General features: G+C 38.8%; 1 long non-coding RNA gene across 1 annotated transcript; it reads left to right on the top strand.

Moving 5' to 3' along the window:
- The first annotated feature begins 54,926 nt into the window (after positions 1–54,926).
- LOC114666096 (uncharacterized) lies at positions 54,927–96,839 on the top strand. The gene is made up of 4 exons (XR_007933553.1): positions 54,927–55,012; positions 87,736–94,120; positions 95,095–95,268; positions 96,379–96,839. It is a non-coding gene; the product is annotated as an uncharacterized LOC114666096 (long non-coding RNA).
- The last annotated feature ends 47,340 nt before the right edge of the window (positions 96,840–144,179 follow it).

The raw sequence follows: 144,179 nt of genomic DNA, 5'->3' as shown, positions 1-144,179 counted from the left end.
CCTACCATTCCAAGGTGTTTTACCCACCTTCCATGTGACATTAAGTAGATGCCATAACCATGTTATAATGAAAACATCCAGTGCTTTCAACATCTCTGGTCGGATTTCATCCACCCCAGCAGTCTTACTACCATGGAGTCCTCAGGCTACCATAGTGACTTTGATAAAAGTGATTGGATCTCCGCTCCCACTATATGTGTCCAATGCTCCATCATGGTAGGAGGGCATGTCCAATGAGACGAGGAGTTTCGCAAAGTGATCCTTCCATCACTCAACAATTTCTTCTAATGAGGTCTGCACGTCTTGGCATGTGTTGTTGGAGATACTGCAGGAAAATGGGGTAACAAGGCTGCTTTTTCATACTAGTCTTTCCCTATATGAATGCAGTGACAGCCGTCTCTAAATACCAGTAGCCAGTCTACCAGGGTATCCATTTGAGGAGGCTAGGGATAGTGTTGTTGCTTTTTGCATATGATATTGTCTTCCTTGCCATATCTGACTGTAACCATCAGCATGCACTTGAGCAATTTGCTGCTGAGTGCAAAGTGGCTGGGATGAGGATCAGCACCTTCAAGTCTAATGTCATGGTTCTCTCTCTCTTCGCAAAGTGTCAAATTGCTCTCTTCAGGTGAGGCGGGGAACAGCTACCCTTAGGGGAAAAATTCAAGTGTCTCTCGATGTTGTTCACAAGTGATGGTAAAAAGGACCATCAAATTAATAAGTGGATTGGATTGGCTGTAACTGTTCTGTGGCTGCTGTACCAATCCGTGATGGTGAAGAAGAAGCATAGTCTAAAGACAAGCCTTTAATGACTTCTTGGTTACAGCCGTCAGCAGTGTGTCTGTCTGCAGAGAGAATGTCAACCTCGTTGAGAGGTTTGCTTACTTCTGCAGTGACATTCATGTCACTGGTGACTCTTCCTATAAAGTCAGTAGATAGAAAGGGAGCGCACAGGGAGTCATGATGTCACTGGAAAGGGTTGTGTGATGCTTCTGATATCTTTGCAAAGGGACGAAGGTCCTGGTCTTTAGAGTCCTGGTGCTTTCCTGTTTTGCTATGTGGTTGAGAGACATGGATGTTAACCAGTGACCTAAGACTGGACTCCTTCCGTACTGTCTCTCTTTGGAGAATCCTTGGATACTGCTGGTTTAACCGAAATGAAATGAGTCCTGTGTGAGGCATATTACCTGCATTGTGAGGGAGTGTCAGTTACGGCACTATGGCCACGTGGTGTGATTCCGCAAGGGTGATCTGGATCTGGTAGCTTTACCAGGCAAAGGGGATACCCACGTAATACCTGGCTGCGGCAGAGAGCTGGTCATTTCCCAGGGGCGGGGACTGGACTGCGTGTCTGCCTGTGGTGTTGCCAACAGGTCCCCCGAGCTGTTTCATTGTGTGGTGTGTGCAGCAACATGCTGTACCAGTGCAAGCTTCCCAACCTGACCTATACATGACCTTACCTCAGCTATGGTCATGAGCTGTAAGTAATGACTGAAAGACTGAGATTGAGAGTACAAGCTGCAGAAATGAGGTTTCTTCACACTTCCCATAAAAAGTTTTCTTTTTTTTTATACATCAAACATAATGTGTTTATCCAATACAAAAATCATCATTTTGTCAGATTTATCTTTTTATTTGAAAAATCTAAAGTTGCAAAGGTAGAGTTGGTGGTCACAAAATCAGTGATGTCTGACTCTGCTCTCTAGCTGCACTCTTTTTCAATATCTGTTTGAGGCTAAATTCATTCAACATTTTATTAAACAAGAAGCCTTTCTAAATGAATCCATCCTTGAACTCCCTGAATCCGGTTCATAAAGGGTAACTAGAAACATTCAAAAAGCACAGACTATGTAAACGTACTTCAATTTCTTATATTCTGTTAAATTATTTAAGCAGTTGTGAGGTTACAGTTGTAACAAGTGGCCCACTTACTGAGAATTTAATTGTATGTGCACGGAGAATTAATTGAATTGTCTTGAGGGTGCGGACAGGGCTCGTTCTTTTAGGGCATTTATCTTCTTGTTGAAGCACACATTCAGATTGAATTCCTGCAGGTAAGAGAACTGCCATGAAGACAAAGCTAAAGACTAGCCTGTCTCTTCTCATTTTATATAATTTCCTATGATTTTGACCTAGTGCAGGGAGTAGAGGTAAGAGCAAGAAATTAGAGCTTCTCAAAGAAAGTTACCTGGTACTTCCAAGATAATATGTAAGATATAATACAGCATATGTAGATTCTCTTTTCAACATTCTAATTTCAACTATATTCAGGGGCTACTGCAAATACTTGTGATTACATTCAAGCTCATGACTGGTGATGAGAGAACCTTGTTGAATTCACTTTGAGCTGTGAGGTAGCAGTTCTATCTACTCCTCTCTGAGATAAAAATTATACTCTGGATCCACAATACTCTTATCTCTCAGTGCACCTACCGAGCTCCTATCAATACATCTAACACCCAACAATGTCTGTCATGCAGGAGATCAGCGTTATATACTTAAGAGGTCCGTCCCAGTCACTACCCAATCTGTGCTACATAGCAAGAAGCATAACATGCTTAATCCAGCAAGTACTTGCCAAATTGCCAAAGCACTATTTTGCATCAAAACATTCCACATCTCACTCTTATCAGTGTTGGCTCCTCTCCCATGTGCACAGGTTTCCTCATTCACACACTGCAGTTATAATTGTACACAAGCCAACAGCCATGGTTTTTCGTTTTTATTTTTCCCTTCCTTGCCATCATACATCAGATATCCTGCACTAAAACAATGTTAAATAGTTTACATTCCAGGCAGCCTGTTGGTGTTCATGGTGGTCTATTACGTTGCATCTGTTGGATGAATTTATTTTATTTATATATATTCAATTCCACCCAGGGGGGTAAACATTAACATTATTCAAAGTTTTTGTCTGTTTTTACCTGCATTTTTATTACTCTTTAATTTAATATTGTTTTTTGTATCAGTATGCTGCTGCTGGAGTATGTGAATTTCCCCTTGGGATTAATAAAGTATCTATCTATCTATCTATCTATCTATCTATCTATCTATCTATCTATCTATCTATCTATCTATCTATCTATCTATCTATCTATCTATCTATCTATCTATCTATCTATCTATCTATCTATTTAATTTTGTGCAATTAAGCCACATTCAGAATAGACATTTGTAGACACCCGTTTCAGATTTGGATCACTTACAAAGTTAATGTGAACAGTTAAACCAAGAAATTGCTTATGAGCTAAAATCTGAATTTGGTGTGATTGTAGCCTTAGACTGAAATTGAGAATTTAATACTATTTATTTTAATACAATCCTTGTATAACCAACAGCTATACACTCTGTGCTTATAAAGCACCCCTGGAAAGTGTTCATTCTAGAAAAGTGTGTCATGAAAATTCTGTTGAATATGAGCTTTGTGGTGGAATGGTAATTTCAGCTACTTCTCATACTTAATGCAATGGAGGGATGGCACACATCAGCAAACCACTAAATACACCACATTCAGGAAATACTGACAGAATTTTGAAACCTTCCATTGAAAAGCATTTACGAAACTTAAAACAAAGAAATGCTCTGTGTAAATTCAATTATGGATTAATGTACTGTTTCAAATTTATGTTGACAGAGGTAACTTCAACTTGCATATTTGTTTATATTTTCCATTTTACTTGCTTGACAGTGAAACACCTGCAGAGTTGTAAGGTCTGCTTGGTATGCTGCCTGTGAAAGTGGAAACATGTATGAACTTCAGTTACAGAGGCTTGCTTCTGCTTCTCCTTGATATCGTAGTGTGCAAATAACATGTTGCTCATACACATAAAAGTAAAAAATGCAAGAAACTTTCATTTGTGCAGAAACAAATGAGAGAGGAAACAAGCTCCTTAACCATGGTTTAGTGACACTTTATGTATACAGTGAATAAATGTGTACTCATAATTTCTGTTGTTTTTACACTTCATCATAGAAGATAAAATGCAGTGGGTCTGTTGACCGTTGAAGTGTCCACATATAATCCCAACATCACAGGCGGCTGCAGGGTATTTAGATAAGATGGTGGTGGTGTCTAGAAAAGAAAACTGAGAATAGTAGAGGTTAATAATGATTGCCAGTCCATGACGTATAAGATATTACAATATATGCACTATATGGACAAAAGTATTGGGACGCCTGACTAGTGGCGTAGCTCAAGTTCGCGCCACTTGGGGCGGGGCAGGGCTTCAATTTAACGCCCTCCAACGTATCTGAATATGTTAACTTATTTAAATAGAAAATTAAAATGACGTATTGAGAAAAATTAAGATACATTTTGCATAGATTTATTTATATATAGAGAAACAGCAATATTTTTTTTCACATATAATTATTTATAAGCATCAACTAGACAAGAATATAGTACAGATGCACTGATAAGACGTGTTCTGATTATTAGTTTAATACAATTACGCTGCGAAAACCAGAACCGGTGTGGTGTACAAGTGATAGGTAGGGATGAGCAAGAACGCATTTGGATTGATAACGAAATGAACTTATACATTGTGAATTAGTTGTTTATCTTCCTAGAAATTATTATCGGTGTAATGTTTCTGTTTATTTTTGTTATTGCCTCATAAATTTCAGATGCTGTGTCTGATGGCGTCACAGAAGGACCATCTGAAAATGATTTTTGAAGCATTTGTGGATGAAAATCAGAAAATTTGACTTTTTTAAATTCATGAGTGATATTTTTCCGAAACCTGCTATTTACACGTGAAGTGTTCTGAGCCTTTTGGCCAATAATGCCACCCCCAAAAATGTGCCGCCCGGGGTGGACCGCCCCCTCCGCCCACCCCTAGCTACGCCACTGCGCCCGACCTTTACATCAATAAGGGCTTTAATGACATTGCATTCAAATACACAGATTTTAATATGGAGTTAGACCCCCCTTTTCAGCTATAACAGCTTCCACTCTTCTTGGAAGGCTTTCCACAAAATTTTGGAGTGTTTCTGTGGGAATTTAGGTGGTCAGGCACTGATGTCAGACGAGATGGCCTTGGTCGCAATCTCCGTCCAGTTCATCCCAAGGTGTTCGATGAGGTTGAGGTCAGGGCTCTGTGTGGCCCAGTCAGGTTCTTCCACACAGAACTATTCCAGTCATGTCTTTATGATCCTTGCTTTGTGCACTGGGGCATAGTGATGCTGGAATAGAAAAGGGCCTTCCCCAAATTGTTTCCACAAAGTTGGAAGTATAGCATTGTCCAAAATGTCTTGGCATGTGGAAGCATTAACATTGCCCTTCACTGGACTTAAGGGGCCTAGCCCAAACCCTGAAAAGCAGCCCCACACCATTATCTCTCCTCCACCAAACTTTACAGTTGGCACAATGCAGTCAGGCAGGTAAAGTTCTCCTGGCATTCATTAGACCAAGACTCGCCCATGTGATTGCCAAACAGAGAAATGTGAATCGTCACTCCAAAGAATATGTTTCCACTGCTCCACAGTCCAGTAGCGGTGTGCTTTATACCACTCCATGTGACACTTGCCATTGGACTTGGTGATGTGAGGCCTGCGTGCAGCTCCTCGGCCATGGAAACCCATTCCAGGAAGCTCCTGCCATACAGATTTTATCAGTAGAAGTTTGTAACTCTTCAGCTATTAAATCAGCAGAGAGTGGCGGCTTTTACACACCATGCACCTTAGCACTCGTTGAGCCTGCTCTCTGAGTTTACGTGGCCTTCCGCTTCGTGGCTGAGTTGCTGTTGTTCCTAAATGTTTCCAGTTCCCAATAATACCACTAACAGTTGACCATGGAATATCCAGCAGGGATGAAATTTCATGAACTGTAACGTTGCAAAGGTGGTATCCTATCACAGTACCATGCTTGAAGTCACTGAGCTCTTCAGAACGACCCATTTTGTGTCACAAATGTTTATAAATGGAGACTGCAAGGCCAGGTGCTTGATTTATACAACTGTGGCAATGGGTCTGATTGAAACACCCGCATTCAGTAATAAGGAGTTGTGTCTAAATGCTTTTGCCCATATAGTGTATGTAATCTATTAGAAGTGGAAATAATGTGCAGCTAGGAAAAAGTGGGCCTTTAGACGCTTTTAAAACATTAGCATAGCGTATCTCTGCAGGTAAGGCATTGCAGATTTTTTGTACAACAGTAAATGGCAGTCTCACCACATCATTAAAAGATCTAGGATAATGATTGGCATTCCAAAATGTATGAAGAGGCAAGATTATTCAATTTTACGTACCCATCTGATATTATTTTAAAAACACGTAACTAATATCATGATGCTAAGACTCGTGAGATGTGCTCAGATTTTCTTTTATTGGTTAAGATTCTCAAATATTAAGAAATAAACATCTCTTAGTTTATGTTTAGTTTGTGCATTTTTTTACCCTTAAATTATTTTATTAACTGACACAAACATTACAAAGATGAATCCAGATCAGATACAGAAAAGGTTCTATAAAGCAAATTTATAATACAAAGTCATCATTTTCTGATTAAAGGGCCCTGTTTAGTAATTTGGAAGTCCAATCTAAATATCAGATGGCACAGTAACTGGCACATCTGTCACAAAGCTTCAGAGTTCAGAGAAAACAGTGGAAGCATCCAGAAGACAAATTTCATGATTGAAATGCTACAGTAATCACATTATTCCTCCTCCAAGCAGAAAAAAATCTGTGTCGGTATTTTAGAAATAGTTGAATTTATGTTGTGGAGCTGAATATAAAGTGATAAGCTCAGCAGCACCATCTTGGAAGCAGTTTTCGGAGTAACATATTAAAAGTAATGTCCATTATCCATTATCCAACCCGCTATATCCTAACTACAGGGTCACAGGAGCCAAATCCAGCCAACACACGGCGCAAGGCAGGAAACAAACCCCGGGCAGAGTGCCAGCCCACCGCACACACACTAAGGACAATTTAGAATTGCCAATGCACCTAACCTGCATGTCTTTGGACTGTGGGAGGAAACCCACTCAGACACAGGGAGAACACGCAAACTCCATGCAGGGAGGACCCGGGAAGCGAACCTGGGTCTCCTAACTGCGATGCAGCAGCGCTACCCACTGTGCCACCGTGCCGCCCTGTAATGTCCATTATTTAAGTCCAAATACATTTTAAGGTGAAGAGTAACCTAACACAATACTTTTATTATTGAAATAGAAATGCCTGCATTATTGTTATGTCAGCAGCATCAGTGTATGGCAAGAAACAAATGTACCAGTATGCCACTGCTTTGCATAGTCATACAGCCAATCAGAAAATAGAGTGCTGCATGCAATCCAGTCCCAGAGACCTGTAATTAAAGTATCAGTTTAGTTTTAATCCAGCTGTTTGCTGTAAATATGTTGAAACAGTGTGATCATACCGTGAATCTTGGGTGCTCAGGTCGTAAATAGCCAACTTCAACCTTATCAAGTTGGGCATGTGAAAAGGGAATGGTTGGCATTCACCTCACTGCATATGTAGGTTTGAATGCCTTATGAAATACAAGAAAATGATTATGTTTGGCTGATCAGTTTCATGAAGGTTCATATATGGGCTTATTATTTAATAACAAGTGTTGGCCTGCGCTTTTTCATAAAAAAGAAGAAAAAGTAATGCACTATTTGTAACTCATTGCGTTTTATAATAAGTAACTATATACAGTAACTAATTTAATCACTTTTTTGTGTGTAGTGAGTGATGTAACTGAGTTACTTTTAAAAGTAACATTACTCAGCACTGCTCTGGAGACACAAGGTCTATGGTTGCTTTTGGATTCACAGATACAGATGGTGACATTTAACTTCTTTTTGTGCATTTTAATAATGTCTGGCATTTTTCTAAAGGAGAACTCATGTAAACTGGGTTTTTTAAGAAACCAGGTTTCTGCCTTAAATGGGTAATTCACCTTATCTCAGCTGTAATGTAAATGTACTCATTATGTGCTTTACAGAAGCATTTCAAATGATATTTCTTACAGATTTTGATTAAAATAGTTTATCTTCTACAGTGATGCCAAACAAATTCAGTAAGAGCAGATCCACTCTATTAAAGAACACTCTTTGGCACAGTATGTATAAAGTTTACATGGGCTGAGAAATTTGTTTCCACTGCTATTTGTATTTTATGGTCTGTCTAGAAACACCTTTTTGTAGCTTCAAGCCAGTGCAGGTCTTTTATGTTATCATATCCAGTACACTTCTGCCACACGGTAAACTCGCTCACTTAAAGATGATAAAACTATTCATGTCTGCCCGTAGGAAATCCTGTCCTATCTGCCCATCCCAAACAGTCAGGAACTTGCAACATTATGATTTATGTGTGTTTTTTTCTGTGCCTGTTTATGGTGCTTGGCAGAAAGGGCAGGATGTGCAACAGCTTTTCCAGATCCAGCATGTGAAAAAATGAACCTAGAATTTAAAATTTTCGACTGTTTTCCACTGGATGCTGGCTTCATTTAGTTCACTGGGTTGTACACCGACAACATGTCAGAAATGCCAGTGAAATGTTCATCTGGCCAATTCCTACATACTTCAGCATGTTCATTCAATTCCTAGGTGCCAAGTTATTAATAATAATTTCAAAGAAAACAAGTGCTAATTATTATAAAGGCTGCATTTGTACTTTACTATTATTTAATTCTCCTAAACTTATTCAGTTACGTTTAGTAAACATTGTAACTGACGAAGTGAACTTCAAAGACTTGGCAAAGAATCCAGGAGAAAAAAAAATCAGTTAACATTCTTAATCAGGGCAAGTAATAACACTTTAACGTCAGTGCAAAATTGCCTGCAATGTCATTTATATTATGCCAGCTTCAAACAGCCTAAAGCCCAGTCTGTCTAAAATTCTTCAACTCTCAACAGTTTTGGGAAACGAATACATCTACAAAGCAACTTCGTCAATGCAAACGCAATGTATTGTAAAACTGACTGCACAAGTCTCAGTATATCATGTGTGACCTGTCTGCATACAGTTTAACTCACAACATTTTCATGTGCCGACTCGATTCTGTGCCTTACACGTCCTTTTTTTATCCAATTCTGACACCTCTTTTAGGTACCCTGGACATCAAATTTTTCACCACAAACCAATTTTACATTTATTGACCATCCTAATGTCCTGTGGTGGACTGCCGCCCTGCTCGGGGATTTGTTCCTGCCTTGTGCCCTGTGCTGGCTGGGATTGGCTCCAGCAGACCCCCATGACCCTGTGTTAGGATATAGCGGGTTGGAAAATGACTGACTGATGACTTGACCATCCTAACCAGTAGTATCACTAATCTTAACTTTCAGAATGGAGATTTAGGATGTTTTTATGTATTGTGAACAAACAAATCACCTTTAATCAATTAAAGTCAATAGTGAGTCAAAACTGACCCAAAGGACAAGGCAGTGTTCAAACTGTGTAGCAGCAATACGAAAATACAACATCTAGAAAATGTTTTGCATTTTTACTAAAACCTTTCACATTTCAGAGCTGAAAAGATTACTTTCAGGATGTTTTTTATAGGTGATGTACAAATAAATTACCATACACGGAGAATAAAATTCAGTAAAGTCAATGATGGGTCAAAACTGACCCCAAGGACATGCAGCATGGTAGTGTTCAAAATGTGTAGCAAGCATACAAAAATGTGACATTAGGAAACTTTTTTGATTTTTTTTTTTTAAACTTAGGTCCCTTTACTAAACGTTTTCACATTTCCGAACTGAAAAGCTGAGTTTTAGGATGTTTTTATTATGGGTTATCAACAAACAAACCAACCTAATTACAGCAGAAAATCCATTAAAGTCAATTGTGGGTCAAAGCAGACCAGAAAGACAGGGCAAGATAAGCATTTTTACAAGCTTTAGAAGTTATAGGATGTGAAACTTCAAAGTCACAAGGTTTGACCATGAACAGATTAAATTTACAATGCTTTTACTGATTTCAGAACACTAAAATTGTTCATATTTGACCCAAAATCATTGTGAAAGTTAATTTAGCATTAATTTTATGTTCTCAGATCTGCTTAATCCATAATTATGTGAGTCACGAGGTCATCCTGGTAGTACTGGGAACAAGTCAGGAACCTATTGTAAACGGCCCATCCGTTAGAAGACATCTAGCGCCCATGCACACTCGCACTTGTCCTGAGCCAAATAAACTAATATGCATAACATAAAGACAAAGGGAGAGCATGTGAGCTCCACAAATAAAACCAATGGGTATGACATTTGAACCCAGGATGCTGGATGCCTGAGGAAAACACAGTAAATACTTTAAAATCAGTAGAGTGAATATTTTTAATTATTATGTGTAACCTTTTCCCACGTGATTTTTTTTACTGTTGCAGTCACTGTGTTAAATAATTGTGGATTGCTGATGTCACTTGACGTCACTTACAATAGTCATGAGATGACAAGAAGGTACATAAAATGGTGGTGGCCATAAACAAAAGCCGAAACTAAAAGATTGTAGAATTAACCAAAAATGGAGGTCACATGATTTATTTTTCCTTACAAGTTTTTTTTTTTTTGTAGGAGGTTTTTTTTCTTGTCTTCTTAGGTTGTCAAAGCTGCGGAACTGTCAAAAAACTGAGCCTGTTAAAGCCCATTGAGACCTTCCTTGTGTGATTTTGGGCCATATAAGAAATAAGTTGTTTGTATTGAGTAAAAAAAAGTAACAAAGAGTACTATCGAGGAGCCTTAAAAGAAACACAAAATCATAACATTAATGCCACAGTAGGAGACACTTGCAGGCTTCAATGTTACTTTCAGTTGTACTTTTTCAAGATTTTTTTTCAACCATATATTTTCAACATCAATGAAGTACACATTATTTTATATAGGATGCTGGATGCCTGAGGCAAACACTGTAAATACTGCAAAATCGGTATAGTGTATACTTTTAATTATTATGTGTAACCTTTTCTCACTTGTTAACCTTATTTAGTTCATTACTAAATTTTCATTCTTTCAATATGTGATAAAGCAGCACCCTCTCCATGGCTGGTTACTGTTTTGCAGTGCTTGTTGGAGTGTTGTCTTCCTTAGAAGACTGGCATCCTTCAACATCTGCAGTAAGATGCTGCAGATGTTCTATCAGATGGTTGTGGCGAGTGCCCTCTTCTACGCGGTGGTGTGCTGGGGAGGCAGCATAAAGAAGAAGGATGCTTCACGCCTGGACAAGCTGGTGAGGAAGGCAGGCTCTATTGTTGGCATAGAGCTGGACGGTTTGACATCCGTAGCAGAGCAATGGGCACTCAACAGGCTCCTATCAATTATGGAGAATCCACTACATCCATTAAACAGTGTCATCTCCAGACAGAGGAGCAGTTTCAGCGACAGACTGAGAAGATCATTCCTCCCCCAAACTATGCGACTCTTCAATTCCACCAGAGGGGGTAAACGTTGAACATTATTCAAGTTATTGTCTGTTTTTTACCTGCATTTTTTATTACTCTTTAATTTAATATTTTTTGCTGCTGGAGTATGTGAATTTCCCCCTGGGATTAATAAAGTATTTATCTATCTATCTATCTATCTATCTATCTATCTATCTATCTATCTATCTATCTATCTATCTATCTTAACACCAAGTAAATTGAAAAAACTAGTTCAGAAAATGGCTGGCTGGACAGATCAACAGATTTTTGATTTTTGTCCTATTTAGAGGAATATACATTTAGCTTAAAAGAAATTTTATCCTACGATGGACTTGGCACCCTGTCCACCGCTGTTTGTTTTCCTTGGTCCCAGTGCTTCATGGAAAAACTCTGGCCCTCTGTGACCCTAAATTGGATTAAGCAGGTCTGAGAATGATGTGTTATGTCATATAACTGTGGAGCTCGGACCAGAACACAAACAGACATGGACGCCAAATGTCCCAAACACACACGCTTTAATTTCTGTTCTTCTCACACAAACAATGCAGTGTACAATTGACCTTTAATTCACAGTCCTTCTCCACTATTTTCTTCTCTGTCTCTTCTGCCGCCGCCACTCCTTCTGTCACAAGCTCCGTCCTCTGCCACCCGACTCCGGCTCTCCGAAAGGAGTGAGGCAGCCTCTTTTATATTTCACCCGGATGTGTTCCAGGTGCTTCCTGATGATGTTCCGGCAGCACTTCCTGGTGTGGCAGAAGTGCTGCCATCCAGGGCTCATAATCATCCGGGTGCCCCCAGGCTGCCCTCTTGTGGTCCAGAGGAGGTATTGTCCCACTCCCGGTCCTTCCATGCGTCTCGGCTGGGCAGGATCCCAAGCCATCCGCCACATAACATATTTTAAAACTGAGAAACTGATTGGTGGCCTTCTCTGATATGGATACTTGAGGCAAATACTCTCTCAACAAAAAATCTGTACTTTTTTTGACCTTATCTCATCAGATTAATTTAAACACGACTTTATCAGCTGGTTATGGATACATCTCACATTAGTTAATAGAATTTATATTTTCAAAACAGAATTCAGGGCCTTCCAAAATTATTTTTTCAGCACTTTCCAATATACCATATATCAATAGATACTTATTTACAAATGTTAAACAAATGTAGCTCTGTTTGAAAAGCAAAGAGGCTAAGAATAAACAAAATAATTCTTCAATAATCAAAAAACAGAGGTTATTGTTTTTTTAATTTTCAATTTTACTACTGTGTCGGAATAAACATACTATTAGATTAGAGAAAGAAACATACAGAATTGAACTCATATCTGCAAGGTCATCCAAGAAGAGGAAATCCAGCATTATTTGCATCTTGAATGCTTTGATTTGTGCTCCAGCTGCCAAACATTTATCACAAAGTAAGATGAAATCTGTTGGTTCAAAAAAGACAAATGGATGGACCAGGAGAAAAAAATGCAAACCAAGGTCAAAAGCCAAAAGACTGAAAGAACACCAACTGCAAAAGCTCAAAATGATTACCAAAAATCTTTGTTGCATAAAAATGTGAAATGCTGATGCTAGTTACTGCAAGAGTTTGTTTTTATTTACAAACTTAAAAATTGGATGCACAAAACAGCATAACACCATCTTAACATGTTGATGGTTAAATACAAGTTAACTTGTAGTAGGAAGTCAATAGCTGGATGCCACCTACAAGATATCTTGTTAACTGTGTGTGGGGCTGTAGCACCAAATACAAGCATATTCATAGGTAACGTGTGTAAATAGAGCATGGTACTCAACACTGGTCCTAGGGGAAGGCAGCTGGCTGCAGGTTTTCATTTTAACCAGTTTTGTAATTAGAAGCCAGGCCTAGCAGATAATTAAACCTTGTATTTAATTCTATGGCTTGTTAATACTTTCTTTATCCCAAGACAAATCTTTATCTCATCATAGATATTTCATTTTCTGAGAACATTACCCATATGCTTTGTGGTCCTGAACAGATTTGTACCTCTTTGTTCTTCTCTTTACTCTCATTTATTTAAAAACATTGTACGAACACTGATATTTCATAATATATGTACTGTGACGGATGGCCGGGGCCCATACCTGGCCGGGACGCCCTTTCACCACATCTGCCAGGGGGACAAGGGTGGGAAGCCCAGTATCTCCCCCTGGACACTAGATGGCAGCTTTACTGGGTTGCAGCGGTGCCTCTGACTCCCCCAGGGTTTCATGGGGGTTGGAGTTCTGTGCAGCTCTGTAAGGTTCTGCAGGCGCTGCCAGGGGATGCTGCAACAGGAGCGGCTAGTCCCTTTTGGGCACTGGTTTTGCCTTACCCAGAAGTGCAGCTGGATGTCAGCAATCAACCACCTGGAGCACTTCCGGGTGCCTGATAAAAGGGAGCCAGCGACCACCACTCAGAGGCCAGAGTTGGGTGGAGGAGGACAAGGTTGCTGGAAAGGAGTGGTGGTGCCAAGGAGGAAGAGAAAGTGCGGTGTATTAATGGTGTGCTTGTGCTTGGGACTGTGTTTTGTCTGTGGGTACGAAGAAGGCGTAGCCCACAGACGAAGAAAATGAAAGTATTTGTTTTATTTTACACGTCCAATTATACAGTGTCAATCTTACAGTACCAATTTAAATTGAAGCACATTAGCTGGTGGTTTCTTGTCATTTGCACCTCATTATTAACTTATGGCTGGTTAAGAAAACAGGCAACATTTAAAATATAAATGCAGCTGTTTAAAACTAAAATAGGCAATTAAGGTTTCTAAATCAAAACAAATGAGTTAACTAAAACTAAGCCCAAAAACATTCCACTTTAGTAGTAAGTAAATAGGTTGTAGTTAAAAATTTGGTTAAAGCAAACCCTGCAGCCAATGAAGACCTCCAGGATCGGAGTTGAATACACTGAGATAGAGGATGGTTGGCATCTGAAATAAGAATGAAGAATTAGTGTGACATCACAGAACAGAATATTTCACCTTCAGTTAGTTTTTTTCCTATTAGCCATGGGAGATTATTTATTTTTCACAAGAATATTTTACATATGTAGAACCAAAACTATGAGATTAGCATCTGACTGCTATGAAGTTCAAATTGAAACTGCGAGATTTAAATTCCAATGGATTGTGCAACATCTAACTTGTTAGACCCAGCCACAGTAGGAGACAAAGAGCTTGGTAATAAGAAGAAGGAAAAAGAAGAGCAGAATCATCTATTGAATATCAGGTCCATAAAAGATACGGAATGCAAGAATAGGAACAAGGCAAAAATGCATGCCGATAAACAAACACTGATTTGGAAAGTTACATCATCAAGGTGATCACAGTAAAGGTGTATTTTTAATGGTGAAAACAAAACACTGTCTTGCCATAATGGAAACGCTCAGCTTCCTCTGTATTAACTGCCATTATCTTATAATTGGAGGTTTGCGTGTTTCCTAGTTTATGGAACTTTGCTAAGTACCCTTATAGAGATTTAGATTTTGTACTTGAATTCTTTTAACAAATGTTCCTCACATATGACCTTTCAAAATTTTTGTTTTTGTTAAGGCTTATCACCGTTTGTTTATTTTTTATTTTTTTCTTTATATTTTTTTTCAGATTTTTGATTACTGTATTTAGGGTTTTTTATATATCACTGGGTTATAACACTTACTTTATATCTTTTGTTATACTTTATATCTTTTGTTTCAAACAATTTTACCATTATGTTTTGGATCTTCCAACACCATTTTTCATTTTTCATGGCCATGTTGAGTATCATTACTACAACACGGCACTCAGGGAACATGTCTGTCAATATCCAAGATTAATGATAAACTTTCAAAGACTGCTAGTTCTGAAAAGCTTTTCTCGTTTCAAATTTAGGGTTCTGATCACCGCTTTCACTTTAGTCTTTGAGTACTGTTAATAATATACTCCTGGTTTTGACACTTTTCTGGTTTCAACTTTGTTTCGTTATCAACAAATGTTTATTCTCCTGATCCTAAACATTCTTACCCTTGTGGTCAGCTCTTCTTTCCCAATTAGTTTATTACATATGAGTGGTTAAAAGAAACCTGGCTGGCTTTCCTAACCTTTACTCAATACTATGGACATTAACCATTCCAGATGTATTTAGAAATATAAGTTGAACTCCAAACTAGATCAACACATTCAAAAGAGGGTACCTCTGAAAGAGCAATGGGAGTGAATCTGCTGTTGTGGATCCCTCTTTGGGGCAGGGATCCATAAACTCAGTCCTGGGGTTTTTGTTTCCACCGATTTCACTATCAGTGAGTAACTTTAGCTTTAACTGATCTCATTTAATTAATCTTATCCTGTATTCAGAAAAGCACAACACTGAGAATTGTATCATTTATAGAACCTTTAGAAACATTTTTAGTGTTACTATATCTTTAAATATCTTTTGTTGTTTTCGTAATAATTTGCCTTTTTGTACGTAGTTTTCTCTCTCAATTGCATCCTAATAATAAGAAGTAATGAGCAGAGCAGACACCTGAGCATACAACACCGAATGCTGAAAGGCCATAAGTACTTCAGCATCAGTCCCACAAATTAGTTAATAACGGTTTAAATATCCAAAACACCTGAAAAAGCAGAATGAAAATCATGATTGTGATGAAACTCACAAAAAGTAACTTTAACACCAACAAAATTATCTCCATGTAACACATATAAATACTTGTTAAACTCTAATCTATATATATATATATATAATTCACTAAGTCCATGGCAAGCAAGACGCACGCAAGACCGAGCCCCGCCCACCAACAATTCACTAAGCAGCCGATCATGGCACACGCACTACAGAGCCAACAATTCGCGCGAGAGTGAAAGCATTTCCCTAGAATGTTTTCATTAATCAAGAACGAAAGTCGGAGGTTCATAGAAGATCACATACCGTCGTAGTTCCGACCATAAATGATGCCGACTGGCGATCTGGCGGCGTTATTCCCATGACCCGCCGGGCAGCCATTACTCCCACTGGCATGCTTCCATATAAAGTCAAACTTAAAATTGGTTTAGTCGTCATGCTCCTCAGAAACCTCATGCCAGCAAGAAGTCTCTGTAAAGGCACTAGACTCACTGTGCTCAGCATTCACTGCAATGTACTGGGGTGTAAAACAATCGCAGCTCCTACCTCACAAACTGTCCATATTCCCCTGATTTCCCTGACCCCATCAGATTCATATTTGCCTTTTACTTTTACACGCAGACAATTTTCTGTTAGATTGGCCTTTGCAATGACAATTAAAAAGGCGCAGGCGCGTGCGAGAGATAGACACACACACACAGGCACGCGAGAGAGAGAGACACACACACACAGGAGTGTGTAAGAGAGAGAGACACACACACAGGCGCGCGAGAGAGAGACACACACACACACACACGCACACACACACACACACACACACACACACACACACACACACACACACACACACAGGCACGCGCGCGAGAGAGAATCCCTGACCCCATCAGATTCATATTTGCTTTTTACTTTTACACGCAGACAATTTCCTGTTAGATTGGCTTTTGCAATGACAATTAATAAGGCACAGGGACACACTTTCAAAACGATATGCCTGTTATCTGCCAAAACCAGTTTTCAGTCATGGAAAATTGTATGTTGCTCTCTCCAGAGTTCCATCTTTTCATTCAATTACAGTCGTATCCTCAAACTCACGCCATTTGGACAACTGTGTCTTTCAGGAAGTGTTCACCCATCAATAAATAATTGTGATGTATGCTACGCCGCGGGTTGGCTAGTAAAAATGTAACAAATTTAAGTTTTGTAATTCCTACATTGACTCCAAAACACAAAACCTGGGAAATAACAGCTCACTTAATTAGGCTAGGAGTCCAAATAAAAATAAAAAAAATAAATAGAACATTAGTTGGAACAAAAGTGCAACCACATGGGGAACCCAGGACTGAGTCTGAGAACCTCTGCCAGAAGTGTTCAAGTATCAGGGAGCAATACAGCCTGCGTAGTTTATGCCATAAAATTTCAGTATAAGAGGGACGGCTCCTGTTCAGGTAATTTAAAAAAACTGACATTTAAAAGTTATGGTAACATTATCAAATTATATATAATTTGCATATTTATTTTTGAGTCGGCCAATCCTCCCTTAAATGTTCATACTGTAACAGGTTACCTTACTGGCAGCAGTTCCCAAGGCCAGAATGAGCATAAGGCTGATATAAAACAGAAATAAAAATACTGCAAGGGTCCATTCTTTAAAAGAAAAACTCACAGTCATAAGTGAAGAGACCCTGTGTCCCTATAATGGAGAAATGTAACTACATAAAATTGTCAGATGTACACTAAATATAAATGCACAGTGTTAAGAGCTACTGGTGTGCATGATAACAATAAACCAAAACAGGGGAATACAACAGGCAGCTGTTGGATTTATACGTTGGCCCGCAAAAAACACCTTTCATTCAAGTACAGTTATTTCCAATTAAATACTTCAAATGAGTGGTACTGCATTGAGTATGTTTTTAAAACACGTAGAGGAAAACCCTCATATATTTTTAATGAAAAACATGAAAATGAAATCTGTAATAAAAGTTTTTCAAAAGCAAGTTAAATAAAGGGAACCATTTTTGGACTTCCTGTTTCACAAAAAAGAGAGTACATGTGAGCAAACCTTTTGTCATTCGTTACCAGGGGCAAAGGAAAACATCTGACGGATCCAAAGAGACAAACAATGATGGCTCCTCATGAATCAGGTAACACACATACTGTAGAGGAGGAGCTGTTTGTACCACCTTTATTCCAACTAAGGTTAACTCATGTCATGTCCTGCGTGTTCCCAGGTGTTTTTTTTACCACTGGAAACTCAATAATTGATACATCTCATTTAATAGCATCACAGAAAATTTGTTTAACATCTGACCCCTCCACTTGTTTCAGATTTGCTTTTTCAAATCAGACTCTTCTTCCTGCTTTTCCAAGCATGCTCAAGTAACACTTTTGTTACTATTACTACAAGCAACAGTTAACAGATTTTTGTGCATCTATTCTTCAGTATTTTCTTCTATAAAAAAATGTTGGATCTGTCTGGTTTATTGGTATTACATAATGACAGTTTGGAGAGGCTTTGCTTCTTATGGAATGTTCCATAAAACCACAAAATGTATCCTTTGCTCAATTCTGGTTGCTAATGAAAGATATTAAGTTGTTTACCAAATATTTACCTAATCCAAGGCAGCATGAATTTCGCAGTTTAAAGCTTTACCGTTGAAAGAATGTGGAAAAAGTTTTCTCATTCGTCCTTTGAGAAGCACTCGTAGCTGTTCCATGCATATGGTTAAAGACAGCATCTGTTTTACATACAGTATAAATATAATTAATGCAATTGTGTTCCATTTCAGATATATTATTTCTTATTAAAACTACCTTTTTATTCAACCAACATCTTTGAAGAACTGACTATTGACCTTTTAGATGCTGCTACTTTTACAGGTAGTAACTACTTGTGAAGGAAAAGCAAGTGGACAAAAATTAATGGATGGATGGAATGTTAAGAAACAATTAATTGCTTTGCATGGTTGGCATTCAGAAAATTTGATAATAAAATGCAAGAACAGCAGCATTATGGTTAACTCTTTTGGTTAAAATGATCGTCAAGAATGAATGATATGAATTTCTGTTATGTCACCACAGAATGGGTACATGTTGTGTTTTGGTGCACACAGACATGTATATTTTGTATATAATCTTGTTGTATTCATTGTTCTTAATTATAATCAATAAAACCTTTTAAACATCACAGTGAATACGGAGAATTCCACTTTTAACCTGTTATCTACTGCCAACACCTGGCATGATTCAAATGGGAACTGCTAGACAAAGACAACTAAGAAACATGCAGATGAAAACAAAACTCCACGCCTACTCATTTTCTCTGGCCAGAATTTTTCTGGAAAGTTTGTGGTCTCTGCGTAAGTAAATGATATCAGTGAAAGATTTACTTAAACAATAGACTTCAGGAACTGCTGTGTTTTCTGTTATTCAGCAACATGGCTGACTGGGCTCTGCAGTTTTTTCCACCTAACATATAGAAAGGGCTAAATTGTCACATAAAAATGAAGGAGATGGCTTGCATTTTATGTAAAATAACTGATGATGCGTGGGCATTGACATAATCTTGACAACTGTGCACCTGATATGGAATATTTAATGAACTAGTCTCCCCTTGTTTTACCTTCGGACAGTTTTTCGGCATTTTTCTGATTGTTTTCTACACACATCCACAAGCTAAAACCAACTGTTTTACTGTGGGAAAGCTTTTATGGGCACCTTTCTTTATAATGTGAATCCCCTTTTATTAAATGCACAGATTCTTTCTCTGTAGACTACAGTTTTATGTTGCTTGTCTGTCACTACTCTTGCTTCTCTATTTGTACACTTAACACACTTTAGGGATTTACAGTTCACAGTTGCATTGCACTTGCACCAAAGACTGCAGTTTACTAGCTTCAGACTTTGCCTAAGTATGACTCTCACTATACTTTATTTCTTACACCCCTGATTGAGCTAACCGATTTAGGACTAATTTTGCTAACTCTCAGAGAACAAAAATAACAAAAGGTACAAACATGAAAATAGGGTTAATAAGTTTTAAACTACAAATATAATAACTAGTGACATCAAATAAAAGCAAATAGAGATGTGGCTTTTCGTAACAGTACAACCTGTTTTGTCCTGAAGTTCTCAAAGCAGATGAAGATCTGTAACACATTTAATACGTATGTGTCAATTCCAGGCGGCCCAAAATCTTAGTAGATTACACAAAATTTCTGGTCAGGCCATCATCTCTGGTCAGCTCTTTTGGGTCAGTTCTCTCTGTAACCAGATTATCATCTGATCTGATCCGATTTCTAGTCAGATCTCTCTGTCTTTCTAGCCAGCTCATTGTCTGACTTTTTATTGTCCTCTTGTCACTGAGGCTTATAAACGTAAAACCTGTCTCTCATTCCCCAAGCTTTCTTCTTCCAAGCACGGGAAGGCAAACTCATTCTTTTAAAACCTATTCCTCTTCCAGAGGCTCTTAAAGTCATCCAGTCCCTTTCAGGGTATTTTCCTGGGGGAAGTGTTCTAGTGTTTCCCTGTCTCTGATATTCAGAGCTAAATCCACACTTCTGATGTCACAGACAGACTATCAAAACACACTCCATTTTCTAGAAGGGTGCTTCTAACCCATTGCAGGAGCAGCAGCTTGCATTCAGTGATGTTGTTTCAATACCATGTCAGAAGCAGCACCTTCACACCCCACCACAACCACAAATCTTACATTGTGAATGACACTTAACGGAGTCTACTAAAGACTCAGTGGGGGTGGGGAGTTGGGATTGAGGTTAAGAAGACATCAAACAAACACAGCTGTTCTTACCAGCAAAACTCTGGAACCAATGATTCTTTTTATTGTTTTCACTTAAAATATATACCTACTTGTCAGAAACCTGTTTAACTTAACTTCTTAACTTATCTTTAAAAGACTTAATACGTCATGGTTGGATGTAAGTGCAAGGCAATAGGTGCACACTATTCAGGGGCATCAACCCTAGAGTTTGGGGTTTCCAACCATTTTCAGGACCTTGTGGTGCTAGACGGTGGTTCTCAAAACTCTGAGGTGATAGGTAGGGATGAGGAGCCACCCAACTGGTCACCTCGAAACCAGTCTCTAGAAAGAGGGAAGTACTGAAAGTGGGGAACTGAATCATTAGGAGGATTGAGGCACAGGTTTTGTTCCAGAGCCAAAGAGTGTTGTATGGTGTTTTGCCTTCCATTTGCACAAAGGATGGAATACAGCAGTCATTTTCCATGTGGGAACAGATGACATGTGTGAGGGCAAGTTGTCAGTTCTGTAATCCAAATTTAAAGAGTTAAATACCAAACTGAGGTGCAGAACTGACAAGGTGATCTTTTCTGAAGTTCTACCTGTGCCATGCACCAGTCTAGGTAAGAATGAGATTAGAAAGCTTAATACATGGCTCAAATCTTGGTGTGGGATGGAACAGATAGGTTTTTAATGGGCATTAGAACACCTTCTAAGTTATGAGGAAAGATTAAAAGAGTTGAATGTTTTTCATTTTAAGCAGAAGGACATTAAGAGGTGACATGACTGAAGTTTTTAAAATTATGAAAGGAATTAATACAGCAGATTCAGGTTGTTACTTTAAAATGAGCTCGATCACAACATGGAACACAACTGAAAATGTTTTAAGGGTAAGTTTTCCAAAAACATTACAAATTTGTTTTTCACAGAGAGCACCATAGACACGTGGAATAAATAATCAAGCAGTGTGATGGAGGGTATAAGACTTTAGGGACCTTCAGATCTCGACTTGATGTTATTTTGGAGAAATTAAGTGCATAGTATTGGCAAGCCGAATTGGGCAGAATGGTCTGTTCTCATTAAACTTTTTCTACTGTTCTAATACAGCAGAGACACAATCCAGCTCCATGTGACTCTAAACTCAGCAGGTCACTAAATGTGATCTTCCCTTCTGCATTCTTGTCATGTTCTCAAAGAAAACTTTGCATCTTCAAACACACTTAACTTAATTCAAGGTTATGTTAGGGTCTAATCCAAGATGGAAGACTGTTGATGCACTTTCCATCTTCAGTGATGCTGAAAAATTATTTAAAGGACAAAACCGGGGAATTCCTCCATAAATTTAATTATCATTTCACAACTTTTTGAGGCTTGTAACATTACATTTACTTTATTCAAATTGTGTTTTTAGATATTAAATTAATGTCTGTTTTGTGCTTAAACTATTTCTGTTGTATTGAATTGTGCTTCTTGTAGTCTTGCTCTGTGCTGTAATGAGATTAAATTATCCATGTGCTCCCATGCTCTCCTGCTCAGAGCAGCTTAAATCATTTTTGTTAAAAACATTTTAACTCAGAAACATTACCAGCATTTCAATTTTCATATGCTTCCTTTCTGTTTATTTTGCAAAACCCTTAAGTTAGTGTTGCCTGCTCAGCATGCATTTAATTCCATTACAATTAAGCCTTTTTGATTTCCCTTAGTAGCACAGGCCTCCAAATTGCAGAACTGTGGTTTCCATTGAGATATTAGGTTTTTGATTGTCAGATCTGTTTCTTAGTAACGGCCTTCTGTGTATGCTGGAGGGCAACTGAACCTTTATAAATACAATCTGGCAGTGACCTCCTACTTTCCAGCACTGAACAATATAGCTTTCGTTCAAGTGATTGGACCACCTAGTTTTGCTAGTAACCTTTAGTAACAGAGACAATTACAAAATGTTTGGGAGAACATTAGGTAATGGTTTGTCATAAAAAGGGTATAATTAACTTGTAATTAGCTATAAATTAAAATATTAGTATGTATGTAAAGTATTTAAGCTGTCTTAAAATCTGAAATGCCACTGAAATGATCTCATGTCAAAAATGTGTAAAACATCTTTTACTTCACTGCTTTGAAGTTTAATGTGTGGCAAAAAGGAAAATATCATCACAAAGTTTGGATAGCACACAAAATCCTCAAACAGTCTGATATTATTAGAGATTAGACTAAGAGTGTGTAGCTTACAGGCGGCACACATCTCATCCTCAATAAAGAGGGTGAATTCAGAACGAAGAAAATGAGAGTTTAAGAGGAGAGTCAAGCCTTAGGATCAGGGAACACAAGTGGAGTGCCAACCCTCTGTCTCTAAATGGATTTGGTTGATTGCTGTTGCTCTTAGTGTTTGCTTCAAGGATTTGGAGAAATTGCATCATCGCTTTCCCAAAAATATCTTATGGCAGATATTCTAAGAGTAAACAGGCTGTCACCCGCATGTTAGTTAGTCCATGTGTTTGCAGAGTGTGGTGCATCTGTATTCTTGGCATTAACCTAACTTTACATCCTGTCTTCACTAAGGACATCAGGGTGAAGAAGCCTAGGTTTGTAAAGTACTCGGTTTGGGTATTTGAGTGTAGCACCTCTATGCCCAGTGCCCTCATCTAAATACAAACTCTGGCACACCTATGAATGATTCTCTGCTGACTCAAAAGCAATGAGACTCATTCATTTTAAAGGTGAGGTCAAATAAAATAAAAGTGCTTTTTCTCCAGATGAGGCATGGACAGCTGCTCTTGTTTTTGAAAAGCAGTAGCAGGAAAGGTTGTAAGACTGATCAACAAATTGTGGCAGCAGCCTGAGGGTTTCAGTGGCTGATTTTTAGCTGTCAGACAAGCTGTACTGTTTAATGAGCCAGTCTATGACCCCATCTTCAGCTATGGTTACAAAGTGTGAGGATGGACTGTAAGGATATGATTGTAATATGTGTCACAAATTACATTTGTTCAGTGAGGTGATGGCCATTGAGTGCCAACTTCTTGTCTGTCAATGCTGTGGTCTCTTGTTGGTCTCACCCTGGGTTTATGTTTATTTGCCTTTTTAGGTCTGTTTTTGTTCATTCTCAATTACTTAATCCAGTTCTTTTTGTTAGTTCCATTTATTCTCTCGTGTATCATCTTGACTACATTATTGCTTAAAAATAATATTAATTAATAATAATACATTTTATTTGTATAACACCTTTCCCATGGTGGATGGGCAAGACCTTTAATTATGAAACTGTCCCCAGCTGCTTTAATTAGATTCCCTGGTTTCCCTGTGGCACTATGGTACTCTCTGTGTATTTTTCTGCCACTGCATTAATGCAGTAGCATTAGTTAGACATCCTTTAACTGTATTATTCTGCTCCCCTATCCTCTTGTGCTTTGGTTTTGTTTATGGATCTTTGGCTCTGTGTCACTTTGTGCTTCATTCTGGATTTTAGTCTTGGGTACTGTTGAAGCACAAAACGAGTGGTAGGCCTACATTCTCAAAAACTTCACTCTGTACTCCAGGCACATCTGAAAATACAAAGTAGGCTTCACCAGCACTAATATGTTTGGGCTCCCAAATTCAAGAAGGAATTGTTATAGTCTGCATACTCTGTTTAACTTCTGGCCAAAATAACAAAAACAATTTTCCTTTATACTTAAATACATTATTAACAAAATATTCAAAAGTAAGAGCAAAGGGGACAAAAAGATTTACCTACAACAGCAAACCAAAAGCTAACTAAACCAGTCCAGAATTAAAATATCAAAAAACAAAAATTAGAGGCAAAAATGCCAACATCAGAGAAATAAAACCATTAGAACTTGCAGAAACTGGAATCCAAATATTTTTGCCAACAACACAAGTGAGAGAAATTTAATTAATGCCTCAGCTGGGGGCAATATGTCAGCTGCAAAATCAAAAGGTCCACACCCCCTTAGGTTCAACATATAACAAACATTCATCATAAGACAATGAAGAAACTACATTGAAATTCTTAATCAGTACACAATATTCAGATACAAGAAATAATGGTTAAAGACTAATAACATACAAAATTAAAAGGAAACAAAAACACAATAATATAAAAACACAAGAGAATTAAAAAAAAATACCCGTATATATTAATAAAAAAAACTAGAGCTGGAATGAAAAACTGGCCAGACCATAAGAAACAAGGGCTAAATCAAAACAGGCAGTTATTAGTTTATTCTTTTGTCTAGTTTTGATTTTTTTTTTTTTTTTTGCATTTAACAATAACATTCCATACAATCAAGTCAAATTTTACAGAACTAAGTTCAAGTCAAATCAACCCCTACCCATGAGAAAGAGAGCTAGGCCAACAGAGTAAAACCTTAATAATAAGAAAAATAAATAAATAAAAGAAGATAAAAATGGGAAGATAGTCTGCTTCCTCAATTTTAATGCTTATTCTAAAATGTTATTGATTACATCCTGCCAGGTTTTTAAAAAGTTTTGCACAGATCCTCTAAGTGAGAATTTGATTTTTTCCAATTTCAGATAAATATATAACATCAGTTACCTACTGACTTAAAAGAGGTGAGTTAGATTTCTTCTAGTTGAGCAAGATATGTGCTAATAGTGTAGCAAAGGCAATCACAATTTGTTTGTCCTTCTCCACTTTAAACCCATCTGGAGGTATGCCAAACACAGCTGTTAGTGGATTAGGAGAGATTGTGACACCAAGGCTGTCTGAAAGGCATTTAAAGATTTTTGTCCAAAATGATGTTAATTTGGTGCAGGCCCAAAACATATGGCCCAATGAGGCTGGAGCTCGATTGCAACGTTTGCAGGTTGGATCTTGCCCTGGAAACATCTTGGACAGATGTGCTCGATAGATGATTTTAACTTGAATAATTGTATGCTTTGCACATATGGAGCTTGAGTGAATTCTGTGCATTGCTACCTTCCACTCCTTTTCTGAAATGTTGAGTGAGACATCCTTTTCCTACTGTACTCTAGGATCTTTGAAAGGGAGGGACTTTTAAAATGTTTTTATATACTACAGAAATGTTGTCTGAGTCCTCAAGACTGATCAATATTTTTTCCGGAAAGGAAGTAGATGGAAGGTGAGGAAAATTGGGCAGGTTTTGTTTAACAAAGTTTCCAATTTGGAGGTAGTGAAAGAAATGTGTTGCTGGAAAGTTAAATTTGGAGTGTAATTGTTCATAGGATGTGAAGACATTGTCTATGTACAAATCTCTCAGTGATTTAATCCCAAATATTTTCCAAAAATTAAAAACTGCATACGTTTGAGAGGGTGGAAAAAGGTGTTTATCATGCAGAGATGCCACAGATAAAAGCTTCTCTATCTTGAAATACTTCCTACATTGGTTCCATATTCTGAGTGAATGAAGCAGAATTGGGTTGTTAGTATATTGGTGATAACTTGTATTTATTGGGGTAAAAAGTAAGGAATATAAAGAAGTACTGCAGGATTTTATTTCTGTTATGGACCTATATCTATCTGTGTCACTGTCCAGTTTTTTTATAGATTGTATATTTGTCACCCATTAATAAAATTGAAAGTTAGGTAGAGCCACGCCTCCTTCTGCCTTATGTCTTTGTGGGGTCGCCCTTTGGATATGTGGATGTTTTGAATTCCAAATAAATGAGGTTATGATTGAATCTAACTTCTTAAAAAATATTTATTAATGTATATTGGAATGCTTTGAAACAGAAAAAGAAGAGTAGGAAGGATATTCATCTTGACAGTGTTTAATTTTTCCAGTTAAAGTGAGATAAAGGGAAGACCATCTATGCAAGTCTTGCTTAAGTTTTTCCATACAGGCAAAAACATTTTGTTGATAAAGAGCTTTATGTTTACTTGTATTTAAACTGATCTGCGATGATAAAAGGGAAGGTGTCCAAACTAATATTGTGTGCAAGAGAGTTCACTGAAAATAGCACAATTTTATTCAAATCAATTCTGAGACCAGAAATCTTTTGGAATTCTGCTAGTGCTGTTAGGGCTGCAGGCACAGTATTTTGTGGGTCTGATATATACAGTACCACATCATCTGCATACAGTGAAATTTTCTGTTCAAGTCCTTTTCTGATAATCCCCTTTATCTCATATGCATTTCAACAATGAACTACCAGTGGCTCAATGGTGACTGCAAAAAGCAGTGGTGAAAAGGGGGCATCCTTGTCTAGTACCATGTTCTAGTTTGAAGTAGTCTGAAATAATACTGTTAATAAAAACTGAAGCTTCTGGACAGGTATACAGTAGTTTGATCCATGCACATATGTTCGGGCCAAACCCAAAAATATCCAATGTAGTGAAAAGGTAGTTCCATTTAACCATTTCAAATTATTTGTCTGCATCCAATGATAATAATATCTCCAGGGTGTTAGGCTTTGTGGATGAATATATTATATTAAAAAGGCGTCAAAGATTGGAAGTTAAGTGTCTGCCTTTAATAAATCTAGTTTGTTCTTGTGATATTACCGAAGAAATCACTTTCTCAATCCTTCTAGCTAGGACTTTGGAGAGTATCTTAACATTATTATTCAAAAGTGAGATTGGTCTGTATGATGCACATTGTAATAAGTCCTTATTTTGCCTGGGAAAGACGATAATTAATGCTTGACAACAAGTTTGAGGTAGAATTTTATTGTCTCTAGCTTCTGTAAATGTTGTTAATAAAAGGGGATCTAACTTAATTGAGAATGTTTTTTATAAAATTCGGTGGGGTAGCCATCAGGGGCTGCTGCTTTCCCACTCTAAAGGGAGTTTATAGCATCTAGTAATTCTGAAAGTGCCAGAGGTTTATCCAGTTCCTCTGCACTGAGAGTATCTAGTTGTGGTATCTGTAATGCATCCAAAAATGCATTAGGTTGTGTTTTGTCTTCTTTTAACTGAGTAAAATATAAGGACTTATAGTAGTCTCTAAATATGTGCATTATATTTTTATGGTCAATGATTTTGTCTCTGTCTTTGTTGGTATTTACTGGTATTGCATTGCGAATTTCCTGTTTGTGGATTTGTTGAGCTAAGATCTTATTAGTTTTCTTTCCGTGTTCATAGTAATGATGTCTTAATTTAAAAATGAGTTGTTCTGTTTCTTTTGTTGCCAAACCGTTGAATTTTGTATACAAAGCCTGTCTTTTCCAATGAAGTGCCTCAATTGGACACCTGGCATGTTCTTGATTGATTCTGGTACTTGTTCTGATTATTGCTGATACCTTCTTGCTTTCCAATTTATTTATGTGGGATATGAAATAATCTGTCCTCATTAGAAAGCTTTCAGAGTTTCCCAGAGTATTCCAGTGGAGACTTCTGAGGATGTATTTGTCTCTCAAAAAATCAATCTGCTTGGATATAAATTCTGCACAGTTCTTGTCTGCTAATAAAAGTGGGTTAAGATACGAGCTGCGAGATGAGTATGTGAGGCATAGTGATTTAAGCTCCATGATCAAAGGGACGTGGTCAGAGATAACAATAGCGTCGTACATACAAGATTTAATCATTTTATCTATAAAGAAATAATCAGTTTTGAATAACTGGTGTGTAGAAGGAATATACCATTGAGATTGGGTTTAGAAATCTCCAGTCGTCTGATAAGTTGTGATCAGTTATAAACTGTGTAATTGTTTTTCCAATGTTAGACGTCATTGCACCTGTTGCAGGAGACCTATCTAGGTCTGGATTTAAAACACAATTAAAGGCACCAGCCATTATAATTTTATAAGTGTTCACATTGGGAATGGATGCAAATATCCTATCATCCACATTGGGTGCGTAGATATTTATCAAAATCACTTTACAGTTAAATAAATTACCTATGACAATCACATAATGCCCTTTGGAATCATATACTACATTTGAGACTACAAATGAGATTGTCTAGGGATTGTATGATATGGATTTGTGGAATACAGTGGAGATGGCCAAGGACTGGGCACTCTATTAGCAGCAGCAGAATAAGATTTGGATTGGACTTATGCTATGGATGTGTTATAGGACAGACAGAACTGCACGTTATTGGAACATTATGGAGGTGGGGGTGCAGACATTATGGTGCAGATTTTGGCAGAATGGTGTACTGGGCAAGTTGGCAGAGGATTGGGCAATTTAGAGACAGGTGTAGTATCAAATATGGGTGGTAGGTGCAGGTGTTCTTTTCCACATCTGTAGGACAAGTTATGGGAAGAATACGTGGATTGTGGATGCCACAGATTAAAGGTTTGGAGCACAGTAGAAGTGGGAAAGCTGGCATTCAGATTGGGAAGCATGGTGGAGAGGGTATAATATTTTAGGCTGGATTTGTCCTACCTGGGTCTGGTACTGGACAGGCCAAGATGTGCATTGACACTATGATGAGGAAAGGCACTATATAATAGATAGATATGAAAGGCACTATATCAAAGATAAGTGCTGCTTCTATTTGTGCCCCCAAAAACTGCACCCCTTCCCAAAGTATTTTTATCAGCTTCCTCTGATTGCAATGTGGATAAAGGAACGCCACGCTTAACATAGTAAAGACAGAACTTAACGTTATCCCAGCTCTTCTGTCTATACAGCATCCCATCTCTATGCCGCTCAGCTCATTTTTCAATAACACCCACCAAGTCTGTATGCAACCTTGGGGAATTCATCAGTGACCAGCTGTCCTTCGTTGACCATGTTGCAGCGGTCTCGTGGTCGTGCAGATTCACTCTGTACAATATCTGCAAGATTAGAATGTATCTGACAGAGTACGCAGCACATCCTCTGGTCTAAGCTTTGTTCTTCTTATATCTAGACTACTGCAACTCTGCTAGCTGAACTACTGGCATGTGTCACCAAGTTACTGGAGATGATTCAAAATGCAGTGGCACATTGGGTGTTGAACCAGCTGAGATAGACACATGTTACTTTTTTTTCATATCACTGAACTGGCTCACTGTAGTGGTGGTATTGCGTTCATAGCTTTGATATTTGCCTACAGAGAAGTGAATGGATCAGCACCTATATATATGGGGACACTGGTGAGGTCCTCTGCTTCTTCTTGGCCACTTACGTCTGTTGATGAATGGTGTCTCAATCCAGATTATTTTCTTAGCCAGTGGAATGAATTGTCCATCTCCATTCGAAATTCTGACTCCCTCAGTGTGTTTAAGAAGCATTTGAAGTCTCTTGTTTGGTTAATTTATGTCTAATTGATCATGGCTATGATAGGTTCTTGTAAGGACATATAATTTTGTTCTGAGCTGTTCACTTGTGGTAATCAATTTTGTAACATCGTCCTGTAACACTTGTTCCTAAACTGTCCCCCAGACTGATGTCTACTCTATTATGTTGAATTTTTTTGTGAGTCACTTTGGATAAAAGCATCCATTAAGCAAATAAATGTAAATGACAACCACATTCTATGATGGAGAATTTTTATTATTCCTGAAAGGAGGTGGCAGAGCCAAAGACACAATGATGCCAGTCCTCATGCTGGTGTTGTTCCTTCATTCTAGAGAGGGAAACAGAAACTCAATGAATAATTGTTCCACTTCACAATTTCTTCCCCAGTGTACTCTTCAATTTGACCTTGTAAGAAACTAACTATTCTCAGTTTCACCACTAGCCACTCAAATGGTACCTTATCAAAAGCTTTTTGAAAATCAAAATCAAAAATATTGTATTTGTTAATGTTGAACACATGGTTCCTCATAAAATTCCAGAACATTGGTCAAGCATAATTTCCCCTTTGATTGATTTTAACACACTGCTATGAGTTCAGAAATTCTGTTGAGCTTGTGGGGACTGAAATAAGAGAAGCACAATGATTGGTTGAAGCCAAAGCCAGACAGGAGACATGTCTGTCAACTTTCTCCATAGGCAGAAAGTTATTTTACACTCAGAAGAAGCATTCTGACACAAACCAAACTGAGCTTCTCAGTATATTTTTTGAGACGCTCCCTAAATAAATGACTATTTGTAAATAACACAGATGGGAGCAAAACCAGGCCTGATAATCAACAGCACAAACTTAGAAGTGTACTAGTAGCTGATGGCTAAGCTGTTAGAGCACCCATTGTACATAACCAGAATCATTAAACGCTAGACAAATTGTAACGCAAACAAGCCATTCTGTGTATCATGTTTGTCCTTCAGTAAATTCTCTAAAATAACATTGTCGAGATCTCAAGGACCTTAAAGCCCTATTCTCTACAACACTACTTTGTAACTTATTCCTTGGGGCTATGGTTCTTTATACAAAAGGAAAAACTTTCTAACATTTGTGTGAAATCTGCCCTTAAGTTTCCAACTATGTGTTCTTGTTGAAGAATTTATTTTGAAGTAAAAACTGGTATTCATTATACTAATACCCTTCACATTTTCATCATTTAGCACCTTGAACGCAGATTCTTTGTGCTCTATTTATATATATTTTTAGAATACCATTAATAAAAATTACATATCTCTGTCTGGATTGTCGTACCACTCATCAGGCCTCCATATTCACAGGATCTGTATTCACGGATTCTAATATTCCCAGAAGGCACTTGGCGTGTAAATATCGTTTCCCACACAGCTCCACAACAAGAAGAGGTGAAGAAACTTGAGTTGGAAAACCTAGCCACAGCATTACGAGATTTCTACAACTTATGGACTTCTTCTTTGAATATGAGAAGAACTTAATTTGAGCAATAAAATTCAAGGAGAATCTTGACGACATTTCAACACCTTACACAGCTTTGTTGAATGAATTGAACAAAAAAAAAGTCAACTTCCTATCATGATGTTTCTGCAAAGTAAAAATATGCCAACCCCACAACCAGAATTCTCAGCCTCAAATGATTTTTCTTCATCTAAAGGAACAGAAACTCCTACGGCAAACAATAATGTCATATGGTGCTTCATTTTTTTCTCCATTCATTTAAAATGTACATGTGTAAATGTTAAGAGAATTAAGTTGCATCTTTAAATTCTTTTTTGTTTTGTAAGATGTATACTAGAACGTAAACTTATAAACTTATAAAAAATTATAATTTTAAATTTATCAATTAATTCCGGATATCATTAAATAACATTAAAGATCTTGTTTATCTCTTTTAAATATACTTGTTGGATTATTTACTTATGTTGAAAACATTTAAAATTCCATATTTAAGTGAGAACCATGATATGTTCAGTTTTCATGGTTGGTATTGACACGTAATCCCCTTGGATATGGAGACCTTATTGTAATTGTATCTATCAATATTCTGTGGAGGTAAAAAATGTACATAATGACAGAATGTTTGTACATCAGTGTTTAGTTCACCTCTCCTCCTCCTCCTTTTGTGGTTTTGAGCACCTGGCTTTTGCCTTTTCATTTTGAACCACTATTTGACGAGTCCTCATGTTGGCACTTAAATTGTGATGTATTTTTCTGGTTGGAGTGGTGGCAGTGGTGGATTACACCAGACTAACCTAACAGCAGACTTGACACCCTTTCCATCCCCTAACATTGCGTAGCTATTCAGTGCCAAAACTGTATAATGTGCACATTCTTAAGAGTATGGGGAGCATGTAGAGCCAGACATGCAAAAATGGTTTACTAAATCAGTGCTCCCCAGAAGACACTGTCCTAGGTGGCCATTTATGTTGTCAAATAACTTGACCAGCACTGAACGTGATTCAGTGTTTCATAAAAATAAAATGTGAGAACTTCCGAGGAGGTGAACACTTTTTATAGACATTGTATATTGCCTTCAATGCATGATCTTGTAGCCATTGTCTTTATTGTCTTTTTGGTAGTGTGTTGCTGTCAGTAGTCTAAGGGAGACATGCATTTAACAGTATCACTCTACTATGTACACGTGACAATAAATCTGAAGTATTGCAACAATAAGATACTCCATTAACAACTCATACTGTATCCTCTGTTGTTTCTGTCACCTGGGGTCCTGGTACACTCTCCTGTGCTCCAATAGAGTAGTGCTCACGCTCTATCCCACCTCTTCTTCTAAACAATTTACATAAGACCACTATCTGAAACAGCTGTTCTTCATGGCGGGCAGTTGCAAAATTTACTTTTAAAATTGCTCACAGTAATCTATCATTATGAAACATTTTCCCCATTTAACTCTTGGCAGCTACTTTTGAAATAAATCCAAAAATCATATGAATCCTGATTGAAGAAAAGCAAAATGGCAGAATCATTTTTCATATATACGACAAAAGAGTTTTGTGAAAAATGTTTCATTTTTGTGAGGGGGTGGGAGGCAGAGTGTCAAATAGCTGCAGCTATTAATTATGTCACAGATTTACAGTATACAGTAACATTTTTACTCACTCATATCCTTTCTTGCTGAATACCAGTGAATACCACTAAACAACTCTGCTTATTGAATACCAATATTCCAATCCCAGTATGAAAATAATACAGATACATAAAGTATCTGAGATGTACTTAAGAAAATAACAAAGACTTCATGCATATACATAAAGACACATACATAAAGACCACTTAGCAGAACTCTGTTTTCACTTTTCCTGTTGATCAGTGCCAAAAAAGCCGGATCGAATCCACTCCGATCCAGTGTTGTATATATCTTTATTCCATTGACTTTTACAGCTATATAATATGAAAGCATCTATCCATCACTGCATATTCAAACCCATTAAATCCAGTTCAGGGCCATAGGTGGCCAGAGCAAGATAGAAAACAGCCCTGGTTTGGGTGTCAGTTGATACAAAGCACATTTACACAGCCACAGTGAGCCAATTAAAACATAACATTCTCAAACTTGCCTAATACAATTTAGGGTTATGTGAGCCCTGTCATGATCTAGCAAGCAATTTAGTTTTGCTTTGTTTCCTGGTTTCCTAATTTTATTTTTACATTAATTCTATGGTTTTGGAGACCAAGGAATCCACAGGTATAAGGTGGTTTGATGGTGCAATGATGGCGCTGCCAACTTGAAGTTAGGAGACTAGGGTTTATATCCAGCAACCACCCTGCATGAAGTCTGCGTGTTTGTCCCCTGCATAGGTTTCCTCCAGGTTCTCCGATTTCCTCCCACAGTTCCTTGACTTGGCCATGCTAAATTGGCCCTAGAGTGTGTGTGGTGTGTGCGTTTTTGTTCACCATGTGATGGTTCAGGGATTGTTCCTGCCTTGTTCCCTATGGTTAGTGCCCTGCAAACCTGCTCAGGATTAAGCAGGCTAGGAAAATGGTATATTATGGAATCAACCGATCATATTTATTTTGCTTTCAGCTTGTTTTCAAAAATGTTGAAAACATATTGTGTTGTTTTGCTTATGAGTGCCACCATTCTGAGAGCTGAACTGCTATTATATTTCTAAGTAGGGTCAACCAAAATGAGCAGCATATGAAGGTATAAACGTCAGTATTGTGCACCTTCTGGTTTACAACAATTGTAGATAAAACACTAACCTTAACCCTAGCATTCATACTCCACTTATTAGTTTGCAATCCCTTGTTGAAAATGTTTTTCTTGTTCCTCAACTACAGTTAACAAGTTATGATTTGGCTGTGGTTAGATCTGACTTTCCTAGCTTTTGAAGCTTTGTCACCATTTCCTGACAGAAACTTTTGTTATAATGTGCCTTTCACACTCCAAACTATCTCTCTATTTCCAGTTTAAATTTATTGCTGCTCCATGCAATCGGCACAAGGCCAGATACTCTGTTTGATTTCAAGGAAGTTTCCCTATTGAGTGGATAAATTAATAAATGGCCAAATAGATCATATGTTCTGAACTCATTTGAGTACCTGCATTTTGTGGTTTTTGGGAGGAGAGGGGGGTATATGGATTTCCTTTCTGTTTTGAATATAAATGTACGATGATGTTCAAAATGTGAGGCATTATCTATATAAAAAAAAAAACTAAATCAAAGCAAAAAATGACTAATTCTAGAATACTGATCTTTCTCCTAATTTGCTTATGAAACATTTATTTCTTTTATTTGTAGAAAGATAGAACTTAATTTGTCCCTAGGGAGAAATATGGCTTTTTGCAGAAGCTCGATAGATAGATAGATAGATAGATAGATAGATAGATAGATAGATAGATAGATAGATAGATAGATAGATAGATAGATAGATAGATAGATAGATAGATAGATAGATAGATAGATAGACAGACACTCTCTCTCTCTCTCTAGTCTGAAAACACAACAGAATGTCTACAAAAGGAAAAAATTAAAAACAAAGAAAAACATCTGACTTGGCAGTGCCAGCCACAATGAGACATTATACAGGCATATTGTTGTTGATACAAAGGAGCTCCAGTAGCATTTCTTGGCACACTTCTGCTAAATAATTCATCATAATGAACACTTTTTAATTATCCTAAAGCTAAGATAGTGATTGAGATCTTAAATATGCAGTGTGATGACATCACATGTCACACCCACATGACTGGCAATGTGCGCCATTGGCAATAAGCAACATGGCCATAACCATAAAAAATCACGAAATAACTTTGCCCTTAAACCACACAATGTTCAACTAGACAAACTAAAAAGGTATTAATATAGTTAAAATAATATAAATCGTAATTCTCACATGCACAAGCGCACTTGTAAACCTCATGTCCTGTTTTCAGAAAAATCAGTTGTGTTCGTGGCAGTACCATATGTAAATCTGTGTTGGTCAATTGTTATGAATTTGGAAACATTAAAATTTATCTAATGCGCAAAGTATGCTTTTCAGGGGTTTCGAGTATCAGGGAATCAGAATTTATGGTTATTTTCATAATTCAGTATATTCATTCAGTCTAAAGTTTTTATTATCATTTTGTTTTGTGTTTTCTACAGATACCACAATTTAAGACCTTGGTCCCAGTTGCTAGGTCACGCACCCTGGAAGTCACATCACGTGATATTTTTAGCCAGTTACATATCCAAGATTGTCAATGCTTATGATTTTTGTTGTTTTAGACTTTTGTTTTTGACTGGTGTGTTGCTGAACTTTGAATACAAGTCACATTATGCACTTAACTTTCTTATTTTGGTATTAATGATTTTCCAACTTATACCCTGGATTTTTTTGTGTTCTCCTGCAAAACCATTTTGTTTTTGAATGGCTGTTGCCATTTTCTGCACTTTCCTTTGGGAGTCCCTACACAGTTGCCATGCATTTCTTACATGCAATGGAAAAACCAAGCAACTGCCATTTTTTTCAAAATTGAGTTTTTATAGTTTTTGGAGTTACTAGGTCTTTCCTGATGTTATAAGGTAGTGGTGATGGACAAATATTCTTTCCTGTTATAGCATGATTGAAGAAGCTAGTAGGTACAAAGTATTTTACATATTGTAAGACAAAAACCTAGCAACTCCACTGATCAATGAGAAAAGACCGCCTACCAATGAAAACGGTGGATTACGATCACGTGATTTAAATACTGTTACTGCGTGATTTAAATGGCAGGTACTGCTGATTCGTGAAAAAAACAATACTGTGTATGTGAAGCTCTGGCAAAATGAAATCTAGAGATCGGTAATTATAGGGGCAACATCATTTTCTCAATTTGCCAAAAATATGAAAGATGTGACATAATAGGTTTTTCCATAGTTGGTGAGCTTTGCTAGCAGTAATATCAGACATCATGAACTGAGTGTCCACCTTATTTCATCTGCTCTCCAGGGAGCAATCATATTGCATCCTGGCTAACAGGGTAGAATAATAATGACTTACAAAAACGTTCAATTTATTATTCCATGCTTCTATCCAGCTATCCATTTTGTAAACCTGTGCTAGTCCATTATAGAGTAGATACATACAAACGCCAGACACTCAAACCACACACTAGGCCCAATTTAATATTAGTCTTGATTTGCTCACTGACTTTTTATTTAACTACTGAAGATTTTTCTGTTCAATTGTTATATCTGCCAAGCAATATATTTCACTTCCAGAATCAATTTTCTCCAGCTATTAGTTTCAATAATAAGCAATTTAAATCATCGTTATTGTTAAAATGACTTACTACATAAATAGCTTTTAATAAATTAAAAACTCAGTGCTCTCATCTGCCAAAATATTAGTGGTCATGTTTTTTAACTGAATTTTATATTTATCTAATTTAATAAACAGTGGGCAGACTTTAAGTTGTTCATCTGATATTAACAGTACAGTACTGATGTTTCTATTTTTAAAAAAATATATATTGTATTAATTTAAAAAATCTGCATTACAGTAAATACAAAATTTTCCAACGAAGTATATCATACTATATCTTATTCAACAAAATTTTTTTTTTGTCACTGCTTAAATAAAACATTACTCAAGTAATGTATTTTACCTCTCCACGGACATGTACATTTTTACTCTTCCATTCTATCTAACCATTTAAGGATGTATTAAGGATATTTGTTTGTTGGTATTGTTTGCTATAAAATGAATAAAACTTTAATGGAGGTAACCGGAAAAAGAAACATTAAAAAATACAAGCAAAAAAGATCGTAACCAAGATCCATCCTATCTGTCTTTAAGTCCAATCATAATTCAACAATCAGTCAAAGTCAAAGCCATAAAGAAGTATAGTAAAGCTAATAAAGTGCAAAATAACAATGACATGGAGTTTTCTTTTGAATTATCTGTAAACTCAGATAAGGAAAGGTCATCACAAGCCACCTTTTAACCCATTACATCAATGACATCAGGTTCTGTGACCCCCCCAAGGCCACGCCCACTAAAACCTCAAACACATCACAACAACCATATTCAAAAAACAACGGGCATGGATATCAAGATAGCGTCAAAATAAAATGCAAAAACTTTGTAACACTCTGAAAACAACATTTTAGAAAATAAAATAAAATGTCAGAAATTAACTCTGCAACCCAAAAAACCTATAGCTGCATATAAAGATCAGCAAAACATGCTCAGAAAAACTGCTGTAAAAAATTCCTAGGTCTGCAAAATTAAACCTTTGTGAAAATCATTATTTTTATGTGCATCCAAGAACAAAATAAAAAATATAATCAGAATGTTTCCATCGTGTCACATTTAAGTACAAAATTGAAAATAAATTTAATTATAATTTAACAAACCACACAATTTATTCATGTATACAATATTGTTGTAAATCAATGTATCATGAAAATATCTTGTCAGTCTAATATTTGTAAACATATATGAAAAGAAAATAAAATATTTCATTGGCTTACATTTAACTTCTGTAGTTTTTGTCACTTCTTGGTTTTCTCGATCCAGAACTTTGTTTGGTGGCCCCGTCATGTGTACTCTTTTTCTGGTGTGTCCCTATGAATAGTCCAGCAGTAGTCCGTCATCAGACTGACATCCTAATGTCCCTGGTACCTTCTTTCCTTATCCTTGACATCCTGATGGAATCTTTCACCCAACTCTTCTCTCACTGCTCCAAAATTTTCAGAGAAAAATTCCAAATGTGAACCAGGACTCATGTTGCAACAATATTTTTTAAATTTAACTAATACATTTGTCAGATTTTTTTTTTTTATAATTTGGACCTTTATTGTTGCCTAAAAACGTAGAAATTATTTCTCTGAATGATGTCCATCCTTTCTTCACACAGACCCCATCTTTGATGGAGTTATGACAAACTACTTTGTTAAAATAAGCTTAATATGAAGTAGTGTTAGCAGCACTTTATCTGGATCCACCAAGCTAGGTCTGATGATGTTGTTTTAGGAACCAGGCTGTAGCATTTTTCTAGCTGTCCATTCCTTCTGAGCCCAATGTCGATTCTTGGCTCTGCTGTCCCTCTAACAGAAAACCAGAATTGTGTCTGCTCTCACAGCTTCACATACTGCTACCTGCTGCAATGACTCATTACCGTGTTCAGTTTCAGCTATATTCTTACCTTATTATCGAATAAAATAACTGTTCTGCTTAAACATAGATTTTAAAATTAAAAATATTAAATTCAAACAAATTATTAAAATATTGATATTTAAATAGTAATATTGTAAAAACAATTAAAAAGCTGCAGTTGACAACTAGTAATGTGTATTGTGAAAAAAGTTACTTAATGGAGAACAATGATTTTCATTTTTTAATTCTGTGCCCAAAAATGTATGAAAATCACATGAAATAATCAAAATATATTTTCAATGAATAAATGTGAAATTAGTAAAAAAAAAAAAAAAAAACAATTATTGTAAGAATTACTACAATTATTGGAGTCTCCTGTGGTAGGAGTAGCTGACTTGATATGTTTGGGAGAAGACCTGGCGCAGGATAGAGAGTTTCACTTGTCTGGGAGCTCCTTAGAAAAACTAGCTCTGGTTTGCACTGACCATCCTACTGTCACAATGCCTGTCACCATAAGATGTGGGGATGGAAAATAAATGGATGAATACTGTTGGCATAAAATAATTAGAAAATGGTATACTATAATTTACAATAAGACTAATTCCACTTAAGTAAGAAAATTAGTTTTACTAATGTATTGATTTTTGCTATGAATATGTAATTTATGCATATGTTTTCTGTGTTTATGTGCTGTAGCATAGTGTATGAATTAATAATTTGCTCTTCTTACATTATACTGTAGCTGTAAGTAAGTTTAAGGGTTCTGAGTGCTTTACAAAAATCTGAAGAAATTGAATATACAGTTTATATGTTTACATATTCTCCTCTTATCTGTAAGGGTTTTCTTCTGGAAATCTTATTTTCCTCTTTCATCTCCACGGATGTGTACAGCAGACTGAAAGATGATTTCAAATTGGCCACAGTATGAGTGCAAGGGTAGGATATGTGTAATAGTGAGCCCTGTGATGGACGCGTTTTGTCCAGGGCTGTTTCCTGCCTAGCATCCAGTGCTGCCAAAATAGGATACCCTGCCCTGGATTAAGAGGGTTTGAGAATATATATTTATACAGCATATACAAGCATTACCCAATTGATACAGAGCACAGAAACCACTCAAAGGAAGGAAAATGTCCATATTGGTAAAATTAGAGCAGCTTGGCATTTCAAAATTGGAAGCTGGATGCTGTTTAGGAGAAATGGATCCAGGACGACATGGTGTCCCAAAAGGGCAATAAGCAGGGGATTCGCTGCAGGAACAAGTTGTTTGTGGTATGGACAGGAACAAATATTATTTCCCAAAACTGTTAGAATGCAGATGAATCAGTTGTCCTGATGAGCAGTACACATAATGGCAAAATGGTGTGAGGCCTCTAAAAGACCCACTAAACACTCAAGGGCCTTCCTTAGCTTGCTCTGAAAAGTCATCACCAAAGGAAGTCTGACCCCAATACTCTACTGGTTGACCTTGGCCTTCAGCACCCTTAAAAGCGTTTTGGCTTCAAAAGTTCAAGATATCTGAATGTTCCAAACATGTATCAAAAATGGAGATAAATCCCTTTCCAAGGAAAGGAACTGCAAATACCTTCTGACTTAGAAGAATAGGACCAAATCAAAAGCTTTAAAAATAAAGAAAAATTAAATGAAAAAAAGCTTTATTTGTTACATATAGTAAATTCACATATATAATTACTTATATTGTAGTGCTTGTGCCAAGTGCCAATGGATTCTTGCTCTTTATGTTGCTCTTTTGGGTAGAAGGACTGCTCACTGTTGTTATACTGCATGGAATTCATATGTGACTTGGTAGGCTTCCCATTTTTATAGGTTCCCCTGCAGCTGACGCTGAAGTTACTCATTTGCAAGCTGGAATGCCAGCACATTCTCTTGGTTATTCATCCCCAGGCTGATGAAGCTTGTCAGCACTGTTACACAGCTCCCCACAGCAACCACTTTCATCTCCCTGAAGTGGTGCACAACTCTTCAAAATGGTGAGATGATCTTTGTTTTCATTGCAGTCAGGCAGCCGGTGACAAAAGCAAATCAATAGGGGTCTATAGTGCTTTGTTGTCAGGTGGCACAACAGCTGTGTTGTCTAAAATTGCAGTAAAAAGAATACACAAAACAGAAGCAAAACTCCAGAAATGTCTGATCTTCTTCCCAAGTAAAGCGTGCTCAGGGAAAACAGGAAAGGTATCCTTATCATATAGTGAGGGACCAAGGTGTCCCCTTAGAGAAGAGATAAATTAGAATAGGCCTAGCAAAAGACAAGTAGACCTGGTCAGTAGAGGCCACACTGTCCCACATTCAGATGAGCAGAGAGTGGGTAATGGGAGGCTCTTTAATGGCAACTGAAGGCTCAGGGATGCAGAAACATCAGGGTCCACCATAGGGAATTATATTCTGGGTTCCAAACAGCAAAAGTATGTTGAGGTTGTGTAAGATGAACACCAGGAGATGTGTTTTATTGTGAAAGTGTCTGCAAAAGACACTTTAACCTTCAGAGGATCCTTTTCTATTTGAGAACACGTCAATCCTGGAATTGCCTGTTATTAGCCATGTTTTCATGTATACCCCTTAAAACTACTGGAATCTTTAGAATCCTTAATAAGAGCTGGCTACATTTGTAAGGGATTCTATACTAAATTTCTGAAATTCCTTAACAATGGCTGAGAGCACTTTAACCTCAGTTTTCCCCACTGCAGGGGCTTTACCTCTAAATATCCAAACAAAAGGAAGCAGTCTGCTCCTTGCCAGGATCACACATACCCCTTTGCTTCCAGTTTGGTACGTTTGAAAGGATTTTGAAAAGATATGCATAACAGGGACTGGCTACCCTAAAAATTCTTGCACTAAATGCTTTAGCACAGGCCATGAGTCTTCTCCTGCCGAGATCACGTTTCCATCTGCTCCTAGTTCACTACCTCTAAAAGTATTTAACCTGGATGAGTACAACTTGTTCTTTTAACACTCATAATCAGGGTTAGGATTCTACAGAACTTGCATAGGTATCTCCATTTCTCATTCTACAGACCTCTGACTCTGCAGTGATCACTAGTGTCGGCAAACACTGAATTGTCCAAATATTAAATTAGCAAAATCCTTTGATCCTGAACTGGATTGACAAGCCCTGATATTGGATGAATGGATGGGTGTTGAGAGGTGTTGACAAGCAGCCAAGACATTTAATCTCTGGAATAAGATTTAATTAGGACTTCATACTACCAATTTTACTGATTCTGGTAAACCTTTTATACTGAAAATACTTTAGTGTTTGCATTTCTAAAAGTGCATACTTTGCACTTTCTGCCAGTGCATATTTCAGTCACACTAATTTAGAAAAATTTAATTGACATGAACTGCAGTTTAACTTCTGCTAGGTATTTCCCCTCAAATTATACACTTCCAGTGATAGCTACCAATTTATCACTGTATATTCTAATAAACAATTCAGTAGTGTAAGAAAAGGCTTGTGTTAACCACACCTTGACAACTCATTGATGCTGTTTCAGGTTTACCAGGAAAAAAAAAACAAGTTAAAGTCTAATTTTAGATATTCAAATAACAGTATACAGTGATTTTCCACGTACCATATATCACATTCTTGAAAGGATTGGTTACAAGAGTTTTGAAAAGCGTCTTTGTCCTTCTTTTCAATGCTGAATCATGGCTAATGAGAAGCACAAAGCTGTATTTGAGAAGAGGAAAATGGGTTTCTGTTAGACAGAAGAGTAATGATGACTTTACACTTTCAGACAGGGAGCTGGCTTCAGTTGTGTCCAAGCCCATGTCTGGAATCCCGCTTTTGATTATGGAGCCCTGAGGCATTGCCCATTTGATCTTCTGTAGGGATCGGATTCCTTTCATCCTTCTTGTTGAAGTATAACATCAGTGCTGACCCAGTCTGTCTGCTTGCAAGCGCCGGACTGCTCATCCCATTCATTGTGTATTTGGCTCATTAATTCTAGGACAGGGTGGGGTGGACACCTGTTATTTTCAGATGCTGGCGATAAAGTAAATCAATATAAGGAAAGGTGCCTAGGAAATGTTGTTGCGATTGTAGATCAAACTGCTCTGCTGCTTTTACAGTGTCTATTAGATAGCAGGACTTGAGATGACAGCAGAAAAAGAAATGGAACTTGTGTCATTCTGTGCTCCCATAACATTTTATGAACTGTTCAAGGCCCCTTAGAGATAAAGGAGATAAAGCAGAGCAGTCTCTTGACTGAATTGTCTGTTGCATGCCTGCTGTAAATTTCCAGCATATTCTAGTACTTTGTCCCTAGTGCCTGTTGGGGACTTATAGTGGATTCAGGAATTATTTAGACCCCTTCACTTTTTTCAAATGTTGCTTTGTTGCAGCACGTGCTAAAATCATTTAAATTAATTTTTCCCTCACATCAAGCAGCACTCAGTACCCAAGAATGACAAAGTAAAAACAGGAATTTAGAATTTTTTTGCAAATTATTAAAAATAGCAAAAATGAAACATCACGTTGACAAAAGTATTCAAACGTTTTACACAGTAGTTTTTTGAAGCTTCTTTTGCTGTGATTCCAACCTGGAGTCTTATTGAGTCAATCACAACAAGCTCCCCTAGAGTTCTGTCATTCTTCTCTGCAGTCCTTTCATGCTCTGTCAGGATGGATGGAGACCATCATTGGAAAGCTATTTTCAGGTCTCTCTACAGATGTTTCAATTGAGTTCAAGTCCAGGGTATGGCCGGGCAAGTCAATGACATTCACAGAGTTGTCCCTAAGCCACTCCTGCAACAACGTTGGTTTGTGTTTAGTGTCATTGTCCTGTTGGAAGATGAACCATTGGCCCATTCTGAGGTCCAGAGAGGTCTGGAGCAGGTTTTCATTAAGGATATCTCTGTACTTTGCTCCAGTTTGGCTTTCTCTCACAGATAATGAGAAGGTCCTGGTTACCTACAGGATTGACACTACTGTAATCTTGGTTTCGTCAGACCAGAGAATCTTGTTCCTTACCTTTCAGTTCTTTAGGTGCCTTTCTGCAATCTGCAATCTCCAAGGGGACTTCCATGTGTTTACTGAGGAGAAGCTTCTCTCTGTCCACTTTATCATAAAGCTCAGATCAGTGGAGTGTGTTGTCCTCCTGGATGTTTTTTCCATTTTTACACAGGTTTTCTGTAGCTCAATCAGAGTGATCTTTGGGTTCGTGGTTGGGCCACTTACCAAGGTTTTTCTCCTGTGATTACCTAGTTTGGCCGAGTGGCAAGATCTAGTAAGAGTCATGCTTCTTCCAAACTTCTTCCATTCAATAATTATTGAGGCCACTGTGCTCTTGGAAACATTCAATGCTGCAGAAATGGTTTTGTGTCTTTCCCTAAATCTCTGCCTTCACACAATCATGGCAGTAGATCTGTTGGCAGTTCCTTAGACCACATGTCTCTGATACATATTGTCAGCTGTGAGACCTTCTTTAGATATGTGTGTGCCTATCCTAATCATGTGCAGTCAATTGAATTGACCAGAAGTGGACTCCAAACAAGGTGTAGAATTATTTTAATGACGATCAATGGAATGGGATGCACCTGAGCCAAATTTCAAGTGTCATAGCAAAAGCTCTGAATACTTATGTCAATGTGATATTTTAGTTTTTGATTTTTAATAAATTATAAAAAATGTCTAAAATCATGTTTTCACTTTATCATTCTGAGATATTGAATGTTGCTTGATGTGGGGGGGGAATGAATTTAAATGATTTTAGCATAAAGCTGCAACAGAGCAAAATGTGAAAAAAGTGAAGTCATTCAAATACTTTCTGAATTCACTGGTAGTCCCCAAAAGGCACTTGGGACTAAGTACTAGAATATAATAGAGATTTATAGCAGGCATGTGAAAAACATGTTGGTCAAGAGACTGTCTTACTTTATCTCTATGGGGCCATGAACAATCCTCTGTATGCTTAAGACAGATTATCCCATTGAACGAAACAAATTCAAGAATAAAACAAAGCCTGTTGATTAGCATGTACCATGGAGTTTATCATAAAAAGGAACAGTGCAGCCACAATCCACATCACACCTACCTTGTCTGTCAACAAAATATTGCAACATCTTTAACTGATTTACAGTTTCTCTCCTTCATCTATAAAAAATTCAAACAAATGCCAAAATACTTTGTAATAATCTTATTTGCAACATTATTGCTCTAATGTTTTGTCTGTCTTCATCTTTTTAAATATACTTAATAGTTACTTTTGAGTTGAATAAATTTCTTTTAAGGAACTCTTACAGTGTTTTGAAATATGGACATTTCAAAGTTATCATGATTTTCCTCCCACAATTAGTTTTTAAAAATGTTAATTTTTTCATTGTCTGTGACACCATTTTGTTTTTACTTGGGTGCTGCCATTTTGTAAATTCCTTTGCCAAGACGGTGTCCTGTATGCTAGACCACGTCCTAGAAGTCATGTGATGTGATTTCACTAATGTGGCCCCTCCGTATTTCTGACTTCAAGCTTAGTTTTTGGTTTTTTTTTTGTTTGTTTGTTTTTTTGTTCTTTATTTCGCCTTATACAATTTCTTGTATTAGGAATTTGTTAGTTTTCGCATACCCCTTGGGGTCAGAGCGCAGGGTCAGCCATTGTACAGTGCCCCTGGAGAAATTGAAGGTTAAGGGTCTTGCTCAAGGGCCCAGCAGAGTGAGATCTCTTTAGGCAGTGACGGGGATTCGAACCGGCAACCTTCGGGATACCAGCACAGATCCTTAGCCTCAGAGCCACCACTTTTGACTTTGATGTTAGTGACTTTTGCCTGTTATTTTCGACTGATGTTTTTCTTGGATCTAAAATATTCATTATTACCCATGTGATTCCTTCATCATCACACTGGGCATAGCATTTCTTTAATAGAAAAAACAGAAATGCACAACTTGATGATTTGGATAAAGAGCACTCTGTAAGAATGATAATATTTTATTAAAATATTAAAAAATGCCAAATATTAATGTCCAATTTGCCTTTAATTGAAAAATAATAGAAACATTAATTGCTTTAAATGCTTCTGTATCAAGATGGTAGCTTTGTGAACTCAAAGGGAAATGTGCTTTCATGCTAGCACATGTTTAATGGGTCTTTCAGATCATTGCAACAAAGAATCCTAACACACTTTTCAAGCTCATTGGGAAAGTTAATATTAAAGAAAAGCACCCTTCTCTATGAGGCATGGTCTAAAACTTTTCAAGCAGTTGTTAAAAAATGTTTTAAAACTGTCTTTACCCAAACAAAATGGACCTCTTATAGCCCTTTTGATGTCTCAGTATCTATGATGGACTACTTCATCTTCAGTTCTCTGATCACATTGCTTTCCAAACTGGAAACTGTTGAGACTGATACATTGCCAATAGAAAGTATTCACCCCCTTGGAAGTGTTCACATTTTGTTGGTATATAACATTGCATCACAACGGAATTAATTTGGCTTTTTTGACACAAAAAGATTCTTCTATGTCAAAATGAAAACAGATCTTTGCAAAGTGGTCTAAATTAAGCACAAAATAACTGATCATATAAATTTTCACCTTCTTCAAGTCAGTATTTGGTAAATGCAGCTTTGGCAGCCATGATAGCCTTGGGCCTCTGTGTGTTCAGGTCTCCATCAGCTTTGCACATTTAGACACTGCCATTTTCCCCATTCTTCTTTGCAAAACTGCTCAAGCTCTATCAGGTTGCATGGGGATTGTGCATGAATGAACAACGTTTTACATGTCCATCCACACATTCTCAGTTGGTTAGAACTATGAACTCTTGACTGAGCCACTCTAGGACATTAACATTGTAGTTTTGAAGCCTTTCTTGTGTAGCTTTAGTTTTATGGTTGGGGTTGTTGTCTTGTTCTTCTCCCAAAGGCTTGGGATTTCACTGTATTTTATCCTCACAAGCCCCTCAGGGCCTGCTGTAGCTAACCAGCATATTATTGCGACCACCGTGTTTCATGATGGGGATGATGGCATTTAGTCTAATGGCCAAAAAGCTCACTTTTGGTCTCATCACACTACAAAACCTTTCAGAGTCTCTCATCTGTCTTCTGGCAAACTCGAGCTGTAATGTGTTGTGTGTGTGTGTGTTTTTTTTATAGTGTTTTTCTCTTTGCCGATCTCCATTAAAGATGCATATGGTAGAGCACCTGATAGCAGTTGTTGTCTGCACAGTCTCTTCAATCTCATCCATCTTACTTTGTCAGTTCTTCAGAGTTATCAGAGCTCTCCTGGTGGCCTCCTGCACTCGTCTTCTTCTTGCAAGGTCACTCTGTTTTGGTGAGAGGCCTGCTCTAGCAGATTTACCACTGTGTCACACTCTTTCCATTTCTTAATGATCAATTTAACTGGACTCCAAGGGATATTCAGTGACTTGGATATTTTCCTTTCTCGTTTCTGTGACTTTTCATGCTTTTCAATCACCTTTTCATACAGTTACCTTTGACAGTGTCCTTATTGTGGAGGTTAGGCCACCATACTGACTCACTACAAGGTGGCCCTTACAGATAAAGTGCATTTAGAATACAATCAAGTGAAACCCCAGACAAGTGATCTCCAGTGAACTAATTGTGTGACTTCTGAAACCAATTGGCTGCACCAGGGATGATTTAAATGTGTCATATTACAGGGTGGAGTGCCTATTAAATACTGACCTGATGGGAGTGAATACTTGTGATCAATTATTTTGTGTTTTATATTTGTAATTAATTTAGACCACTTTGCAGATATCTCTTTTCACTTTGACAATAAGGAATCTTTTCCTGTTGATCATTGTCAAAAAGTCCAAATTAAATCCCCTGTGATTCAGTGTTGTACAACAATAAAATGTGAAAATGTCCAAGTGAATATGTTTTATAGTCACCGTATGTACATTAATGTGTAATATTCTTTATTTGCTCTGGAAGCTTCCGTAAATGATTCAGTGCAAGGCAGATGGTTAACTCAGAAAAGCCTTTGATTTATTAAAGCACATGGAACAGAACTTTACAAAAGACGCCCGTCTCCATTACTCTCTGTTGCTAACCCCTCCCCATATTTATTCCCCCTGCTGTTCATACTGTAATTTTACATTGGTTATTTGGTTCATAACAACTTTGTTTAAAACCTTAATTCACAATATACTACATCCCCCTTTATCCACTTTCTTACTTGTTTTGCATTAGAAATAATCATCTATGTACACATTCACACTATTATTTTTTTTTCATTTTATCAGTTCACTGCTGAGTACTGTGTGCTTTTGTAATCCTGAGGCCCAGAGGTCTTGAGTACTTGGCCTACTGCTGGATCTTACATTTTACTGTTGCCCATTACAAAATCTTTAAATCTTTCAGGTATTTTTGCAGCCCTGACACTTCTAATGGATCTTTCTCGAACTTGACTGTCCATTTGGTCTTCCCCTTGATGACTTTCTGGAGGTGGTATACCTGAATCTTATTGTGCTGACACATGTTCTGTACTACAGTGGTCTTCTTCTTCCTCATCAACTATAAATGTGTCACCTTTATGTGGCCTAAGATGTTGTCTGTTGCGTGTATACTTCTGGCCTGTTGAAGTCACAATGTCATATGACCTTGGTTCTTGATGTTTCTGCACCACTATTGCTGGTTTCCAGCTTTGTGTAGTTTCTACACTGACTTTTGCTCCTGGACCAAGAACAGAAAGTGAATTTGTGTATTGATCATAATATGTTTTCTGTTTTTGTTGCTGCTGTGTTAGTCTCTGCTTCATTTTCTTTGTGTGTCTCGTTTTCAGCATGGGACTTGTTACAGTGAGGGTGCTTCTGGGACCATGTAATATTTATTATTCGCTCTGGAAGCTTCCATAAATGATTCAGTGCAAGGCAGATGGTTAACTCAGAACAGCCTTTGATTTATTAAAGCACAGGAAACAGAACTTTACAAAAGACACCCATCTCCATTACTCTCTTTTTCTAATCCTTTCCTTTATTTACTCCCCCTACTGTTCATATATTTACCTTGGTTATCATAACAACTTTATTTAAAACCTTAATTCACAATATACTACAGGATGTAGTAGTACTGACTGTATGCTTGAATGATTATTCAGTATAATGGATTTTACCAAATCAATCTAGTAAATTAAAACAAAAAGCAGCCACTTTAAAAATTTCCAAGCTGTGGTTTTTAATTTGTGACAATTTCATTTAATTTATTTTTTTCTACTTTTTTTTCAACAGCACTTCAAAGCAGTTGCTTCAGTTGCTTGCTGAGTCCTCACTTGACAGTGAACACATAAAATTACAGCTTATTTCACTGCTGTGGGTTTTGAATGTTTTTTTTAATGGAAGCTTACCTCAGAAACCACACATGCTGGCTGATACCTCTGCACATGAACGTTAAAGTGACATTAAATGTTTATGAATTTCCAATAAAACACCTTAAAGTGTTCAGTATTTTGGGTGCACTTTACAATAATGAAGAAAGAGACAAAATATAGAAAGTCAAGGCAAGGCAAGTCCTGTGTTTTTCTTTCACATTATGAACTGTGAAAGTACACCAGAAGGTTTACAGAGGATCTGCAATGTTGGGGATCATGTTCATTAGCCATGTGAGTGATCTGGATTTGACATTTCCTCGGCAATACATGCTCTGTACAAGTTATTGCATGGGTGTAAAAGTTATTGATCATGGAGCAGTTGGGCCTAAGGACTTACTAACACACTATTCCAGGACAAAGTATCTTGAGAGTAAAAATGTAAGAACTCACTTCACCCTGAGTTGTTAGTTGGGTTCAAGAAATAAGGAAGCAAGTCTCCAGTGGGCAGCGAAGTGTCAAAACTGGACCATTGAAGACAGGACAAAAAGAGTTACTTGGTCAGACTAATCCACGTTCCTTTTTTAACCATACGGATGGAAGGATTCGAATTTTTGCACAAGCAACATGAGTCCAGTGTTAAAAAATAAATGCAGGTTGTGGCACTGTGATCACACATTAAGGACTCTAATACCCATTAAAATGATAAGACGTATCAAACCATTTTTGCTGACCAAGTTCATCTTTTCATGACTTTTTATGTAGTGAGCTTTTCTGTGAAGAAAACTCACTAATATGCACACTGGTGTAGAAAATATGCAGCGTGTAACATTTAAAAAAATGTTCTGCACTTCACTGTGCTGATATGAGCAACAGGCATAATTAGAATTTATTTTAATGGCGAGGGATTTCTTGCCTTATGCAGCTGCAGAAAAAATTACTGGTAAACAGAGAAGTGTGAATGAGTGTTAAGGAGACGCAGTCCTTGCTTTCCACTCAAAAAAAAACTTGAAAACTTCAAAAAAATATTTTGTGTGTTTTGTGTTTCTCAATTGCAAAATCACCTGCAAAGCAAATTCCAGTGTCAGTTTTGCCAAACTACAGGGGAATCAATATTTGCCTGTTTCACAAGAAATGTAGAAAGTTGCAGTTCAGTTTTAATGGGATATGTTTTAAGTGATTTCTGAGATGGTACTAAAGACTAACTCATAGATGTAAATGAGTGGATGGAAACAAGAAGACAATGCTATCTCCAAGAGAAAAAAAGAACGCTATTACTTTGATTTTGATGGTGTACATGCAGAAAGCCACGTTATCTGGAAAGCCACATTATCTGAACATTACCTGAAAAGTGCTTTCAGGTAGTCCCTTTACTGACCATGGAGTGATCAGTAAAGACTGCATTGTATTATTTCTGGGGTACGATGACTTTTGTTTGATGGTTGTAAATATGTGAACAGAGAAATGTAGAATCTGTTACTGTTGATACTGTTCGCTCTTGTCCTGCTTGCAGTTAGCAGTTGGAATAAGCTGAAAATTGACCGAGACACCCATGAAGGTCCTAGTCTACCTTTTGTGCAGCATTTTCCAGGCCTCACATCGATTTTTGCCAGGTCTGGTACTCCATTTGACAAAAGTGGGATCTTCATAGTGAGCTTATTTAGTTTGAGTGTCTGGTTTTGACCTTGGCAGGTTTTTGGCTTTGTGCCTGACTCTCCTTTTCTCTTGATGTTTTGCTATGTCCTTGACTTTCTGGTTTTAGAACTTGTTTTTGAATTCAAGATGTTCAAGATATCACTTTCATCTAGTGGATAGCTTGCCTAAACTGCCACTCAAGAACAAAAGAGATTGAGCAGCCTTAAAGAAAAGTCTGCCAAATTGTTACACCCTACAGTTGCCCCCTAAATAAATGGAAAATTGGAAATATAGAATATGACATAATAGGAGACTGCTAACAAAAAAGATAAATGGTGGCATCATACCCTCATTGTCAGGAGTATTCAAGAGGATTGCTTTATTGTCCCCCAAAATGTATGTATATAAACAATTCCTATAAAAAGCATTCACCGTCTTAGAGTACCTGAACATTACACCTATACGAGCTTGTTGGACATCCCATTCTAAAACAATGGGCACTAACATGCAGTTGGTCCCTTTTGTGGCTATAATAGCCTCCACTCTTTTGGGAAGGTTTTCTAAGAAAAACTTGAAGGGTATCTGAGAGAATGTGTGTCCATTTGGCCAAAAGAGCATTTGTGAGGTCAGGTACTGATGTTGGACCAGAATACCTGGCTGCCAAATGATGTTCTAATTCCTTCCAAAAATGTTAAATGGGGTTGAGGTCAGGGCACTGAAGTACCTTTGTGTCTTTGTGGACCTGGTTTAGGGCTGAGGGTATAGTCATGCTGAAATACAAAAGAGTATTCTTCAAACCATTGTCACAAAGTGTGAATTTCACAATTGTCTAAAATGTCTTTGAATGCTGCAATATTAACAGAACCCTTCACTGATGTCGGTTTTGTGTTCTGATGTCAATTTAGAAAGTTATATTTGGCTGTCATCTTGATTTTCTTTTATCATGGAAGACATGTGAATTTCCCTTTGGGGATTAATAAAGTATCTATCTATCTATCTATCTATCTATCTATCTATCTATCTATCTATCTATCTATCTATCTATCTATCTATCTATCTATCTATGTATCTATCTATCTATCTATCTATCTATCTATCTATCTATCTATCTATCTATCTATCTATCTATCTACAGTACACACCCACAGGGCTGCATGGGAACTGGAGTTCTAATGGGCAGCCCTGCTGGATCTCATGGGATCTGTGGAGAAGAGGTTTACTCATTTTAGTGAGGTTCCATCTGACCAGGAAGAGCTGCCCAGATGCAGTATGGTAGCACGGGAAGGACTTCCTGGTCTGGTATAAAGGAAGCCATTCCTACTCACTCCAGGAGTCAAAGTCAGGTGAAAGAGGACAAAGCTAACTGAGGTGAAGTGGAGGAGAAGGAAGAGACTGAAAATTCTGGTGGTAATTGTGCTTTTGAAAACGTTGGAGAAGACTGTGAGAGGTATTTGTGAATAATAAAATCTTTATTTGAACCTGGGACTTGTCTTGTTGTGGTTGTGTCTGTGGGTTTGAGGTGTTGCAACACCGCCTAGTGATTCACACTTTATTTATGCAACATTATCCCTCATCAACTGTACAGTAGGTAGTATGCAGTACAGAAAGTAGCACCAAACCCGGATTCACTTATCTGACTGCTAGTGAAGCAGAATTCATCAATCCAGAGAACCTGTATCCACTGCTCCAGAGTTCAATGGCAGTGTGCTTTATATCACTCCACCCGAGGCTTGGCATTGCATAAAAGTTATGGAAATCCAATTTTGAAGCTCCCTGATAGTGCTTTCAGAGGCAGTTGGATACTCTGTCATGAGTGATGCAGGAGAGGATGGTCAATTATTACATGCCATGCACTCCAGCACTCAGCTGTCTCCTTCACAATAAAAGAACTTACAGTTGACAGCTTTGCAAAAATCTGCTTTCATTTTGACAGTTTTTACTGTTGATTTGTGTCAAAAAGCCAAATAAATCCATTGTGATTCAATGTTGTACAAGAATAAAATGCGAAAATAATAATAATAACAGTACATTTTATATAAAAGCACCTTTCAAGGTGCTTAACATTAAACAGTCCAATATGCAAACATAATTAAGCAATAATAAAACAAAAAATTTTACGTTTAGATCTAAAAACACAAAGTGAGGTACAGTACATGTATGGAGTTTCCAAAGGCAGAGCATTCCATAACGTCGCCCTGATACACTAAAAGCCCTGTCACCCATAGTGTATAATCTGCACAGTAGAATGATTAACAGCAAGGAGTCAGAAGATTGAAGTGAATGTGATGGAGTATATGGACATAATAAAGTAGACAAGTAAGGAGGTGCCAGACCATTTAGAGCCTTATAAACTAAAAGGAGAAGTTTATATTGAATGGGACAGGTAGTCAACGTAATTTTAAAAGTGTTGGAGTAACACACTCCCAAGGTTTTAACTGTGCAACCACCCCTGCCGCTGAATTTTGTACATATTGTAGCTTGTTTAGGCTCAGAACAGGGATACCAAACAATGCTGTATTGCATTAGTCAAGTCAGAGGTGACAAAGGCATGAATAAGTGTCTCAGTTGCAGTAACAGAGAGCAAATTATGCAGCCTTGAAATTTGCATTAGATAGAAAAAGGCAGCCTTTGTAATATTAATATGTGGATCAAATGTGAATGTGGTGTCAAGAATAACACCAACATTTTAAACTTGGGCAGACAAAGATGTAATAAAACTTTACATACCTGTGTCTATATATATATATATATATATATATATATATATATATATATATATATATATATATATATATATATATATATTATAGGCAATGTACAGTATATTGTGTCACCAGGGAAACCAGAAGGGGACACAGTAAAGTGAATCCTTTGAATTATTTTTCCAGGGAAGTGCATGTAATGGAAAGAGAGTGGGGAATTTACAATAAAAGTTTATACCTTTCTCACCTCTATAACAGGTGGAAGCAGGAAACTGCTATCGAGACCCCTGCAGGGTTGTCTGTGGACATGCAGTCTGACGGGTGTGCCAGGGGGCTACCTGGGTGAGCCTACCCCAGAGTTTTTTTTTTTTTGTGCTTTACAGGAGACTGAACGTGACCTCAAAAGTGGTCTGGGGATTGGATTTCAAAGACGCCAGCAACCATAGTTTTTTTGTACTTTAAGTTGGGGCGAGTGTGGACAGCTGACAGAAATCCATTCCTTTCCATATATTTTTGGTTTCCTTGGTGTTCTTTTGGGTTTGGGAACTGTGAGAGTGCTTCCTTAGGCCACAATATAGATAAACACACATCTTAGCTATATGATTAAAGGCATAGTGAATGTGATTTTGTCTGATTTCTTATCTTGTTTCTTCTTCTCACAGGCCAAGGAGGTCAGCCCACACCTTCCTGTCCCCGGCTACAAATTCCAGCTCTTTTTGGGCAATCCCTCCACTGAGTCTTGAAACTGAGAACATAAGATCAAAAAGTGGATAGGAATGACTGTACATGCTCTGTGGGTGCTGTACCAGTCCACGGCTGCAAAGTAGGAGGTGAGTTTAAAGACAAAGCTCACAGTATATTGGTCTGTCTACGTCCCTCTCCTCACTGATGGTCATGATCTGTGGGTAATGGCCAAAAGAATGAGACTGAGAGTGCAAGCCTCAGAAATTATACTTCTTCTTAGGGCTGCTGGGCTGGCACACAATGATAAGGTGAGAAGCTCAGCAATTCGGGAGAACTTCAGAGTAGAGGATCGAGAGGAACCAGCTGAGGTGGTTTTGGTATGTCAAAAGGATGCCGCTGGTTAGCTCCATTCATTCCCTGCAGAGAGGACTATGTCTGACTCCTTAGCATTACGTCAAATTTGCTCACTATGGGTGTTGCACTCCATCAATGCTGTGCCTTGTCGCTGCTCCTGTTGGTGATTTTTATTTACAGGATATCCAAATACAGCTGTGAATATGAGGGATGTACTTTATGCAGATAATAATATCCTCTTTGCATCTTCTGACTGTAACTTTTGGCAAGCGCTCAACCCATTCACTTTTGAGTGTAAAGCAGCTGGGATGAGGATCAGCACCTCTAAGCCTGAGGTCATGGTTCTTTCTCGGGAATAGAGAGGATTTCTGTCTCCAGATTAACGGACAGACATTCAAATATCCTTAGGGGTGGAGTTAATATATCCTGGGATCTTGATCTTACTCATTTCCAATATTACATTAATAATATAATGTAGTGGTTATACTGTACATATGTTCCTCCATTTCCAATCCAGTTCCAATGTATTTATTTCTGAAAAGTTAACAAAAATATCATCACAGATGTTAATGCTGCTACTTCACAGATCCAATGTTCTGAGAGTGAATTCTGCAGCTGGTTGCTGTCTGTGGACTTTGTACTTTATCCTTGAACATAACTTTGATAACCTGTGTGATTGTAACCTGTGTGATTGTCCCTGGCACTCTGTCCAGCGTCATTTCCTTCCTTGTGCCAAGTGTTACTGTGATAGACTCTGACCTTCATATTCTGAGATTCAAATAAGTACATTTGAGAACAAAATGTTACAAAAAAGAAACTTTATGCAACAGTATGCAAAGAGCCAAATGATGAGGACAGCACAGATCTAAGGAAATAGTAACTGACACGTATGTACCTGGCTACTTTTGAGGTTTTGTTTTTAGTAGAAATGATTAATGCTCATTGACGATATTACAAAATAACAATAACTGCAGAACTTACTATGAAAATATTGTCTGCCTTTTATCACAAAGCAAGCTGTCAGCATGTAATGCCAAATAACAAAAACCTAATTTATGTTTTGCACACAACAAATTCTTCAGCTATGAAGTATCCATTGGATGAGTAATTAGTGCTGCTCATAACTTGTGGTCTGTATAATCAAGTTGAAACGTAAATATGAAGAATGGAGTTGCCTCATAACTGCTAAAAGGTACTGGCATTGGTGATGCCTCATAAATTAGCATACATGGAAGATGTCAACAGTAACATAGTCTTCATGTTTCAGATGATCTTATTTTCAAAATCCAAGTTAATTCTTAATGAAATGGAGACTGTAATTTCAAGATTCAAGACAGCAGGCATTGAATGAACCTGTGTAGATGTACAGTATGGTCTGCATCAGGCTTAATTTACACTGAAACTCAAAGCAGTTCAGCTGATTTGACCTGAAAATTGTTTTAACTTAAGGATTTCAATGGCGGGGTAACTGTACACCAATGGTGATTGAACATGTGGATTATTTTCTAATGTGTACTTCTGTGGACAAACAGATGAATTGTTGGTTCACAATGCCTTTCACTTTTAACACATATTTTTATGTTGCAGCCTTGCGCAAAAATCATTTACATTCATTTTTTCCTCAAAAAAAAAAACTCAATAAAGGGTTTTATGGCCAGAGAACCAAGTTTCCTGAACTATTCTGTAACATTTCAGTAATTATTTACCACTCTGATGCTGATCTTTATAATTAAATAAGATATTATGATAGCAATTGAAGAGAATAACTCATATTTAATTGCAGAATGTTAGTATTTGAGGGTTCCTCTAGTGTGCCTCTTTTTCTTGCACGATTTGGCTCAAAAACTAATCAGCACATCATCATTTCATAACAGGCTTTGGTTTTGAGTTTACTATTATTCCATCCCGCCATTTTAGCTGTAGACCATCCTCAAGAAACTGTGACACACAGACGCACAGACACACACACACACCCGTCATCGAGATATCGATGTTTTCAGTATCAGGGGACCCCAAAAAATCGAGATCTGACAAAAACCTGAGATTGACGAATCTAAAGCTTTCACTCCTCCTCCAATGATGATAGGTTATGGTGGGAGAGGATGCAAAGCAAAAATTGAAAGGATTTTAGACATTTTTGCAAATATATTAAAAATAAAATTTTGAATTCTTACACTGACACACGTATTCATACCCTTTCCTCAGTACTTAATAGAAGTACTTTTGGCTTCAGTTATAGCCAGGAGTTATTTTGAATCTGATGCTATAAGCTTCTCAGGTTGTTTGTATTCTGGAGATACAGGTAGTTTTCTTCAAGGATCTCTTTGTATTTGGCTGCTTGCATCCTTCTCTTGGTGCTAACCAGGCTTCCTGTCCCTACTGCAAGGAAACATCCCCATAGCCTGATGCTGCCACCACCATGCTTCACCTTAGGCATGGTATTAGGCAGGTAATGAGCAGTGCCTGGTCTTTGCTAGAGTTGAAGTTGTGCCCAAAGTGTTCTATATTTGTCTAATCAGACCAGAGAATCTTTTTCCTCGTGTTCTCAGAGTATTTTAAATTCTGTATGGCAGACTCCTAGTGGGGTGTCATATGTGTTTAATTTAAGACTGGCTTCCATCTGACCGATGGATTGCTGCTGAGATGGTCATCCTTCCCACAGGTTCTCCCATCTCTCCAAAAGACTTCTGAAGCTCTGTTCGAGTTACCACTAGGTTCTCAGTCACCTTCCTGAGCCAGGTCCTTCTTGCCCAGTTACTATGTTAACTCAAGGAACAGCCCTTGTGTTTTCAGACTTATTCCATTTCACAATTATTGAGGCAATTGCAGACCATATATATTTGGATAAAAACACATTAGAAATGTGACACATCATGAGCTTCAAATCAACATAATTGTTCAATTTGAATCAGAATCAGAATCAGCTTTATTGGCCAAGTATATGTACACATACAAGGAATTGGACTCCGGTTTTACCTAGTATTGTCCCTGATGCTGTGAGATTGACTTAAGTGTTCATGAAAGTGATGGCCTGAGGAAAGAAACTGTTCACATGTCTGGTAGTTTTGGCGTACAGTGCTCTGTAGCGCCTACCAGAGGGAAGAAGTTGAAAAAGGTTGTAACCAGGGTGTGATGGGTCTGCAATGATGTTTTCTGCCCATTTCCTGACTCGAGATCTGTATAAGTCTTGAATGGAGGGCAGATCAACACCAATGATTTTTTCTGCAATCCTGACTGTCCGTTGAAGTCTGTTCCTGTCCTGTTTTGTGGCTCAGCCAAACCAGACTGTGATAGATGAACAGAGAACAGACTGGATTACTGCAGAGTAAAATTGGATGAGCAGCTCCTGAGGCAGGTTGAACTTCCTGAGCTGGTGCAGGAAGTACAGCCTCTGCCGGGCCTTTTTAACAATTGTGTTTATGTTTAGTTCCCACTTTAGGTCCTGGGAAATTGTGGATCCCAGAAACCTAAAGTTTTCCACAGCAGACACAATGCTGTTGAGTAGTGTGAGAGGGGGCAGCACTGGGGGGCTCCTCCTGAAGTCCACTGTCATCTCCACAGTTTTAAGCTTGTTCAGCTCCAGGTTGCTTTGACCGCACCAGAGGGCCAGCTGTTCGACCTTTCGTCTGTATACAGACTCGTCACTGTTCTTGATGAGGCCAATGACTGTCATATCATCTGCGAACTTTAGGATTTTAACAGACGGGTCTCTTGAGGTGCAGTCATTTGTGTAGAGGGAGAAGAGCAGAGGAGAGAGGACACATCCCTGGGGGGCGCCAGTGCTGACTGTTTGTGTGCTGGATGTGATTTTTCCCAGTCTCAATTGCTGCTTCCTATCTGTCAGGAAGTTTTTGATCCACTGGGAAATGGGAGCTGGTACAGTGAGCCAAGTGAGTTTGGTGTGGAGGACTTCTGGAATGATAGTATTGAACGCTGAGCTGAAGTCCACAAACAGGATCCTAGCATATGTCCCTGGAGAGTCGAGATGTTGCAGGATGTAGTGCAGTCCCATGTTCATTGCATCATCCACTGACCTGTTTGCTCGGTAAGCAAACTGTAGGGGGTCAAGCAGGGGGTCTGTAATGTCCTTCAGGTAGGTCAACACCAGTCTTTCATAGGATTTCATGACCACAGACATCAGGGCGACTGGCCTGTAGTCATTTAACCCTGCGATGGAGGTTTTCTTTGGAACCGGGATAATTGTGGAACGCTTAAGGCAGGAAGGAACTTCACATAGCTCCAGGGATCTGTTGAAGATCTGTGTAAATATGGGGGCCAGCTGATCAGCACAGACTTTAAGACAGGAGGGTGACACACCATCTGGACCTGGTGCCTTCCTGATCTTCTGTCTCCTGAAGAGCTGACTCACGTCCCCTTCACAGATCCTGAGTGCAGGTATGGTGTCAGTGGGGAGAGGCAGGGGCTTGGTAGTGAGTGCTGGGAGTGTATTTTGATTGGCGTGGGTGAGAGGTGTGAAAGAGGGATTATCAAACCTGCAGTAGAACAAATTCAGCTCGTTGGCCAGTTGATGGTTCTCTTCAGTATGGGGGGATGGTTTCCTGTAGTTGGTGATGTCTTTCAAACCTCTCCACACTGATGCAGGGTCATTGGCTGTAAACCTATTTTCCAGCTTTTCAGTGTAGCACCTCTTTGCTACTCTGATCTCCTTTGTCAATGTGTTTCTGGCTTGATTATACAGGATTCTGTCCCCACTTCTGTAGGCCTTCTCCTTAGCCTTACGAAGCTGCCTGAGTTTTGTAGTAAACCAGGGTTTGTTGTTGTTGTATGTGCGAAAAGTTTTCATGGGCACACACATATCCTCACAAAAACTGACGTAGGATGTCACAGTGTCAGTAAGCTCATCCAGGTCTGTCGCTGCAGACTCAAAAACACTCCAACACTCCATTTGTGTGTTACTCTTGGATAAATGAACATTTCTAATGTTTGTGTCAATGATTGTTCTTGTTGGAATTATGTTTCAAGTTCATTAAAGAGTAATTAAAAATAAAGCAAATGTCAACAGGAAGCCTCCACATTTTGACATACTTACACAGCAATTTATGATGTAGTGTGTGACAACATTCTTTGTTACTGGAATTTCTTCTCTTTTGCAAATGCTAATTCTGTATACCATTTCCTTTTATTGTTTGTTGTACATTTTACCCGTGTCCCTGTATGTGTTGGAAACAGTGGCTAGAGGCATTTTGGTTTGAATTTCCATTGTTGCCTAGCTACCAGGAAGATGATTATAATAAGTTTATTTTAGCAGTTTCTAAGAGTATTTAAGAAAATTCTTCTTGCTCACCCAACACACATCTATTTAATTGTCCTCCGAGTTTCTGTTTCTGGGATTTTATTGTTATTCTCCATTTTGTCCTTTGCTCAACTTTGTATCGTAACTTAAGGAATAAAGGGTTATGGTACAAACTGGCATCAATGCTTTTTTATTTATGTTGGGTTTTTTTCAGTTTGCTGGTTACCTGTGTTCTTACCCAGTTTAAAGTGTGCTATTCATGGTTATCTTTCTTCACAATGTCCAGTAGAGTGTCTCCAGTCTCAAATGAAAACTAAATATGGAGTTTTTTTCATAATTGCCCTGGTGTGGTATGTCAACTAAGCCCTTTCATACCAGCTATTCCCATGTCACACTGTATGGTTATACAAAATTTTGAAAAACTTAATCACAAGGTTTTTAAAATTCATATTTACTTTAATATGGATCACATTTAATATGAAAGCCCAGAACACTGTATACATTTACAATTCTCAATAGATTTAGTAAGCCTCTAAATACCACACAAGCTTTCATGTTCAAAAATAACATTGTTATGAATTGACTTCTATTTTTTACTATTTCTTGTCTGTTTATTGTCAGTTCTGTATCATATTCTGAGATCTGACAATTGTTTTGGGGGATGTAGAATATGATTCTGAAGTTTATTTGTGAATTCTCAGTTTTCTTTACATTTTCTTAATTATTTGGATGCATGGCAGTAACCATCTTGTTTTTTGTGCTCTCTGCCATTTTGAACTCCCTTTGTTAGTCAAAGCTGCAGATAACAAGTAAGTAAGTAAGTAAGTGAACTTTATTGTCATTCATACCATGCAACAGTACAACAACGGATGCATAGCTGAACGAAATTGTGTTTCTCCAGGCTCAATGTGCAGACATAAAAGACAGGTAAATAAAAGACAAGTGCACACAAGACAACATACAGACATTACAAACATTTCACTTCTTACACAGAAAGTAGGTAAGACAGCGTAAGATAGTACAAAGCAGCACAGTTCAACCAATAAAAACAAAAGATATATATAAATGTAAGCCAGTCAGTGGGTCAAATATAATATGAAAGATAATATTGCACATCGTTTCACAGTGATTGTGATATTGCACTATATGGATACAGTATTTATACATAATATATACAATATAGACAATGTAATATTGTATGATATTACTAGGGATGCACCGATACCGAAAACGGGTATCTGGTATCGGCCTCGATACCACATTTTCTAAAGTACTCGTACTCGTTAAAAGTCCCCCGATACCGGGGACCGATACCACGGTCTGAGAAATGTCTGTTTGAGCGGCGTGTAAGGGGTTAATCACAGATGCCGAGTGCCCGCCCCCAGGCCCCGGCAGCAGCTCAGAGCGGGGAGAAGGCAAGGTGAGGCGAGACATGTCAGCCATGTGGAACTATTTCAAAGTGAATGAAGATGACAAAACAAAGGCGGACTGCAAATTGTGCTCAGCAAAATTGTCCAGAGGAGGCTCAAAAGGTAGCGCATTTAACACAAGTAATTTAATCAAGCACCTAAAATCCCAACACGACAACGAGTACAAAGAGTTTACCCACGCTTCTAAACCAACACAACCCACGCTGCAGCAAACTCTTGCAAGACGAGAGAAAATGTTCAGAGACAATCCACGTGCTGTGAAAATAACACAGGCAATTATCGAGTACATTGCATTGAGTGACCAGCCACTCTCGAAGGTAGAAAATGTGGGATTCCTGCGTCTCCTCCATGTTCTGGAGCCCAGATATGATATCCCAAGCCGCCGCTACATGACTGACACGGAGCTGCCTAAACTACACGACTCCGTGAAAAAACATATCCACAGCCTACTGCAAGCCTCCCCTGCGTTTAGTTTCACCATGGATATTTGGACAAGCAGTGTTAGCCCTGTGTCGCTAATTAGCCTAACCTCCCAGTGGATAGACGAGAGTTTCTTGTTTTTTTTGTTAAATTATATGACTAAAGCTGTTACCTGTAAATTTAAATCATGTTTTTATTAAGTACTCGGTATCGGCAAGTACTCGGTATCGGCGAGTACTGAAATGCAAGTACTCGTACTCGTACTCGTTTTCCAAAAAAGTGGTATCGGTGCATCCCTAGATATTACAGTACAATATAATGTAAACTTAAGACTTATTTGTGGTAATTAAGTGCACAGTAAGTAAGAGAGCAAAAGGACAAAGGTTATTTAACAGAGTTTAGTATTCTGATGGCCTGGGGGAAGAAGCTCCTTTTTAAATCTGGTCGTTCTGCAGTGCATACTGCGGTAACGTTTTCCAGAGGGCAGAAGTTCAAACGGCCCATGTGCCGGGTGTGTGGGATCTTTTATGATCTTAACAGATCTGCTCTGGCAACGTGAGTAGTGTAATTCTTGAACAGATGGAAGTGAGGACCCAATGATTTTCTCTGGGTGGTATGGCGGTGCCCTGTGTGGCAATGGCTACTCCGGCTACCGCTAACAAATTCCTAACTTTAACTGATATAATACACTCTTCTGGTTTTGACTTTTGCTCTTGTTATGTTTGACTACGACTTTTGTTACTCGTTCTCTCAACACGTCAGTTTTGATCTCCTAGTTGATACACTATTTGTGCCTTTAACATCTGTGTCCTGGCAGCCTCACAAATCCTTCTTAGTTCTCTGACATTACAAATAAGAAAGGCAGGAATTTTTTTTTATTTAAACAGGACAAGAGAGGGGCAAAGGCAGATTTGAAGACATAATACAACATCACATTTTCAGTGAAGGAAAGTACAGTGCCACCAGCAGAATGAAAATGTGTCTCAACAGAGAAGGTGAAAAAGGATGTGCTTTGTTGTATACTGTTGAAGGAGATTTAAAATAAGTGTCATTGTTTGTTCAGCTCTTTCAGAGGTAGTGTTCTGACAGCTAAAGGGTATAGGCATCCTAGAGGAAGATTCTCCTGTCCACTGTTAAATTATTTGTGCAGCCCTTTCAGAGATAACTATCTGGTAGCGGAGCAGGACTGGACAGGACTGCAGCTCTTAATTTGTCTCTTAGCCTTTAGTGAGGTAGTTTGAAGTGCTGCCTTTTCAGGATTAATGAATATTATAGGCATCCTAACAAGATTTAGAGTGGTACTATAGCTGAAGTAGCCATAGTTAATATGTTGAAGACCTGTCTTTGAGAATAAAGTGCCATTGAGCATATAGTGCAGTGCATTTTGAGTTGAATGCGCTGTGGCAGTGTCTGTGATGAAAATGACTAATGAGTAATTCTTAAATAGTATTGTGGAGTGTACATGTAAATCAAGGCTTATCATTTTTGCATTTCCAGGATTAACCTATTTACTAATATAAAAAGAACCTCAGAAGTGCCTCTTGTGAACACTTTTTTCATAATGAAACATTGTTTTATGTGAATGAAGCTCAAGATATGCCTTTAAAAGGACAAGATGATAAAGAGGCAAATGACTGGATGTATTGCGTAACATCACAGATGTTGAATGCAAAGGCCGCTAAACATCATCAGATGTGTGCAACTTCCAAAGGTTTGCAGTTAGACTCTTTTGAAAATGATAGAGGTGCACTAAGTCATAATTCAGTATCACCAATGAGACATTCCCATGTCAATGATACTACACAAAATCTCACCTAATGGTCTGCCTGGTGTTTGTCTCTTTTTTTGTAAAGTTAAATCACAGGTTTATTTTGATTTTGCACTTTATAAATAAGCTAAAGACACCCTATTCATCATACTGAATAAAAAACAGAACTTTCACCACTGACTATGAAAGACTAAGTGATGTTTTATAGTTGTTTTCTTGTGTAAGTAAAGTGCAGAAGCTTATGATTTACTTTATGGTTTTCTTGCTACACTGCTAACTTTCATTTTATGAATCCACTTTCTCCAGTATGGAGTTGCACTGCATCAAAATGCAAGAACCGGCCCTAAATGGGAAGCATGTCTATGACAATGTACACACGTCTATAGTGCACCAATTAAGATTTGTAATTACCTTAATAGCACATCTTGAGAACATGAGAGAAGACCCAAGCAGACTGTAAAAACTCAGACCTAATGAAAGGAATTAAACACAGAACCAAGGAGCTGTAAGGCAGTAGAGTCAATCACAAAATAATTGGGTCTTACCCTTTGTTTTCTTTTCCTCTATGCATTTACATAGCATTCCAAAGGCCATACAGTCTAATTCAGAGTCGTGTGGGTCCACAGTCTTCCACAGCAGCATTGAGTGCAAGACAAAGACAAACCCCTTACAGGGTGCCACTCCATCATGTATACCATTTAGACACACACATTCTATTTTACAGTCACTGGGTAATCTAACCTCTATGTCAGTGGTCTCAAACTCCAGTCCTGGAGGACCGCAGTAGCTGCAGGTTTTCATTCTAATGCTATTCTTAATTGGTGACCAGTTTTTGCTGCTAATTAACTCCTTTTCCTTTTATTTTAATTGACTTGTTTTTTATGATTTGTTCCCCTGATCATTCCTCTGAACTGCTTCATTTCTTTCCTTAAATGGCACCTAAACAGAAATGAAATGTGACGGGAGTGAGCAAACAGAAGACCAACTAAGTCAGGGCCTTCAACTCCAAGCAGTTGCTTAATTAGGCGCCAAGTCTCTTTCTTTAATTAAACCCGTTCTTTAATTTCATGGATTGTTGCTGCTCTCATTGTACAATAGCATATATTTCCAAAATTGTTGTTTTTCTCTTTTCTAAGAGCACTGGCAAAATGTTTTTGGGACCTGAGCAGATCAGCATTCCTGAGACCTTCATCTTTCTTTATTTTCAGATATTGTATGATGGGCACAGTTTGTTCGCCATGTTTTGGCTCATTTTGTATCTTATTATTGTTTGGCTGCTAATGAAGGTAAAAGAAACAATTAAGGGGTCAGAATCTTCAAGAGCAAGTCATGTAAAATTAATTCAAAAGAAGTTAATTAGCAGCAAAAACAGGTCCCTAATTAAGAAAAGGGTTAGAATGAAAACCTGCAGCCGCTGTGGCCCTCCAGGATCGAAGTTTGAGACTTTGTAGTTTGAGACATGGTGCTATTTTATGCATTTAATTACTATCCATCTAGCCACCCATCCATTTTCAACTTCTTATCTGTTCCAGGTTGTGTGGACAGCAGTCTAAGCAAATATGCACAGACATCCCTTTTTGTAACCACCACCTCCTCCAACTCCTTTGGGTGGATACCAAGGAGTTCTCAGGCCAACTCCGAGAAATATTCTCTCAAATGTGTCCTAGGTTTCCCCAACAGTCTCTCAGGGAGGTGTCAGGGAGGCATCTTAATCAAATACCTGAATCACTTCAAATGGCTCCTTTCGATGCAGAGGAGCAGTAGCTCAACGTTGAGCTCCACCTGAATGCCTATGCTCCTCACCCTGATTCTAAGGCTGAGCCCAGACACCCTACAAAGCAAACACATTTCAGACACTTATTTCTGCAATGTAGTTCTTTTGGTCACTACCAAAAGCTCATGGCCATAGGTCAAAGTAGGAACATAGATTAGCAAGTAAATGGAGAGGTTTGCCTTTCGCCTCATCTCTCTCTTTATCATGACTAACCAGTACAATATCTGCATAACTGCTGACATGCTCTGATCTCTTTGTTCAATTCTCACTTGAGATACTTTCTGTATACTCCTCTGCTTGAGGCAGCACCTCCTCCCCAACCTGGAGAGATCATTCCACCTTTTTCCAGATGAGAATCTTGGACTTGGAAGTGCTGATCCTCACACCAGCTGCTTCATAACTGGCCACAAACCTCCCCAGAAAACACCTGATGAAGCAAACAGGACCACATCAATTACAAAACGTAGAGATACAGTCCTGAGGTCACTGAACAGGACCCCCTCCACCCCTTAGCTGTATCTAGAAATTCTGTCCATAAAAATTATGAACAGGATCGATGACAAAGGGCAGCCAAGCTTGAGTTCTTCACCCACCAGGATCTTGTCTGATTTATTGGAAATGCAAACCAAGCACTCTCACTCCAGTTGTACAGAGATGACAATAGCATGTAGCCATAATAATTAATAATACATTTTAAATTGATTAGTGATACTTCATTCTAGCATTGCTTTAAAAAATATTTCTCAATTATCAGGGTTATTTGCAGAGGAAAAAACATTCTTCTAGCAAACATTGTTTTTTTTTCTGTCTAACAACAAGTGTTATTGATTTGTAAAGCAATTGTAATAGGGATTTTGGTTCCTCAAATCCACCCTTATTTGAAACTTAATACTTATTAAGTTCAGTTGTAAGTTTAGATGTAATGGAAACTTTAATATTTTATCATTATTAGCACACCCTGGTAGACAATGTTTTCTATTTTGGACACACTTTTAAAACTGTGTCAGTTCCTCATTCTGAATGACTTTCTATTGTTTATGTTACTTAAAATAGCATTTCTCAGGGCCCACGCACTGCCTCCGCTTTCAAGCTCAATTTATATCCTTGTGTGCCCCTGGCAATCCAGAAACGAACTTCCACACTGATTGCATCACCTATACACAATGAGCAGTGATAATTTGGCAACTGTTCAAGAGAAACTGCTTAAAACAGATGATATTCAAATGAATGAGTAATTGTCTTCCTTCATTGTTAACATTTTTGGTCCTTTTTTACTTCTCATTACAGTAGTTTAACACACAATCTTGAAATTAAGTCTTTTTCTAGCTAACATTCTGAATTTGTTAAGTGGCTCTCATAAAATTAAATTAAGGGGAGTACTTATGGCTTACTGAATCTCATTGCACTCAGTCCTAATGTGATTTTGCAGTACTCCAACATTCTGGTTTACCCCACTGCATCCTCTTACATAATCTGTCAAGGAAGTATGAAAAATTAAGAAAAGTTTTAATTTCCTCACTATGCATTTCACCTAGGGTAACTTGGTTAATCTGACAACGTTTGCGATTACTGTCTTCTGGTAGAAGCACATATGGAATTGTATTGTTAATTGGACTGATTTTTGGAACTAATATTAGAAAAAGATAGAAAAATACTTTCAAATAAACATTCTGCTTTTTTCTCTCTGATTGTCTCTCTATTACAACAGTTAACGTTTGAGTTGTGTCTTTTTGAAATTGATCGAGCCATCCAGCCTTTGGACCTTTTCCCCAGAAAAGATCTCTATATACAACTAAAGAGCCAAGAAATTAGTAATGAACAAGAAACCTTCTTATGGTCCTGTTGTACCAGAAACTCTTGTTCTTTATGATATGTTGCATTCCGATGTGTTAACAATAGATTAATTTAGTGATGAATTGGATTATTTTACCTTTTTAATAGGTGTTGAACAGCAGGTTCTTATACTCTTTATTGGTGGGGGGTGTCAAGGAGAAAAATCTAATTTTAATTGTCAGTTTATTAAATCATGACTTACTTTTTGTGTTGTGAATGATTCTGGGACATCTTCACTGCAATTTGTTTTTTTTACAGATACTGCTATTTGTTTCTCCCATTGTTAGGTCAGCAACCCACGTTGCTTCGAAGGTTGCCACCTTTAGATTATGATGTGACAAGCTAAAAGGTCACTCTTTTGGTAGACTTTCTTTTCTGAGTTTTTGGATACAAAAACCCCTTTTTGTGAAACAGATTTATTCTCAAAACTTCTTCTTCTTTTGGCTGCTCCCGTTAGGGGTTGCCACAGCGGATCATCTCTTTCCTTTTCTTTCTGTCCTCTGCATCTTGTTGTTACACCCATCACCTGCATGTCCTCTCTAACCACTGTGCCGAACCTGGCCGGGACGCCCCTGCTGTGTATGTTGCGGGGGAACAGCCATGGACAGCTCAATACCTCCCCCGGGGTGCTTGGTGGCAGCCTCCCTGGCTGACGCTGATTCCCCAACCTCCCGCAGGCCTCCATGGGAGATGGAGTCCTTCACAGCTTGGTTGGGGCCCGGGGTGGCCGCTAGGGGGGGCTGTCTCCTTCCAACGGCCCGGCTGGACGAATCTACAGCCCCACCCGGAAGTGCAATTAGGACCAGGTGGTCAAGCACCTGGAACGCTTCCGGGTGGGTTATAAAAAGGGCCAGCCACCTCCACTCAGGAGCCAGAGTCGGGAGGAGGAGGACTAAGCTAGAGGAGGAGTGGTGGTCAAGGAGAAGAGTGTTTTGGTGTGTTAAGTGCTTTGTGGGACTGTGTTGGGCCTGTGGGACACGGGGAAGGCGTGCCCCACTGCTGAAGAGAAAATAAAAGTCTGTTTGTTTAAGTACGTGCCTCTTCGTCAGTCTGTGCCGGGTCGGGCGCTATATAGCGCCTTTCACACCACATCCATAAACCTCCTCTTAGGCCTTCCTCTTTTCCTCTTCCCTGGCAGCTCTATTTAAATTTATTCTCAAAACTAATTCACAATTATCGTTTTGGTGGTGACCCTTTACTTGTGATTTTTAACTTCTATTTTTGCCTTTCATTTCTATTTTGATGTGTTATATTGCAGTCTCTTGGGTTTTGACCCCTTTTTGGCTATTCCTGGTCTTACTCACACAGGCTTTTTTAGACCCAAGATCAAGAAATGACTTCCAAAGTTACTAACATACTCTTATAATGTCCAAACAATCTATAAAATAAACAACAATGCCCTTCTAGGTAAAGTAACCATAACACTTTTGGATAGAAAGGATAAGTTTCAGAACATAATCTTTATAAATGGGAATATGTATTCAGAAAAATGTATTCAGAAATGTATTTCCAAAAAGAACAAGTATGACAAAATGCCAAAAAGGATTTGCGTAAAGAAGCAATCCTAGGCTGTGATTATTTGAGTTTCTTTTTCATTTTTCCTGAGTTTTCCTGAGCCTAGAAAATGTATTGTGGTGTCATTTTAGAGACTTGTTTACCTAAGGACACCCCCACAAGTCTATTTTCTACCAGGAAACTCAGGGCTGGTCTGTCAAGTGTGAGTTCGTCCAACTTCTGATTATGATGTCAATCCAAAATGGTGACATACATCGCCAACTTTAATGTAAGCTGAAGTATTATACTCTTAGCACTTTTGTCTGTTTGTGCCTCATTAAATCAGTCATAGACACAGTACTCTCCATCTTCTATCAGTGGACATGCTGCTAAGATGTTTGGATGTGCAAAATACCATGTAATGCATTGTTATCAACTGCCATTTATTAAAAAAAAAGCAAGCACTATAAAGGTTTTCCTGGAGGTGTCCATGTTGGTTTTCCAAATGTTTTACTGGAACACATTCAACTCAGGTGTGACATCATTCCCAGCCTCAACATCCAACTTCAGAGATAAATGGACCACAGCATTAATACAAGGCAGGGAGTAAACCCTGGCTGACTTAATTGCAATTTCTCCTCTAATGTTCAAGAATGTTTGTTTATAGGACTATAATAGGCAACATGATAAAAGATACTGTTTTTATTTAGCCTTTGCCCCTGGTTAAATATAGTGGGTTCAAAAAGTTTCAGACCCCTTTACTTTCTGCATACTATATTGGGTTGTATATTTCATTCATAATGAATACATTTGCCATTTTTGCCCATCAAACTACACTCAATAACCCATAATAACAAAGTGAAAACATGTTTTCAAAATGTCTGAATATGTAATAAAAATCAGAAACTGAAATCTCCTATTCTTTTAAGTATTCAGACCTTTGCTGTGGCACTCCAAATAGTGCTTGGATGCATCCTGTCTGCTTCAGTTCTCCTTGAGATATGTCTAGAACTTGATTGGAGTCCACCTGTGGCAAAGTTATTCAATTGGACATTATTTTGAAAGGCACACTCCTCTGTAAATAAGGTCCCACAATTCACACTACATGTCAGGATGAAAACCAAGCCATGAAGTCCAATTAACTTGCTATAGACCTCTGTGATCAAATTAGAGTTTGCCAAATGGTATTTCAAGGACCCTCAGAGCAAGAGGAAAAATCATTGTCTGGTCTAGCCAGACAAAAAGTGAACTGTTCAGGAATAACTCCAAACACTATGTTTGATGAAGATCAAGCACTGCTCTTCACCGGCATAATACCATCACTACAATAAAGTATGGTGGAGACAGGTGCTTCTGGTCAGAATGAATGAATGAAGGAAGGAAGGATGGATGCAGCTACATACAGAAAGGTCCTTGAAGAAAACCTATTCCTGAATGTACGCAGACTGGGATGATGCCTCACTTTTCAGCAGGATGACTCAAAGTATATAATCAAGAAGATGTTGTAGTGACACTGCGGTGGATTGGCACCCTGCCCGGGATTGGTTCCTGCCTTGTGCCCTGTGTTGGCTGGGATTGGCTCCAGCAGACCCCCGTGACCCTGTGTTTGGATTCAGCGGGTTGGAAAATGAATGGATGGATGTTGTAGTGACATCAGGACAAGTCTCTATCTGGCCAAAGCCCAGACTTAAACCCCACAGAACATCTGTGGACAGACCTAAAGATAAAAGTTTACAGACACTTACCATCCAGTGTAAAAGAGCTTGAAATGATCTGCCAGGAGGAACAGGTTAAACTGCCCATGTGTGAAAAGCTTGCAGAGACTTATCTAAGAAGGCTTAAAGCTGTAGTTGCTGCCAAAGCAGCTTCTATAAAAGTTCTAAATTAAGGGTCTGAATAATTCTATGAATGAGAGATTTCAGTTTATGCTTTTTGAGACATTTATAAATCTGAAAGACATGTTTTAACTTTATCATTATTAGTTATTGAGTATAAACTGTTAGCAAAATTGAAAATGTAACCATTTAAACTTAAATCTACAACACAATAAAGTGTGCAGAAAGTGAAGGGGATGTGAATACTTTCTGAATCTGCTGTACCACTGATACTACCAGGAGGAAGAATGGAGAAAGATTAAAGATAGAAGCAAAGAAGAAAGGAGAAAGACATGTTGTGCAAGACTCCACCAAAACCATCACTGGCATATTAGAAAGGAGCCACCAACAAAACTGCTAAAATGCATCAATGGGTTATCTAAATACTGATGAATTTAATTTCTTGGCTGCTCCAAATCAAGTTAGGATTAGCACTTATTCCATTTGTTCAATTAATTTTAAAGAAAATCATTTTTTTCTATGAAATTTCAGTGTTTAAATATATTGTGACAACACAATATATTGTGACAGTATATTGTATTTCCCCATTTTTTCAAATTATTTTGCTGCTGTGCGTTGCTTTTGTGGATAGCCAACAATATGAGTCTGCTGTCTTCTAAAGTGTCGCATTTTGTTTTGCTATGAAAAGAGCAGACAGGATCTTTGTTTTAAGGCTTAACAGAATGATATTCTGAGCCTTCCTAAGCTCATATAAGTTTCACTCAGACTCAGCTGTCTGTGTGTGGACTAAGCACCTAAGAATATGTCTGGCTCACAGAATAATTGGAAAGAATTAGCGAGGTGCTCATTTCACATCATTTACAGCAAGCCAAGATTATTTAACCATTTTGATGACAAACTACTTGTAAAATTAAGGAATTAAAAATATCACAACTGTAATGCAGAAGAATGATTTTATTTGAACTAGAACTAAGAATACACAGCCCCAACTTGGCCTTTTTCTGGGAAATCATTAGATGTCTTCTTAGTTGGATTACTATGCTAGGTCTACATTTACATTTATTCATTTAGCAGATGCTTTCATTCAAAGTGACTTACAAAAGAAGTCAGTCTACCGTATATACTCACGTATAAGTCAGGTCTTGAAACCCGAAAAATCGATCATAAAATCAGACCCCGACTTATACGCCCATTCAAAAATGCGACACTTAATTTTTTTTTATTTTTACATCTTCTTATTTCCTCCAATCTCGCATCAGTTTCTCAGATGCATCAAATTTTGTTGCAGCAGCGCAGTTACCAATTTCTTTCGCCACTTCAATGACTTTTAATTTAAAACCAGCTTCATATTTTCTTCTGATCGAATGCTCCATCGTAGATAAGGGATGCTGTTACGATAAAGGTGTATGAGGCTGTGAGATACAAAAAACACAAATCAGTGCAAATGTTGCTTCAGAATAGTTCAGGTATTACCGTGTGGTCACATAGGCACAACAGAGAGAGAGAGGTTAGGAGCACATACTGATACAGCACATTGCGCACCCACATATGAAAAAAGGCAGTTTGCTCCGTGGTTACTCTCTCAAGTGGGTGTTAGCATGTCATAATCTCTTGGACCAATAGTGTCAGTTTTCCGCATTCGACTTATACGACCAACATTATAAAATACCAGAAATTATACTGTAAAATCAAGTCCCGACTTATCTGCGGGAGAACTTATATGTGAGTATATATGGTAATTGAGTTAATATCAGCCCAGGGGACTGTTTGGGAGTAAGTGTTACAATGTAAAAAAATTGGCAGTGACAAGTGAAGAGCTTTAAACCAAACTGAACACCACAAGACTAGTTAATCTTTCATTAGGTATAAGAACCTATTAAAGCCATCATCAGTTAGACAGACATTCACAGAACGAGAGAGTCTTCAAATGCTTCTTAAACACAGAGACTGAGTGAGCAGCTCTGATGAAGTTAGGCAACTTGTTCCTCCATCTAGGATGTACATATGAAAATAGTCTGGATTGAGATTTGATGCCATGTGGAAGTGGTATTAGCAGATGCAATTTATTAGCAGACCTGAATGGATGAGAAGGAGCATAGGACCTCACAAGAGTATCCATACTTACGGGTGCTGACCCATTGTCTACTATGTAACATCAAGGAGTTTAACTTAACGCGTGCTGCTACAGGGAGCCAGGAGAGTGACCTGAAAAGAGCTGTGACGTGCACCCATTTCGACTGGTTGAACACAAGATCTTATATATCATGATGTTTGGAGTAAAGTGAAAGGAGGCCTCACCTGAAGTATTGCGTAGAGTTTTTGTCTCATTATTATAAAAAAGACATAGCAATGACATAGGAAGTTCAGAGAAGATGGATTAGGCTGATTCCAGGACTAAGAGGTATGAGCTATGAGAAGGGATTGAAGGAATTTAACCATTAAGCAAATGGAGATTAAGTGATAACATCACTAAAGTGTTTAAAATTATAAAAGGAACTGGTGTAGTTGATCCCAGCTGTTACTTTAAAGTCAAATTTTCAACAAGAATACAGGGACACGGAAACTTGTTAAGGGCAGATTTCACTAAAATGTAAGACAGCTTTCCTTCATGCAAAAAACCATAGGGACACTGAATAAGTGACTAAATAGTGTGGACTACTAGAGTAGAAATTTAGGGACCCTCATATCTCAACAATCTAGGTGAACACAATGGACAGTATGTTGGGATGAATGGCCTCTTCTCATCATAAGTTCTAATATTCTAATCATCCCCTATAGGTGATTTGGAAAAACTGGTGGGTATCATACATCTATTGATCTTTGTATTGTGGTGTGTGAAAGAATATGCCTTGACACCAGAAACATTCTGGGGCAGCCACCCGTATACTTGAATAAGGCATGGCGGACCTGTGGGCTCAGGCGGTGAAGCAGCAGCCACTCCATGGTTTTCATCACATGTGACATCAGAGCGACAGGCTGGAAGTCATTCAGCTCACTAGGACATGATATCTTTGGGACTGGGGTGATGCAAGATGTTTTCCAAAGCCTCGGGACTCTCCCCTGTTCCAGGCTCAGGTTGAAGATGCGCTGTAGAGGATTCCCCAGCTCCAATGCACAGGCCTTCAGCAGTCATGGCGATACTCCATCTGGACCCACTGCTTTGCTGGCACAAAGTCTCCTCAGCTCTCTGCTTACCTGGGATGCTGTAATTGTGGGTGGGGGGAAACTCTCTCCTATGCTATGAGCAGAAGAATGGGTGGTGGGTGCAGTACCCCGAGATGAGAGTAGGTTAGGGTAGTCAAACCTGTTAAAGAAGTTGTTCATCTGGTTTCCTCTCTCCACGTCTCTCTCAATGGTGGCACCCCGCTTCGAGCTGCAGCCAGTGATGATCTTCATCCCATACCACACTTCCTTCATGCTGTTATTCTGTAACTTCTGCTCCAGCTTTCTCCTGTACTGCTCCTTTGCCGCCCTGAACTGGACTCAGAGTTCCTTCTGCATGCGCTTGAGCTCATGCTGATCACCACCTTTAAAAGCCCTTTTCTTCTGGTTCAAAAGGCCCTTGATGTCACTTGTAATCCATGGCTTGTTGTTAGCATAGCAGCGTACTGTTCTTACTGGAACTATAATGTCCATACAGAAGTTGATGTAGTCAGTAGTGCAGTCAACAACCTCCTCAATGTTCTCACTATGTGATCCCTGCAGGATATCCCAGTCCGTAGTTCCAAAGCAGTCTCTCAGAGCCTGCTCCGCCTCAGAGGACCACTTCCTGAATGAGCGTGTGGTTGTAGGTAGCTCCCTCACTATTGGTTTGTAGTGAGGCTGAAGCAGAACCAGGTTATGACCTGCTTTCCCAAGCGCAGGCAACGGGGTAGCGCTGTATGCGTCTTTAACATTTGCATACAGTAAATCAATAGTCTTATTTCCCCGGGTGTTACAATCCACATACTGGGAGAAGGCAGGTAATGTTTTGTCCAGCGTCACATGGTTAAAGTCTCCAGCGATTGGCACAAGCAGCTCGGGGTGCTGCATTTGTAGTTTAGCAACAGCGGAATGGATGATGTCACCTGCTATCTCTACGTCCGCTCGAGGAGGGATGTAAACAATAACAACAATGATGTGTCCAAACTCTCTGGGCAAGAAATAGGGACACAGACTTATAGCCAACAGTTTGATGTCCCTGCAGCAAGTGAGGATTTTGATGTTTACATGTCCAGAGTTGCACCACCTGGTATTCACATAGAGAGCGAGTTCTCCTCCTTTCCACTTCCCGCAGGTATTTGCGTCTCTGTCCGCTCTAACTGTGCTAAACCCGGGTAGCTCCACGTTAGCATGTGGAATGTTAGTTGTTAGCCACGTTTCAGAAAAACACAACAAACTGCATTCTATGTAGGTCCTGACATTTTTCACCAGCACGGCCAGTTCGTCGATCTTATTTGGTAGTGGGTTCACATTTCCCAGGATCACAGAATGCACCGAAGCCTTGTATTGCCACTTTCTCGCTAGCTGCTTGGCTTTTAGCTTAGCGCCGGTTCTGCTTCCATGATACGACCTTCTTACCTCGTCATGTAAATAGGGAACCACACCGGCACGGGCCTTTGTTCTCAGCGCTTGAAGTTGACTACCTGAATAGACAAGTCTCGGTGTGTAAAAATCCATGTCCAAGTAGTAAAAAGTGTCCAGGGAACGAGTAAACATAGATAGATAGATAGATAGATAGATAGATAGATAGATAGATAGATAGATAGATAGATAGATAGATAGATAGATAGATAGATAGATAGATAGATAGATAGATAGATAGATAGATAGATAGATAGATAGATAGATAGATAGATAGATAGATAGATAGATAGATAGATACTTTTTAAAATCCCAAGGGGAAATTCACATACTCCAGCAGCAGCATACTGATACAAAAAAAAACAATATTAGATTAAAGAGTAATAAAAATGTAGGTAAAAACAGACAATAACTTTGAATAATGTTAACGTTTACCCCCCCGGGTGGAATTGAAAGAGTCGCATAGTGTGAGGGAGGAACGATCTCCTCAGTCTGTCAGTGGAGCAGGACAGTGACAGCAGTCTGTCGCTGAAGCTGCTCCTCTGTCTGGCGGTGACACTGTTTAGTGGATGCAGTGGATTCTCCATAATTGATAGGAGCCTGCTGAGCACCCGTCACTCTGCCACGTATGTCAAACTGTCCAGCTCCGTGCCTACAATAGAGCCTGCTTTCCTCACCAGTTTGTCCAGGCGTGAGGCGTCCTTCTTCTTAATGCTGCCTCCCCAGCACACCACCGCGTAGAAGAGGGCGCTCGCCACAACCATGTGATAGAACATCTGCAGCATCTTATTGCAAATGTTGAAGGACGCCAGTCTTCTAAGGAAGTATAGCCAGCTCTGTCCTCTCTTGCACAGAGAATCAGTATTGGCAGTCCAGTCCAATTTATCATCCAGCTGCACTCCCAGGTATTTATAGGTTTGCACCCTATGCACACAGTCACCTCTGACGATCACGGGGTCCATGAGGGGCCTGGGCCTCCTAAAATCAACCACCAGTTCCTTGTCAGCTTGTCCCTAAGGAGCACAGGTTGGATTGTGTTGAAGGCGCTAGAGAAGTCTAGAAACATAATTCTTACAGCACCACTGCCTCTGTCCAAGTGGGAGAGGTATCGGTTTAGCATATAGATGATGGCATCCTCTGCTCCCACCTTCTCCTGGTATGCGAACTGCAGAGGGTTGAGGGCGTGGCATACCTGTGGCCTCAGGTGGTGAAGCAGCAGCCGCTCCATGGTCTTCATCACATGGGACGTCAGAGCAACAGGCCGGAAGTTGTTCAGCTCTTTAGGATGTGATACCTTTGGGACTGGGGTGATACAAGATGTTTTCCAAAGCCTTGGCACTCTCCCCTGTTCCAGGCTCAGGTTGAAGATGCGCTGTAGAGGACTCCCCAGCTCCAGCGCACAGACCTTCAGCAGTCGTGGCGATACTCCATCTGGACCTGCTGCTTTGCTGGCATGAAGTCTCCTCATAAACATAAAAGAAAGTGGTAGGAGTAATCAATGAAATAGAGAAAAATACAGAAAAAAGGCTCTGCATTCAGAACTGAACCTCTTGACAACTAAAGAAACGGAACAACTCATTTCTAAATCAAGACATCATTACTATGACCATGGAGAGAAAGTTAATAAGATTTTAGCTCAACAAATCCACAAACAAGAAGCTCACAATGCAATCCCAGCAATCACCAAAGCAAACTGAGATAAAATCATTGACCATAAAACTATAATGCACACATTTAGAGACTACTATAAATCCTTATATTCTACTGAGTTTAAAGAAGACAAGACACAGTCTAATGCATTCCTGGATGCATTACAGATACCACAAATAGATACTCTCAGTGCAGAAGAATTGGATAAACCTCTGGCGTTATCAGAATTACTAGATGCTATAAAGTCACTTCAGAGTGGGAAAGCAGCAGGCACTGATGGCTACCCTGCTGAATTTTATAAGAAATTCTCCACTCAGCTAGCTCCCCTCTTATTAGCAACATTTACAGAAGCTGGAGACAATAAAATTCTACCTCCAATTTTTTACCATGCATTAATCACCGTCTTTCCTAAACAAAATAAGAACTTATTACAATGTGCATCATACAGACCAATTTCGCTTCTGAATAATGATGTTAAGATAGTCACCAAAGTCCTAGCTAGAAGGATGGAGAAAGTGCTGCCTTCAGTAATATCACAAGATCAAACAGGATTTATTAAAGGCCGACACTTAGCTTCCAATCTTCGACGCATGTTTAGTATAATATATTCACCTGCAAAGTCAAACACCCCAGAGATATTATTATCGTTGGATGCAGAAAACACATTTGATATGATTGAATGGAAGTACCTTTTCACTACATTGGAGAATTTTGGGTTTGGCCCGAACATTTCTGCATGGATCAAACTACTGTATACTAATCCAGAAGCTTCAGTTTGTATTAACAACATTAATTCAGACAACTTTAAACTAGAATGTAGTACCAGACAAGGATGCCCCTTGTCACCACTGCTTTTTGCAATTGCCATTGAGCCACTGGCAGTTCACTGTAGAAATGCTTATGAGATAAAGGGGATTATCAGAGAAGGACTTGAACAAAAAATTTCTCTATACGCAGATGATATGGCAATGTATGTATCAGGTCCACAAAATACTGTGCCTGTAGTCCTAACAGCGCTTAAAGAATTTCAAAAGATTTCTGGTCTCAGAATTAATTTGACTAAAAGTGTGCTCTTTCCAGTGAATTCTCAAGCGCACAATGTTAAATTGGCCACCTTCCCTTTTATGATCGCAGATCAGTTTAAATCCTTAGGGGTAAATATTACAAGTAGACATAAAGCTCTCTATCAACAAAATTTCACTGTTTGTATGGAAAAAATTAAGCAAGACTTGTATAGATGGTCAAACCTTCATCTCACTTTAGCTGGAAAAATTAACATTGTTAAGATGAATATCCTTCCTAAGCTTCTCTTTTTATTTCAAAACATTCCAATATACATCAATAAATCATTTTTTAAGAAATCAGATTCAAGCATAACTTAATTTATTTAGAACTCAAAACATCCATGTTTTCAAAGAGCGACCCTACAAAGACCTAAGGCAGAAGGTGGCATGGCTCTACCTAACTTTCAATTTTATTACTGGGCAGCAAAGCTATAAGCTATAAATACAAGCTATAAAAACCTGGACATGGACACTAATAGATGAATATACACAGGCTTGGTCGGCAATAGAAATACAATCCTGCAGTACATCTTTATATTCTTTGTTTTGTACCCCAATAAATGCAAGTTATTGCCAATATACTAACATCCCAATTGTGCATCACTCACTCAGAATATGGAACCAATGTTGAAAGCATTTTAAGATAAAGAAGCTTTTATCTGTGGCACCTCTGCGTGAGAACCACCCTTTTTCAACCCTTTCAAACATATGCAGTTTTTAATTTATGGTAAACATTTGAGATTAAATCACTTAGAGATCTGTACATAGACAATGTCTTTGCATCCTACGAACAATTACATTCCAAATTTAACTTCCCAGTAAGACATTTCTTTTACTGCCTTCAAATCAGAAACTTTGTTAAACAGAACCTGCCCAATTTTCCTCACCTCCCACCCACCTCTATGCCGGAAAAAATATTGATCAGTCTTGAGGATTCAGACAGCACTTCTGTAATATATAAAACCATTTTACAGTCCCTTTCAAAGATCCAAGAGGACAGTGGGAAAAGGATCTCTCACTCAACATTTCAGAAAAGAAGTGGAAAGTAGCAATGCAGAGAATCCACTCGAGCTCCATATGCGCAAAGCATACAATAATTCAACTCAAAATTATATATCAAGCACATCTGTCTCGCTTAAAATTGTCCAAAATGTTTCCAGGGCAAGATCCAACCTGCGAATGTTGCAATCAAATTCCAGCCTCACAGGGCCACATGTTCTGGACCTGCACCAAATTAACATCATTCTGGACCAAAATCTTTAAATGCCTATCAGACAGTCTTGGTGTCACACTCCCTCCTAACCCATTAACAGCTGAGTTTGGTGTACTCCCAGATGGGCTTAAAGTGGGGAAGAACAAGCAAACTGTAATTGCCTTTACTACACTATTGGCACGTGGACTCATCTTGCTCAACTGGAAGAATCCTAACTCTCCTATTCTAAGTCAGTGGGTAACTAATGTTATATACTATTTGAAACTGGAAAAAATCTAATTCTCACTTACAGGATCTGTGCAGAACTTTTTCAAAACCTGGCAGGATCTAATCAATAACATTTTAGAGTAAGCTTTTAAAGCACTGAGGAAGCAGATTCTCTCCGCTTTTTTCCATTTATCATTATTCACTTATTAATTCATCTACTTACTTACTTTTACTAGTTTTAAGTTTTACTCTCCTGGCTTAGCTCTCTTTTTCATGGGTGGGGGTTGATTTGTTTTCAATCTTATGTTTGTAAAAATTGATTTATTTGTATGGAATGTTGTGTGATTTTAATAAAATCAATAAAATCAAAATAAAAAAAGAAACATGCTGCTACTGCCCTGATAGCAAATTCAGGCTGTTTCAAACCATCACAGGAAGGACATGTATTAAATCTCTTTCAGTACAGCAGTGAACACTAGACATAACTTTCCTACTGCATACTTGTTGGCATTTTGCTATTTACATGTTTCTGTTACACTCAATAACATTCTTCCTTGTTGAAAAAAAAAATGTTTTGGTTCCTTTTCTAAGGTTAACATTTACACTAAGGAGATTAATCACTTTAAATTCTAAAAATGTCACTTTTTCTTAGTTACTTATCATGTGTTGGTTACTATTTTTTTAATTTTTAGTTTCTTTTCTGGACCAATTTCAGAGATCTGACACTCGTTTTGGGGATTTTTGGGCTTGTAGATTACATTTTTGATGCATATTTGTGAATTCTCCTTTTGCCTTTTAATTTTATTTATTTTGGTGAATTTAGGCCACCATTTTGTTTTTTGCATTTGCCACCATTTTGGGGTTCTTGTCATTAGAACAGCTGCCCACATTACTACCTTTTGAATACCTGTGAAATGGGTCGAAAGGCCAGCCAATAGTTCACTTCTTTATCCTAGCTGCAGGTAACAACCCACAGGAAAATTTTACTGCTCAATGGCTGCTCTTTGATAGTTCATGAGACTTAAAAGAGATTCTCATTTATGTTTCATTTAAGAATCAACTTTGTTACAGATGTTTCCCCTAAAATTCCTTAGTAGAAGCAGCTTCGGACAAAAAGAAGACACAACTAAGGTAAAAGGAGTCAAAATTCAGAATTTGGTTTGAAAAGCATGTTAAGTTTTGTGATGTCTGTTTCTAGTCTTGTTTTAATCTATTTCCAGATTCCATTGTTTGTTTATTATTGGATTAATGCCTTTATCTAAGGTGACTTCCAACATCTGAGCCATGATCAGTTGCATTTCTTTTGTTTTTCCAATTGGAGCAGAGGCAGTTGAAGTGAATTTCTTGTGGTCACACAGTGGTGTCAGCAGTGGGATCTGAACCCAAAACCTCTGGGTTTGAAGTCCAAAAGCTTAACCATTATGCCAAACTGTGTGTCCTTTCATCTAGAATGAGTATGATCTAATTGGGCCACAGCAAAATAAGTTAGAGAAAATAATAATATTATTCAGAACCAAGGACAACAATTTTGTAATCATAGTAAAGGGTTTTATTACTTCAAATGTCTGCCCAAATGTTTCATAATATATTACTGAGCACACAATGCAAATGCTTTCAAATTGCAAGAAAAATGTCAAGACACTACTTGGAAAATGTGAGCCCCTTGTGTGAGGTCACTGCTGAAACTCAGGAGACGCTTATGAGAATAAAGAGGCATTATTTCTCAGAGACAAAAGGAAATGTCTCCATTTAATTTCATTCTGACCTCATTGTTGTCTACGAGAAACCAAAAAGGTATTAAGGAGACCGCATTTTTGATTTTACATTCCCCTGGGAAATATTTTTAAAAAGCATTCATTTTAATTTTTAATCAATTTAAAGAGCTCATCAGTTTTTAAGTTTTGCTCCTGTTTATTTTGACTATTACTTTTGTGTCTCGTTTTGGCTTCAATGCATTTTTGATCTCCTGGTTTTGACCTTTTTTCTGGCTTTAACATCTGCCTCCTGACTGCCTCACATATTCTTGTGTGTTCACTTACATTACATTTTGGTTGTTATACCTTGAAGGTACTGTATAACATTGTTTAATAAGGGAGTCAAATCAAGAAAAGAAAGGAAGAATGATCTAAGCCTTTAACAGAAAGGTAAAGCAGTATGACACTGAGTCTCAGCGCTTCTGCAGAGGAGCTCCAGTACTCTCAGTTGAGGGTTTGTTAATGAATTCTGACTTGCGGTTCAGTGCGTTCTTATATGCAGCACGAGGCAGAATGGGCAGAGCTTTCAGAACGGTGGTAGAAATGACTTCAGCCATCTTCCGGGTGACAGTCTTCACGTCTATAGATGAAAAGGGGTGACGATTTTAGAGAAAACACCTGCTCAGATTTCAAAGAGCCAATGCTTATTTTGCTGGAGCCCTGAAGGTGTCCCCTAAGCTCACGTGTCTGACAATGTATATACCGCAGGTGAAACAGCAGTATTACACTTTGATGTCTTTAATTACAAAACCTGCCCCACATCTGTAAAAGGTGAGCTTGTTTACAAGCCTACAGGATGTGTCTTGAGAAGGACAATAAATAACTTGATCAAAAACATTAAAGTTTGCTCAAACAAGTTTAGAAAGAGTACTATATAGATCAAAGAGGAGGGTTACAGAATGTAACCAATATTGCTTCACAAAGATTTTCACTGTACAAAGACTTATGGAATAACTTTACAAAGTTTGCGAAACCTTCACATATTATTTCACACTTGTTAGAACAGCTAAATGTCTCTCTTCAGAGATTAATTTGTGAGGAACAGACTGCAGCTCAATATCTTAGGCAACTAAAAATAGATGCCATCACAATTGAACCCAATCCTAAAATAGAAATCATCAAAGAAAATATTTCTCCCATGATGTCTATAAGAATGCAAATCAGAATAAGTCATTCGCCTGAGGCCACATGATAGACCTCTGACATTTGCATGTGCAAAATCCTGTCATAAAGGAGGAGTAAGGGTATCAGCACGTAAACTCATGCATTGCAGGAAGAGTTTCAAAAGCAGTGTCATCACAGGACCGAGTCATGGAAAAGTTAGTGTACTGAGAAAAAGTTCCCATGGCGCAACTTCTAGATGTGATTTATTGTCACTCGACTAGCATTTCTGGCAGTTTGGCGTGATTTGTAATCAAACTGAAAAGCGTGATTCACCAGTGATGAAGTCTCAGGTTTTGAATCATCAGTTCATTTAGATATGACACCTAGTATAAAAAAGGAAAAATAATATAACATACTGATTATCATATGGAATTTGTTATATGTTGTAACAAGGCGCTATATATGCGCCCGACCCGACACAGATTCACACTGGAGGCACACGTATAAAATAAATAAAACTTTTTATTTTCTTCACCTGTGGGGCACGTCTTCCCCGTAATCCCCACAGGCACAACACAGTCGCAAAAGCACCAAGTACACCACACACTTACACAACTACAAAGAGGACTATTTCATTTATGTTAGGTAGAATGCCCAGAGGGGACTGGGCGGTCTCGTGGCCTGGAACCCCTGCAGATTTTATTTTTTTCTCCAGCTTTCTGGAGTTTTATTTTTGTTTTTTCTGTCCCCCCTGGCCATTGGACCTTACTCCTTTTCTAATGTTGTCTTATTTTAATTTTGTATTTTGTCTTTTATTTTTCTTTTCTTCATTATGTAAAGCACTTTGAGCTACTTTTGTATGAAAATGTGCTATATACAGTAAATAAATGTTGTTGTTGTTGTTGTAACTGTCGTGTCTGCTGAACGCAGCTTTTCAAAGCTCAAGATGATTATGAGTGACCTGTGAACAAGCAAGATGCAAGATCAATTGAATGGCTTAGTGTTAATATCAGTTGAGCACGAAGTTGTTGACTCATTCGATTATTCAGACTTAATCAAAGACTTTGGAAAAATGAAAGTACGCAAAATGTTTTCACATTTGAGTTTGAGGTTTGATTTACATGCTACATTAGGTGTAGTCAGTAGGTTCTATTGACATGTTCCTCTCAAATCTGATATATATAATATGTAATCATAAAATGATAAGCTATACATCCCTAATTATTACACATTTATATGGATAAAATAATTATTATAGATAGATAGATAGATAGATAGATAGATAGATAGATAGATAGATAGATAGATAGATAGATAGATAGATAGATAGATAGATAGATAGATACTTTATTAATCCCAATGGGAAATTCATATTCTTCAGCAGCAGCATACTGATACAATAAATAATATTAAAGAATGATAATAATGCAGGTGAAAAACAGACAATAACTATGTATAATGTTAAATGTTAACGTTTACCCCCCCGGATGGAATTAAACAGTCGCATAGTTTGGGGGAGGAACGATCTCCTCAATCTGTCAGTGGAGCAGGACAGTGACAGCAGTCTGTCGCTGAAGCTGCTCTTCTGTCTGGAGATGATACTATTAAGTGGATGCAGTGGATTCTCCATAATTGATAGGAGCCTGCTGAGCGCCCTTCGCTCTGCCACAGATGTTAAACATTATGCATTTATACGGATAAAATAATTATCATATATTCATATGGATAGAAACAGCAGGGCCCTGACAGGTACCTTTGCCTAGGGCCCCCAAAAACCTAAGAACGGTCCTGGAGTACGTATACACAGGACCAGGAAACGGCATGTTGTATAAAAACAGAAACAAGTTGAAATCAAAAGTCAATCCTAAAATAAAACATCAGAGCCAGAGTGTAAACTAAGAATTGTAGTCAAAAGGAGAAGTGAAAAGTCGTGATCAGGCAGATCAGAAAGACATGTACAAAAAGAGTTTGTGGTTTTGTTCATCCAAATGACAGCTAGATGGTGACGTGTCAGGCTAGTATTTAAACTGTTGCATAAATGACATCAGGGTTGGTTTTGTAACTGCTCTTCTCCTGGGATTTTCACACACAACAGTCTGCAAAGTTTACTGAGAATGGTGCATTAAACAAAAACATCCAGTGAGTGGCAGTTCTGTGTACAGAAACATCTTGCTAATGAGAGATGTCAGAAACCTAAGAGAAAGGCTATGATAACTCAGATAACCACTCTGTACAAAACTGGTGAGCAGAAAAGCATCTCAGAATGAACGACACATTGAACCTTGATACCACATTGGGTTGCACTCCTGTCAGCCCAGTGCAGAAAGCTTACACTGTAGCGGGCTCAGGCAAACCAAAGCTGGACAGTTGAAGACTTGGAAAATGTAGCCTTCCTTGATGAATCTCAATTTCTGCTGTGGCACACATTGATGGTATAGTCAGGATTTTGTGACAACAACATACATCCACACACCCAACCTGCCTTATGTCAACAGTCCAGGCTGGTGGTGGTGGTGATGTAATGGTGTGGGGAATGTTTTATCAGCACAGTCTGAGCCGGTTAATACCAATCAATCATCTCTTGAAAGTTGTGGCCTATTTGAATATTGTTGCTGACCATGTGCCTTCATGGCCATAAGTTACCCATCTTGTAATATTTACGTCTAGCATGATAATGCCCCATTGTCACAAAGAAAAAGTCATCTCAAACTGGTATAATGAACATAACCATTAGTTCACTGTTCTCCAAGTCTGAATCCTGTAGAACGCCTTTGGGATGTGGTAGAATGGGATAATTAATGTGAAACTGACAAATCTGTAGAAATCGCATGATTCAATCATGTCAACATGGACCAGAATCTCAAAGAAATGTTTACAACATCTTGTGGAATCCATGCCATGAAGATTTAATGCTATTTTAAGGGCAAAAGGAGGCCCTGTCCAGTATTAGTATAGTGTTCCTAATAATAATGAGTAAAAGTACAACCACATACTTCAGTCACTAAACAGCTCCCCAGAGACAAGGCAAAATAGACAGGAGTCTCCTGCATTTAACACGTCTGGTCCTAAATAAAAGATGACAAGATATTATTAACACATTTATGAGAAAATTCACAACAGATATCTGTTCTTTAATATATAGTCTGATTCAGATCTCCTTTTTCCTTATTTTCAATTTGCTTCAGGTATCTAGAAATCTATGAAACTGATGAACAGTTGTGGGTTGTTCCAAAGGAAAACAATGGCAAGGCACAATTAAGATTAATTCATAATAAGTTATTTTACTATGGGATTTAGAGAAAGATGATGCTTAAATTATGTTCTTCTGGTTCAAACCAAGATTGACTATTACCATACACATTTAGAAGCAGCCGTTATTGTTTCCTACCAGTCACTTTGATGAAAACACAAAGTTGGCAAACTCTAGGGACAACTAAGTGGGAAAGAAAAAAAAACAAATATAAACCCAATGATGCAAACAGATGTTGTTACGCCTTGATTATCATCCTCATCAGTGTTTCCAGATGGAGTTATCCGGATACCAGTTCCATCTGGTGTCAAATGGATATTGCAGACATCTACTGTCCAGGATGTCTGCTAGTTGATAATTGAGTTCGGCAGCTTTAATAGCAAACTAAATAATGAGCAGTGAAGAATGCATTGCAGAGTCCTCATGGGACTAAAACAGGCTTTCATAATAGAAAATACTTTCACTTGCTGTGATCAAGGGAACAAAGGAAAAGTCGCTTCCCTGACCTTTTGGTTGTACTCTTGGTTTGGCTACTCAGTGGTTGGCATGTTCAAACTAAAACTAACTATATTTAATCTGTTATTAATTTGCCAAGCTTCCATGCAAGTCACGCACTCACCCAGCAGGATGGAGCACCACTGGACAATTAGAGACAGTTGAGGAAATGCTCTGGAAATTGATCAGGATGCTGACATCACTTGGAAATATCTTTTGTCAATGAAAACCAGAATGACAACACTGTGGAGAGCTCCACAGAGGTTGAAGAGTGCTGTGGGTGGCAAAGCATTTCTAAAATTTGTGTTTCTGTCTCACAGCTCTAGGGACTGGTGTGCACGGCCAGCATGTGGGCTGAGTCGACAAGGCAATCTGCTCGGGCAGGACTTTGGTCAGGGTGGCATTTTCATATAAGATTATCTTAAAAACATTATGAAACAATAAAAAAATGAGAGTGGATTCAGAAAGTATTAAGACCCCTTCACTTTCTGTGTACTTCATTATGTAATTGATTTAAACTGCCATTTTCAGGTTTCTCCAGATATGTTCTAAGGGGTTTAAGTTTGGGTTTTGGCTGGACCACTCCAATTTATCTTGGCTGCATGCTCCAGTTCATTGTTATGCTGAAAAGTAAAACATCATCCCTGTCTGAGATTGTGTGTGCTCTGGAGCAGCTTTTATTTAAGAACCTCTGTGTATCTGGCGGTATTCTTCATTCCCTCTGACCAATCTCCTTGTCCCTGCCACTGAGAAGCACCCCATAGCATGATGCTTTCACCACCTTCTTCACTGCAGATATGCTCTGAGAGACCTTAAAATGTTGTTTGACAAGCAACCTTCTGACCAAATGCCACCAGTGAACACCATGAGTGAGGCTTGTCTGGTAATCACTGTGTGAAGCTACCTGGACTGAATTATGAGGCATTTCCCCTGCTGCATTACTGTTGATGAAAACAAGTGGCCCAACATTAAGGAAACTTGTCATTGTAACTACAGTAAAATGCACATAACAAATAAATCAGCTATTTATAAGACTCTCGTGCTGTAGGGCACCCCCTAACATTCATGGATTACAATGCAAAACACTCCACTAATAAAGCATGAATACACAAATAAGAGTTATCTTAAAGGATTCACAGAGTATGAGGAAGAAAGTCGTTTAAATGTCCATAAGTAGAATAAAGGTTATATTTGAATGCCCATTATTGATAGAGTTATGCCCGAACCATATCCCATTCCAGGGAAACATCTGTCTTCCACCGCCTCCTCACACAGGCATGTCAGGCCCTCTCATAATTTCACCATAAAAAGTTAAAAGGATCCTTTATGTTGTCAAGTCTATAAAAAAAGATCCCATGTTCATCTGACGACTTCTGTATGTGGCACAGTGTTTCCTTTAATTTACACAACTTTCTCTCTGTTCCTTGCCTCTCTCCTCTTCTTTGCTACTGCACCTTTACCTTTTTAGGTATGGTCAGCCCCTCCCCTTTTAGCTTTTATTGGTCCTCTAAGTCACATGCTCCTTCCCAAGTAGTCCATAGGTTTCTAACGCCTATTCAGATTCTTTACTCTTACAGTAATGATGAAAAGGTACAACCAGACAATGAAACTAAACACACATGACAACAGTTACGCCATTAACGTTAGTATTCGTGACTGGAGCTATAATCATTACGTTACATTAACCCTTTGCGGTCGTTAGGCCAGAAAACTGGCCTTAGTAAAAAGTGCGCTATAGGTCGTCAGGCCACCGCTGGTGGCCCTGCAAGTTTCTGACCGATTTGCACAGTCGCCTGGTCGAGAAAAGTGGCCTGTGTTATTCCTACGTGCTTGAAAAAAATAACTGCTGTAATTATTGGCGTTTTTTCAATAATTAATTACGACTAATGTAGCGTGACGTTGAAAATTAAATACGACTGCAAAGGGTTAATGGAGTACATTTTCTGATCTCTGTCATTTCACACAATAAGCAACAAGCATTGCACTTTATAAATGACTATGTTGTTCATGTTATGCCTTAATGAGAAGAGAAGCCAATGTTTTGCCATTATCTGTTGAATGCTTGCTTGTGTTAACTATTCCACTGCGCAGATTGTGCACTATGGGTGACAGGGCTTTTGGGGCCACAGTTATGGAATGCCATGCTGTTGGAGCTCCGTGCATGTACCTCATTTTCTATTTTAAAATCTAGACTTACAACCTTGACTTTTGTTGTTCTCATTAATTTTGCTTGTATATTGGACTGTTTAATTTAATGTGTATGCCTTTGGAGCTCTGTACATGTACCTCACTTTCTAATGCCACATGTTGATTTAATTGTTTTTATGTTGTGACTGGCTGAGTTAGTTTTGCAAAGTTTGCTAAATTCATCTGCTGTTTTGAAAATGTGGCTGCTGTGCTGATCAATGTGGTTAATATTGTAATATACTGTGTTTACTGTGAAAGTTTTAAGCAGATTTCCTGCACTGTTTCATAATTTTGATATTTATTTTCACTTTAAAGGGTTCATTGCTCTCTACAAATGCATCAGCTAAAGGTGTATCACCAAGATGGCAGCACCACACAGGTTTGTTTTATTCATGTCACATAGTTAAGCCCTCATTTATTTGTATTTATTTCTTTATATCTGTTGTTCTTTTTGATGCTTAGAAATGACATTCAATGCAACACAGGTTTGACAAATTTTTATTGTCTTTCAAACTAGCTATAATTTCTTTCTAAGCAAATCATTTTCATTAAAAATTGATTTTTTTTTCCTCATCTGTAAAACAGTTCTTCCTGAACAGATCAGATTACAATTGTATTGTGAGACTTGACCCAAGTCCTGCTAAATGAGACATTATTTCTTGTCACGCACACAGCCCTGGCTCAGACCCTTGACAAGAATACACACCCAACCAGTCGCCAAGTCTGGAAAGCTCAGACGTGTCAGGTCTTTATCACATGCTGCACTTGGGCCAGAGCGGTGATGCTTTTTCTCTCTTCAGTTCACTCCCACATCACAAACATCTGTCTGTGAGACAAGAGTTAGTGCTCTGCTGCCTCAAAATGACTGCATTTCATCAAGGCTGCGCAGAAAGCCTGCAAAAGTTTACCGAGCTGCAGGGTGACGATCCACCAGACTTGGCACGAGCAGAGCAGTCACAGAGCCCTCTCACGCAATCACGTTCAGGCCACAGAGTTTATTTACTCAGAAAATACAGTACAGGTTAACACAGAGAGGGAGAGCTGGCTAAATATTTTCATTCTTCACATCAACCACCACAGCTGGAGCAGCTCCAGGCTGTCAGTGCCACTGTGCTTGTTAGATAAGCAGCTGCGTTTCCTCCACTATGCGTATGGCTTCTTTCCTTTGAAATCAACATTGGCAAGTGCTGTGAAAAAATACAAGGGGGGTCCTGGAATTCTATGTTAATGCAGTGTACTGAGGCAACTAATAACATTAATTGTGTCCCCACTGATGCACAAAACAATGGCTTTACTATAGTTTATATTTGGGGCGGATAGCAGCTTGGTCTACAAGCTCCTATGTCCTCAGCTGACTACTTTTTCTTTGTGGAGACATAGTGCAAAATGTGTCTGTTTTCATGTATAAATACACAAACATGCCTAATTAACCTGAGTGTTCTATATCAGGGTTTCTCAAAGTCAGCCCTGGGGGCCCACTGTGGCTTCAGGTTTTTGTTTCAGCCAGATTCATAATCAGTGAAAACAACTGATAACACCGATCTCATTTAATTAGCTGGTATTTTTTTCTCTTCTCTTATATCTCTCTTCTTATTACAGCAGAATGATGTTTATGTCTAGAAGACATTTAGAAACATTTCTGCTTTTGCTATAGATTTAAATGCTTAACTCTCTTTTCCTGATTTCATTTTATTTTGCCCTTTCTGTGTGCTGTTTGCTCCATTCATTGTGTCTTAATAATGACAATTAAAAAACAAGCAGAGCAGACACTCAGGCAAACAACACTGAATCATTAAAAGCTGCAACTACTTTAGCGTCAGACCCACTAATTAGTAAATAATGGATTAATGGAACAATTAGAACACCTGGAAAAGCAGAATGAAAATCAAGATGAAAATATTGTTAAAAAGAAAAAAAACATCATTCCCATATAACTGCTTAGCACATTTTAATGTATTCATTTTTTTTTTACCAAACTTAGTTTTCTAATCTCTATATTGTGTTGTTCCCAAAACAAAGAATCTGGGAAATAACAGTTAATTTAAATGGCCAAGAAGTCAAATTAAAAACAGAAGCTGTTTGGAACAAAAATCTGCAGCCACAGTGGATCCCCAGGACCAAGTTTAAGAACCCATGTTCTATATTATACAGATATTACAACAATAATTTAGAGATAGGAGAATGATACCGAAGCATCGAAGCTTGTGTCAGTGTATCCAAGGTGTCCAATAAAAGGTGTCATTTTGCTTGACTTTTCACTACATTCATAATGGCTAACACGGTACAACACCCTAGTACTACTCATCTCCTGAAAAGGACTGGCATCCCATCTGGGGTTGTTTCTTGCCTTGCAAACAATGCTGCCAGAATAACCATATTCAACCACGCACACGGCACCTCTCACCTCTCATTCGTATGAATGCTTTTGACAGACACAGTTCCTGCTCTCTTAACTGTTATAAATTTTTACGTTTTCCTTACTTTAAGTTCCCAATAAAAGAAGACTTGATATGTCCAAATCTTATTGAAGAATTTCATCCCGAAGAGTTATCAACAGAAGAAATGAGTACACGGGCAATCCTAGCACCAAGAAACGATGAAGTCAAACAAATTAATGCAAAAATTGTCGATCAATTACACGACAAATTAGCTAAATGTGTATCGATAGACTATACTGAAACAGTTGGTGGTGATCGTGCGGATGATGAAAACATCAACTTACAATATCCCAAAGAATATCTACAACTGTTAACACAGTACAGTCTTCCACCGCCCGAATTACTGTTGAAAGAAGATGTATCCAAGAAAGGTACTGTAGTACATCTCCCGCGGATAACTTTAGACACTAAAGGAGATCTTGATATGCCATTCGTATTAAAATGTTAACAGTTTCCTGTTAGAATAGCTTTTGCAAAGACAATTAACAAATCACAGAGACAAATATTTGAAAAAGTCAGTTTATTTATTAGAGAGAAAGAAACAAAATTCAGTCACGGGCAGTTACAGTATACATTGCGTTGTCACGATGTACTGTAAGTCCAAACATAGAATCAAAATTCAATGCGATATTGATGAAAATGTAATTCAAAGTTTTACAGTAAAAGTGTAAGTTTAAAAAGTATTTGCATGTTAATTTCAAATCCAAACAGAACAAAATTGTACAATGCAATGAATAACTCTGATGCAACATGAAACACAATTTACTTTTTACTATTTTTTAATATGGTTAATTACTCGCTGTAATGTAAAATAGTTAGTTCTATTATGCATATGTAACAATTCCCATGAAAATAACAATCTGTTGAAATTGTACATCCGCATCCCCATACACAAGCGGCTGAATCATAAAGTGGCTAGCGCGTAGCGCCGGCCCGGAGGTTGGCAAGTGAAGCGAGCAGGGGGCAAAGCCCCCAAGTAATTTAAATGTAATAGTCAGTATTTTGGTTTGCAGTGTGTACATTGATTGACTTTTATTCTATATGTCATTTGGGTATAAGCTGATGAACCAACCAGAGTAAATGCATCCTTTAATATTTTGACCATTCTGACCATGCTGTAATAGACTGCTTGTGAGAATGCTCCCTCTTCATGAAGTGACAATAAAAGACGTATAGAATGGTTGTTCTCCTGCCTGGTTTCTAATAGTAAGAGGTTCTAAATTTAAGATAAGATTCTATTAATATATCTAAATTTAATTTCTTCCACACTGACTCCTTGCTGTTAACCTTTTTCACTGTGCAGATTGCGCACTTTGAGTGACAGGGCTTTTAGTGTATCAGGGCCACAGTTATGGAATGCCCTGCCTTTGCACCTTTGTACACGTCCCTCACTTTCTGTTTTTAAATCTAAACTTAAAACCTACCTTTTTAATATATTGCCTTTTGTTGTTCTCATTAGTTTGTTTGTTTATTAGACTTTGATTTTATGTATATTGTTATACAGTGTCCTTGGGTACCTTGAAAGTGCTTTTTAATACAATTTATTATTATTACTCATTACTATTCATTTGACAAAATCCTTTAAAACAGTTTACATTATTACAGAAATATATGAAGTACTGATAAATCAGGTCGTGGGGTGAAACTGATGTATTATACTGTCAGCATAAAGAAAACGTGAGAAAAGTGAGAAAAGAAAGATGCTGTACAAAGCAAAAAAGTATGCAACCCAAATTTAATCTGAGTGCCCTGATTAGACATCAGATTAGAAAAAACAGCAGAAATTTTTATAATGGAGATCACAATCAGCACAGATTCTTCTAGATCAGGTTTACTTTTTTGTTTGTTCTTTTAGCAGTGAACCACGAAAGTGGCCACCTCTTATCAACAGAAGAGTTTATATTAAATACAGCTGTAGTCTTTCTTGAAAAAAAAGAAAATGCGAATAATGAGAACTGGAGCGGTAACAATGTGACTTTGGCAGAACTTCTTACATAATGGCAAAGGTATTCATGTCACTATGAATAAAATGTATATCTATGACGGCCTACAAGGACATTTTAGTGTTCACAAGAATGTGCTTTGCATGCAAAGTCTGCTGCCTTTGAATACTTGGTGTAGAGCCAGAAAACACACAATGGAGGAGTCACCTACTCAGAGTAGGGCAAACTAAATGAGACTAAAGGAATGATTCACAATGAAGGATTGGCCACTTTGTGTATTTTAAAAAGAATTTCTACTTTGCTTGCTTTGTCACTGATTATTTCATTATTGGTAAAAACGTAACAACAAATTAATGAGCATTTCTTGAGTATCTTGATGCTTTATCTCTGAAACGTAAGTGGCAATGTGTTATCAAAGCAAAGATGCTTTAGGAAGGGCACTATAATGCCCTGTGCCAGTTTTCATGACAGTGGTTATTATGGCTGGGGCACCCACATGCAGCCCATGAATTAATTATGCTGATATTTACGTAAATTCCATCTCACTGTAGCTCAGATTTGATATTTTTTTCTGCTCAGGTTCTCAATATTTTTCATGCTCTTGAGTAATCTTGCTACTCAAGTTTTATACTTTACATTACTTTCTAGCATGATTTGTCGACTGTGTTTCATGTGTCTGTGTTAAAGCCGTGGCACCTGATTGTTGAGTATGAGCAAGGCATTTCTGAGAGAAAACGCAAGACTTATGATGTTCCAAAAGAGTATTCAAGGGTAAAGGACACATTTGGTACGGCGCCACAGGTGTGGTTTTAGGGGAGCAAAGCGGTCAGAGAATTGTACCTTAAGGACGGTCAGCAATTTGTTGCTGTTGGTAGGTTTAAGTCTGACCCATCTTACTTGTTCCAGAGATGTCCCTCAGGGATCAGTCCTTGGCCCTCTTTATCATGTATATGCTTCTTCTTGGTGTCATTATTAGACTGCATGGCCTACACTTTCACTGTTATGCTAAGGATACACAGATTTATTTACAGACTGGGCTTATGTAATCATTACCTCCTCCTGCATTGGTTGCATGTTTGGCTAACATCAAACGTTGATTGTCTGAAAACTTTCTCAGACTAAATACTGATAAAACTGATGCTTTCATTCTTGCATCTCCAGGCACTTTAAAGAAAATAGACAATTCCTCAGTAAAAATCCCTAGCTTTATTTCATCCTTCTCTGCATAGGTTAAAAACCTTGGTGTTATTCTTACAAATAAACTTGATCCATTAGGATTAAAAGTCAATACAGAGGTAAAGAATTTGGGGGTAACTATTGACTCTGACCTACATTTTAAATCACATATTAATTAGATTTCTAGGACAGCATTTTTTCACTTAAGAAATATAGCAATATTTAGACCTCCTATAACATTGCAAGATGCTGAGAAATTAATTTACACGTTTGTATTCAGTCTTCTAGATTACTATAACGCACTCCTCTCACGACCACCCGAAAAAGACATCAATCGATTGCAACTAGTGCAGAAATGTAGCTGCTAGAATCTTAACTAGCCAGCCAGCCATTATCCAACCCACTATATCCTAACACAGGATCACGGGGGTCTGCAGGAGCCAATCCCAGCCAACACAGGGTGTAAGACAGGAACAAATCCCGGGCAGGGCGCCAGCCCACCGCAGAGAATCTTAACTAAGAAAAGAAAATCTGAGCACATCTCCCCAGTTTTGATGTCACTACATTGGTTACCTGTGCCATTTATAGTTGACTATAAAATACTGCTTATAGTTTACAAAGCCTTAAATAATCTCTCTCCATGCTATATCTTGGAATGCCTTTTACCTTACACTCCAAATCGTAACCTTAGATCTTTAAATGAGGGTCTGCTTGTAATTCCAAGAGCTAAACTTGAAAGAAGTGGTGAGGCGGCCTTCTGCTATTACGCACCTAAAATCTGGAACAGCCTACCAATAGAAATTCGCCAGGCTAATACAGTGGAGCATGTTAAAAAACAGCTAAAACCACATTACTTTAACATGACTTTCTTATAGCTTCATTTTAGTTTAATCCTGATACTCTGTATATGCATTTAATTATCATTATCATCCATGGTGGTTCTGAAATCCATACTAACCCCTACTTTCTCTGTTGTTGCTTTTCCGGTTTTCTGTGGTGGCAATCTGCACACCACCCAATCAAAGCACCGTGATGTCCCTACATTGATGGATTAAAGGCCAGAAGTCCACATGACCATCATCATCAATTTCTTCCATGTGAACCCTGAATACCAAGAGGACTGATTGAAGTCATTTATGTAAGGTAGAATGCCTAGAGGGGGCTGGGTGGTCTTGCGGCCTGGAACCCCTGCAGATTTTGTTTTTTTCTCCGGCCATCTGTAGTTTTTTTTTTGTTTTTTTCTGTCCTCCCTGGCTATCGGACCTTACTTTTATTCTATACTAATTAGTATTGCCTAATTTTATTTCTTATGTATTTTGTCTTTTTTTCTCTTTCTTCATCCTGTAAAGCACTTTGAGCTACATTGTTTGTATGAAAATGTGCTATATAAATAAATGTTGTTGTTGTTGACCCTACACTTTCCTTTGATGCTCATATTAATAATATTACCAAGGTTGCCTATTTTCACCTAATGCAAATTTCAAGGCTGCATCCATTGCTCTGTGATACTGCAACTAAGATGCTTATTTGTGTTTTTGTCACCTTGCAACTTGACTATTGCAATGCAGTGCTGTTTGTTATCCCTACTCAGAATCTAAACAAATTACAATATGTACAAAATTCAGCAGCAGGAGTGGTTACCTACTTAAAACACTGGGAGCATATCACTCCTACACTTCTAAAATTGCACTGGCTACCTGTTCCCTTCTGTATTTAATATAAACTTCACTTTTTAGTTTTTAAGGCTCTTCATGGTCTAGCCCCACCTTACTTGTCTTCTTTAATTTGTCCCTATACTCCATCACATACACTTTGTTCTTCTGTCTCTTTGCTATTAACCATTCCATTATGCAGATTGTGCGCTATGGACAACAGGACTTTTAGTGTATCATGGCTACAGCTATGGAATGTCTGACCTTTGGAGCTTCGTGCATGTACCTCATTTTCTGTTTTTAAAACCAATCTTTTTAATCTTGACTTTTGTTGTTCTCAGTAATTTTGTTTGTATATTGGACTGTTTGATTTTATGTGTATTGTTGTACAGTGGCCTTTGGCACATTAAAGGGTGCTTTTAAATAAACATGTATTTTTATTATTATTATTATTATTATTATTAGAGAAATCCTGAATTGGAGCCTGGTGAGTGGTGCTCCTGGGGCGGACCAGATGACTCCCGCTGAACAGCAGAAAGCAGGAGTAATTGGAGCTCCTAAGGATCCTGCAGATGCCATAGTAGAAGAATGGATGACTGAGTCGGGCCTGGCACATCCCAGTAGATGCTGATAGAAAAGGTAGCCTGAGTGGGGGGTCATTTGCGGGCTACTGTCAGTGGATTCTCTTCTCTGCTGATTATACCTGGGTGATGGGTGAGCGGAGAGAGAGAAGAAGGAGGGATGAGCAGCCTATGAAAAATAGCAGTATTAGAAAGTGCATTTTGTAAAAATGATTCTAACTTTAATTTCACCCTTGATTTTAACTTCTTCACTTGAGCATTGAGCTTTTATGGATTATTTTTTTATGGAGATTATTTTTGCACCACACTTTCTTAAATTCTCAGACCTCTGTTGGATTAATTTCATTGAATAAAAAGCTCAAAGCACTTTGTACCTATCTTGCTGTTGTGTGCCCTTATTCATCCCAGTCACTACACTAATGAGGCTGGATTCAAGGAGTTAATGCCAGCTGCAGGCAACCTGGTGATCACAGTCTTCTGCAGCAGGTTTTCCTTAAGGATACCTCTGTACTTTACTCCATTCAGGTTTCATTCATCTCCTAGTACCTGCCACTGAAAAACAACCCCACATAATGATGCTGCCACCACCAAACTTCACTGCTGGAAATGGTATTGCAGAAGTGATGAGTGATGCCTGGTTTACTCTGGACATGATGGTTATCTTGGTTTCAGAGTGTCTCACAGTCTGAGAGTCATTTAGGTGTCTTCTTGTAAACTCCATGGAGGCATTCATGTGTATTTTACCGAGGAAAGGCTTCTGTCTGGCCACTCTGTCATAAAGCCCAGATCGGTAGATCGGTGCAGTTTTGCAGTGATGGTTCTCCTTCTGGAAGTTTCTCTCATCTCCATATGGGTTCTCTGGGCCTCAGCCGGAGTGATCAACTGGTTCTTTTACTATGGCCCTTCTCCCATGATTGCTGTGATTGCTCAGTTTGGTTAGGTGGTTAGCTGTTGGAAAAGTTATGGTGAAAAAAAAAAAATATATATATATATATATGTTGTGATGTGATATTTTGCATATAAGTTAATAAATATTTTGTATGTCTTTATTTGTAACTTAGGCAAAACTAAGTCAGGAAAGTGAATTTTATGACAGAGTTGGGGGAAGTGCTTGAAACAAGTTTGGTAAATGTTTCTCTGCTAAAGTCTCTCTCTCCACCCTCCGCAGGAAAGCCAGGCTGCCTAACTGCCAAGCCTTACCTTAACATATGGTTGTTGGGGGCAGGTGTGAAGATGTTCTGTCCCCCTATTGGTCTGAAGTATGGCTGTTTGGAACTGGCTTGTATCAAAAGCCTTTAAGTACCATGACACCCTATTGGCTGTAGGGGTTGGACAGAAAATGTATAAATTTGCTCACTCCCTCACTCTCTCTCTCTTACCAAATGATGATGAAGCATCTTACACACCATGAACTGAAAAGGACAACACAATGAAGAGCACAGCTCGGCAGCCATATTGAGACAGGCATGCAGCCTGTACTGAAGAAAGTTGACCACAAATGATGCTTTAACTAGAGACATTTTTAAGTAACTAACAAGTCTTTGTGCCGCCTGAACTAAACATCACCATGTACTTTGCATATTGTTTTTATTTACAAATATTACCAATAATACATTGTTTAAATTGTAACTTAACTCCTGCTTGTCTTTTACTACACCTACAGTTGTGCCTGAAAGTTTGTGAACCCTTTAGAATTTTCTATATTTCTGCATAAATATGACCTAAAACATCATCAGATTTTCACTCAAGTCCTAAAAGTAGATAAAGAGAAACCAGTTAAACAAATGAAACAAAAATATTATACTTGGTCATTTATTTATTAAGGAAAATGATCGAATATTACATATTTGTGAGTGGCAAAAGTATGTGAACCTTTGCTTTCAGTATCTGGTGTGACCCCCCTTTGCAGCAATAAATGCAACTAAACATTTCCGGTAACTGTTGATCAGTCCTGCACACTGGCTTGGAGGACAACGAGGGAGCATCTAAAAACTCCAAACCACAGACACAATAAAGCACCACATGTTGACAGGGTAAAATATCCATCCATCCATTATCCAACCCGCTATATCCTAACTACAGGGTCACGGGGGTCTGCTGGAGCCAATCCCAGCCAACACAGGGCGCAAGGCAGGAAACAACACCCCAGGCAGGGCGCCAGCCCACCGCAGGGCACGCACACATACACACACACACACACCAAGCATGCACTAGGATCGCCAATGCACCTAACCTGCATGTCTTTGGACTGTGGAAGGAAACCGGAGCACCCGGAGGAAACCCATGCAGACACGGGGAGAACATGCAAACTCCATGCAGGGAGGATCCAGGAAGTGAACCCAGGTCTCCTAACTGCGAGAGAGCAGCACTACCCACTACACCACCATGCTGCCCCAAGGTAAATAAAGTTTTTTTATTCCTTTCTCATGCACCTCTTCACAATGCTTGCTACCTCTCAACTCTGACTCATCCAAGTGTGGCAGTGAGCTTCCTTTTATGCTGAACTTGGGAATGCTTCCTGTGCCATTCTGTCTCCTCCAGGAAGCACATCAGGACCATAGAGTAGGGTGGTCCTCCACCAAAAGCACCCTCTACCAATCCCAAGGGACCCCTACAGGGCTACACTTCCAGACTTCATTTCTCTGACACCCTTGCCGGTGCTCCAACTTGGTTCTCATATGAAGTTGCATATGAAGTGCATGGGGGATGGAACCACTTCCAAGTTCAGGCTTCCGCTGGTCTATCCATTATTTTATACCGGCAGGGCACAGAGTTATCTTTCCACCCAGCCAACCAATCTGTCCCTCGTTCCTCTCGGGCCTGCCATCCAGTTAATAACCCATGCTTCTCACTAGCCGGGATGCCCGTTCTTCTCCCACAATATATTTGGCTAGTAATTTTTTCTTGCCTATTTTAAATATTGCATTTTATGCCACATATTGCTCACCCGAAACATTTAAAGCAGTGTTTCCCCACCTCAGTCCTGTGCCCCCCCCCCCCTGTCGCTGCAGGTTTTTGTTCCAACCAGCTTCTGTTTTTAATTGGACTCCTGGGCTAATTAAGTGATGTGTTATTTCCCAAGTTCTGTGTTTTGGGAACAATATAGAAATTATAAAACTAAAATGTACCAAGCAGTTACATGGGAATAATGTATTTTTTTCTTTTTAACAATATTTTCATCTTGATTTTCATTCTACTTTTCTAGGTGTTTTAATTGTTTAATTGAATCCATTATTTACCAATTAGTGGGTCTGATGCTAAAGTAGTTGCAGCCTTTGATTATTTAGTGTTGTTTGCCAGCATGTCTGCTCTGCTCATTTTTAATTGTCATTAATAAGATACAATGAAGGGGAAAAACTGCACAGAAAAAAGGGCAAAATATAATGAAATCAACAAAAGAGAGTTAAGCATTTAAATCACTAGCAAAAGCAGAAATATTTCTAAATGTCTTTTAAATGTAAAAATCATGCTGCTGTGCTTTTCTGAATGTAGAATAAAAGAAAAATAATACCAGCTAATTAAATGAGCTCAGTGTTATCAGGTGTTGTCACTGATTAGGAATCTGGTTGGAACAAAAACCTGCAGCCACAGGGGGGGGGGGGCCACAGGACCGAGGTTGGGAAACACTGACTTAAAGGTTATGCTTTTCAGAATGTATGTTCATGCTAAAGTTAAGTGCACTAAATCTGAATTTCCTTTAAAAACCTGATTAATTCATATATTTTCAATTGAATTCCAATTCATTGGCAGGTATATGAATGTGTTAATTAAAAAGTACAACCAAAATTCAATAAGGGAATATTAACTAAACACAAAAAGAATACTAGAGAGGATATTTAAGTGTTCTAAATTGAACATTTTTTATGGAATATAAAAGATCTGAAGGAGAATAAAGCATGCTGTATGTTTGATGTTTAATGAGAAAGGACATCTGAAATGCTTATGTAACTTCACACTTAACTTTGACAAAGGTGTGGTATCCTTCCTGACTTTGTGTTTAGTGGATATTAACTGTTTTCCTGCTGTTTCTTTTATCTATTTTGAATCTGAGAACAAGTTTAATCTATGTTAATAATATCAAGTGTCTCAGGTTGACCCATCAGACAAATGGAGATGATCAGAGGAGCATGTATTCCATGAAGGTGCCTTCAGTATGTATAGTATGAGTTTGTCTTAAGCCAAGGAAAAATATACTCTCTCCAGAATGCAGATTTGAATGTGGGATGTTAACAATGAATGTACATTGTCTTTATTTCAAAAGAGGGAAGTGAGCATCACCTATCCTAAACAGTGTGAGGCAACTTCCCAGATATGGGTTCTTTTTCAGCATCACAAGTGAAGAAAAAATTCCCTTAATAGAAAAATAGTAAACCAGTACACGGTCAGGAGGAATGATAGAGTTAAAAGTAAAAGAGGGATTTATAGGTGCCGTATCCATGTGGGGTATGATTTGTCTATTTAATATATATGTAAATATATATATACTAGTTGATTACCAAGTGGCTTCGCTCACTGAGTACAAAGGAAAAAAATAAAATGTAGTCTATAAGTTATTAAATAGTAAAACATTAACATTTAAGAAGTAAAGATACATTGAACACTACTGGAGTGGTTTCGGGTAAACTACATTTTAAAGGCACTATAAAACAACAGGTAAGTAGTAGATCCCTTGTGAAAGGCGCTACACGACCGCTGTGGTATAGAAATTACATTTTCTATGTGATCGTCCAAATTTTTGCCTGACAACCTTGCACTACATGCCTGTTGTGGAGTTTTAGTGACCCGAACTTACCTTAAGAGACAGTAAGTAGTTGTGCAGGGCATTTTACAAACAGAGTCCTGCTTTGATGGTGCCAATTACACTCATTTGCAAAGATTTCCACTCTCCCAGGAGCCGATGGGGGACTTGAAGTGTCACAAACAGTGCGAGAAGAGAGGACTCTGCCCGAAATTGCGAAGCTCTCAACTCGGAAGAGCAGCCCCACATTCCGCGCCTCCTAGCGTCCACTTTGTTCTCACGACCCCTCGCAGCTGAAGGCAGTCTCGTCTTCACATTGTTTACAGCTCGGCACAGTTAAAAAGTAGAAAGATGCAAAGCTGTTTTCCTCATCTCTTCTACTATCAAGTACTGCCAACTAAAAAAAAGTTACAATGTGGTAGTTTCAGCGACAGTCAAGTGGACGAATAAATAAAACTTCTCTGTCAGAACGCGCCTGGCTAGTTCCTGTATTATAATATGTTCTGTGGTCATAGGTAATTTCCATATCGTGTGGTCATACATAATTTCCGTTTCATACGTAATTTCCACATCACATGGTCATACGTAATTTCCGTTTCAAACGCGAAAACATTTTTATATATATAGACATATACAGTATATACAGTGCATCCAGAAAGTATTCACAGCACATCACTTTTTCCACATTTTGTTATGTTACAGCCTTATTCCAAAATGGATTAAATTCATTTTTTTCCTCAGAATTCTACACACAACACCCCATAATGACAATGTGAAAAAAGTTTACTTGAGATTTTTGCAAATTTATTAAAAATAAAAAAATTGAGAAAGCACATGTACATAAGTATTCACAGCCTTTGCCATGAAGCTCAAAATTGAACTCAGGTGCATCCTGTTTCCCCTGATCGTCCTTGTGATGTTTCTGCAGCTTAATTGGAGTCCACCTGTGGTAAATTCAGTTGGTTGGACATGATTTGGAAAGGCACACACCTGTCTATATAAGGTCCCACAGTTGACAGTTCATGTCAGAGCACAAACCAAGCATGAAGTCAAAGGAATTGTCTGTAGACCTCCGAGATAGGATTGTCTCGAGGCACAAATCTGGGAAAGGTTACAGAAAAATTTCTGCTGCTTTGAAGGTCCCAATGAACACAGTGGCCTCCATCATCCATAAGTGAAAGAAATTCAAAACCACCAGGACTCTTCCTAGAGCTGGCCGGCCATCTAAACTGAGTGATCGGGGGAAAAGGGCCTTAGTCAGGGAGGTGACCAAGAACCAGATGGTCACTCTGTTAGAGCTCCAGAGGTCCTCTGTGGAGAGAGGAGAACCTTCCAGAAGGACAACCATCTCTGCAGCAATCCACCAATCAGGCCTGTATGGTAAAGTGGCCAGACGGAAGCCACTCCTTAGTAAAAGGCACATGGCAGCCCTCCTGGAGTTTGCCAAAAGGCACCTGAAGGATTCTCGGACCATGAGAAAGAAAATTCTCTGGTCTGATGAGACAAAGATTGAACTCTTTGGTGTGAATGCCAGGCGTCACGTTTGGAGGAAACCTGGCACCATCCCTACAGTGAAGCATGGTGGTGGCAGCATCATGCTGTGGTGATGTTTTTCAGCGGCAGGAACTGGGAGACTAGTCAGGATAAAGGGAAAGATGACTGCAGCAATGTACAGAGACACCCTGGATGAAAACCTGCTCCAGAACGCTGTTGACCTCAGACTGGGGCAACGGTTCATCTTTCAGCAGGACAACGACCATAAGCACACAGCCAAGATATCAAAGGAGTGGTTCCAGGACATCTCTGTGAATGTTCTTGTGTGGCCCAGACTTGAATCCGATTGAACTTCTCTGGAGGGATCTTAAAATGGCTGTGCACCGACGCTTCCCATCCAACCTGATGGAGCTTGAGAGGTGCTGCAAAGAGAAATGGGTGAAACTGGCCAGGGATAGGTGTGCCAAGCTTGTGGCATCATATTCAAAAAGACTTGAGGCTGTAATTGCTACCAAAGGTGCATCGAAAAAGTATTGAGCAAAGGCTGTGAATACTTATGTACATGTGATTTCTCAGTTTTTTTATTTTTAATAAATTTGCAAAAATCTCAGGTAAACTTTTTTCATGTTGTCATTATGGGGTGTTGTGTGTAGAATTCTTAGGAAAAAAATGAATTGAATCCATTTTGGAATAAGGCTGTAACATAACAAAATGTGGAAAAAGTGACACACTGTGAATACTTTCCGGATGCACTGTGTATATATATATATATATATATATATATATATATATATATACAGTGATCCCTCGCTATATCGCACTTCGCCTTTCGCGGCTTCACTCTATCGCAGATTTTATACGTAAGCATATTTAAATGTATATCGCGGATTTTTTGCTGGTTCGCGGATTTCTGCGGACAATAGGTCTTTTAATTTCTGGTACATGCTTCCTCAGTTGGTTTGCCCAGTTGATTTCTTACAAGGGACGCTATTGGCAGATGGCTGAGAAGCTACCCAACTTACTTTCTCTCTCTCTATATATATATATACAGTGATCCCTCGCTATATCGCGCTTCGCCTTTCGCGGCTTCACTCCATCGCGGATTTTATATGTAAGCATATTTAAATATATATCGCGGATTTTTCGCTGCTTCGCGGGTTTCTGCGGACAATGGGTCTTTTAATTTCTGGCACATGCTTCCTCAGTTGGTTTGCCCAGTTGATTTCATACAAGGGACGCTTTTGGCAGATGGCTGAGAAGCTACCCAGCTTACTTTCTCTCTCTCTCTCTCTCTCTTGCGCTGACGTAGGGGTGTGTGAGCAGGGGGACTGTGTGCAGCTGCTTCCTGAAGGACATGCTGCACAGTGCTTCGCATACTTAAAAGCTCAAAGGGCACGTATTGATTTTTGACTTTGTTTTTCTGTGGCTCTCTCTCTGTCTCTTCCTGCTCCTGACAGAGGGGGTGTGAGCTGCCACCTTCAACAGCTTTGTACCGGCGGTGCTTCGCATACTTAAAAGCCAAAAAGCCCTATTGATTTTTTTTTTGACTGCTTGCTTTGCACTCCTTTGAAAAGGAAGATATATTTGCATTCTTTTAATTGTGAGACAGAACTGTCATCTCTGTCTTGTCATGGAGCACAGTTTAAACTTTTGAAAAAGAGACAAATGTTTGTTTGCAGTGTTTGAATAACGTTCCTGTCTCTCTACAACCTCCTGTGTTTCTGCGCAAATCTGTGACCCAAGCATGACAATATAAAAATAACCATATAAACATATGGTTTCTACTTCGCGGATATTCTTATTTCGCGGGTGGCTCTGGAACGCAACCCCCGCGATGGAGGAGGGATTACTGTATACAGTATTGTCACACACATACACATGGGAGGCAGCTAAAAAAAACCAAAAGATGTTAATTCCACGCCAGGCCAGGAGGTGGCGAGGTGCAGTAAACCTTTCTCTTTTATCTCTGCAGACCAGACATGGGAAACTCTCCCTGTTTCCGATGATGCCACTTCCGGTCCCCTCCCTGATGATGTCACTTGGTTTTGGGGCAAGAATGTCACTTCTGGTTCCTGCTGCAGATGTCATCACATTCGCCAACCAGCCATAAAAGAAACCCAACCACTTCTTTGCAATCAGTTCTGTTGTGGACTCAACCTGTACACTTCTGTGCAAACAAAACCTCATTTTGCAGCCTGAATCAAGTATGTGGCTGGCTGCCCCAAATCTCTTTTGGTGTCAAGGTCTATTTATTTCACAATATATAATACACTTATTGTATATTTCATAGTAACAAGATCTAACACTAAGATTCAGTGTTGAGTCAACACTGAAACATTAAGAGGACACCCCAATATACATTGAACATCCCACCATAAGACTACACCACAGTTAGTAATGTCTCATAACTAATGCTGATAGAAGGAGCCAAAGGCAAGCTGCAGGGAAAAGGAGACATCAGCTTAGACGTCATCCAGACACCATGTTAAGCCTATCTTTCAGGACTACAAACCAGGCTCAAGGTACAGTGGCTGCAAATTACAAAAAGAGCAAAACTGAACAGCAAAAGTACACATGACAAAATGCAATGGTAGGAAACAGTGAATGTTAATGATGCAAAGAAAATCACATTATGGGGCACCATTAAAATAAAGCACAATAATCCTAAACACACATGTACATTAAGAGCAAAATATATGAGGAATAGTCAGTCGATCATATTGATTCCAACCTTGCAGTCAGTGTGGCAAGGATAGGTACCAGCCTCCAACAGCCCTCAGTTGGATTAAACAAATTTGTAAATGTTATGTTATGCAATGCATGACAAAGTGACTGAAGCAGAAAACATTTCATATTTTGTAATAACTGAGTCTTATAAGAAGTGAACAACTAGGACATAATTTTAGTTCCCAAATAAATCCACTGTCCATAGGAGTATGTATATAAACCTGAATTTTCCCATATCCTAAAGGCAAGCATTTTTGTCTCAGGAATTTGTTAAGTATGACTGCTTGCATAAGGTGACATTAGTATTGAGAGAAAATGGAATGGGAAGGTGGCATGGGGAAGGCAGAATGTATGCAGGGGTCATAACTGGACTGGCAATGATGAAATAACAAAGCTCAGGACATATAGTCAGAATAATGGTCAAAGAACAAAGTGGTTAAGCCGTAAGTCAAAAAAGGATATATGTAACCAGAGCCAGAAAAATGAGATGTAAAACATAATCCAAGGGCAGAAAAAATTTCATAACCAGTAAATTCCAACACTAATAAAATGAAATGATCCAAATATTTTAGGTTTTTCTTTCACAAATCCAAATCTTAGATGACTGGGTACACAAGGCACCTGCTTTTTAAAACATTCTGCTAGTGACGTCATGACACACGACCTCCAGGAACCACGTCCCAGCAAAGGGGCCTCATGTCCTGGCAACTTGGCAATCTTCTCTCCATGATGGTGTCACCAGAGAATGTGCTTCATTTTAACAATGCTAAAAACACAACAGAGTGAAAGAAAAATATAACCAATAGATTCCTTGGCCTAAGAAACCCCAAAAACACAGTCTAATAATTTTTATAGACTGAGGAACATTTGGTAAAAAATTAACCTTATAAGCCAGATTATGACAGAGTCCCCATAAATTATTTATGTCAAATTCATGTTAATTTTTGTGTTTGATTTATCCTAATGGTATTCTGGTGACTTTAATCTAAACTTTATTGCAAGGCAACTATTGTTGCTAGGAATTCCTCTTGATGTTACATCCATACACATAAAAAGGTAAATGCAATTAAACAATACAGTGTACAATACATGGTACAATCACAACATTACAGTATGTACAGGACTAGTGAAAAATATACTACACAAAATACAAATATGTAAAACAATATTGTAATGTACAGTTGCACTCTGTACCTAGTAATATATGAGATATGTCTTTATACAGTAATTTAAACAGAAAATAAAAACATAATTTAGATTGGATGAAGAAGTTAAAAGACAGAGATGAATCAGAGATTGAGAAATGAAAAAATGACTGTCGTAGGAAAGTAACTGTTTATACATCTAGTAAATCTTGCCTTTAATGACTGGTCTTGTTTCCTTGGTGGTAGTAACTGAAAGAGATGGTTACCTGGTTGAGCGTAGTCCTTGATTATATTTCTGACATATTTCCTGACCCGTGATGTATACAGGATCTCTGTGGAGTTGAGTTTAGGCCTACAGTCTTTTGTGCTGTCCGAATAACATACTGCAGACAACATTATATCTTATCATTCAATCTATTTTGTCATTTATTGGATCGATTCTCATAAACATCGCCATATTGTTTATAATAATCTTGCTACTTAAAACGTGACATGTGACATCATCTCACTTCCACTGTAATAGAACAAATGTCAGAAAATGGCTAAGAATTTTGAATCTTCATTTACAACTGACTCCAGCTCCCATCTTTTATTTTTGGTTGTGGTGTTTTGGTGATTTGACTTAACATGTTCTGACTAGGTTTGATTATTGTTTCTGTTTTTCTGTTCTGGTCTAGTGACATCTTCCCTGTTTTCATGTAATCCTTAACAATATGGTTAATAAGTAATATTACATTACTCATATATGAATGTGAGTGTGTATGGATTTGTCGTGAAATGGAATGGAATCCCAAACATAATTGGTTTGTCTTTTCCATCCATTCTCCCGACATTTTTCTGGCTAAATGTGACACCGTTATCAGAAAATCAAAAGTTGGATGGACAGATGGATGGATCATTGGATAAACAGATGGAATGTTAAAATGAAATCCTGACCATAACTCAGTAGAAATGTTGTCTTATGACCTGAAGCAAGTTAATCATTAAAGTATAAATTGAAGAACTGCAATCCTGGATCCTGTGTAAATGTGTTTCCTCTGTGAGCACTGTTCTGTATATAACAATATAAGAGTAAAATCTAACAATATTTTTGAAACAATGCGTAATTATTGCAAATTGTGCACATAAAATTGTGTAACTGTATGTGTGAACAATGTGATACATCCCATTCTGTCAGAAATTCTGTTAACTCTGTTCATGACACTAAAATTTTTTCTCAGCCATCAATACAAACAACATAGAGTATGTAAGATATTAAAAAAGTAAAAATACAATTTTTGGATGGATTATTCCTTTAAGAGTTGTCTAACTTCCTTGTGCCCTCAGTCATGCATGATTTAACCTGGACATCCATCCATTTTCCAACCCGCTGAATCCAAACACAGGGTCACGGGGGTCTGCTGGAGCCAATCCCAGCCAACAATTAACAATCCTGGGCAGGGCGCCAACCCACCGCAGGACACACACAAACACACCAAGGCCAATTTAGAATCACCAATCCACCTAACCTGCATGTCTTTGGAATGTGGGAGGAAACCGGAGCGCCCGGAGGAAACCCACGCAGACACGGGGAGAACATGCAAACTCCACACAGGGAGGACCCGGGAAGCGAACCCGGGTCCCCAGGTCTCCCAACTGCGAGGCAGCAGCGCTACCCACTGCGCCACCGTGCCACCCTAACCTGGACATACAATACCTAATTCTAAAAGTGAAAAAACAGCACTCATTTATTTACAGTAATAAGTAACAAAAATAAGTATAAAAGGCAAAATAAATATTCAAAACAAAGTCAGGGTGGTGTCATCAACAAAATATTCACAGTCCAATGACACATAATGACTACCTGAGAGCCCCACAGTCGACTGATGTTTTTAAACAAAACCTAAAAACCTATCTTTTTAAAAAGACATTTTGTTAAATTATTTTTATAGATTATCTTGTTTGTTAATTTATTCTTATTTTGTAGCACTTTGAGATTGTTAAATATAAAGCGCAATATAAATAAAATGTATTATTATTATTATTATTACATAAAACAAGAAGCAAACTAGAAAATAGCAAAACTACGGAGCTCCCAATGGGACTTAGATAGATAGATAGATAGATAGATAGATAGATAGATAGATAGATAGATAGATAGATAGATAGATAGATAGATAGATAGATAGATAGATAGATAGATAGATAGATAGATAGATAGATAGATACTTTATTAATCCCAATGGGAAATTCACATTCTTCAGCAGCAGCATACTGATACAATAAATAATATTAAATTAAAGAATGATAATAATGCAAGTGAAAAACAGACAATAACTATGTATAATGTTAAATGTTAACGTTTACCCCCCCGGGTGGAATTAAAGAGTCGCATAGTTTGGGGGAGGAACGATCTCCTCAATCTGTCAGTGGAGCAGGACAGTGACAGCAGTCTGTTGCTGAAGCTGCTCTTCTGTCTTGAGATGATATTATTTAGTGGATGCAGTGGATTTTCCATAATTGATAGGAGCCTGCTGAGCTCCCTTCGCTCTGCCACAGATGTTAAACTGTCCAGCTCCATGCCAACAATAGAGCCTGCCTTCCTCACCAGTTTGTCCAGGCGTGAGGCGTCTTTCCTCTTAATGCTGCCTCCCCAGCACACCACTGCGTAGAAGAGTAATTTGTGTAATTTTTGTTTCTGGGTATTTTTCCGGTGCGCACCAGATAGTATGAAATGAGCACCAGATACTTTCAACAGTAACTGAAAAGGGGATCCATACCTATACATCATTTCTGATGCATATTTGTTTTGTTTTCTAGTTGCATTTAGGAAAAATGTAAATTAGAGACTTTAAAGAAGTATACTTTCAGCTTGGTCTTAAACACAAAGACATAGTGCTTGTTCTTGCAGTTCATCATGGATACATTATCACTGAAAGGCATTTAAAACATATATTGAAGTCTAAAGGTCTATTTCGTTGTAATTTTTATAAGAACACTGAGGAAATTATTTTGCTAATACAGCAACAATTGCAAAGCTCATGTCAGCTTCATGGCTACCGATGGATGCACGCAAAATGTCAAAAAAATTATTTGCTTGTGAAGAAGGAAGATGTTTGTCTAATATTGATACTATCTGGTGCTTACTTGATACTATGTGGTGCACACTTGAAACTATCTGGTGTGCAGTTGAAAGTATCTGGTGCTCACCAGAAATATTCCCAGAAAAGAAAATTGCAATGTCCCCTCGGACTCCATACAAAACAAATATTTACACGAAAACAAATCCTTTCTTCTTCCTTTCTTCAAGTCTGTTCAAGGATAAATATTCTCATATATTATATACAATGGGAAAGTCAGCACACAGCTTACAACTGAACTGATCAGCGTTTCTGCTATGTTCTCGTGCCAACTTCCAATATTGCTTCTCCATGTAGTTGTACCCGAACTGGTCAAATGTAGCAGAAGGACCATCATTGGCTCCTAACCCGATGGGCTGAGGGACTGTCACGACCAATCCATGTAATCGGCGCATCAGTCAGGGCACCACATCATGATGCTTCCACACCAGCAACTACTCATTTAAATGAGTCCCCTCAGACAGGCAGGTCATTCTCTCTGTCTCTTCCTTTTGCCCTCTGCAGTAAGTATTGTCACTGTCAATGTAACCTTTCTAATTGGTCTGTGCCGGCACTTCACTCAATTTGTTGTTTCTCCTGCAGTGTTTCAGGGGTCTGTGGTAGTGAAAAAAAAAAAACAGTGTGGCTCAGATCACACTTTATGAGTGTAGGTGCATAGTGGCAGAATGCCGTGTGGCCCCAGAGTGTTTAAAAACTTGGCTCATGTGTGAGTGTGAACCGCACAGCCATCCCTCATTGACAGTCTGTGGGTTGTTAACAAAAGCAGCTATGCTCACAGGTATAAAACGAGTCTGAGTAGGCAGCAGAAGGGAAATAAACTGAGATTAAGAAGAGAAAGGATGCACAAGAAGAAGAAAGAGAGAGAGAAAAACAGGTTTGTGTGATCAGTGCAGTGCAGAGGATAGGAGGCAACAGTGGAGGATGGAGGATGGAAAACAATGCTTCAGGAGCACATTGCACCTGCTGAGCATTAGGAGCCGGAGCTCCAAGAATCATCCTATGGACCCCAATGGATGGTGGTGGAACTATGGAGTTGGGCTCTGAGAGTCACAGCGGATACTGGATGAGATGGCTGGGACAAGAATCCAATGGGTTGACCACATTTGCTTGCTGCTCAGCCTTGTTGAGGAGACACAGAGTGTAGCAGTGGAGAGAGGGAGTAAAAGAGAGAGAGAGAAAGAGAAACACACTGGGGAGTATCAAGGAAGAAATTTGATTCTGACTTTGTTTTATTCTTGATTTTATCATATTTATTGGGATTTATTTTTGGATAGATTGTAGCAGGGCCACATAGATATTGTTGTTTATAGTGTTTGCACCCAGTCGTGTCTCGTCACAGCACCCCATTTAAACTAATATGTGTCTGTTTAAATGTTGTCCCCATAAGAAGAAACGGGGAAGGGTGTTGCAGGGAGGCAGCGATCCCCTGGATACGTCAGGACCAGGATTTTACCAGTTACATCCGGCTCATCATTATTTAAACCATCAGGAGGGAAACAAGAGGAGGAAGGAGAAGGACGGAGATTTCATTTACCAACAACCGCTCATCATTTTCTGCCAGTATTTACATCGCGCCTTGATCCAGTTTTGCTTCTCATTCCGCAGGAATCACAACAGCCCAATCATTGCCAGAAACCCCGGGGTTGGGCAGTATTATCCGCCTTTCACCGAGGAAGCACAGTGAGGTTGTTCTATTTTTTTTTTCCGGGAGATTCAAACACGGCTATTTTTGATCAGTCATTTGTATTCTGGGCAGTGATTTAACCGGACTCAATTTCACATCATTGACATTCAGACTATTCAGTATTATTTGTGTTTTGTGTTTGTTATATGATTGCATGGGCAAGGGATGTTTTTGCTATTATATATGTAGTGTTTTTACTTTGCAGGTTTGGTGGAGGGATATATATATGTATATATAGATATATAGATATATTTTGCATCGGGCATTTGTATTATTGTTTTTGTCAATGTGCTTCATTTAATATATTTCAACACTTTTTTACATATCTGCCTTTGTTTACTAGTCTTTAAACTGTTGATTGGGGAAGAGGGAAAATATTAATTGTCAGAGGTACGGTTTGGTATAGGTAAGTTTCTCAGTAATTCATCCAGGCCACAGGTCCTGGTAGTGTGGCTGCCAGCTGGGTAAGGAGTCGGCCGTTACAAGATTTTAACCTCCTCACGTACTTTTTCTATTGAGTATTTATTGGAAGATTTTTGCACTGCATTTTTTAAAGTGCTATATAAATGTAAAGAATTACACATGTGGTTTTGTGATTGTCACTTTGGAATAAGTGCATTGCACTAAACTTGTTGTTTGTATCCTCATTGTCTGTCTTAGTCCGTCTTGGTTCATGACGATCGATGTTCCTGGAGACAGAAGACACTAAGGCTGAGGGCACCCAGGACATCATAAGGTGTTTCTCACCTCATCTGCCAGTGCATGTATGGGCCATGCAGTGGTTTACTCAGGAAGTTGCACCTTTGCACTTCCTTCTCTGCCCATAGGTAAGCGTTTCACTTCAATAACTATTTAAACAATAAAAAGACAGCAATAAATTGTACTCTCATTTGACACAATTCAATTTCTATGATATGTTCCATCACACCCCTACACTGGTAACTAAAACCCTGAGGCTATGCCTTATTATGTCGCATGCAAAGAGAATAAAAGAGTAAAATAAAATAATAAATTGTAGTGGATGCTCCTGTAACAGCCCCAAACCAAGAATAACACCAAGAAAGCCAAAGTATGCAAAGATAAACATTTAAAATAAGCACAAGGAACAGATACACAAAGCATAGATTAAACAAAATAAGCAAAACCCTCCTGCCTTTCTGGATTCTGTACCCTGTCTGCAAGGTTGAGATGACGTGCCCACTTGCATAACACAAAAAACTGCACACAAGCACTTCCCGCCTCACCCCCTGCCTCTCTTTCTCTCTTTCCCCTGGGCCTCTGGCAAATATTCTTTCTGCCAGAATTTTTCCTTTCTCTTCCCTTAACACTACACTCAAACAAGTCCCATCTAAAAAGAGACTTTATACTCCTTCCTAAAAAATCACATGTGGAAAAAGAGGCTGTCTTCTACTTATTTTGGGGACACCATGCTAGTGCTTGATCTAGCAGCTCATGTCTCTGCGGTCCTGAGCTATTAGTAAGTCTTAAAGAACCGTTCCACATTTTATTATTAAGTCAAGCAACTCCGATGTCTAGTGCCCATGTGAGGAACATGGCACTTGTTAATTCTGTATGTGCTTCTTTTCCAGCCATTAATATGCCCCTTCTGGGATGCCTCACATACAGTACTCATAAAACATGCTGAGATACAAGCTTTTTACCTGTCATAGCACTGAATGACCCTGCTCTGTCCCATACTACTTTAAACTGCTGTCATTCTCATCGTAAGCAAACCCTCCACTGCGCCACAGATCCTTCATGTATTTCGACCAACTTGATAGTCAGACTGTTTAGAACATTTCATTCTGCCACTCGGACAGAAATGGAAGTCTTGTCACCCAAAGTCCTCAGCCATTCTCTATTTCAAATGAATTCATAACTCCATCTTTGATTCAAACATCTACTATGTTTTGCTGTTTTTTCAAGTAATTTATCATCTTCTTTGGCAATATAGAGTTCAAATCAGTAATGTAGCAACTGCATTTGAACAGGGAGGGAATGTTGTTTTGCTGCTTCACAAATTTTCATTTAAGCGTTCCCTTACTTCTCATACCATCTCTTTATTATCTAACTACTGCTGGCTACACCAGGTCATGGTTTAAGATCTGAAGCTACTATTTGTGTGTGAGTCAAATCCAATTCAATTAAGTGTTACATTGGTTCACAGATTGTCAGATTTTGATAATGTAGAAGCCTGAGGAGATCAGATAGGTCAATTTAATATATGGGCAGAGTCAATTGGCTTCTAATATAACTTTTCTGAATGTATCTGGCAGTGAAGTGACAGCAGATACTTTTATGAGGTGGAGACCAGAAGATGAGAATGAAAATAAAATTAATGAAGCATGGGTCAGAACTGGAGAGATTGCTGATCTGACATCAAATCCTATTGTAGTTCACTTAATATTGCTAAATTCAAAACCCAGATAGTGCCAAAACCTTTCACCCAACCCCAATATGTAGTACTGACTTTGAAATCAAATGAATGATGCAGAATTTAAAGCCCAAGAAATCAAAAATTAAACAAAGTACCTAATATATTTTTTGGCACTTATCCACAATTTTGGATACTGGCAAACTCACATCGCCGGCTTTAATAAAACTCCATGAAAGAAAACCTTAAAAGTTAATATGAATCTGATTAGGCCTATGTTCAGTATGTTTTTGCATACTTTAAACATACACAATATGACCAAATGTTTGCGAACACCAAACCATTACACCTGTATGAGCTTGTTAGACATCTATTTCGAAAACCATAAACATAAATATGGAGTTGGCTCTCCTTTGTGGCTAAAACAGAGAATATGCATTGTTGGGAACAGCCCAGACACAGACAGGTAGACAAGATGGTTTCACCACACATGTTTATTATTCATATTTACAGTGCACAAACCCACATCCGCAGCACCAATCACCCCTTAAGTCCTTGGCCACACAACACAATGCCTTCTAGTCTCTGGTCCACCTCCACTCCTCTCCTCTCCTCTGAGATCCGTCCTTCTTCCACCCGACTCTTGCCAATGACTGGAGGGAGGCGGCCCCTTTTATACACCCCGGATGGACTCCAGGTGCATCCTGAGGAGCTTCTGTAGCCACACCCCTGTGTGGCGGAAGCTCTGGCAGTGTATCCGGAAGTCCTCCGGGTGTCCCCAATCCTCTTCCCCCCAGCACTTCTGGGTGTGGCGGAAGTGCTGAGGTCCAGGGCTCCCAAGGCATTGGGGTGCCCCCTGGCGGTGACCACGGGCCCCTACAGGGTTGATCTTCCAAGCTCTGTACCCGTGGCACCCAAAGCAACCAGGGCGGGCACCCCCTCATGTTCTGGAGGAGGCACAAGCCCTCCTCCGGTCCTCCTGGGCATCCCGGCCGGGCATGAACCCCAGCCGGGTACCACAGCATATTGATGCACTATAATAATAATAACACATTTTATTTATTTGTAGACACCTTTCTAAACACTCAAGGACACTGAACAATAGACAAAACACACATTAAAAACAAAACTAAAATACAAAATTTAAAATCAGACAGAGCAATTATAGTCAAAGAGAAAAAGCAGTCTTAAACAAATGAGTTTTTAGTTTAGATTTGAAAAGTGGGAATGAATCAATGTTTCTAAGCTGGGAAGGTAATGAGTTCCAGAGCTGAATAGCAGAGCAACTGAATGCTGTGCTCCCCATGGTGGTAAGACAAACGAAAGGGACAGTCAAGTGAATGGAGGAAGAGGATCTAAGGGTGCGGGAGGGAATGGCAACATGGAGGAGGTCAGACAGATATGGAGGGGCAAAGTTGTGGATAGCCTTAAAAGTTAACATAAGAATTTTGAATTCAATGCGGAACTTAACTGGAAGCCAATGAAGCTGCTGCAAAACAGGAATGATATGGTGAATAGAGGGGTTTCTAGTAATGATCCGGGCAGCTGAATTCTGGACCAGTTGAAGCTTATAAAGAGATCTGCGAGAAAGACCAAAGAAAGGGAATTGCAATTATCCAGATGAGAAGTGACAAGGCTATGAACAAGGATAGCAGTGGTGTGGGGAGTGAGGGAGGGGCGAATACGATTAATGTTATGCAAGTGGAAATATGCAGACCGGGAGATGTTATTGATGTGGGACTGAAAGATAGAGTACTATCAAGGATGACGCCCAGACTCAACCTGTGGGGAAGGGGAATTAAAAGTTTTGGATAATGATGATTTTGTTCCAATGAGGAGAACCTCAGTTTTGTCACTATTTAATTTAAGAAAATTTGAAGAAAACCAGGATATAATTTCTGCTATGCAATCAATAAGCGAGGAGGGTGGAAAGGAAAACGTAGGTTTGCTAGTGAAGTAGAGCTGAGTGTCATCAGCATAACACTGGAAGCTAATGTAATATTTACGAAAGATATTGCCAAGGGGAAGGAGGTAAATAATGAAAAGGAGAGGTCCCAGGACAGAGCCCTGGGGCACACCTGAAGTAACGGCAGTGGGTTGGGATGTGAAAGTTTTAAGCTGAATAAACTAAGCATCAGCACTCTGCAGCCCCACTTCTGTGAGTTTGTACAGTCAACCACTTTAATAATAATAATTCATTACATTTATATAGCGCTTTTACTCAAAGCGCTATCCACACAGGGAGGAACCGGGAAGCGAACCCACAATCTTCCATAGTCTCCTTACTGCAAAGCAGTAGCACTACCACTGCACCACCTGTGAGGACTTTGTGACTGAGCGGTTGCTGCTCCTTGATGCTTCCACTTCACAATAATAACATTTAGCAGTTGACTGGGGCAGATCTAGCAGTGGAGAAATTTCATGTACTGACTTGTGGAAAAGGTTGCATCCTATGATAGTGCTACATTCAAAGTCACCAAACACTTCAGGATGTGCCATTCTACTGCAATGATTTGTCAAAGGAGATTGAATGGCTATGTGCTTAAGTTTGTGCACCTGTTAACACCTGAATTTAATAATCTGGAGGAGTATCCACATATTTTTGACCATATAATAAAACTGACATGATTGGTTCAGGTTTTAATAGAGGCATGAGTTTAAAAAAAAAAAAAAAACAAACTGCTATGTTGGGATTTGTGAACATAAAGTATAACGTCTCATGACTTCTTTTTTCCACTTTAAACATGGTGTAGTGGGTACAGACAGTGAATGAATGAATTAATTCAATAATTAGTAAGATGACACAACATTACATGCCTCCAATTCAAACTGCTGTAAATGAAAATTAAGTCTGTTCAAAACCACATTTCAATTTCCCAGTGTTTTGGCCTTTTGGTTTTGTCTACAGGTTTTTTTCTGTGATGCCACTACTGTAAGTTTAGCAGACTGCTTTCTTTATGATCAAACTTTAATTTTCAAATGACACTTTGACATTTTATAACACAGTAAGCAGGATGTTAAAATGAAAGGAGGAAAGAAGACGCCTCTTACTGGACGTGATGAACATCCAAGTACTGAGAAGATAGCTGTCAGAGCCAAAATGAGTCCTACCGGTGGTGAAATGATAATAATGCATTTAATATAGAGAAATATATGACCAGCAGTGAGCACAGAGCTAGAAAGGTACAGCAGTAATGTGCAGCTGCTGTGTGGATTTTTAGCTGTGCCCTTTGCCCCTATCAGTAAGCATTTTGGGATGGAGACATCTGGAAGTCAACAGCACATTGTAAATCAGCTGGCTGTTTCATACAGGAAATTTCCATTTGTTTATTTCCACAATTTTACCATTATTCTTTTTCAGAAGCCCAAATGTTTTCAGGGTCATAGCCAGCCGTTTGCCTGGGGTGGGTTTTTCATAGAATGTGGACCTCTGCATTACAGAAATGTGATGATATCTGGTGTGAAGAATTATGTCTATAAATATACATGAAAAAGACCAAAATATAGAAGAACCTTTGGTTGAGTGTGTGGTTTGAAAGCACAAAGTTGGTTTTAAAATAGTTTTTGTTTATTTCAGCAATTAAGCCCTGTTACTACAGTTTGTAAAAAATACAAATATATTTTGCATTTTCTTTTATTTTTCTGTAATCCTAACAACACTTTCATTAAATTAGAACCTTGGAAAAATTTGGTTAGTTAATACACTAACTGAGCAAATTATTAGGAAGAGCCATATTCCTTCTTATCTAGGCAATTATCTAATCAGCCAATCATGTGGCAGCAGCCCAATGGATAAAATCATGAAAATGCAGGTCTGGAATTTCAGTTAATGTTCAGCTCAAACACCACAAAGGGGAAAAAAATGTGATCTCAGTGATTTCAACTGTGGCATGATTGCTGGTGCCAGATGGGCTGGTTTGAGTATTTCTGTAACTGTTTATCTTCTGAGATTTTTATGTACAACAGTGTCCGGAGTTTGATGGTGTGAAAAACAAAAAAACACCCAGTGAGCAGCAGTTCCGTTGAAAGAAAAGCCTTGTTAATGAAAGAGGTCAGAGGGGAATGGCCAGACCTGCTTGCTCAAGAAGACAGAAAGGCTACAATAATCACTCTGTACAAATGTGGTGAGCAGAAAATCATCTCAGAATGTTCAACAAGTCAGACCTTGAGGTGGATGGCCTACAACAGCAAAAAGACTATGTTGGGTTCCACTCCTCACAGCTAAGAACAGAAAGCTGATGCTGCACTAGACACAGGCTCATCAAACCTGGACAGCTGAAGACCAGAGTACATGGCCTGTTTTGATGAATCTCGACTTCTGCTGAGGAATACAGATGGTAGTATCAGATTTGGCATGAACAGAATGAATCCATGCAAACAACCTGCCTTGTGTCAACAGTCCAGGCTGGTGGTGGTGGTGGTGGTGTAATTGTGTGGTGGATGTTTTCTTGGCACACGTTGGGCCCATTAATGACAATCAACCATCACAATATGTCTCAGATCATCTTTTCTGTTTTGTCAGCAAGCGAGTATCCTTTACCAATTTTTGGAATGTAATGCATGTAGCATGATATGCATGTAATTAAGAGTTTAGAAATGAGGATTGGAGTCAAGTAATAACACTTCTCAGAATAAGGATTATGAAGTACACTTGGAATGAAAGATTGATTCCTTCAACACCAGAAAAGTACATCATAATGCCAAAAACACGTGGGCACCCCTCCAAATTAATGAATTCAGGTGTTTCAGCTGCCCCCGTTGTCAAGAGATGCATAAAATCAAGCACATAGCCATTCAGTCTTCCCATTGGCACTTTAATGAGTCATACTGAAAAGCTGAGAGACTTTATATATGACACTGTCATAGGATGTCACCTTCACCACCAAGTCCATCCATCCATCCATCCATTTTCCAACCCGCTGAATCCGAACACAGGGTCACTGGGGTCTGCTGGAGCCAATCCCAGCCAACACAGGGCACAAGGCAGGAACCAATCCCGGGCAGGGTACCAACCCACCGCAGACCACCAAGTCAGTATGTAAAAGTTCCTGCTCTCCCAGATCTACTATGGTAGCAGAAAAAAAGCATTCAGAGCCTCATTTGAAGTTTCTCACTATATGAGAATATAAAGATATATTTTAAGAATAGTATTGACCATCAAGATTATGAATTTACTTGGGAAATAAAAAGGAACCTTTTTTTTCAACAGAACAAGGACTTGAGAATGAAAATAAGTGGTGAAACTATAAAAAGTCCTAATTAGGTCTAGGAAGGGTTGCATGCACAGTGACTGCTGAATGGCCGACAATTTTATTGATAGGTGTAACATCTATGACTTCCACTGCTTTCAAGCTTGAAAAAGAGGGTGTAATATTAACTTCCTGAATTACGTTGATAGAACATTTCCCCGCTTTTATGCAATGAACTGCAAACATGTGCCATTTCCAAGATCCCACTGGGGAGTGAGGTCAGTTGCTGAACAGCAGGTGTAGGAAATGATTAAAATTAGAAGAAAAAAAAATTTGTAGAAGTGCTGGGAATCAAACATCTCTTGAGTTCCTGTCCTATAGTGTGCTCTTGGGCTGCACCTTTTGCTAACACTGAAAAATGTAAGGTAAAACATTCAAAAAACAGAGGGAGACCCCAAACAGGTGAGGGGTGAGTGCCACCATTTTTTGGAGTTCACGCCTGGTAATAACACCCCAGTTGTTGCCATGTGTGTGATGGGCACTTTGATGTGGTTGAGGATTATTGTGATAGTGGAAGGACCAAGAGATTACAAAAAAAAATGAGCCAGACGTAATCAAAGACAGGCAAAAGTTAAAAACTGAGAAGTCAAAGCAAAATCAGGCAGTCAGAAATAAACATAAAACAAAGAAGTCAGAAAAATCATAAAATAAAGTCCTATTTGGATAGGATTAGTTTTAAACCAGGAGGTGGGGTAAAGCAATTATTACCAGAGGACCTCTGTAATTTTAGTCTTATCCAAATTGTGCATATCAGTACCATTTTGTGGACTGCACATTTATGTTTCAGCAAATATTACAGAGCTTTTAACCTTTTATAAAAGATCTGTAAAAAATAACCCCAGGTTAGATTTGTCCCATGTGAATTAACATGCTAGTAATATTCCATCACTAGCCATCCCCCGCAGCTTTGCCCGCATATTAGTGAAACAGGATAGTGAGAAGGGCCCGGCCCAGCTCCCGACTCCTGACGTCATTCTTCCCCCTTCCCTCGGCCCACAGCCTCTGTCAAGGATTAGTGTGAATATATCGATCCTGCAAGCAAACTATGATATTTAGCACAATGAGAGAAGTTGCGAAATCAACCGGAATGTTCAAGCAAATTATAGAAAAAAAAAAAGATTTAAATCTGTTAAGTAGTTCTCTCGTTCGCTAACTAAGCGGAATTAAGGTTACGCCCCGAGGCAGATGCATGAGTGAGGAGGGCCCTGCCCCTCCTCCCCACAGCCCGATGAGTCTCTCTCGGATTTGTGTTAATAAATCAGTACCGCAAGCGAACTATGATACTTAGTTTGATGAGAAAGTTGAAACACGAACAGAATGTTCAAGTTCTAAATCCGTTAAGTAGTTCTCTCGTGAAAAGCGGGCAGACATACAAACGGGTCTAAAAAACTATAAGAAATTTCGCGCTTGGACCACAAAATTTTTAAAACCATTTCTTAGCGAGCACCTATGAGCCAAGTGTAATCTACATTCCAATTTCAAGTCCTAAGTCCTCATGGTTCTGGAGATTTCGTGATGAGTGAGTCAGTGGTATTTGGCTTTCATATATATAGATTTCCTTTGACAATGGTATTTCTCCTGGAATCTTAGAAGTTTTTTGTGGAAAAAATGATCCAGTTGAAGAACTGAGGGGTAAACGTTAACATTACAAAAAGTTATTGTCTGTTTTTACCTGCATTATTATCAATCTTTAATTAAATATTGTTTTTTTGTATCAGTATGCTGCTGCTGGAGAATGTGAATTTCCCCTTGGGATTAATAAAGTATCTATCTATCTATCTATCTATCTATCTATCTATCTATCTAGTCCATGGTCTGTGTGACCCATTTCGATTCATACCGTGCTGGTCAAGTGGATGAGTTTGGGGACAAAAGAGCTCCAGACACAGAATTCATAACAAAGGACTCATGCTTAAAGCAGTGTTAGGTAAACAACCAACTTCCCATTGTTATACAAAGCTACAACAAGTGCTTGAAGTGGAACCAAATTACTGGAGGTACCCTGTCTTAAGCGATACAATAACATTCAGTTGAAAAATGGGGGAGGGATGGGTTCCTCCATGAAACTTCAGGCTCCATTGTGTTACTTCATTGTGTACGTTTACTGGTACAGTTAGAAAAGGTGCCAATACTCTAGGTAGGTCCTATGTGAAAAGGTTAAAATAATTAAAATATAAAGCAGTGAAAGAACCATTGATTATGTATTGCAAAAACCAATAACAGCTCCACGCTTAATTGATATAGGAAGAAATGTCAAAACCAGCTATACAACTGCATTCTTTAACCTCTTTCCTGCCTCACAGTCCATATTGTATGCTGTCTGTTTAACTCTAGGGACCTCTGTGTTGAGCTGTTTGCTGACTGAGGCTGTCTTTTACTTTAAATACTTTATTTCAATCCAGTTTACTATCAATAGAGGGCATCCTCTTGTTCCCTCGAGGAACCGCAGTTAGTAAAGTCTAGCTTCTTGGCAGTGCTAGAAGCAATCAGAGATGACTTACTTCAAGCTTCTACTTATATATAATATTTATTGGCATAAAAGGGTAGGTCAAGTCTTCAATCAGTCCCAAATGACAATTCCCAGATGGCTTCCTTTCTTTAATTGCATATATATATATATATCCTTAATTTAAAAAAAGAAAAAGATGTTTTGCAGGAGACAGAGCTGTTTTCCAGCAGCTAAGAAACTCAGTTTAAGGGCCTATTTCATTTTTACAAAAAATGTTAGAAAGGAAGCAACTGAACCAAACATGTTACTATTCAAGCAGCACCTGAGAGAGAACTGAAAGTGACTAATAAAAGGCAGCCACTATCCCTTCCCTTCTCACACACACAAATCACCTGGCTTAATTGCCTTAATCTCTGTTAGCAAAGCACCCACACATTTTTACAATTTCTCAAAAGACACAGGAAATGTTATAGAATGATTACCACTAAGCTCAAAGTTAAGCTGCACAATCTAACTTTGCAGAATACTCTAAATCCAGCTTTGACTTTCAGCTTTCCCAGAATACGCTGCATTCCTGCTCAGCTTGACAAGATTTTCAGGTTAAGGCCCATTACATGAGATCAGCTGAAAAGATTAAAATATCCCCTTATACTAACAGTATACCTAAAAAAGGCAACCCACAGCAAATAAGTCCAAAATGTGATTGAAAGGCATAATCTAATAAAAAGATGGAAAAGTCCAAAAAAAAAAAAAGCCAAACAATATTTACAAAAGATCTGCATCTCTAATTCCTAGTGAAACTCTGCTGGGAGTACCTCTTCAACCTCAATATAAAGAATGGGGGCGGTCCCACAGTAGTGATGTCATGTTGGCCCCACCTCTTTGGGTTCTAACCACAAAACTCAAAGCAGTGCAGTTTAAATGCAGCAATACACAAAACATAAGAACATAAACAATATTTACAAATATTAAGTAAAAACAACAACAATAAAAAAAAAATCAAAAATATTTCAAAAACAACTTAAATAACAACACATGAGCTGGGGAACAACCCCTGGCTGTGACATAACAAGCAACTCCAGTCTAACTACACTAGTATGCCAAGTTATTTCATTACGGATCTGCCTGTCCTTTCGAAATCTTTTTTGAAACTTTTCTGTGCCCTGTGCCACCTTACCTCTGCCAGCCATGACCTCCCTGCAATGTATACCCCCTGCCAAAACATACTATGTCATTGCATTCTGCAAAATCTTATGACTGTGGAATGTTTTAAAAGCTTTTGAAGAAGAAAATTGAAAGTAACTTTAAAGTAGTGTAAATGAATCCTGTGCTTTTAACAAATTACCTTACACATATTGTTACTGCCTCATGATTTGTTCGTTAGCTGCTCTTTGCACTGCTTTCTTATTGATCACAGGGTTTATTTTACTTCAAAGTGCTTTGCATTCTTCTTTTTATCAGCTCTACAAAAGGAGTATATTTGAAACCAGCAGTGGCTGGTAATGAGCAGAGGTAAGTAGGCTACTAAAATTACAATATTGCAATAAAAGGGTCTTTATATAATTTTCCACTATCATTTGGTTTCTAGCACTACGATTTTAAATGCTGTGTTTGAACACAGAGACAAATACATAGGCTAGACCCTTGAGAATTAAACCAATATTCATGCATTATCCATACCTACTTTTTTCCAGATACAGCTTGCAATTCATAGGAGTTTCCTGCCTAAACAGGTTAAGCACAGTAACATACCGATAAGTTATTGTTGCACTTGGGCACGGTGTTGAGTTTATATTCTTTTCATTCAGTCTGTCTTAATCTACTGAGCTGCAGAGACAACAGATATCTTAGTTGTTGGCAAAAATGGATCACACATTAACCATAGTATTAGGACTGCATTTTTTAATTTCAGGAACATTGCAAAAGTTAGACTGCGAAACACTGCAAGATGCAAAGAAATTAATTCATACTTTAGTTTTTAGTTGATTCGACCGCAGTAATGCATTCTTAACAGGACTACCTGAGAAAGGCATTACTCAGCTGCAGTTAGTTCAGAATGCAGCAGCATGAATCTTAACCAGCCAAAGAAAATCTGAGAACCTCTCACCAGTTGTAGCATCATTACACTGGTTACCAGTGTCCTTTAGGTTTTATTTTAAAACACTATTAATGGTATATTTGACTGAATAATCTTGCTTCTTTCTATACTTTGGAGTGTCTGTCCCCTTACATTCACAGTTGTAACTTTAGATATCCTGCTACTGACACTGTGTGGCCATGAGCAAGTCACTTCATCTGCCTTGTATCTCAAATGTTCTACACCACCATGGATAATCTAGTCAAAAATAGCATACTAAAATATATTTGTATTAATAATGTGCTACAACTTTTAAAAGGATAACAAAAATATTTTATTTAAGTGCGTTTCTTCTAAACACATTTCAATTATAATTTTATACACTGAAAAAAGTATATTTTAAATAGAAATGCATTTTAGTGTACTTAAGCATACTTGAACTTAAGTATACTTGTTTGAAAGTACAGTTTGGTGTATTTTTTGCATATGTTCAAAAAATATATATTAAATGTAAATGCCCTTTAGTGTATTTAAGCATACTTGAACTAAAGTATACTTGACCTGGAGTACATTTCTGTGTATTTTTGTATAATAGCACATGTTTAATGTTTAATTCACGCATTATCACTCTATTCATTAAACAATAATATGTAGTTGGTTGGAAAGAAAATATATAATTGAGCAGTAGGCCCCACAGAACTCACATACTTGCATGACCTGTCAGTGGGACTGTACATTTGGTAGGGTCCTGCAAAAAAAAAAAGAAACAAAACGTAATTTAAATATTTGATCTTATATCAGCATGTACTGTATATTCCTTTTCTTTTGAATGAATGAACAATGTATACAGAGCACACAGAGTGTACAGAGCAGAGACAAAATACCTTCACTATGAGAGAGTATCATGCCTAATGGATGGCCAAACAGAGTGGCAAGCAAGGTTACCAAAATACATACATCAGTATATTTCCATAACGATGACACCATTATTTTATCTTTTCATGTTTGTCCTGAGAATAGCTGCATCAATCACAACGGTAGCATTATTTTTTTCTGCCCCTGACTGAGAAAATTGTTAAAATGACAAGTCAGCAGGTTTTTTGATACTGCCTTTGTTATGCACTATCCAGGTTAACAAAAATAAATAAATAAACATATCACATGTTAACTGTTTTGTACTTAATAGTTAAAACTGACAAGGCATCTTACTTTTATTAAATCTTGGAGGTTGCAAGGATGCTGGTAGGTGTCATCATCTTCACTTGATGAAAGTGCAGCATTGTACTTCTGATTTGGTCTAAAATAAGATTTTCTGATTAGCACAAAACAATAACCACACACACAGATAACCAGTTGATATGAGATTTTCTGACCGAAAGAAGTAGTCATAAGCCTTCTCATATGAACCTGAAAAACCAAAAAAAGGCCTTTTCTAATTGTGTGATGCCACCAGAATTGGTAAAAATTGCACAAAGGTAAGTAGTACTTACACTGATTGTTGAAATGCAAATTTGAATTGTTGTCTCTGTTATGTAGATAGCCAGGCAATAACAACTGAAAAAGATACACTTAGGATGGCTTATATTTTTTCACTATGTGTGAAGCTTAATTATTTCAGCGGCCGCTTCCACCATTTGGCGACACGTACCTTCGCCTCCAAGCCCTCTGCGCTGGCAATGCTGCTGCTGAATCTTTGTTTATGCTGGCTTCTGCAGGTAATGCAGAGTCGTTAATCATACCCTACAGTGCCAGGGTCTGCATGAGTTTTGAAAGTATTACCCACATATTTATGGATTGATTGTTATTTGTGCAAAGTAAATGCAACTATTACATGTTCTATTGTTTATTCTTCGTCTTGATGCACTGTAAACCGGAAGCACCGCTCTCGTTTTCAAACTATTGCGCCAACAAGTGGAACAGCCTATAGCTGAATGAGGCCTTTTATGATGCCAGGTTCTGAGATATGTGGTTGGTTGTCAGCATAAAGAGGTGTTTCTAGGCTCTGAAAACTTCCAGTAATAACCCAGGATGCTTTTCTGGGTGTTTTGTTTGTTCTTCGAATCGGGTTTCGAGTCCAAATTGGATGGCGACAGGTGCCAATCAGAGTTGTCTACTGTCAGTAAAAGACACTGCGAAACCTCCACGGAGGAAATACACCCCCCACTATGGCAGCGCAAAACTCCATGGGTATTCCACTAAGTAGAGCGAGTGTAAAACTGCTCCTTTCAGAGAGTCAGTAGAACATTTTGCTTCTCAGTAACAATACATGAGGTCTAGAAGCATTGTCTCCAAAGAATTATTAAATGCATCTGTAAGATCCAGGCAACTGAATGGTTTTAATATTGATATGTAGTAAAATAGAATATTTTAAAATTTTATTAATTTTTAAAAAGTTTTTTTTTACACTTTAAAAATTATTTTTTAAAGATCCTTTAAAGCTATTGTCAAAAATGAAACTGGTATAATTCTTAATTAATGGTATAATTTTTACTAAATGTACCTTAACATATTTAAATTAAAGTTTTTAAAATGTATCTTATATAAAATATACAACACACTTTACTTATGTATCCAAAAGGAAATACTAGCTGTCTAAGCCTGTGCTGTAAAAAGGCTCCTAGAAACTATTGAAATCATCAGAAAAAAAGTTGAAATGCAGAGTCGGCGGTTTCGTTTTGCGGACGTACTCTCCCCCCTTGTCTATCAGCAGCTAAGCAAGTTTGTCTTTCATTGGCAGTTTCACTTTGGCAAGCTTCATGATGTAACCTCATACTTCTTTCTTCTTCTGACTCGTTAACTTGGGGCCACCTTGTCAGCTCGTTGAGCTTCATGCTGTGACCTCACACTTCCGGGCTGGACAGACAGACACACACATTTCTACGCGTAGACGTTTATATATAAGACTAGCTGTCCCCCGCGGTTCTGCCAATGTAGTAATGGAACAAGACAAACTTTAAAAATCAATAAACAAACAGGTATCGCTAGCTAAGTGGAGGCAACGGAGGTTGGCGCATGAGTGCGGAGGGCCCCGTCTGACTCCCCACTCCTGACATCACGCTTCCTCCTCGCCTCGGCCCGCAGCCTCTGTCTCGGATTAGTGCAAATTAATTGCTTCTGCAAGCGAACAATGATACTTAGCGCGATGAGAGAAGTCGCAAAATCAACCGGAATGTTCAAGCAAATTATAGAGAAAAACCCAATCTAATTCCGTTTAGTAGCTCTCTCGTGAAAAGCGGACAGACATACATATAGACAGACAGACAGACGTTGGATTGTATATAGAAAGAGATTATTTTAAAGTATACAAAAATACAAGGTCCAAGTATTTCATTAAAGTAGTTAACATTTTGTTTTTCAGTTTTAAGTTGCGTTTTATGGACCACATCACCAAAAAACAGTCATTTACCTGAAAAGTAATTCTACACTGACACATTCAAGCACCAATGAATATTATAACACTTTCATGTGTTGTGACAAAATATTTTTGAAATTTTATTTACATAATAATTGCATAACAAAGACCACATCAGAAAACCACTAATATCTTGACATTTTGATAATTTCTCATTCAAGGCCAGAACTACTAGTGCTACCACGAACACCAGATAATTAACCTGTGACTGATATAGCCATCCTTAAGACAAAGATAAAATAATGGAGTCCTCTCTGTGGAACTATACTGATGTATGCATTTGAGACATTTCCTTTCACTTTACTATACTTGTTAATCAAAGTTTGTTATATTAATTGCTAAGTTATGTAATATGGCTTTAACAACTTGCAGCAGGTCTGGACCATGGGGGATCCCAGCAGAACCTACCTGATCAGAATGCACTTCACAGCGAGTATTGTGTTCACATAACACATAGTAGATAGAGCAGCAATCTACTTGTACTTTTAAAATTTTTGATATATCCCTCTTTCCAGTACAGATTGCTTCAAAACAATGACAGTAATGTGGAAGGTACAGGAGGCACTTACCATCAAACTGTCTAAATCACACAGTAACTGTGCAACATAAAAATGTGCAAAAATGTACAATAGTATTAATGTGATTACTACTTATATTATACTTACTTTGCATTCTACATAAGATTGAAATCAACAATGAACTGTACCCTAGAAAGAAGTCACATTTTTATTTGAGATGGTTATTAGTTTAGTTAAGCTTTCTTTACATATTAACATTTTTCAAGAAAAGGGTTAGAAATGTTATTTTGACTTTTGATTAAATTTATATTGTTGTGTTTTATATTGTTTTGTTTTTGGCCTAAAACTAAGTGCCCTCAGTTTATTATGAATAAATGCAGTAATTATTATAAAAATAAAGGTTGACTTTCATTCATTTTAAATGTGTGCATTTTTTCATATGTACTAATTTCATCACAAAATATATTTTGTCAAATTGAAATTGTTAGTGTATTAATAATATAAAAATAATTGCTTTAACAGATTACACAGTATATATTTTAGTATGTTTGAAATATAATAAAAGTGTAATTTAGCTATATTTTTAAGAGTATTTGTAATGTACTAATAATTACATTATACATTAATTTTTGTAACTATTTCAAAGACATTTATTATTCACTGAAAATATAACTAGTATAGTGGTCATGTAATAGAAAAAAAATTTGTTTATTTTAAGTATATAACTTTTATGATAAGGTACAATTAAAGTTCCATTTTAATGTACTATTTTTCAAATTCAAATAAACTTAAAAGTATGACCAAACACTAATAATAATATTTTCAATGTCAGCTATTTCAAATACATTTATTATTAAAATGTAACAACAGTGCACTTGTAATAGATAAAAAGTACATTTTAAATCTATTGTAAGCATGCATAGATTTTTTTTAAAAGTATATTTAACACAAATAAAGTTGATATTGTGTACAATTTTGGTACAATTTAAATACATTTAGCACCAAATTAGTGGTTCCAGTGTAACACATTTGAAATATACTTATCTTTAGTCCTGGCCCAAGTTTATTTTTTGTACTTTAGCACATTAGCATATACAGTGCAGTAGTAGTACACTTCAGTATACTTTTTTTCACCTGGGTAAAGGCATCAATCCAACAATAATTAAAAATGATCAGGTCTTAAAAGTGATTAAAACAAATTTAGAATGAGAATTCACAAAATATAACATGCTTTTCAAACCAAATTCTCAATTTTATCTCTGTTTACCTCAGTTGTATATCATATCTCCTTTTTGTCTGAGCTATTTCTACAAAGGAATTTTAGGAGAAACATCTGAGACAAAGGTTGGCACGGTGGCGCAGTGGTAGCACTGCTGCCTCGCAGTAAGGAGACCTGGCTTCGCTTCCCGGGTCCTCCCTGAATGGAGTTTGCATGTTCACTGCGTGGATTTCCTCTGCGTGCTCTGCTTTCCTCCCACAGTCCAAAGACATGCAGGTTAGGCACATTGGCGATCCTAAATTGTGCTTTGTGTGTGACCTGTGGTGTGCTGGCACCCTGCCCAGGGTTTGTTTCCTGCCTTGTTGGCTGGGATTGGCTCCAGCAGACCTCCGTGACCCTGTAGTTAGGATATAGTGGGTTGGATAATGGATGGATCTGAGATAAAGCTGATTCTTAAATGAAACACAAATGAGAATCTCTTTTAAGTCTCATGAGCCATCAAAGATCAACCTTTGAGCAGTAAAATTTTCCTATGAGCCATGAGCTGCTTGCTTTGTCAAATCTTTCTTTGACAAACATGAACAGTATTCATTACTTTTGTAGATTCTGTTGACATTTTGTTTATTTGGCCTTTCTTTTCACTGATGCTGACAATTTTCTACATGAGGCCAATTAAGCCAGGACATTATTTTTCCTTTCACATCTGTCAGAAACAAACTATAACACAGTGCCTTATACAACTGCTGCTGGAAACTTGGCAAGAGAAGGCTTCACCTTCAGAAGTCTCCTGCTAACAAAGGACCTGTGCTAATGCAGCACTTGATACCGTTTGTTTGTCCTTCCTTATTTTTGTCTCATTTTGGAAGCAATTCATCTTCACTAGTTGAATTTTGTCATCTTCTCTGTCAGGCATAAACACTTTAAATTATATGTAAGTTTCTTAAAAATGTGGTTTTATGCTACCCAGCATTGCTTGTGCTATGTAAGGAAGAGGAAAAAAAGAAATCCATGAAAGCCGAAACTAAATAGCAGAATGCAACACCACAGTAGGACAGACCTATTTTTTTTTTGTTTGACCAGATATTCATTTCACAATTCTTGAATACTTTATATTTGGGCATGTTGAAAACCTTAACCAAAGAAAGTTTTAAAGGTTTTGCTTCCAGAAATATTTTGGTGATTATGATAGGAATTTTGAGAAACATTAAATGAACAATAGTAATTCTTTATATTTATATAGTGCTTTTCTCACTACTCAAAGCGCTTTACATAGTGAGTGGGGAGCCACCTCAACCAAAGCTAATGTGCAGCATCCACCTGGATGATGCGACAGCAGCCATTTTTCCTCCAGTATAGCTCACCACACATTAGCTGTTAGGTGTAGAAGTGTTGAGAGAGACAGCCAATTAGAGACAAAGGATAATTAGGGGGCCAGAATTACTAGGCCACTGAGGGTAATTCAGCCTGGGCATCGGGATTCACACTGCTCTTTACAAAGGATGCCCAGAGATCTTTTATGACCATAGAGAGTCAGGACCTTGGCTTTACATCTCATATGAAGGACAATGCCATTTATGTAGCGCCATGTCCCTATGACGGCGCTGGGGCATTGGGATCCACATTCTGACCACAGGGTAAGCACCCGCTTTTTGGCCTCACCATGAATTCTTCCAGCAGCAACTCAAGCTTTTCCTAGATGGTCTCCCATCCAAGTACTGGCCAGGCCCAAAAAATACTTAACTTCATGTGGATGACCTGTTCTGAAGTACATTGCCTTGTTTGAAGTTAGCATGTTTAATCACTCAATGATGCTGACACATTGCATTAGTTCAAGTGAGCTAAAAGTGTTTTGCTGCTGATTTTTGTTTGTCCCCACCCTCTGAAGCTGCTCGTTTCAGTGCCCAACAATAGATTGGCTTTTCCATTGTTGCCATGTCCTAGTGAAACCTTTCAGCACATTCGTCACTGAGCTCACCTAGACTAACAGGAAAGAAATCCAAGTGTTACTGCAGAAAACGATTCTTTAGCAACATGTTGCACCTAATGGTTTTGTATGCTGGAAGCATGTTGTCAACTGGGCATAGTTTGGTGTTCTGTATTAGACATGGAAATTCTCAACAACATGCTTGAATACCTTCAATGTGATTTCATCTAAGCCCACTAGTAGATCTTCAAACCACTTGTCACTGATAATATTTCTAATTTGTGGACAAGTAATAATGACTTCCTTAATCTTGACATCAGTTATTCGTGAAAACATGTTTCTCAAAATACACATAGTCTACATAGAGAAGAGAGAAGTTCCATAAACAAAGACTGTGTATTCTTTTACCTGGTCAAGACAATGGATGGCTCAACTCCACCTTGCATATTTCAGTGAAAATGATTTAAACAACATATTTCTCTCTGCTTGGCAATTAAAATACATCTTTCTAACCTTCTCAATATACTGTAATTTCCTGCTTATTTTGATAGAGTAAGAAGAGAGAAAAATTTGATTGAGAGCGAAAATATGTGCAGTAAATACTTGAGGCATCCTAATCACATGCCTGAACCACTTCAACTGGCACCTTTTGATGTGGAGGAGCTACCGCTCTACTTTGAACTCTTCCCAAATTTCTGTACTCCTCAACCTTTCTCTAAGAAAGAGCCCAGACACCCCTGTGAAGGAAACTGATTTCCGCAGTCAATACACAAATCAATGGCCATAGGAGGGGTAGGAACATAAATCGACCAGTAAATTAAGAGCTCTGGCTTTGGGCTCAGCTCTCTCTTCACCACGACTGACTGGAACATTGTCCACATAAATGCGGATGGCGATCTAATCTGACTATCAATCTCTCGATCTCTTCTACCATCCCTTGTGAACAAGATCCCAACTTCTCTGTTCAAGGTAGCACCTCCTCCCCAATGTGGAGATGACACTCCATCCTTTTGTAACTGAGAAATATGACATCGGACTTGGAGGTGCTGAGCCTTACGTAACCAATTCACACTTGGGATCAAACCGCCCCAGTGTTCACCTGAGGTCACCACACAACGAAGCCAACATGAGCACTTCAAAAAGCACGTAGTAATTCTGCATGTAAACATTTTGAACAGGATCTGTGAAAAAGGGCAACCCTGGTAGAACAGAAGAAATGCTGTGTTTTTCAAAATATTGAAAATTATAATATTGTTATCGTTTTAGTTATATTAAAAAGCTAATTTAAATCAAAGAAACTCAAGTACCTGAGTGTTTTTTTGACCTGACACTATTTTGCTTTTACTCATGTACATTTTTCAGCTAGTACTTTTACTTTTATGGAATACTATTTCTGAACAGTAAATGTCATGTGCTAGAGCACTGGCTTGGCTATTCTACTCACCTCTTCTTCTGACAGACAATGATCAGTTGTTGGATTAGGACCCAGGAAGTCGAATCTGTAAGGCAGCTTTTCTAACCACTGTACTACTCCGCTGCCCTAAAAGATCATTATTTGTGTACAAAATGTATTTTAATTTTTAAAAGATATACAGCATTCACTTTTGTTATTGGACATCACAACAGAGGCCTGTATATGTTGTTTTGCTTGACCACTAATACATACACTTAGTTTTTATAGGGAAATGTTTATACAGTTCTACATTAAATTAATAAAAAGTAAAAGTCCCTGGTAAGGATTTGCCAGTGAACAACATATGGTGTCCAGAGCCAGTCTTCTAAGATTTATTTTTTTAATCCTGCTAATTCACATTTCAGCTGTACAACTCTCGCCTAACTCTATGAGTCAACAATGGATTTTTGCTTATTTTATTTTTCAATGTTTCTCTATAGAAAGTTTCAACATAAACAATCTACATCTTATTAGTGCACAAGTTATCAAATGCAGTTGTGATAACAGGAGGGTAACTTATGGTGGCTATAAACCCTTTATGTCTCTTGAAAATCTACAGAAAAGCAATTCTTTTTCATTCGATACTATGAGATAGGATTTCCTAATTTTGAAAGTGTTGATTGATATGCAGATTATTAAAGGAACAATTATGTTTTGAAATGGTTGACTTCAAACAAAATCTAACATGCAGTATGTTTTCTTTCTGGTGTTTCACATTAGGCTCATTGTTATAGAATTTATGTAAAAGGGGAGTGGTGGGTCCTGTTCAGATGGTAGAGGCTGTTCTCTTCAGTACTAAAAATCACTAAGTTGAAGTGCAACATTCATTGGAGGATTGGAGGATTTGGACATTCAGTATTGAAACCTATTACAGTTCATTAGCGTATTTATTGGTCTTGTAAAGGACAGCTCACATGGTCTGTGGTCTCTGCTGGAATTGGTTCCATCCCCTTAACCAGCCAGTAAGCCAATTTAACAGAGAGATTGGGAAGGCTCTGTTTCAAAACTGTATGTCCTCCCAACCAGTTAGATGGCAGCATCCCTGAGCACTGGGACTCATTCAGATAACTGCAGGGAATGTTGGGAGTTCAATGTGGCAGTCCTGCTGGGGTCAGTGGTTGCTGGCAGGGGGTGTTGCAGGGAGTTATATTCCCTACTTTATTGGACTTCAGATTGACCTGGAAGTTCTCCCAGACCAAAATTAAAAGGAGCCGCTCCACCTTATCCGGGTAGGTTGGAGTCAGGAGGCAGAGGACAATACTTGCTGGAGGAAGAGGAGTTGGAAGAAGAAGAGAGAAAAGGAAATTCACCTTCCATCTTGGTTTTGTATTGTTTAGAAGGTATTTGGAGGACTAAAATTCATTATTTGAACCCATGACTGCGTGTGTGTCAGTTGTGTCTAGGGTTTGGGGTTCGAGAGTGTCCCCTGTCTTCCACATTCTGTTTTTTGTATTCAGCTAAATGTACAGAATTAGGTAACACTGAACTAGCTGAGGTTTTGCATTATTGTGCCACCTTTAGTTTCTTCCCCATCCCGACTACCTCACTCATGGTATGTCCCTGAATACATTAGGGTAGAAAGTCAATCTGCTCCCCTGCGACCCAAGATTTTTTGAAGAGAACATATAGCTGCCTTCAACATGCTACACAGTCTGTCAATTTTTTTCAGCTACACTGGACAGCATCTTTTGTGATCCAAGTCACAGAGCTCATTATTATGAATATTCAATTCAGACCACTGAGATACCACAACAGACATGTCTGGAAGTCATGAGAACACTCACCAAAAACAGATGAGAACACTCATCTAACACTGAGTTAGATGCCTTTGTGCAGCAGTTAAATGCCCCATGAACTAACAGATTATTTAATTGGAATGCTAATTCAATTTCTTCAATCTCTATTCACCTAACCCTTTATAATAACACAATACAGAGTCTAAAGCTTGAAAGTAACAGCATAGAAGATGAACTTGGGTGTTTTTGTGGACTCATTATTGTCCACATCCTTGCACAGAAACAATTACAATGATCTGGTAGGATTAGAACATTAGAACAATTGTGATGAGAAAAGGCCCTTCAGTGCAACAAGCCTGTCCATCCTATTCATCTGGATTCATCTAGATTGTCCATAATGACATCAAGTCAAGATTTAAAGGTCCCTAATGTCTTATCTGTACCACACTACTTGGTAATTTATTCCAAAATCTGCTCTTAATAAGTTTCCAATTGTGTCCCCATGTTATTACTGAAGAATATTTTAAATAACAACCAGGATCCACTGTACTGTTTCCCTTCATGATTTAAAACACTCCGATTCTATCAGCTGTTACTTCTTTATCTCTATTCGTTTGAACTGAAAAGGTTCAACTCCTTCAGTCTCTCCCCATAATTCATACCTCCCTATCCCAAAATTAGCCTAGTCACTGTTAACTCTCTAGTGCTGTCATGTTTTATTTGTAATATAGTGTCCAAAACTGCACACTGTATTCCAGGTGAGGCCTCACTAGACACTTGGAATAAGCTACCAAGTAGTGTGGTAGACAGTAAGACATTGGGGACTTTCAAAACTCAACTTGATGTTTTTTTGGAAGAAAAAAGTGGATAGGACTGCGAGCTTTGTTGGGCTGAATGGCCTGTTCTCGTCTAGAGTGTTCTAATGTTCTAATATAACTTAAGCACAACCTTCCTTGACCTATACTTCACACAAACCTAACACCTATTGCTTCTGTCCACTGTCTATCTATAGTCCACTATGACCTCTATATTCTTCTCATTAGGGTTACTTTCAAGTTTCAGACCTCCCATTGTGTTATTCAAATGTAACATCTATACTTTCCACATATTTAAACAATATAATTTACTAATTTTGAACCAATTTAATCAAAATAGTGCTTCTACTTCTGCAATTTCCAAGTTACTAATCACCTCCTTAGTAGACCCTGTTACTTTTAGGAGACTATTGTATTGTTTACATGTATAAACTTCAATAAAATGAAAATTCAAAGCACTTGCTATTACACTTTTAGGCCACTTTATTAGGTACACCTGTTCAACTGCTTGTTAACACAAATATATAATCAGCCAATCACATGGCAGCAGCTCAATGCATTTAGGCATGTAAATATTGTCAAGATAACCTGCTAAAGTTCAAACCAAGAATCAGAATGGAAAAAAAAGTTGATTTAAGTGACTTTGAACATTATTGGTGCCAGGCAGGCTGGTCTGAGTATTTCAGAAACTGCTGATCTACTGGGATTTTCATACACAACCAATCCTTTAAGTTTACAGGGAATAGTCCAAAAAATGGAAAATATCCAATAATCGGCAGTTCTCTGGGCAAAAATGCCTTGTTGATGCCAGAGGTCAGAGGAGAATGGCCAAAGTGGTTCAAGCTGATAGAAAGGTAACATTAACACAAATAACAACTCATTACAACTGATGTATGCAGAAGAGCATCTCTGAATGCACAACATGTCAAACCTTGAAGGAGATGGGCTAAAGCAGCAGGAGACCAGACCAAGTGCCACTCCTTTCAGCAAAGAAGAGCCGACTGAGGCTACAATTTACACAAGCTGACCAATACTGGACAATAGAACATTGGAAAAATACTGCCTAGTCTGATGAGTCTTGATTTCTGCTGCAACATTTGGATGGTAGGGTCAGAATTTGACAGCAATGGTTCAGACTGGTGGTGGTGGTGGTGTGATGTTGCTGAGGATTTGTTCTTGACACACTTTGGGCCCCTTGATACCAATTGAGCATTGTTTAAATACCATAGCCTACCTGAGTATTGTTTCTGACCATGTCCAGCCCTTTATGACCACAGTGTACCCATCTTCTGAAGGCTACTTCCGGCAGAATAACGCTTCATGTCACAAACCTCAAATCATCTCAAACTGGTTTGTTGAACAGAACAATGAGTTCACTGTACTCAAATGGCCTCCACAGTCACCAGATCTCAATCCAATAGAGCACCTTTGGGATGTGGTGAAAATGGAGATTTGCATTATGGATGTGCAGCCGACAAATCTGCAGCAACTGCGTGATGCTATCATGTCAATATGAATCTATGCCATGAAGAATTGCGGCAGTTCTGAAGGCAGAAAATGGTCTAACTAGCAAGGCAAACATAATAAAGTGGTCAGTGAGTATGTGTGTGTGCGTGTGTATGCATATATATATACAGTATATATATTGTGGTACCTGGCGGGGGTTCATGCCCGGCCGGGATGCCCAGGAGGACCGGAGGAGGGCTTGTGCCTCCTCCAGAACACAAGGGGGCATTCTCCCTGGTTGCTGTGGGGGCCACGGGTACAGAGCTTGGACGCTCAACCCTGTAGGGGCCCATGGTCACTGCCAGGGGGTGCCCCGATGCCTTGGGAGCCCTGGACCTCAGTACTTCCGCCACACCCAGAAGTGCTGGGGGGAAGAGTATTGGGGACACCCGGAGGACTTCCGGATACACCGACAGAGCTTCGGCCACACAGGGGTGTGGTTACAGAAGCCCTCAGGATGCACCTGGAGTCCTTCCGGGGTGTATAAAAGGGGCCACCTCCCTCCAGTCAGGGGCAAGAGTTGGGTGGAAGTGGACAAAGCTTGATGAAGAGGAGTGGAGGCGGACAAGAGACTTGGAGAAGGCATTGTGTTGTGGCCAGGACTTGAGGGGTGATTGGTGCTGCAGCACTGGGTTTGTGCTTACTAGTGTAAATAATAATGTACAATAAACGTGTGTTGGGTGAAACCATCGTGTCTACCTGTCTGTGTCCGGGCTGTTCCCCACAATATATATATGTATATATATACTGTATGTGTGTGTATACTAATTATCAGATTCCATTATAGTTGACACACAATTGATAATAAACCTAATATGACCTTTTTACTTTCATGTTAAAATGTGATTTTGCTACAATATTTCGAAGTTCAGCATTTTCACTTAGTTTTTTCATTATTTTGTATCTCTGTGTTTGTCTTAAGTACACTTCTGTTTCTAAAATGGCCAGGTGTGAGTGAGTGTGCATATGTGCTGTGAGTGTCCTAAGATGGACTGGCTTCCTGTACAGTTTGATTCCTGTCATTGATGTATCTGTAAAAATTACTTGGAAATTGTCTTATATAGGGACAATTCACAAGTTTCCTAAATAAAACAGCCTGATGTTCCTAATGGGCTTCTTACAGCTGAAAACACTTCAATGTCCAAAAGATAAAAAATAATGTAAAGTCCATCCATCCATCCATCCTCTTCCGCTTATCCGAGGTTGGGTCGCGGGGCAGCAGCTTGAGCAGAGATGCCCAGACTTCCCTCTCCCCGGCCACTTCTTCTAGCTCTTCCGGGAGAATCCCAAGGTGTTCCCAGGCCAGCCGAGAGATATAGTCCCTCCAGCGTGTCCTGGGTCTTCCCTGGGGCCTCCTCCCGGTTGGACGTGCCCGGAACACCTCACCAGGGAGGCGTCCAGGAGGCATCCTGATCAGATGCCCAAGCCACCTCATCTGACTCCTCTCGATGTGGAGGAGCAGCGGCTCTACTCTGAGCCCCTCCCGGATGACTGAGCTTCTCACTCTGTCTTTAAGGGAAAGCCCAGACACCCTGCGGAGGAAACTCATTTCAGCCACTTGTATTCGCGATCTCGTTCTTTCGGTCACTACCCATAGCTCATGACCATAGGTGAGGGTAGGAACATAGATCGACTGGTAAATTGAGAGCTTCGCCTTGCGGCTCAGCTCCTTTTTCACCACGACAGACCGATGTAGAGCCCGCATTACTGCGGATGCTGCACCGATCTGCCTGTCGATCTCACGCTCCATTCTTCCCTCACTCGTGAACAAGACCCCGAGATACTTGAACTCCTCCACTTGGGGCAGGATCTCGTTCCCAACCCTGAGAGGGCACTCCACCCTTTTCCGGCTGAGGACCATGGTCTCAGATTTGGAGGTGCTGATTCCCATCCCAGCAGCTTCACACTCAGCTGCGAACCGATCCAGAGAGAGCTGAAGATCACGGCCTGATGAAGCAAACAGGACAACATCATCTGCAAAAAGCAGTGACCCAATCCTGAGTCCACCAAACCGGACCCCCTCAATACCCTGGCTGCGCCTAGAAATTCTGTCCATAAAAGTTATAAACAGAATCGGTGACAAAGGGCAGCCCTGGCGGACCAAGCTCTGGCACCGATTGTACAGGGACCGAACAGCCCTTATCAGGGGGTCCGGTACTCCATACTCTCGGAGTACCCCCCACAGGATTCCCCGAGGGACACGGTCGAATGCCTTTTCCAAGTCCACAAAACACATGTAGACTGGTTGGGCAAACTCCCATGCACCCTCCAGGACCCTGCTAAGGGTGTAGAGCTGGTCCACTGTTCCGCGACCAGGACGAAACCACATTGTTCCTCCTGAATCCGAGGCTTGACTATCCGACGGACCCTCCTCTCCAGGACCCCTGAATAGACTTTTCCAGGGAGGCTGAGGAGTGTGATCCCTCTGTAGTTGGAACACACCCTCCGGTCCCCTTTCTTAAAGAGGGGGACCACCACCCCGGTCTGCCAATCCAGAGGCACTGTCCCTGATGTACATGCGATGTTGCAGAGGCGTGTCAACCAAGACATTCCTGCAACATCCAGAGCCTTGAGGAACTCCGGGCGTATCTCATCCACCCCCGGGGCCCTGCCACCAAGGAGTTTTTTGATCACCTCGGTGACCTCAGTCCCAGAGATAGGGGAGCCCACCTCTGAGTCCCCAGGCTCTGCTTCCTCATTGGAAGGCATGTTAGTGGGATTGAGGAGGTCTTCGAAGTACTCCCTCCACCGACCCACAACAACCCGAGTCAAGGTCAGCAGCGCACCATCACCACCATATACAGTGTTGACACTGCACTGCTTCCCCCTCCTGAGACGCCAGACAGTGGACCAGAATCTCCTCGAAGCCGTCCGAAAGTCGTTCTCCATGGCCTCCCCAAACTCCTCCCACACCTGAGTTTTTCCCTCAGCAACCACCAAAGCCGCATTCCGCTTGGCCTGCCGGTACCTATCAGCTGCCTCCAGAGTTCCACAGGACAAAAGGGTCCTGTAGGACTCCTTCTTCAGCTTGACGGCATCCCTCACCGCCGGTGTCCACCAGCGGGTTCGGGGATTGCCGCCACGATAGGCACAGACCACCTTACGGCCACAGCTCCGGTTAGCTACCTCAACAATAGAGGCACGAAACATTGCCCATTCGGACTCAATGTCCCCCACCTCCCTCGGGATGTGGTCGAAGTTCTGCCAGAGGTGGGAGTTGAAGCTACTTCTAACAGGGGGCTCTGCCAGATGTTCCCAGCAGACCCTCACAACACGTTTGGGCCTACCAGGCCTGACCAGCATCCTCCGCCACCATCGAAGCCAACTCACCACCAGGTGGTGATCAGTTGACAGCTCCGCCCCTCTCTTCACCCGAGTGTCCAAGACATGTGGCCGCAAGTCCAACGACACGACCACAAAGTCGATCATCGAACTGAGGCCTAGGGTGTCCTGGTGCCAAGTGCACATATGAACACCCCTATGCTTGAACATGGTGTTCGTTATGGACAATCCGTGACGAGCACAGAAGTCCAATAACAAAACACCGCTCGGGTTCAGATCGGGGGGGCCATTCCTCCCAATCACGCCCTTCCAGGTCTCACTGTCATTGCCCACGTGAGCATTGAAGTCTCCCAGCAGAACGAGGGAGTCCCCAGAAGGTATGCCCTCTAGCACCCCCTCCAGGGACTCCAAAAAGGGTGGGTACTCCGAACTGCTGTTCGGTGCATACGCACAAACAACAGTTAGGACCCGTCCCCCCACCCGAAGGCGGAGGGAGGCTACCCTCTCGTCTACTGGGGTAAACCCCAATGAACAGGCTCCAAGTCGGGGGGCAATAAGTATACCCACACCCGCTCGGCGCCTCTCACCGAGGGCAACTCCAGAGTGGTAGAGAGTCCAGCCCCTCTCAAGGAGATTGGTTCCAGAGTCCAAGCTGTGCGTCGAGGTGAGTCCGACTATATCTAGCCGGAACCTCTCAACCTCACGCACAAGCTCAGGCTCCTTCCCCTTCAGAGAGGTGACATTCCATGTCCCTAGAGCCAGCTTCTGTAGCCGAGGATCGGACCACCAAGGTGCGCACCTGACCTCCTTGGCCCCTTATCTCAAAACGTATATATTCCTTAAGTTGATGTTAAGCTAGAAATTCCAAAATTTCTAGTTGGAGGTGATGTGAACCTTCACAACTGCAGCTGCTGATCTTATCTTCTGACCAATCAAATTACATGACTACAAATTGCAGGGTATGTCAAACTAGACAACTCCGTGATGACTCTGAAGCACAGTTTCATATTTCCAAAGTATTGCAAGCGTGGCCTTTTTTCTATTTTTCCTATCTGTCAAGGTTCATAAGACACAGATTACAAGACAGTCAAGTCTCTCTTCTGTTTGTGAGGTCTAAAACTCTCATGTTCCTTATTCCTTGTAGCTGCATTATTAGCATTTTAGGGTCATTGGTTGTCAGCTTTCACATGCACACAAATCCATCCCAACAACTTACGACAAAATCGGGGTGGATGGAAGACAGTGACAGGAGCAACTGAAAATTGATGAAAAAGTTGTGTAATGTGGCATGGCCTTTACCTAAATAATCACAAAACGTAGCTGTAAGAATCTAACAGCATAACAAAAAGCAGATCTATTTTTCAAATGCTGAAAGTGATCTTGCTGTTTTAATTATTTGCATCAAGAGAAATATAGTATGTGTGCCTTGTTAATACTGTGTATACAAAATATATCTGTTTTAAATATTGTATGTGTGTATGTGTGGGGGGTGCGTATTGTTGCAGATTTCTGAAAGAAAACTCCTATAAATGATCTCAAATAACAATGGAATACATACTAGAAATAATAAAATGTATATTTTTGTATAACGCTCTACTGTGAACACAGGCTTAGAGTGCTTTCGCAAGTTAAGAGGTACAATTTAAATTACAAATTCAGCAAAAACTCATGTAAACATACATAATAAGTTAAACATACTGTAAAACAAAGCAATTTCAAACTGATTAATATAAATGATTCCTAAAAATACATGTACATTATTAATGTAGTTAAAATATGGCCAATTGATAATGGAGGAGAGGAAAACATAAACTGCAGTCCACAGCATCCTTAGAGAAAATGAACCTCTCAGGGTCTACAGTCAGTTAAGTCTCAAAGGTAAGCAAAGTCACAGGTCTGGAGACTAATTGCAGATGGCCGTCCAATCCCACCAGGGCACTCTATGGTATTATATAAGATTCTGCTAATTAGTCTAATAAGATAACACAAATGTTTCACTCTTTAATTTGACAATACCAATTGATGTGAACATTATTGCATTTGAACAGTTGGAATGATGCCATCAAACAACATTTGTTACATGGAGCCTGATAAAGAATTATTTTTAGTCTAAGGTGCCCTTAAATGGCCATACATTTTACATAAACTATGGCAGTAAACAATACCTTTAAGAGAAACTATCGGAACATAATACAAGAAAAATGTTTAACAAAATAATTTCCAACCTTTCCACTTATAATGAAATGGCCTTGTTGCATGTGTGTTTAGATTTTGTCTTTCCTCAAAGGAACATTGGTTGTCTCAGACATCAAAAAACACGTGTCTTATGTATACTCTTCATTTTAACTATGGGGAGATGTGAAAGTGTGCCCTGTTAAAGATTGGTTGTATTGGAATAACAATGTTTACAAAATGAAGCAGAAAAAGAAGATGAAGTAGTAAATTATAAAACACATTCATGCATTTTTCCAGTGTTTAATTATAAATGAAAAACATGATTTCAGTTCCCTTTAATTTCACATTCATACAGAGACTGGAAGCTGTTTCAAGAGGCAGGATAAAAGGTATGACAGTAACACCTAAAATTTACAGCTAGCTAATTTAGCCTGTTTGTCTGCATCAGAAACTCGTTATTAAACACACACACACAAACACATTCAAAACGGGTCACTGATCTTATTCCAACTTACCTAGCAGACAGCCACCTTAGAAGATCAGCAGTGAACTTCCTGATCTTCTTAACAGCCTGGTATAACTGGATTGTATTGTTATAAAAACATTTCTTCCACCTATTGTCACAAAGCAATGAGTAGTACAAAAAAAGTAAAAAAAAAAAAAAAAAAAAAGTCCAGAAACAAAACTCTTAAATATTCAATGCAATGTGTTTGTTGTGAAAAAAGCATCACAAACATGGCAAAAGGGCATGAGGCCTTCTTTAAGACCCACAAAGCAGGGCAGGATCTTCATCAACTTCCTTAGATGCAGCCTAACTCCAGGCAGCCATACCCCGACCTCCACAGGCAGGCTTTGGCCTGCAAAGGCCTAAGATGAGGCAATGGTTTTCAAAGATCATAATATAGCATTAAATGCCCCAAAAACACTAAAATGTCCCACAAGGGAGAGGAACAATAAAACCTCTGGCTTGAGTAATTAGTTCAATACAAATATAGTAATCTCTCCTCCATCGCGGGGGTTGCGTTCCAGAGCCACCCGCGAAATAAGAAAATCCACGAAGTAGAAACCATATGTTTATATGGTTATTTTTAGATTGTCATGCTTGGGTCACAGATTTGCGTAGAAACACAGGAGGTTGTAGAGAGACAGGAACGTTATTCAAACACTGCAAACAAACATTTGTCTCTTTTTCAAAAGTTTAAACTGTGCTCCATGACAAGACAGAGATGACAGTTCTGTCTAACAATTAAAAGAATGCAAACATATCTTCCTCTTCAAAGGAGTGCGTGTCAGGAGCACAGAATGTCACATAGATAGAGAAAATAGTCTCTAGCAAACAAATCAATAGGGCTGTTTGGCTTTTAAGTGTGTGAAGCACCGCAGCACAAAGCTGTTGAAGGCAGCAGCTCACACCCCCTCCGTCAGAAGCAGGGAGAGAGAGAGAGAGAGAGAGATAGAGAGAGACAGAGTTTGTTTTTCAGTCAAAAATCAATATGTGCCCTTCGAGCTTTTAAGTATGCGAAGCACCCGTTTCAGGAAGCAGCTGCACAAAAGATAGCAATGTGAAGATAATCTTTCAGCATTTTTAGACGAGCGTCTGTATCGTCTAGGTGTGCGAACAGCCCCCCTGCTCAATCCCCATACGTCAGGATCAGAGAAAGTCTGCGCAAGAGAGAGATAGAGAAAAGTAAGCAATCTAGCTTCTCAGCCATCTGCCAATAGCGTCCCTTGTATGAAATCAACTGGGAAAACCAACTGAGGAAGCATGTACCAGAAATTAAAAGACCCATTGTCCTCAGAAATCCGCGAACCAGCAAAAAATCTGCGATATATATTTAAATATGCTTACATATAAAATCCGCAATGGAGTGAAGCCGCAAAAGGCGAATTGCGATATAGCGAGGGATCACTGTATCTTAATAAATAAAGATATATTTATTGGTAAAGGAAAAAAGAGCAAAAAGGCCAAAAGTGCAGCCCAGAGCAAAAAACTAAATTAAATCCAATATTTGAGGACCAACAACAGATGAAAGAAAAATTAAACTAGTGCCAGGGCACCAACTCTAGCTGAAACATAGCTCCCCTGGATGTGATAGAGCAGCTCTGAAGCAGCCCATCCTGGCTTTGTGGGGGACTCAGTGGGGACTCAGAACAGGAGTTCTGGTAGGTCATCTGTTGGCATGGTCTTATGTAGCAACAATGGACCAAACTGTCCAAATTGACCAGTTAGTTAAACTATTAATTTAATTATAAGTCAAAAAGGCAGGAGAGAATCAACCACACAAAAAGAAAAAAAATTAAACACAAGTTAACCAATAAACTAATCAATCAGATTAGTTTACATCTTGCCTGAAGAAGGGGCCTGAGTTGCCTCGAAAGCTTGCATATTGTAATCTTTTTAGTTAGCCAATAAAAGGTGTCATTTTGCTTGGCTTTTCTCTCTAATCAATCAGAGAAATACAAAAAAATAAATAAATCAAAAGAGCTAAAATACTATCAGTAATTACTTTTAATGCTGAAATGAAATGCCAAAAACAAATAACTGAACTCACAACAAATAAAAACAATAAACTCACAAAATAAATGATTCAGAACTGGAACAAGTAGTAACCAGCTTCAAAAGCTTTGATTTGCTCCTCCTAACATTACTTAGCAATTTCAATTATCAAACACGTTTCACTTTTACGTTTAACAACCCACTTGCAACACTTTCTGGGTCTTCAGAATATAAGAGTGTGATACAGAAAAAGGGAAAATGTCAAATTTTTTGCACTTCACATGACTTAATATAAAATTCTGAAATATTTTTAAAAAATTTTCTGTCTCAGCTTTGCTTTGGGCCTTTTCCTTCCTTCTAATCTGTAGGTTAATTCTATAGACTTTTAATCAGTAGTCTAAAAACATCAGTCATTTAAAATCAACTAGTTATTAGAGTTTGGACAGAGAGGATTACCATTCTTTAAAGTGACTGGCTATGTTACTTACACATTGTACTCACCTGAAAGAAAATGGCATTATCTATTAAAGTCTTACGGTAAATGCTTTAAGCACAAGTACAGAAAAATACTTAATGGCTGTAGTTCTGGGGTTTGCATTATCAAGAGTGCGAACCTTAGGGAAGGATTTACAGAACACCCCGTCACTTACCCTTTTCCTTTCTTTGCCCTCAGCCAAGAAAAACAGGAGCAAACTCCTCCGATGGCTCCACCTCTCCTGGTAAAAATCCAATAAAGATGATGTATTGGAAAAAGTGAGCATCAGAAAACAACCAGCGAGGGAAGAGGACACTTTGATGGTTGTCTGCTGTTACTTAGTTTTAGTCATACCAAAGGTAATTAAATGTGGTTGTCTACACTGGGGCCACAATTCTTTATCTTTGTTTGTGTTACGTTTTTACTACATTAAGATTTTTGGTTTAGGTGTCCCCCAGGTATTACTTAAAAACTTTATCTGTGTATTATAGCACTGGCTATTCCTATCTCCTTCAATTGTTAAAATTGTTTAATTCCTTTACATTCTCACGGTTCAACAACTGTAATACCTTCGTGTGCGTTATCAGTTTTTCCTACTAGAAAACCTCAGACACTTCAGAAAGTTGTAGCGTCTGTCTTGACTTGATTTAAACTGTGGCTTTGCTAAGGTGTGGTGGCTCCCTGCAAAGTAACAAACTGACTTTAGAATGACTCCTCCAAACTTTATCACACCTTCAAATGCTGCTGATTTGATATCTCACCTTTTCACAAAATCGTCAGTCATCTGTACTTGCCATGTTGAGATCCACTCAAACATTTCAGTAATAGGACTTGGCTTTGGAACTGTTTCGGGCTCTGGGAATGTACTGCACCATAGTAGCCTTTTAAAATGCCTTCGAAA

The sequence above is a fragment of the Erpetoichthys calabaricus genome, chromosome 15, assembly GCF_900747795.2.
Source record: "Erpetoichthys calabaricus chromosome 15, fErpCal1.3, whole genome shotgun sequence".
Taxonomy (NCBI): domain Eukaryota; kingdom Metazoa; phylum Chordata; class Cladistia; order Polypteriformes; family Polypteridae; genus Erpetoichthys; species Erpetoichthys calabaricus.
The sequence above is the reverse complement of the archived record's forward strand: the minus strand, read 5'-3'. Positions and strand labels throughout refer to the sequence as shown.